The sequence below is a fragment of the Arvicanthis niloticus genome, chromosome 6 (assembly GCF_011762505.2).
Source record: "Arvicanthis niloticus isolate mArvNil1 chromosome 6, mArvNil1.pat.X, whole genome shotgun sequence".
Lineage (NCBI taxonomy): Eukaryota > Metazoa > Chordata > Mammalia > Rodentia > Muridae > Arvicanthis > Arvicanthis niloticus.
Window position 1 is genome coordinate 18,621,212 of NC_047663.1, and position 108,479 is coordinate 18,729,690.

The 108,479-nt window shown below is 43.0% G+C and overlaps 3 protein-coding genes across 7 annotated transcripts; 2 read left to right on the forward strand and 1 right to left on the reverse strand.

Annotated features, from left to right (window-relative positions):
- Positions 1-15,423: 15,423 nt before the first annotated feature.
- Rprml (reprimo like) lies at positions 15,424-16,467 on the reverse strand. Its single transcript, XM_034507002.2, has one exon. It carries the CDS (start codon positions 16,203-16,205, stop codon positions 15,852-15,854), a length of 354 nt encoding a protein of 117 aa, XP_034362893.1. The 5' UTR covers positions 16,206-16,467; the 3' UTR covers positions 15,424-15,851.
- Positions 16,468-30,569: 14,102 nt separating this feature from the next.
- On the forward strand, positions 30,570-36,392 carry Lyzl6 (lysozyme like 6). 2 transcript variants are annotated; one of them, XM_034507670.2, is made up of 4 exons: positions 30,570-30,749; positions 32,540-32,698; positions 33,749-33,827; positions 36,051-36,392. In XM_034507670.2, exons 1-4 carry the CDS (start codon positions 30,611-30,613, stop codon positions 36,118-36,120), a joined length of 447 nt encoding a protein of 148 aa, XP_034363561.1. In that variant the 5' UTR covers positions 30,570-30,610; the 3' UTR covers positions 36,121-36,392. The 2 variants fall into 2 exon arrangements, with proteins under 2 accessions (XP_034363561.1, XP_076791319.1); XM_076935204.1 differs by lacking the exon at positions 36,051-36,392 and adding an exon at positions 34,028-34,094.
- A 10,003-nt stretch (positions 36,393-46,395) lies between these two features.
- On the forward strand, positions 46,396-97,076 carry LOC143442643 (uncharacterized). 4 transcript variants are annotated; one of them, XM_076935663.1, is made up of 14 exons: positions 46,396-56,084; positions 57,616-57,687; positions 58,686-58,757; positions 62,579-62,650; positions 63,887-63,967; positions 69,823-69,894; positions 72,007-72,081; positions 87,163-87,281; positions 89,381-90,834; positions 91,668-91,772; positions 95,252-95,298; positions 96,664-96,697; positions 96,772-96,884; positions 96,963-97,076. In XM_076935663.1, exons 1-14 carry the CDS (start codon positions 46,411-46,413, stop codon positions 97,039-97,041), a joined length of 12,069 nt encoding a protein of 4,022 aa, XP_076791778.1. In that variant the 5' UTR covers positions 46,396-46,410; the 3' UTR covers positions 97,042-97,076. The 4 variants fall into 4 exon arrangements, 3 of the variants coding, with proteins under 3 accessions (XP_076791778.1, XP_076791780.1, XP_076791781.1); XM_076935665.1 differs by lacking the exon at positions 63,887-63,967; XM_076935666.1 differs by lacking the exons at positions 96,664-96,697; positions 96,772-96,884; positions 96,963-97,076 and adding an exon at positions 96,187-96,372.
- The last annotated feature ends 11,403 nt before the right edge of the window (positions 97,077-108,479 follow it).

Genomic DNA, 108,479 nt, shown 5'->3' on the forward strand with positions numbered 1-108,479 from the left:
ACCCAGCTCCAAAATTCCCTCCCACCTGAAGTCTTCCTGTCTAAATAATTTCCCCTCTGTCTTCTCACAGTAGTTATATTTAGTCCCTGTAACATGACTTGCCTTATGGTATATTGTGACAGGGAGGAGGGGGGAGATCCCTGGAGCTATTTATTTTTTCCGAAGTTATTTTTTAGTATGTTTTCTTTCTCTGCTGAAAAAATTCTTCAGTGAGCATGTGTTTCTTACCTGCCCAGCATACAAGTCCTGATCCCCTTCTGCCGGGGGAGTCTCTTTCTTATGGAAATTCTATCCCATAGGCCAGCTAGAGTTGCCGCCTCCTCCTCCAAAGATAAGAGTCTGGCCAAGAATTGACAGGTCATAAATGTTGATTTAAAGATGACCACATGACTGTGTAGAGCCAAACAGAATTTCCTCTGATGTTCCTGTGGACCCAGCTTGTTCTCTGACAACTACCAATTCCCCCTGTGGTACTTACTTAACAGAAACATTTGGAGATGCTGGCAGCTAGAAATTGTCATATCTCTTAGTTCTTGTCAGTAAGATATGGGCAGAAGTTGCTGGGGAAGATGACTAGAAACAGACTCAACCTTAACGGATGCCTCTCAGGTCCATGGCACCTCAGCCTGAGTGGCTTCATTGCAGTCAAGTAAGAGGCTGTCTGACAGAGAAGCTCACCCAGGGCAGCGCTGGAGCCAGAGTGAGGGGGAGAGCGTGTGCATGATGTCACTTAACACCCATACAGCCACGCCAGAAACTTGGTCTGTCCCAGCGTGGAGAGATGGCATTTCTTGTCCCTGCCTCAGCAGGCCTGCACTGGGTTTCTTTCTCTCAGTGAAAGAGGCTTGAATGGAAACCCCCACAAGACCCAAATCCTGTGTAATAAGACCCAAATCCATACAATAAAATGCCAAGTGCAAGGGTGAAAGGCCATAAATTGTTCTTCAAGTGACCAGATTCATCATAAAGGTCCCGCAAGAGTTCAAAAAGACTTTCATACAGGCTAGGCCAGTTAAAGAACAGATTTGATAGTTACCTGAGTAAGTCTCAGGCCATGGACATCTCTGAAACAGTGCATGGGCTAGCCTTGTCTTTACCAAACCCTCTGTTCAGCATTCACGCCTCCAGGGAACCTGCCACATCACTCCTGACTCCTCTATTCTGTCTTTGCTCTGACTTTCCTCCTAGGCTGCTGGGCCTAGCCCAGGACCTTACACATCCGAGGCAGGTGCTCTTCCACTGAGCTACGTTCCCAGGGATGGCTTACTCGTTTTCAAAGTTCAACCTAGCTGTACTTAGTTCCACCAACCATTGGAGCACTGTGCATGTCTTTCTCCTCAAGTCCCACACCCCCAGTGAGTGGAGATCCCTCTAGACTGGAGCATTTGGGGTGTCTTTACCTTCAGACTAGAGAGCCCCTGTGTGTAGGGTGGCCCTATTAGATTGGGGTCCAGATGCTGCGTCTACTCACGTCAGACTAGACCCTCAATCTGTCTCTGTCTCAATGGCAAGATAAGAAAATATGGAGTCTGAACTACAAGTCTGCAGGGGTGGCGGCAGGATGAGAGAAAGAGTGAGCAATTAGCATAAAGGACCATTTTCTCCTTCACAGAAAGATGGTCAACAGCCCATAAGGACTATTTATAAGTCAGAATTCATGATCCAGTGATAATAACACAATATTCAAACTCAAGTCCTGTCCCCTCCTAGGCAGCAATATGTGTTAAAATTCCCTCTCTATCTATGGCCAGGACTCCTTTTAAAAATTACATTTTTTTTTTTTTATATTTTCTGGTTGGGGTGGGGTGGGAGGGAAGGAGGGAGGGAAGGAGAGAGGGAGAGTATCAGGGAAACTTGCAAAAGTCAGCCTTCTCCTTCTTCCTGTGGGTCCCAGAGATTGCACTCAGGCCGTCAGCCTTGGTAGTTGAGGCCTCTGCCTACTGAGCCATCCTTCCAGCCCCCAGGCTTCTGCTTATAGGACTTCCCTCTGTCTCTTGGTTTTGGACTGTTGTGTGACAATGGATCCCTTCATTGGGAATTGTCAGAACCCAGTAGACGCATGAGAGGAGCCCTTGTGTGTTTGTGGCCTATGGCTTCTGTTGGACGGGACTACCCTGTATAGTTCATAAGCCAATGGGAGAAGTTGTACCTTGTTTCTGGCTTCTGTCCCTTTCCAAAAGACTGAAAATCTTTTCAACAGCAGCTACACAATGAGTGTTGTGGAGAAAGAATGCTAACAGGAGGTCTTCCAGAAGGTGAGGAGTTTTCACAGAGCCAAGGAAATCCCTCTAGGAAGGGAAGATAGGCAGCCAGTTAGAGGAGGGTCAGAGTGCCCATCAGGCGTGAGTGAACAGGGCTTTTCTGAGCCACCAAGAGCAAAAAAGCAAAGGGAATAAGAACTGAGTCCCAGGGGGTGCAGGGGCTGCCTGTGTGGGGGAGAGGAGGCAACTGTTGGACTACAGTTGCAATCTGTATTTAGAAGAAAAATCAATGGGAAGATGGCCCAGACCTTGGACAGGAGAGAGACATGACAAAAATAGTACTAATGATCCAGACATCTGCACGTGGGATGAAGAGCGTGAAGGGGGACAGCCAAGCTGCTCATCCGGACAGCACAACCTATGGAAACAGGAGGTATCGGGGTTCAGTTGAACGACTCAATTTTTACACAGGCTTTGTGACCAGTAGGCTGGCTGTGTGTGAGGGTGATCGTGTAGGAGCCAGTTGTGCCAAAGGTCATTTCCTTTGGGAAGTCCCACAGAGAGCAGGGACTGCAGCTGCCCAGAACTCTTTCTAAGTCAGTAACCAATCAAGAAGCTTAAGAGGAGTTAAGGGTGGGGAAGCAGGTTGCCCAGAGGCTTTGGCCCAGGTTAAGCAATCTGGAGAACCAGGGAGAATCATGAAGCATTTTCAGCCTCCAGATTTTCCAGGCATCCTTATCCCATACTAAATAAGGAGAAAGATGGGACACATTTGTACAATAATTTAAGACTGGATTTCCATAGCAACAATTACCCAAAACTCCACTCCTGACAGTCGCAACAGTGGGAGCTAGCAAAGAAGACTACGGGGGTGGGAGATGTGTGTGGGGGCTCAGAGAATGGTTTCCTTTTATCCTTAAATGGAAGGAAGGCTGGTGGCAGGACCCAAGTCATCCCAGAGACAGCTTAAGCCAAAAGTAAGGGTCGGCAAAGGATGAGCAACTGGGAGGCTTATGTGAGGGATACTCAGGGAACACGTGGACTAGGCACAGGGAGCCATCCCTCCCATGGACCACTTGGTGTATGAGAGTTCTCTCTGGCCTCTAGAGGTGCTGGGGTGGCCTGAGGATGGACCTTAAAGACCTTGGCTAACTTGAGTCTGCTTGAAAACCATAGCCTTCTCACATCTTCTGGGATGAGGAGAACTGGGTTCCATCTCCAGCTCTGTTCCATCTCCAACATCCCCTGTACGACCCCCTCAGTTTCCCCCACAGCTCGGTGTGTGACCTACTTCCGAGATCTGTTACAAATCTGGGTGAACAGCAAGAGCTAGGAAACATCTTTTTGTTTGGTTGGTTGGTTTTATTTTGTAATAAAAGTAGACTTCAGTGCAGACACAAGGTGTCTGTACAACCAAGCTGAAGCAGCTGGACAAGATGAACCACACCCAAGGCTGTCTTCACCAGGGAGAGACAGGTGGGCAAGAATCAGTGTTAGGAATGTGGCGGGAACCTCAACCGTGGTCAGAGAGGAACCAGGGAGATGGGGGCCAGGTGGAGGGGGGTGGCTTCATAGCTGAAGTGGCATCTGCTTCCTCCCAGCAGACAGATGGTTAGCTTGGCAGAGTAAGGTAAGCTCATAGGCAGGCAGTTATATGCAACCTCGGATGTTTATTTTAGTTCTAAAAAGAAGTTCAGCTCCAAAGGAAACGCATTCTGTTTTCCTTTCAGAATGCTGCAAGTGTAGTCCTCACTGGACCCCTACACACACACACACACACACACACACACACACACACACACACACACACACACGCTTGGTAGTGCCTAGGGCCACTGGCTGTTTTTCTGATCCTAAAGTTCAGTTTGCTTTAGTGTCTCTAGGGAAAGGGGGGGGGGGCTTTGTTTGTTTGTTTAAATCTTCATTTGGGGCACAAAGGGAAAAAAAAAAAAAAAAGCAAGTTGATTCTTTCTGCAGCAAGGAAAACGCTCCACTGTGTCTTAGCAGCAGTTGAAAGATTTTTGAAAGAAAACCACACTCAGATTCTTACAAATACTCTAAGTGTGTCATCCATGCAGTCGCCCTTCACTGTATGAAGAACCTAAGATGGTCCACACTGAGCCCTCCAGCCGGCAATACCTTACACTGCCTTATGACAAGAAGGAGCTAAGTCAGAACATTGCATTAGCACGGTTCCTATTGTGGGCTCTTTCTCTCAGTATCTCTCATTCTGACTCAAAACACCCCTCTCTTTTTTGTCTCCTTCCCATCTCCATGACCTTTCTTCCCACTCTCACAGATGACTTACTTCCTCTTCTGAATAGGAAAAGACAGGTATGAGAGAGAGACCATCAGAGGAAAGGAGGCTGAGCCCTTAGGTAGACTTCTCGGAGTGGGCTTCAGAATGGCTGCCACAGGCCAGGTCTGTCTACAACAGAAGGATAAAGAAATCCGGGTATATCAGGATATTGAGAAGTGGCCAGCCTCCCAGGACTGATTCCTCACGCCGACCAAACTCATTGATGGGTAATCAGAAATGCATCTTCCGAAATCATATGCAGATGGAAAGACCCATGTCCAGAGATTGGCGAGATGACTCAATGGGTAAAAACACTTGCAGGGCAAACCTGATGACCTGAGTTTGATCCCCAGAATGGATAGTCTAAAAAAATTAAAGCCATATGTAATTGTGCATTGGTAACCCTGGTGCTTCTACAGTGATGTGAGAAATGGAGAGAGAAGACTCACCCAGAAGGGCCCAAGCCAGTAAGCCTGGGGTATTCAGCACAGCAGAAACAATAAGAGAAAGCCTGCCCCAACAGATGCAAGGAAAGAACCGACTCCAGAAAACTATCCTCAGACCTCCACATGTATCTTGGCGCACACATGTATTGAGGTGCACATATGCCCCCCTCTGCCCTTTCTGCTACTGTTGCTGCTGTTACTAATGACCTGAATCCAAAGACGGCTCTTGGTTCAGTGATGTGAGGGAAGGTATCTCAACTTTAGAAAGGAGCAAACCCAACACCAGCAAAGATGTGTAACACCACCATTCACTAGAAGGATATGTGTTCAGTCCACAATGTGGTACCACTGCACACACACATAACAAGTATGAGCTCAGGTGATACCAGGGACAAAGAGGGTACAACTGTGACCCGAACAGCTCTCACTGCTGGTGAGCATGTGAAAGCGTTAAGTAGTCGCTATGGGAAATGGTCTGCAGTTTTCATACAATCAAGCTGATGCTTCATATGTGAGCCAGCAGCCTCACCTCCAGGTATTTGCCCAAGAGAAATGAAAACTTTGATCCATACATGTATAAATATCTACACATGAATATTTATGTTGGATTTATTCATAGTCACCCAAAACTGAATATAACCCAAATATACCTCAATCATAGACAAAAATAAGAGTTCAAAATTTGAAACTTAGGATATGGCTCAGCATGGTCATATACCTATACTCCCATCATCACACAGGAACCTGGGGCAAAACTATCACTTGAGTAGTGTAGGCAACATAATGAGACCGCATCCCAACCAAACCAAACCTAATCTGCGGTTTAATAACCCATCTGATGTGGCAGTGCCCATTTTGCAATAAAAAGAAATGAGTTACTGACAGATGAAATAACACTGGGTGTATTAAACTAAGAGTGAGAAACCAGATTGAATTGTATGATTCCATTTATTTGATATCCAGAAAAGGCAAACCACAGGGACAGAGAATAGACAAGTGGTCATCAGAAGTCAAGGAGAAGAATAAAAGACTAGACTGCAAAGGGGCTGCACGGGGGTGGTGGTGGTGTGTGTGTCTTTCCAGGTATTCTTAAGTATCTGTCAAAGTTCATAATGCCACACACCCTGTTCCAGGTAGGGTTACTATTGCTGTGATACAACACCATGACCAAAGTAAGTCAAAGAGGAAAGGATTTATTTGGCTTATGACTTCACATCGTTGTTCGTTATTGAAGGAAGTCAGGACAGGAACTCACATGGGGCAGGAACCTGGAGGCAGGAGCTGATGCAGAGGCCACAGAGGTTTGCGGCTTACTGGTTTGCTCCTCATGGCTTGCTCAGCCTGCTTTCTTATAGGACCCAGAACCACCAGCCCAGGGTTGGCATCACCCACAATGGGCTGAGCTTTCAATCAGTAATTAAGAAAATGCCCTACAGTCTTGCCTAAAGCCTGATCTCATGGAAACATTTTTTATTGAAGTTTCCTCCCTTCAGATGACTCTAGCTTGTGTCAAGTTGACATAAAACTAGCCAGGAAATAATTCAAAAGTTAATTTTACAGTAAATCTAAAATAGGACTCAAAAGATACATTCATAATAAATACTTTAGAAACAATTTTTTTTAAAGCTAGAAATAAGATAAGACAAAAATAACATGGTAGCAAGACACAGTAATGAGCCACTGTAATCCCAGCATTCAGGAGACCGACAAAGGAAGATGAACAAGGAGGTTAGCCTGGGCTACATAGTTTACAACTATGCCTGAAAAACAAAACAAAACAATAATAAACTCAATTTTATCTGTGGAGAGGTAATTGGAATTTGAACATTTTATCAAGGTCATCTAAGCTATATCATAAATTTGAGGTCACCCTTGCTTCCAAATAAAATTAATATATGTCTGCATTATATGTAATATAGATATAACTTATACGATGAAGGTAGACACTAGCTTCAGACTTTTCCAACAATGAAGCTGTCAAAACTTGAAGGGTAACTGCTGAAAGAATCAAGATAAAGTATTTAATTTCCAAGCCAATAGAAGGCATGAGAAAAAGAAGAAAAGTAAATAAAATAAGTTTTTTTTAAAGCTCATCATATTAAATGGACCCAAATATTTACACTATCACAATTAAGGAAAGTCCATGAAACACACAAATAAAAAGATAACATGTTAATAACACTCAGCTATACACTGTGTGCCAAAATGGAAAACACAAGAAGTTTGCAAGGGGAATGAATGGACTGAAAGGAATATACACAAAGAAAACCAGAGCTGGTCTAGAAGCGTTAACACAGCATGGGAAAGTGCAACTTCCATTCAATGCCTGCACTACACAAAGCCCACTGCAGGGTGATGGGGAGAAGGAGCAGTTGACTAACCTAGGGTGAAAGCCGGAGTGGTGCTCACATGAAAGTCAGCAAATCCAGACCTCTTCATGTGTGTGGGGTCATGTCTGTTGGAGGCTGGCATCATGTCTTCACCGATGACTCTCCACTTTAATTCCCAAGGCAGAGTCTCTAGTTTGGATCCAGAACCTGCTGGCTCCAACAATCTAGCTAGACAGCTTGCCCCTGGGATCCATTTTTGCTTCCCAAGTACTGGGATCGAAAGAGGGCCACCATACCCCTGCCTCTGGCTTCTGTGTGTGTGCTGAAGATTCCAGCTGTTGTCCTTATGAATGCACTAAATGTATCTTGTCCACTGAGATGTGTCTCCAACCTCCAAAGTTATTTCTAAAAATGGGATAAGGGAATGAGCCCTCCCTTAAATTCCAGTAACAAGAATATTTATTAATCTACAAAAGAGTTGATTTCAAATGACACCCCATAATGTGCCATACTTCCAGGTCCTCATGTCCTTGTGCAATCTCCTCCCCCTTTAGATGTGGACTCAACCAGTGACTTATTTGTAATACATAAGCTGGGTTGGAGGAGAAAAGATGCCAGTTGTGTGCTGTCTTAGGGTTTCTATTCCTGCACAAAACACCATGACAAAGAAGGAAAGGAGGAAAGGGTTTATTCGGCTTACACTTCCACATTGCTGTTCATCACCAAAGGAAGTCAGGGCTGGAACTCAGTCAGGAAAGCAGGTCAGGAAGCAGGAGCTGATGCAGAGGACATGAAGGGCTGTTACTTACTGGTAACTGCTCAGCTTGCTTTCTTATAGAACCCAAGACTACCAGCCTAGGGATGGCACCACCCACAATAGGCCCTCCCATACTTGATCACTAATTGAGAAAATGCTTTACAGCTGGATCTCATGGAGGTATTTCCTCAAGGGAGGCTCCTTTCTCTGTGGTAACTCCAGCTTGTGGCAAGTTAACACACAAAACCAGCCAGTACCTGTGTTGTAGGACTTTCCTGCTTATTGTGTTTGCAGTGGAGCTCTATGATTGGGCAGTAGAAGAGGTAGGTGGAGCTAGGAGTTGGGAGGAGGAAGGAAGGGAAAGGAAGAAGGAGGAGGAGAAGCAAGATGGAGGCAGACATACGTGTCTCTAGGAGTCTCGGGTAGTTATTCATGTCAAAAGGTTAGATATTGGGTAACAATTCTAATTGCGTAAGCATCTTGTGTACTGAGTATTTGCTGATATATAAATCTATTGGATAATCTTAAACATTAAGAGTCTTATTTCTACCACATGGGGGTGGTGGATATTTCCTGGGCTTTGGGAACTAGTTGTCACGGAGCTGCTCAGTGGAGGCAACAGCCATGCCAACATCTTGTGAGTCCCAGGCCGGTACTCCTGGCCAGCCAGTGCCCTGGTTAAATCGGGAATTTACAGCAAGTACATGGTGGGGGCCAGGAGCTAGCCAGACCTGTGCCACGCATTTTCTAACACCTCCCACTACATACACGTGCCAATTCTGAAGGTTCAGAAAGTTCTGCTTTTGGTGAAGAAATTTGCCCAGTCCTAAGGTCGGCTCTCCTACCATGAAGACTGGAGAAGGAACGGCCATGGGACTGAGGAGAAGAAAGAGGCCCATCGCCCCTGCCAAGCTCACTCTCCTAGCTGTTCCCACTAACATGCCAGACACGAATACTGTAGTCAGTGTGTCACCTCTGGATGCCTCAGTTACAGCTGACATCTGTTGCATCAGGAGTACCCGCCGAGGTCCATCTGACCCACAGAGTCATTACTTAGGGATTGGTCTGTAGCTCAGTTAAAGCTAACCAAACAGTGACTTTCAATGTCGCCAGACCCTGAACTTGCTAAACATTCCCCCATTTAATCTTCCAACCACTTAAAACAACCGTTAAAGTGTGTGCAACTGATTCCCATTTTCCAAATGAGGACTCAGGAAGAATGTGATATTCAGGATAGAAGCTGGGATTTCTGAATTGTGGGCTTCACACTCCCACCCATTGCATTATGTGGGCAGGTAGGGACATTAAGGCGTAAAAACACATGATGTCCCAGCATGATGTCCCAGGCAAATCCCTACACCCTCCAGTATGAGCTTCTCTCCAGTGTTCTCTCTCTTTTTTCATCCCATGTACTGAATGAGGGAAGTAGACTATGGATAGATGGTCAGGTAATTAGGTGGGGACATAGCTGGACTATTGTGATTTGGGCATGTTTCATAACAAGCAGCAATCAGTCAGCTGTGGCTCGAGGACACGCAGATGCGACATCTGGGCACCGCTTCTCGTTTAGTGGAAGTGAGCATGTGTCCCTGACGGGGAGTGTGTCTTGATATCTATCTGCTGTTACCAGTGGGAAAGCTGAGCTTCACTCAGAAGAGAAGGACTGAGTTTTGGAGGGGTCCTCCTCTTTTGGACTCTTACTCAAGTTTCACAGATAAGGGTAGGGGTGGGAGACATGGCTCCTAACTGTTCCTGATAGAGATCGTCAGGCTAGGATACATCACCAGATCCCTCCTCTGGGTTCTCTGAATCCCAGGGCCTCTGGTTGAGATGTTCTGAGCCCAACAGGACTGGTGCTAAGATCACTACATCGAGAACAGGCCAGCATGCGGGATTTCAGAACCTTGGACAGCTACCTAGGAGGCTGGGTCCTCTGAGGGCAAGCATACTTTTCAGAAGTCTGGCCTCATTGTTTTGGATGAAAGGAAACTCAGGAAAGAAGAGAAATAATTTGTTCTTAGCCACACACCAAGTCAACAGAGAGTCTACTCCCTTTCGCCCTGACTTCTCACTGACCAGAACTTGAATCAGTTTCCCAGATAAAAAATTCATGTTCTGCCAGGCGGTGGTGGCGCACGCCTTTAATCCCAGCACTTGGGAGGCAGAGGCAGGCGGATTTCTGAGTTCGAGTCCAGCCTGGTCTACAGAGTGAGTTCCAGGACAGCCAGCCAGGGCTACACAGAGAAACCCTGTCTCGAACAACAACAACAACAACAACAACAAAAATTCTTGGGAGTGATCAAGAGAATCAGGAAATAAGAAAAAAAATGAGAAATAAGAAAACTTGAAAGAGCACCCAGCTCTGATGGTAAGGTCTGTGATTTGGTTTCTAACAGCAGATTCTTGACAAGAGCTTCTTACTTCACTAAGGTGATGTGGCCTTTCAAAAAAACCATTTCTGTTACTATGGCAACTTCATCCCAAGTTTTATCTCCATGGCAATTCATTAGAGTTTTTCACCCCCTGGTGTGTATACATGTGAATGCCTATACATATACCTCTCCCAAATTAATGCAAAAAAATCACATTTTTTGAAGTGGAATCTGTAATTATCCAAATCTGCAAGCCAGAAGCATAACAGGCACATATGAAGATAGGCCCCGAGGCACAGAGAAAGGTCCCTGATGTTTTTTGAGGGAGCTCCACCATTTCATATCAATTAAAATCTCCCCTAGTCTTAGTGCCCTGTAAATTCATACATGGGTATAAAGAACCTCTCTTTCATTGTGTCTTCCTAATGTTCAACTCATGACAAAGGCTTGGGGTTGTCTGTGCCAGGGAAATGTTCTGGGTAAGGAGAGAAAAGCCTGGGGTCCCTGATTGCCACCCCCCAGAATAAAGTGGTGTCCTTCCTGCTGAATCTGCCCCTGCACACCACTTTGGAGTAATCCTGTAGCTAGCAGGCTACAAGGTGAGTGTCCAAAGAGATGTCTGCCACCTAGATGCGTCTTCCTCTTTCCTCTGTCCCTGGGCTTCAGTTTCCTTTATTTCAGGTGAGAGGGTTATGTAGTACCCCCAGCCACACCCTGCAAAGGGTCACAGCTACTTGGATAGCCATAGATGATCCGTGAGCAAGCTCTGTCCTGATAGGCAGAATCTGCATTCTGACCAACAGTTCCACAAAAAGACCTGTGTTTGTTTGGTAGTGCTTAAGGAGAGTTGTTTACGGGACACGGATAATGAAAGAGGTTTGCAGATGAGTGACTGAGAACCAGAGAGAGAGAGGTGCCACTTGTGAGCATTTCCAGGTCTGACCTAAGGCTCTAGAACCACATGACAAACCTCCTTTCCCATAGTAAGAGAGGAGCTTGCTACTTTCCCCAAGCCCACAGTACACCTGTGGCTCCAGATTGCATCTCTTTGCTCCCACCCTGTGCCAGTTGATGGTTATGGAGACATAGTAGAGCAAAAGACACAGCATGTAGAGGCCAAGACAAAGACACCAGATCCTAGCTCTGCTGCTGCCTGACCAGACCTGGTGTCTTGTTTGTTTGTTTGTTTGTTTTGTTTGCGCATGCGTGGTCTCAATCTGTGAATGCCAACATCTAAGGTTGTTGTGGAAGCTAATAGAACAGTCACACATCTTAGACAGTTCAAAAGTTCAAAAGGGCACAAATGCTACAAGAACTTTTTTTTTTTTTAATTAAAAAGTCCAAGTTTTGCTGTTTTGATTCCTAAACACACAAAAAGAGCTACAGCCGAGGATTGATGGTGATTCTTTCTGGATGACAGGCTGGGCCTACTTTTTGCCCGTTCTCTTTTTGTTGTTGTTGCTGCTGTAGATGTAAAAATCCATATAGAATCATTGTACGAGGAAAAATGCACCAAGCATGAAGTCCACGGGTTCTACCTACTGGTCTAAGCTGACATCCAAGGACCTAGCATGGCTTCGGGGCTCTGTAATTTAGTGTCTCATGCCACCATAACTAACTACATCCTTTGCAGGCATTGAACCTCACACAGATCAGGGCAGAGACGTGTGAACACTTCAAGATGTTTCTTTTTGCATAATTCGCTGTGTTACTGAGTGCTTTCAGACGTTCTCATTTACCTTCCCAACCACTGGGTCAGCTAATGTTCTTAGAGACGAGGGACCTGAAACTTGAGAGGCTGAGTGGCTTTTTCTGTCAGCTGGGAAGCCCAAGGCTTGCTTCTTCAAGCCCTGTGCTTCTGTACACAGCTGCCTACTACCGTCCACCTGTTTCCTTGCTTTTGTTGAATGCTTTATATATATATATATATATATATATATATATATATATATATATCACATATAATATACATACATATATATAGATATCTATATCTATATCTATATCTATATCTATATAGATATCTCTCTCTCTATATATATATAGAACATATCTCTCTCTATATATATATAGATATATGTTCTATGGACTGGACTACACCCCTTGGGGGTAACTTCCTCCCCGACTAGGGATGATACTTTACAGAGTATGGAGGAGTGGGGCCCAGGCCTGGTTTTGAGGAAGGGTCATCATCACAAGGAGGTTATGTAGTTGACAGAGGACACAGACCTTGTGATTCAGGGGTGGGATCATCTCAGTCATTCCCCTAAATACTGCTGCTTTGCCTCTTTATTTTCGGCAGACTTGGAAGTGGCTGTGGTTGGCCATCCCGTGTGTAGACAGAGACCTTAGGCTCCTGCCGAGCCTCTTGCCTGCCCCCCCTCCCCCGTATTTCTGTATTCTTTGCCTTCTCCTCTTTCCTCTTCCCTCTGCCCCTGCTCACATTTTCTCTCAGTCCCTTTCCTTTTCCCTTCTCCTGTTCTTATTTTTGTTTCCTGCTGTAGCCAGAATGGGAAGATGTTCCTGCATGGATTCTGGCTCTGGGTCAAGACAAGCGAAGTGGGGACAGGAAAGGACTCCAGGAAGAGGATTCTGGTCATTGGAGCACGTGGCTGAATGGCAGCCTGGAGGAAACGGTAGTGGCATTTCCCCATCCCCACCCCGGTTCTGCTCAGCAAAGAATCACCCGTTGGGCAGTGAGAGCACTGAGGACAGACATTGGCCTCTTTTGCTTGCTTCTTTTTTTCCAGAAACCAGTTCTGACACTCCAGGTGACTGATATGGGTGCAGCCAGCACTTTGCAGCCTCTGTGGCAAGCTGGGGAAGGAGTGGAAGTGAGTGTTAGCGCTCCTGACTCTCCTCTGCTCCAGGATCAGCTTGTAGGTGATGGTACATTTATCTAACAAGGAATAGAAGACTTAAGTGAGTTCCAGCTGCCCTATCCCAGGACTGATGCTGGTGCCTCAGGGATGGCATGCTGGGACTGGGCTCTCCCAGACCCCTGGCCCAGGACCTGACATGAGGGAGTCCATTAAAACCAACCTCAGTTTCCTCTCCTATAACAGCAACTGAGGTGATGTCTTCTCTTACTCGGCAAGGTGTCACTCAGGCCGCTTCTTTGGGTCCTAATTTCCTCTTCTGTAACATGGGAATGTTAATGAACCCCAGTGCTCCACAAATTAGATACTTAACAAAGTACTCCCATTCTGCTTAGGAAAGGACTTTGTAAACATCAAAATCAGGTGTGCGTGTGAATTAGTATTAACTTCCTGTCCAGGGTTCTCGTTTCAGAGCCGGCTCCATTTTACTGGGAAGAGAGCTCATGCATCCAACAGAGATAGCCACAATGCTGGTAGTTTTCTTTGCTGACTGTCTCTTAAGTGGCAGGCCCTGTGCTGGCTATGTCACATGCACGTTAGAGGAGCTCCCCTCCACCCCTTCTAGGCTGAAGGAATAAGAATGGTTACAAATGTGACTGCTTCTCCTCCCCTCCCCAGAAACAGTGCCTGTTGCCGTTTCTTCCCTGAACCTGGCTTTTGCATATATATAGCTGCATGTACAAGCAAGGACCCGAGCATATTTGCCTGTGAATGCATGCTTGAACACTGAGGAATGGACAGTGAAACGTTTATAGTAAGGCTGGGGAGTCAGTGCAGGCTTGTAAAGCCAGTGCTCAGGAGACTGAGGAAAAAGGGTCTTGAGTTTGAGGCCATCTGGGTTATAATTTTTTGACTCAAAAACAAATAAAACACTCATGCTTCTCAGACAGATCTTTGTTAACAATGATCATGGATCCAAGGCTTCTCCACTAAGGCTCTTGTCTATAAGCAAATTTAAGAAACTGAACTCACAAAGCACCCCCCCCCAGTCACATTAGCAGCAGGGCAGCAACCCCTCTGTCACACTAGCAGCAGGGCATTCTGCTGCAGGAAGTTCTTGGTGTTCACTGGAACCCGACCAGGCAGACATCTGAAGCCCTTATTCTTTCCCAAGCCCCCCATCTCCTAACTGGTGCCAAAGACAGAAGGCTCCTTCCGTTATTCATTCTAAAGACAGGGAAGGTTTCAGCCATTTTCTTTCTCATCCTCCTTCATTTCCACCCGGTTGGAGAGGAGAGGGAGGGGCCTGAGCTCCGTCCCCAGAAACCCTTCCAAGTACTCTATCTCCAAGACTGGCTAAGAGGGTTCACATAGGTCGGAAAGCCTATGAGAAGAGGGCTTTCCTCCTTCTGGTGGTCTGGGCTCAGCTGTACTCCAGAGCAAAGGCTTGCTGCAGATGGTTCCCCTCCCTTCCTTCTGGCCAGTAAGCATCAAGTCCCCGCCAGAACTTAGTTTCAGGTTATCCAGGGAGTGGAGGGTGCATTTCTTAATGGGAGAGTCTAGTAGCCAGAAGACAACTGCATTCGGAGGCCATTTTCTCATCTTAAACACCCCAAGTCCCCTTCCAGGACAGAACTAAGGGGTCTGTTCAGAGTCCATCCCTCTAACATCCATAATGCTGGGGCAAACCAAGCAATTAAATGAGGCTCAGCCTGGAATTTTTGCGAGATGCAGCCCCCAGCTACCCAAATGAATTCATCTTATATATTTAGTTTATTCCCTCACCCAATTCTGTTCACTTTCTTTTTCCATTTCAATTTAATGAAGAAGACTAAAAGTTCCAGCAATTAATCTCACCAAGTGTCTGGCTGCCCCAAAGGACCTGCCTCCTCCATTGTAGGAGCAGTGCAGAAGAAAACAGTTCTTTGTAGGAAGAGGGAAACAAAAACCAAAAATATAACAAAAGCAACATAAAAAAAAAAAAAAAAAAAAAACAAAAAAAAAAAAACACCCAAACATAAAACAGTTCCTTTCTCACTCCTCTTGGTCTGAGAACCAAGGAACTCCAGAGCTGTCTGCCCCATAGCTCCTTTAGTCGACTAAACTGGGCCAGAAGTAGGACACATTCGCCTTCCTACACACACACACACACACACACACACACACACACACACACACACCACATAGCACAGCTAGAAGCCCGATGGCCATGATTTTATTACAAAATTTTTTGTCAGACGCAATGTGAGATCAGATGCAAAATCTCAGTGATGCACCTCTTCCCTGAGCCCTCCTTGGAGCTGGTCCCCACCAACGCGCCCGATATCCCTGCGGCAGTAACCTTGGCCCCTCATTGCATCTCCCCATCTCTGTCTCCCACTCTGCCCGACCTTCTCTTTGTAAAAAACCTGTGAAGAACCCCGCGTCCCTGGCCCGTGCTTGAGCGCACATAGGACAGAGTCCGGCGTGACAGTCCCTTCGCGCACCGCCGCCGTTGAGTCCTATCTTGTCCAGGCCCAGGTGGTGCGAGGTACTTCGTTGATTGCAGGCAGCAGTCAAAGCTTTGAGAAAGAGGCTCGGTGGTCCTTTCCTCGCGGTGCTCCGACGCTGGCAAGGGTGGCCGGCGCTCAATACAGTCCCAGGATGGCGGCGCCCACGTCCTTGGAGGGCCTGCGCTCCTGCATCAGAAAGTTGATCATGCTCTCGGACTTGATGAGCAGGTTACAGCCCAGGAAGAAAACGCCGAAGACCACGGTGAGCGACAGCACGCAGAGCACTGCGATCTGCGCCACTCGCGACACCCACAGGCTGCGTTCGTCGGGCGCCAGTCCCGCGGGGACCCCGTCGCTGGCGGTCAGCGGTGCGCCCCCGGGGCAGCAGTCTAGCCACGTGCCCAGCCCGTGGCTACGGTTTCCCAGGGTGGCTCGGGCGTCACCACCCACCTCTTCCAGGCCGCTGTGGTTCAGGAAGCTCGCGTTCATGCCGGAGAGGTGCCTAGGGGGTCTGAGTACGCAGGCTAGGACGCGCCGGGAGCTGGCGGCGTCCGCGCTGTCGGGGACGCCCGGGGGTCCCTCGATCACCCTTGCGCCAGGAGGAGAGGAAGGCGGGAGGCCGCCCACGCGCTGGTGCTCTTGGTCCGCCTACCTCCCCAGCGGGAAACGGGCGGCCAGGAGCAGAGAGCAACAGGCGGCGCGCGAGCTAGAGCGAGCCAACAGTGCGTGGCAGTCGCCCACGAGCTCCGAGCCTGCCGTACTGCCCCGCCCCTGGCAATCGACGAGCTCCGCCCCGCCCCGCCCCTCACCAACCCACTCGCGGCTCCCAAAGCTGGGGGGACACGAACCCCTCCCGGTGCGTAGTCTGCTCAAAGCCCGCTGGAGAAGGTCAGAGCATCCAGGCAGCTCCTGCCCTCGGGCCAAGTAACCTTGACTCACTCTGGGCAGTTGCTGTCTGTTCTGGGCAAAAAGCCGCCCCAAGGTGCCAGTTCTCAGAACTGTGGCTGGGGGGCGGTCTGGAGCCTTCTTCATTCTGTTTAAGGCGGGGCGCGGTGGGGGAGATCGCTTTGGCCCTGGCATTGCCCACTCCAACGGGCGTGGTTCTGGGTGGTCTGGCTGTGCCACATTGTCCCTGCTGGACCCTCTCAGCTTTCCCCTGGCTGAAGGCTGTCGCAGCCAGAAGAGCTCTTTGCCTCTTACCATGTGTCTGGTCCCATATGCCACCTCTATTTAATATGTTCATTAAAATTAAGTCATTTGGGGGAGTTTCTATTTTGTTTATTTTATAGAAAATCATATAGATCACTTAGCATGGATTAGCAAAAGTGGGGAAGACTGTCTCAAACTGCAAAATCCTGCTGTCTGGGGTGGGTCGGTGTTATTACCTAGGTACAACCTCCTTCTGGTTGTCTCTATTTGTGTCCGGGAATGTTGTGTCTTGCCTACTGTAGCGTACACGCTGTTTTGTACTGCAAGTATCTGGCTCAGACAGTCTGTGCTTTGCTTTTGGCAGCAGAATTTCTTTAGAGAAATGCTCGGATATTCCTTTGCTCATTATTCTGCTTAGCTTAAGGCGGGGAGGGGGAGGCTTAACCTTGTCTTGGAACCCATGTCCTTGACTCTGTCCAGCTGAAGTCCAGCTGTCTGCTACAAAGGGTAGGAGTAGAGGGTGAATAGGGGGACTGCAGGGCAACGCCTGCTCCAGTGAGCACACTCAGCACACGTGGGACAAATGCCCTGTTCCATAAGCTCTCAATCCTTCCTCCCCCCGACCCCCATCATCCTGGGTAGATTCCTCTGGATAATTTGGTGTGAGGAGGATTGAGAGATGTTTGCCTTTGACCTGTAGTGTGAAGGGAGAGACAGAGTTTGGGCTTACTGAAGTGAGCAAAAATCACCAAACTGAGGACAAGCCTGAACTCTTCCCTGGGATCTTGCTGGGATAAGAGTCAGCCAGTTGCCTGTGTCTAGCTGACTGAAGGCAGGTAGGGCAGGAAGCTTTGCGGGAGAGGCAGGGGAACCTGGGGTGGGGTACAGAAAAGTATTATTTGGGCTCAGCTGAAGGGAGGCATAGAGTAGTCTTAGTTTGGGGGAATGTATTGCTTTCCCTACCATGTCCTTTAGAATTTAGGGACAAACTTGTCAGCTGCCTGCCAAGCTCCAGGCTGCTTGCTACAGGGCTTTGTTTAGCTTTCTGGCTGCTGGTTAGTATCAGGGTTTGGTTTTCACATAGTCTGGCCATTGTCTGTATAGATCTGGACTCTCAGGCTCCTCTAGCTCAGACATGGGAGTCCTGTATGACCTGAATCCAGGTCATTGCCTACTATCTGGACCATGAGTCCTGGCAAGATTGGGCAGTTTGATGTGTATGAACTCTTAATTTTTTACATCCCCCCCATGTGTGTGTAGGTCAAAGGAGGGTGTTTTTCTCCATCTCCCCCTATGCTCCCCTGAGGACTAAGGACTGAACCCCATGTGTCATACATGTGAGGCAAGCATTCTCTCAGGGGCTTTAGCTCCAGCCACTTCTATTTTAGTTTTGAAACAGGGTCTCCTGCTGAGTCTGGAGGTCACCAAGTCAGCTCCAGTCTCCTCATCACTAGAACTGCAGATGTGCAAAACTCAACTCCACAGACCTGTGTGGCAACCATGTTACTAACTGAGCCTTCTTCCCGGCTCCCTCGCTCTCAATGTTTGTGGGACTCCTGACAGGGAAAGGCATTTCTTATCAATGGCTGCCTCAGATCCCTTCACACGGGGCAGACACTGGTTCCCTCACAGTACCCAAGTGTTGAGAACTGCACTAGCCCACGTTGGGCGCCAAAAATGTTAAGAACCGCACTAGTCCCTGTTCGGGCACCAAAAATGTTGAGGCCCGAGCTGCCCCACTTTGGGTGGCCAAAAAATGTTGCTGGCCTCTCCACTCCACGATTGGCGGCCACTGTTTCCCCGGCCCAAGCTGCTGCTCCAGTCTGAGGGTCAGGGTTCAGCAAGAGAGTGAGGAATGGACTCAAGGAATGGAGACCAGACAGAGTGTGATTCAATCCCGTTTATTCTTCAGTCTCTCTTCCTAGTCCAAGTCCCAAGTCTTGAGTTCCTAGTTCCTAGTTGTACTCCTTCTAGTTCCTAGTTGTACTCCTCTTGTTCTCTTCTGAGTGTCTAATGTCTACTCCTACTCCTAGTGTCTGAATCTCTGTTACTCCAAATTGTTCTGTCTAAAGTGTCTGATTCTCTCTTCTGTCTGCTTCTCGTCTTTATATGTCTCACTTCTAAGCCTCGCCTCTAAGTCACACCTTTAATCATGCCCTTAGGTCTTGTCTCTAAGTCTGATCTCTAAGTCACACTCTTAAGTCACACACCTTTAATCTCACACACCTTTAATCTCACACACCCAAGGAAAGTCCTGGGTATCTAAAGCAAGATGTTATCAGAGTGTGCTCAGCTGTTGTAGGCTATTGTAATCCAAGTCTCATGTCAGGGTATATGGCTCAAGATGGCTACAAAGCTGATAGCCGCTTTCTGCTAAAAGTCGGCTCCCAACACCCTAGGGGCAGGGATCTAGAAGCAGCTAGGCTCTGGCACAGGATCCCTCACAGGATGGAACGCCAGGGCTTGGCTGAGGCCATAGTCATCTGAAAGTTAGGCTGAGGGCAGAGGACTGGCTTCCCAGATCTCTGTCTTGGTTAGGATTTCTATTGCTGTGAACAGACCCCATGACCATAGCAACTCTTCCAAATGAAACCATCTAGTAGAGGGCTGGCTTACAGTTCAGACGTTCAGTTCATTACAGTCATGTGGCATGAAGCATAGTGGCACGCAGGCGGGCATGGTGCTGGAGAAGGAGCTGAGAGTTCTACATCTGGATCAGGAGGCAAGAAGAAGAGAGAGTGAGCTACTGGGCCTGGTTTGAGCTTCTCCCCAGTGATACGCTTCTCCAACAAGGCCACACCTTCTAATAGTGCCATTTCCCATGAACCTATGAGAGCCATTTTCATTCAAACCACACACTCCCTCAGCCCCTTAGTTGCCTGTTGGCAGGAGGGAAACTCAATCCTTCCCTCACAGTGGCCTTTCCATGGGGCTGCTTGACTTTCCTCATGGCCACACTTGGAGAATGCACTAGAATGTGAACAACTGGTAGATGGGAGAGAGAAGAAAATGCGACCCACCAGCCACCCTCACATGGCCATGCTCTCACAGCAGGCCTTGGAGACAGAAGTCCTTGGAGACTTAGAAGGAGGAAAACCTTGCCTGAGGTCCTAGCAGGTAGTGTGGCACAGACAGTATTTAAACCTGTAAGAATTACAACCAAGTCCATGCTCTTTCCAGCTCATGATGCATGTGGGTAGATCATGTGGGGTGCATTTCACTCTCAGGGGAAGACAGGGTGTTCAAAGGGCAGGACAGGGCCTCAGGAACCCAGGAGCTGGTTGCCACCCTCCTCTAGAGAGAAGGAAGAAGGTGCCTCTGGCCCAGCTGCCACCCACAAGGGACTATTTTTACCCTCTACCTCAGTCACACTTCTGTCTCTCTCAGCTCTGGAAGGGCCATGTGGATAATCTGGTCCCCAAGAGGAATTGCACAGACCACTCAGAGGCTGTAATGTACTGTCCCCGCAGCTGTTTGAATTAACCTTTAGTCTTCTGGCATGTGTGGGTCACCAGGGTTGGTAAGCAATGATCCTCCCTCGGGCAAAGAGGTTAATAAAACCTTCCTTCTTGCTGCTGCTGGCTAGCTGAACCATGGGGGAGAAAATGTCCTCATGAGCTGACATTAGAAACCATCAACACTGTAAACAAGGTAAGAACAGTGTTCCCCGCACACCTGAGCTATTGTAATAACGGTAAGGCCAAGTTCATTTACATACCCATCTGTACCTTCTCTGCCCTTTAAAAATGTAAATAGTTGACCATGGCAGGAGCATGCCCTCCAGAGAGGCTGAGAGCCCCGGGGTGGAATTTACATCGACAGAAGTCTTCCTCGATCTTATTTACATGGTCATTATCTCAGCAAGCTCTTCCTGAAGCAGGCAAATTTGCCTTCTGCCCAGTTCCTGTCCAAATGGTCTCATGTTTCCAGTTGGCAGACAGGAGGGAAGCCAATGGCATTTTTACTGCATTGGGTACAGAACTAAACACTGGTTGCTTTGCTCACCCTTGCTCACATGATGTTGCCACTTGGGTGCCAGCCTTGTTCTGCTATGGCAAGTGGGTAGAGGGCAGAGGGAGGTCCTCAGATTGTCTGAGCCAATGTAGCTTTACTGAGGTCCATGGGAGAAAGGCCTGGGGGTGGTGGTGGTGATACCTATAGCTGTGGAAAGGGACAGTGCCAATACAAGCACTGCACGATGAGGAGTGGATACAGCTGTCGTAGGTATCAGGGACTCTATGCCTCAGCTTCTGCCACCTGTCTGATTTAGGATTGATTGGCTGGTTGATTTATTGATTTATTGATTGATTGATTGAGATAGGGTTTTTGTGGTGGTTTGAAGACACTTTGCCCATGGGAAGTGGCACTATTAAGAGGTGTGGCCTTGTTGGAGTAGGCGTGGCTTTGTTGGAGGAAGTGTGTCACTGTGGGGGCGGACTTTGAGGTCTTATGCTTAAGATCTGCCCAGAGCAGAAGAGAATCTCCTGGCTGCCTTTGGATCAAGATGTAGAACTCTCAGCTCTTTATCCAATCCAGCACTATGTCTGCCAGGACTCTGCCAAGCTTGGCCCACGGAGTGACAGTTTTAGGAGGTGTGGCCTTGCTGGAGTGGGTGTGGCCTTGTTAGAGGAAGTGTGTCATTGTGGGCGTGGGTTTAAGACCCTTGTCCTAGCTGCCTAGAAGTCAATCTTCTCCTGTTTGCCTTTAGAAAGAGATGTAGAAATGGGGAAAGGGGATGGCATCTGAAATGTAAATAAAATATAAAATAAATAAATAAATTTAAAAAAAAGAGAAAGAGATGTAGAACTCTCAGCTCTCCTTCTGTACCATGCCTGCCTGGATGCTGCCATGCTCCTGCCTTGATGGTAATGGACTGAACCTCTGAACCTATAAGGCAGCCCCAGTTAAATGTCCTTTGTAAGAGTTGCCTTGGCCATAGTCTCTGTTCACAGCCATAAAGCACTAAGACACCAGCCCCAAACAAATGTTTGCCTTTATAAGAGTTGCCTTGGTCATGGTGTTTCTTCACAACTATGGGAACCCTAAGACAGTTTTGCTACATAGTCCTGGCTGACCTGGAACTTAAGATGCTCCTGCCTCAGCTTCTTGGGTGCAGGATAACAGGTGAAACACTATGCCCAGTTGGTTCATGTTTTAGAGAATATCAGAGTGTTAGAGATCAAGAATCTGTTTCTGCTGGGCTCCTAGTTGGCTGTGTGATTTTGGACAAGTCAACTCTCCTCTTTGGTATTTTGATTGGTTCATCCATTAATCAAGGAAGCTGGAGAGACTGCTTAGTAAAATGCTTACCTTGAAAGCATGAGGACCCGAGTTTGATTCTTACAAACTATGTTTTCTAAAAAGGTGGGGCATGTTGTACATATGTACCATATCACATGCTTGTAATACCACAGCTATGGAGGCAGAGACTGAAGGTCCCTTGAGACTCATTAGCCAGATAGTCCCACAAGTGAGAGACCCTATCTCAAAAGAAAAAAAATGGTGTGTGTGTGTGTGTGTGTGTGAGAGAGAGAGAGAGAGAGAGAGAGAGAGAGAGAGAGAGAGGTGGGGGAGGGATAGTGCCTGAGGAACAACCTCTGAGGTTGACTTCCTACTTCCACACACACACACACACTCTCTCTCTCTCTCTCTCTCTCTCACACACACACACACACACACACACAAATGTGTACACACTTTTACAGACACAAGAAAGTCTTCATTACAATTTTCTTTACAAAACCAGGTTAGTGGACCAGGTGAGCTGTTATCTGCTTTCTTGTGTTCTGTGCACGGAGAAGCAGGAAGCCCAGGGTCTTTGTCTGGTTTGTTCCCAAAGTGCCCGAGCCTCATGAGCCATCTGTAGATGAGGAGGTTGGTCATTATCTGCAGTCTCCAGATTGCCCTCTCCAGAGCAGTGGCTCTGTGAAGTCTGCAATACAAGAGACACTGCAGGAACTCTCAGGACCTTAAATATGTGGTGGTATTTGTGAGTTCTCTAAGGAGATTCAGGATGTGGCATCTGACAATGGAACCCCTTTACCGCTAATATCAACTGATGCTTTGCGCCATGAAGTACCACCTAGAACACTGGGAAATTCTCTGTAGCTTCTCTTAAGCCTCGGTTTCTTTATGTAGAACATAGACAATGCTATAAAAGTTAAATAAGGCCGTGCCTGGAAACAGGCCTGGCACAGCACCTGGCACAGAGTAAGTGCTCAATAAATGCTGGTAGCTATTATCTATAACGAGGTCCTTCCTCTCCAGCACTGACACTCTGTACTTCCAACTGCAGCATGTAATTAAACTGCAAAGCATCTGCCTTCCCGAGCAGAAAGAATAAGCCTGGAGGAAGGAAAAAAGAGAGAAGGCTCCTTCTGGGTTGCCCATTTGTGCAGCAGCCCCACCAGCCAGTACAACAGGGAATGGAGCAAGATGCCAGCCCTTAATGACAGGGCTTGAGGAGCCTGTGGTTCCCTGTTAGCTCAGACCCTTGGGGGATATTTGCCAGTGCAGACAGCTGAAGGGAAAATCAGGGCTGCCTTATGGTTGCTGAAGTTCCATGTCCCCAAAGGGTCCATGTGTTGATTACTTTGTTCCTAGGGTGGTAGTGGAACTAGGAGATGGTTGAACCTTAAATGGGGCTCCCTAGTTTGGACATGGTGGCTCATGCCTGTAATACCAGCATGGGGTGTGGTAAGCAGGCCTAGGAAGTTAAGCTCCCACATGCTCCAGTAAAATCTGGGCTACTGAGTGAGGCCTTGTCTCACAAAAACAAAAGGAAGGGCTGGGGATGTAGCCCAGTAGGTAGAGCACTTGCATAATGCCCTGGGCCTGAGCTCCACCTTGGTATAAACCAAGCTTGGTGTTGCATGCCTGTAATTCTAGTTACTGGGTAACACAGGCAGGTGGATCAGAAGTTCAAGGTTATCCTCTTTCTGCTACCTGCCAAATTCGAGATCAGCTTGGGATAAATGGCTCCCTGACTCAGAACAATATAAAAGGTGAGACCTTTGGGAAGTGATGGTATACAGGACAGTGTCTGCCACAGACAGCTAGGCCAGAGAGGAAGGGCAGAGAAACTTGGTAAGGACAAGCTGGTTAAAAATGATAGCTAGGGGAAGTCAATGCGTGCTGGGCACCCAGAGGAGAGACCAATGCCACAGGCTAGTGGGACACAGGAAGAAAAGCTTTGTTTGGATTCCCAAGCAGCTTAGTGACGACAACTCTGGCTTAAGCATGGGAATCCCTTCCTTGTCTTGCAAGCATGGGCCCAGCGTTGAGTCTTTGAATTAAAGGATGGCAGTCAGATGTTGGCCCAAGGAAGGGTCAGGCATGTAGTGTCTTTTGTCACTTGCATCAGGACCTGTGAAGACTGGAAGTGATTTTACTTTCAGTAGTTCAGGGGAAGTGCCTCTGAACTCTGAACATGAAACAAATATTTGGGGGTACAGGCACAGGGGTAGCTCTGGCTAAGCTTGTATTCCATCTTGTTAAGGAGGCTTGGCCAGGGAAAAATGGGTGATTCTTGCTTTTTATCTGTCTGAAACATATCCACTGTCTTGAGAAATTTTTCTTCTCCATTGTAACCAAAACGGTATGTTGCAATGTGCCAACATGCCAATGACACATGCTTGCTCTTCCAGAAACAAAGGACCAATGACAGTGCCTGGGTCAATGGTAGTACCCCCCCCCCCCCCCAAACTGTTTGGGCACAGGGATCCTTCTGCCTGTGACTTGATGAACTGTTAGGTAACAACCAAAGAACCAAGGTGAAGAAGCCGAACATCCAGTGCTGACTTCAGCACTTCCCCCTCAGCCCCACATGCATAGAAGCCCCCCCCTCCCATTCCTTCCTGTCACCTGACCCTCCCAAAAGGATGAAGCCAGCACCAAAGGCCACAAATCCTCATTCTAATAGCACCCACATCCTGGGAACGACAATATCAGCTTGAGAACAGACAAACAAATGCAGCCTTCAGTCTCCATGCCGCCTGAAGCTGGCACCCTCTCTGAGCGATGGCCAAACACTCCCCAACACAGATGGCTTATGGCCTTGGGAAAAGCAAAAACCATATACCGTTAGAGAGAAATCATGCCAATTAAGCATTCCCAGGCAGCTGTGACCGGTTTATAAAAACATCGTAGCTTCTCTTATCCGCCGCTTTCCTCCCACTATGTAACCTGCTTGTATGTATTCCCTACACTCCTAGACACGGGGCCACAACTTCGCTTTGTGCAATTTGCAGTCCAAACCTGGGTTTAAAATAAAGGGCTCTTATGTATGTCTACAGCGGATGTGACAATTCTTTGAGATCTCTTGGAGATCCCAAGACCTGGACATAACAAAGGAATCATACTGTCCTGGCCGGTTTTGTGTGTCAACTTGATACAAGCTGGAGTTATCACAAAGAAAGGAGCCTCCCATGAGGAAATGCCTTCATGAGATTCAGCTGTAAGTCATTTTCTCAATTAGTGATACAGGAGGAGGGCCCATTGTGGGTGGTGCCATCCCTGAGCTGGTAGTCCTGGGTTCTATAAGAAAGCAGACTAAGCAAGCCAGGGGAAGCAATCCAGTAAGCAGCACGCCTCCAAGAACTCTGCATCAGCTCCTGACTCCAGGTTCCTGACCTGTATGAGTTCCAGTCCTGACTTCCTTTGGTGATGAACAGCAATGTGGAAGTGTAAGCTGAATAAATCCTCCCCGCCCTGCTTCTTGGTCATGATGTTTTGTGCAGGAATAGAAGCCTTGACTAAGACACATACCTTTCACATTGATGGAGCTAGTCATATGGTTTCTTCTGGCCAATTGGACAACTGAAAGGGTAAAGCAAGGGCCTGGTTTGAAAAATGTTTGTTTCTGGGCCTGGTTGTCTTGGTACACTCACTACATCCTATTATTAAAGTTTTTAAAGAATCTAGGTCCTATGCATACAGTACACATGGAGGCCAGAAATGGGTGACAGACTCCTTAGAAGGGAAGTTACAGCTGTCTGTTAGCAGCTACATAGGTACTGATACATGAACCTGCATCTTCCGTCAGAGCAGCCAGTGCTCTTAACCACTGAGCCATCTCTCCAGCCCCTGACTAGATGAATTTTTATAACATGTCATTTGAAAAAGGATCTTACTTCTGAAAATGTTATAAAACTGCTATCACAAGACAGCAATTGCTTAGTACTACAAGAATTAGTTTCAAAGGAGACACACTATACATCATTGTTTATAAGAAGGATCAGTGATTAACTGAAGGGCCAAGTTTAGCCACAACCTATGTTTGCAAAGTTTTACAGCAGCACAGACAGACTCACTCATGGATGCATTATCTGTGGCTAATTTTGTGCCATAATGACAGAACCAACAATAGTTGCAACAGAGATCTTATGGTCTGCAATGGCTAAAATACACACTATGAAGGCCTTTATTTAAAAAAAAAAATGGTTGCTACCTCCTACTTCATAAGAATTATAAAGAAGGGGGGACTGGGTTGAAAATATGGCTTAGTAGTTAAGAACATGTACTGCTTGAAATAGCAGGGCTAGACACTGAGGACCAACTACTGACAGTAACACTAAAGAGAGATATAACATGCTTGTGATAGTTAGCTTTGATGTTAACCTAGAATCATCTGGGAAAAAGAATCTCAGAGAGAGAGAGAGAGAGAGAGAGAGAGAGAGAGAGAGAGAGAGAGAGAGAGACTGTCTACGTCTACTTTGGACTGTCCTGTGGACATGTCTGTCTGGTGTTGTCTTAACCAAGTTAACTGATATAGGTGCCTGCCCAGTGTTGGCAGCACCATTCCCTAGGCAAGGGATCCTGAATCGTTGAAGATGGAGAAGCTAAGCTGAGCACAAGAAGGCAAGCAAGCAAGCAGGATGCAGACATTCACTTCTCCACTGTTCACTGGGGATGTGATGTGACCAGCTGTCCCAAGCACTTTCCGTGATGACTTCCTAGTGGTAATGGACTGTAACTTGGAATTGCAAGCCAAAACAAACCCTTTCTCTCCTAAATTGTTTGTTGTCAGGGCATTTTAATCACAACAGAAATGAAACCAGGACGATGCCTTTGGGAAGACAACTAGGCTTGCCAAAATTTAAACCTTCATCCAATTAGGCATCTAGATTCAACTATCAATGAACAGAAAATGGAAAAAAAAAATTGGGAACATGTTAAGCTACATTACAGATTTGCAACATGTAATGTGGCTATTTCAAATAACAAACTGCATTGCTCAACAATAAGCCCATCGTGACTTGAGAGACTAAGGCAGGAAGAGGACCATGAGTTTGGGGCTAGCCTGGGCTACAGAGTTCTTGCAAAAAAAAAAAAAAAAAAAAGACAATTTTGTTTATGTGAGTGCTCCTGAGTAGGAGCTAAGCCTGTGTGTTAATGTCAGACCCAGGTTTAACTTAGGCTGCAGCTCTGAGACTTTGGGATGGCTTAAGTTCTCTGCAACTGATTCTCAGGAAGAGAATTGTTGTCTGTTAAGACGAATGGATTCCCTGCCTGGAGTGTTGAGCACTGTGTCCCATTGGCAGGGCTCATTCATTCGGAGTCAGCATTTGTTCTCACAGAGAAGCTCATCTGTGGCGTCCCTGGGCACCTCCCTGTCTGCATTAATTCTGCTCTTTCCCTTCTCTTTCATTGAGTCATTCATCCCGTTGCCTCACTGTGTTGCCATGTGCTAACCAGGTTAGGTGAGCCTGTGACGCTGCAGTAACTAGTCCAGTAAGTTGCCCTGCTTCCTGATCATAGGGCTCCAGGCAAAGTGAATGGGAGATTGTTCTAAGGCTACTCCGAGAATCGCAGCTCTCTGATGCCATCGCCAGCTCCACAAACCAGAACCTGCTGTCTGCCCCCTTTTTAAAAAAAAAGGTCTGGGACCACAGGAAGCTCTCCTAGTGCTGATGGGCAAACAAGGCAGATTCTTAACCAAAGAGACCAAAGCTGAACTTCAAGCTGTACCAAGAAAAAGAGAATGGTGCCGGCTAACTTAGGGAAGCTAGGGCATATGAGGGAAGGCATTTCGGAATACCAAACTCTGAACCCCCATCTTCTTGGACATAGGCTGCTTCTGCCCTCTAGTGGCTGCTGTCTAGCATAGCACTATGTTGAGCGTTGTTCCAGACTTATTAAATGACACTGTGTTTCTCAACCATGCTTGACCAGTAATCAATTACCTTTCCACGAAATGTATCTTGTTTAATGATAGTAATTTCTAAACATTTTTTGGCACCCTTCTGAAGTATTGTCATGTCATAATAGGTAGATAGGTCTTTTTTTTTGTGAGCATGTAACAGAAACATAACATTTGTTTATGTAAGAAGGGATACTCACTGAGTCCTAGAGAGCAGGAAGGAAAGTGTCTGTGTGTATCCCTGAAGGTTGCTTCTGGACTGGATTCAGGCCTGGACTCCATAGACCTTCTACAAAGGTTTGGAGCTGCACAGAGGCTGGGCCCACAGAAATCAAAATGCAGGGTACTGGTCCTGTGCAAAGTTCTGCAGAGTTCCATTTCATAATATAAGCACACACCCTGCAGCCCAGGGACAGGGGCAGGACAGATAGGTCCTCTTTAGAACCTAAGGTTGTCTTGTTCCCAGAAAGGAAGGGAGGTGGCAGGGTTCTGTCCACTGGTCTGCCTTTCATGGGACACCTTGCCTTCCAGACCCATCTACCATTTCTACCTAAAGCTCAGACAGTTTGCATAGCTCAAACCAGCACATTTCCTGGAAAGGGGTGATGTCACAGAACCAGGGTTCCAGAAGGCTGGGGTGGCCAAGGACACATGCCTTCTTGAGAGGAAGGAGAACTATTAGCCAGATGGGGCCAGAGAGTGCTTGGTAAGGAAGAGGAGGCTCTTGCCACAAACCACTTTGTGATTTATAGGGTTTGTGTCCTGTAGATCCACCCAGAAGGCCCTGGGATGGCTGGGAGCTAGGGCCAGAGAGGTAGGCTTGGAAGCTGGATAGAGTCACGTGCTTGGACCACTGTCACCCCAAAGGGAATCCCTCAGGGGCTCAATGGGCCAAGCCAGAACCTCCTGCATCCGAAGACTCTGAGGAGCCTATGTCTGTGGGACATTCTGAATCAGAATGGGGAGGACTGCATGACACGTCTGTGAATTAAACAGCTATTTGCTATTTACCTGGGAGCCTAATTCAACAGGGCTTCGTCTGTTCTATTTGCAACACCAGAGTGGGGTAGGGAGAGCATTCAGGGAATGTCCTAAGTGCACGCTGTGTGGCAAAGACAAATCAAGAGATCAGGAAGCAAGCAAAGCTACCAAAGAGGCCACCTAATCCCTACATATGATGAAGGGAAGGTGGAGGGATCCTGGCCTTTGTCCTCAGCATCATACACCTAGTTTAAAGAGAAAGACACACATCCTCTGGCAGGACCAGGCCATGTGTGCTCTCACAGAATGAGCATTTTGAAGGACAGAACCCAGTTATTTTATAGATGTTCCCTTCTGGTTAGGTTCATTTCTTTACACTAGGACCCAGACTTCCCATTCTTGGCCAGAACACCTCATCAGATCTGCTGTATCTTGAGGTTTCACATCCAGAAGTGCAGAGTGTCCCTCTGTCCCTCACTGACGGTGTTAATTTTAATTGCAAGGTCAAAACACTGGGTTTTGCTGAGCAATATGGGGATGACCAAGACCATGTATACAAGCCCTGATATTTTTCCAGCCTCTACCAACTCAGACCAGCGTCTATGGTAGTCATTATTCAAACCAATCACTGTGCCCGGACCGTGTTCTTACTGTAGCCTGAAAATCTGCCACATTTATAGGAATCCTGGTTCCATTCTGTAAGAAAAAAATGAAACCATGTCATGGTGATTCTTATTTATTTTAATCATTACACCATTCTGATTGGGCAGGTGTTAGTAAATAAATCTTCATTTCACATATGGGGTCCAGAGAAGTAAGTAAGTTGTTTGAAGTCATATAGCAGCCCAGGCTTTGATAGCTGGTGGTGGGTAGGAATTCAGAGTCCTTGATCTTCAAACACACCCACGCACACACACACAGACACGCACACACATTCACACATAAAGTGCAGACTATTTATATAATAAAATCATATTGACTTGCTTTCTGTCATGCATGTATACAGAAACAAAACAGAAAACCGACAAGCAGCCCACCAGGAATGGCATGAGGCAGAGGTGGCAGTGGTGAAGGTCATATACCATGTGTCTGGGAGTATGGGTTGGGGGATATTGGCACCCATTGTCCCTGTCCTTCTTCTGAAGGTACATGCTTAAATACATACCACAAATGCTGGTAAAATAAAATCTGCTCTAACCTTTGCCAACCTTACTCCCCATCCTGGTTCTCAAATGCTGCTTATACCTAAATACCCATTAGGGGAGGACCAGCTGCTGAAGCCAGAGTGGTCTTGATTTTGAACTGTTGAATCTGGGCAATGGGTATATGGAGGTTCAGATTACTCTCTCTCCCTCTGTGTTTAAATTTTTTGAGACAAAAAATATGATATGAATATAAAAAAAAACAGACTCTTGCCTATGATACCAAGGCTCTGGTAGTAGAGGCAGGAGGATTGCTGAAAGCATACTGAGTTCCAGGATAGGCTTGGGGTATACATGGAGGTTTGGGGGTAGGGAGCACTGAAACTCACCAGGCACTGAGCATTGAGTGAACAGGGAAATTTGGTTTCTCTCTCAGATTTCCCGGCTCTCAGAGACTGGCTGGTACCCTGTCTCCTTGGACCATGATGAGGACGCTGTTTATCTGTGTGGCAGGCTGCCTTCTGGTAGTGAATGGTGGTGACATCATCCATCGCTGTACTTTGGCCAAGATTCTGTATGAGGAGGACTTGGATGGGTTTGAGGGCTACTTCCTGCCTGACTGTGAGTGTCATCTCCTGGGCTCCTTCCTCTGCATCCCTCCTCTGGATCTCTTACCTGCTTTCCTTTCTTTGCCATTTGTCTTTTCCAAGTCAAGTTCAGAGAACCATCTCCCTGCAACAAGAAGCCTTTCCCAACATGTCACATCTCAACCAACAGCTATTAACTGAGCACTTATTATGCACTACTGTTTTAGACGTAAATCAAATTCTTTCCCTCAGAGTGCTTACAGTCTAGGAGGGCAAGCACAACAACAAGCACACACATGGATACCCAGTGTTGGCTGGTGGTGACCTGTGCATGAAGAATGAGATGCAGGCTTGTAATTCCCAGAGTCGAAGGCAAGAGGATCGCTCTGAGGCCAACCAGGGCTCTATAGCAAGTTCTTGTCTCAAACAAACAAACGAGAAGCTTAAGGGGTCAGCAGATGGCTCAGTGGGTAAAAAGCACCTGTCTTGTAAGCCTGACCCCTTGAGTTTGATCCTGAAAAGGACTTTTTTAAAACATGGGAGCTGGAGAAGTGCTTGGCAGTTGCAAGCATGTTCTGCTCATCCAGAAGACCTGAGTTTGAGTCCTGTATCAAGTAGCTTATAGTCACCTGCAACTCCATCTCTAAGGGACCTGACACTTCTGCCCTCCATGGGCACCCTGCGGTCACATGCACATACACACAGATAAGGATACACATAGTTAAAAATAATTTCTTATGTGTCTATAATCCCAGCACTAATGGAGAAATGGGTGGCAGAGAGAGAGAGAGAGAGAGAGAGAGAGAGAGAGAGAGAGAGAGACCTGAAGCTCCCAGGGTACCTAGTGTGGAATACACTACACAGCTGCAGAAACAAGAGAGGATCTGAAAGAGAGAACTGACTTCAACACGTATTCTCATTCTCTCTCTCTCTCTCTCTCTCCCTCCCTCCCTCCCTCCCTCCCTTCCTCCCTCCCTTCCCCCTTTTCCTCCCTCCTTCCCTCTCTCCCTCCCTCCCTCTCTCTGTCTCTCTCCTGTCTCCCACCTACCTTTTTCTCTCTCTCACACACAAATTTTTAAAAACATAAAAAATAAAGATGTGTACACGGGTAACACTGTTGAAAGTCAGGGGAAGACTCTGAGGAAGTGACACTGGGCAGTACTGAATGAAAGAACCACATGAAGAAAAGCATTCTAAGCATTCTAGGTCAAATGAACAGCCAGTGCTAAGGCTGAGTGAAAGGGCTCTCTCCTCTCCATCTACAATCCGTACACACCTGCCTGTGATACCTTCTCCACTTATCCTGCTCTCTCCCTCTCCCTCTCCCTCTCCCTCTCCCTCTCCCTCTCCCTCTCCCTCTCCCTCTCCCTCTCCCTCTCCCTCTCCCTCTCCCTCTCCCTCTCCCTCTCCCTCTCCCTCTCCCTCTCCCTCTCCCTCTCCCTCTCCCTTCTTCTCTCTTTCTTCCTCCTCCCTCTCTGTATTAAGCCCATACATCTGTACTTTTGTTCCATCTGTACTTGGCCCCTTGAAGTCAGTACTAGCCTGTTGGGCTGTGTATAGCGTCTGGCAAACAGTAGGCACTCAGCAAGTGCATAAAACACTAAGTAGGTGGAAAGATGGGGGGATGGCTATACAAATGGATGGGGAAATGGACCGCAGGACAGCATGGATGAAGCCTATAGCTGTTTCTAGCTCTTCAGGCATGGCTAGCCTCTTGGGCCTTGTTCTCCCTCCTGATGCCTCGCCCCCGCCCCCTTTTGGCAACTCCCTACCCACTCAGTTTAGATCCTTCCTAAAGAGAGTCCCCTTTCTCTCTTTTCTAAGGGCTATGCTTAGCTTTTGTGGAAAGCAAGTTCAACATATCTAAGGTGAACGAGAACGTAGATGGTAGCTTCGACTATGGCATCTTCCAGATCAACAGCCGTTACTGGTGCAACGACTACCAGAGTCACTCAGAGAACTTCTGCCGCACTGATTGTCAAGGTCTGGTCGGAAGCCCTAGGGTGGGAGAGATGAGAGAGGAGGCTAGGCTCTACTTATAGGGCCTTCCTTCCCAGGTACTACCAGGGCATGTCCTTCCAGGGATGGTTTAAAGAGCAAGGGAATCCCTTGATTGAGCAGATGAATAGCACCACAGTTCTTCCATCCTTATAGGAGGTCTGGAGGGTCCCTTGAGCCCAGAAGGACTCTTGCTGGCCAGGCGTGGCCTTGCAGCCACCCCGACAGCATGCTATATAGAGAGCACAGTATATACACAGGTCATTTTGCCCACCCTTCCACACAGTAGAAACTGTTTATAAGCCCCACTTCTCAGATGAGCAAACAGGCTCAGAGAAAAGCCAAGGTATGTTGTTATCCAGTATCATCCACTCAGAAGGCTGGAGCTGTCAGAGCTCAGAAACTCAAGGCTGGCCTGGGGACATGCAATGAGATACTGTCTGAGGAAGGGAGGGAGAAAGGGAAGAAGGGAGAAGGAGGGAGGGAGGGAAGAAGGGAGAAGGGAGAGGGAGGGAAGAAGGGAGAAGGGAGAGGGAAGCAGCTGGTATAGAAATGAATGTGACTTGTGGCCTTGAAGGCTCAGATATATCCATTCAATAGCACTCAGGCTAATGGACAAACCAAAGGCCAGGTACAAATTCCCTGTCTCAAAGCTAATCCAGGAGACTTGACAGGCTGGGTAAATTCTTCCTACCCTTGATATCTCTAGGCTTCACACCTATAAACTTTCCTATAAGGAGGACCTTTTCTTGATCTCTCTGTTGTCTGTTTTGGCATCCCTCATGCCAGAAATCCTGCAAAATTTGGGTGAAACATTACCTACCCTGGCTAAAGGAAGAGCAAGGGCCAGAGTCCAGTCTCTCCTGGACCCACTTCCCATCGCTGCCAACCATTGTAGGAATATCTAAGGGGTTCCCAGGATGGAGGCCTTGCCTAACCTGGAAGTGCTCAAGCCTTAGGTTGACAAGATGGTGTCTGTCTGGTCTTTGGAATTAGCTCTGTACCCATCACAGGTGACCTCTTCCTTCTTTTCAGAACTACTGAATCCCAACCTCATTTCATCCATCCACTGTGCAAAAAAGATTGTGTCTGGATCCGGAGGGATGAAGAACTGGTGAGGATGATATGGGAGGACTGGTGGGAGGACTGGTGGGAGGACTTGATGGGATGAAGTAGTGGGCAGAGCTCCCAAGGAGGACATGAAAGAGCAAGGAGCAAACGCAAAAGAGTTGTGGGCAATCTCTTACAGAGCTTTAGGAAAATGTGGAGTTGGAGAGATTGCTCAGTGATTAATACCACTGTCTGCTTTTCCAGAGGACCCTGGTTCAATTCCTAGCACCAGCAGGACAGATCACAACCACCAGCAACTGCAGTCCTAGGGGAATTACCACCCTCTTCTGGCCTCCACTGGCCCTGCACACACGTGGTGCTCAGACCTCCACCCAGCAAACACTTTTACATACTAAATAAAAATTAAAAATCTAAAAAAAATTTTTAAAAAGGAAAAAGATGGGGGTAGGGATGGTCTCAGTGCTCTTCGTCCTAACATCCAAGTTGGTTTCTTTTCTAATATTGTATTAATAACTTCTGATTGCAATAAGAGAAAGCAACCTGAGCCAGCAGAGGGAACCTTATATATTCATACATTTAGATGCTTTGGGTATTTATTTTTAGCACGTGTGTGCGTGCATGGGTGCATGTGTGGTATGCACTTCTGCATATGTGTGTGTGGGCCTGATGCTGATGGCAGGAGTCTTTCCCAATCCTCTTCACCTTATTCCCTGAGTCAGGGTCTCTAGACTGTACCCAGAGCTCACAGATTTGGCTAGTCTGGCTAACCAGTTTGCTCCATAAATCCTCTGTCCCAGCCTTCTGAACACTGGAATTACTGGAATGTAGGGAAGCCTACCCAGCATTTATGTGGGTTTGGGGGAATTTCAGCTCAGGTCCTTATGCTTGGGAGTCATCCCCAGCCCAGAAATTTATTTCAAGAGAATGTCTCTTACTGAGCCCACTCAAGGGATGCAGTAACTAGGCTTCAGGAGAGGGCAGGAACCTCAGGGGAGGCTAGGAAAAAGAGGCTTCCCATGGCCAGTTCTGCTTCCACTGCATATGCAAGCCACTGTTCTCTGCAGATCAGCACCCTTTGCTCCCCAACACACAAGACAGACTGCAGCCTCCCAAGTCTACATCTTAAAGTCCTAAGTGGGCTGGTTAGACAAGACCTGGTCAAAGTTCCAGAGATAGAGACTCTAATTGGTTCAGTGTTGGATCAGTAGTTCTCTCCTTGTTCTAATCAGCTGAAAGCATGAGAGGATTTAAATAACACAAATGTCTCTCCTGCAGGGGGCCTCTCATAATAATGTTTCCTGTTAATGGGGGCCCCTTCGTGGGACAGATACCTCAAAGTTTTAGCTCCTCAAAGTTGGATGCATAGGGGACCACTTCTCTGGACATGGAACTAATACAAATGGCTCCATCTGCAGGGATGTGTAAAGAGTTACAGAGTTATGAGCCTTGCATGGTTAATACAAAATCCAGGAAAGACCATTAACCATTATAAGGGCTGCTCCTTTCTGAAGGGTAGGTTCGAGGATTGCAACTATACAAAATCCAGGAAAGACCATTAACCATTATAAGGGCTGCTCCTTTCTGAAGGGTAGGTTCGAGGATTGCAACTAGGGTTTTAACTACTGTAAATGGTGCTACCTACCTTCAAAGGGAAACGAGGATTTGAAAATATGGACACCTTGAGAGCTTGTTTGGAGGTTCTAGCAGGGGAGCGCAGCTACTCGTATACCCTTGACCAATCCTCCTCTATTCGAGGAAGGCCGTCCTTTTCGACCGAGCGTGCAGCTTTGGGAGGGACACACATGGAGCGATGAGGGAGGAAGGGGACACCCACCTAGTCAGCCAGATCAGCTGAATCAACCCTGGCAATCAATGGGGTGACAGATGTCGCAGCCAGATCGCCCTCACATCCGATTAACATTTAAAAAAAATTGTATAAAAGCAAAAAGGAAAAAGGGGCATGGGATAGGGGTTTTCTAGGGAAGGGAAATGGGGAAAGGGGATGGCATCTGAAATGTAAATAAAATGTAAATAAAAAATAAAAATAAAATAAAAAACATGAAAATATGGACACTTACTAAAAGAGGGAAAAGGATGAGCCCCAGGGGTGAGAGAACCTTAAAGAAGAATCAGAAGGGTCAGCCCTGCTAGGAATGAAGGGGATTCTAGGGGCTGCTCTTCAGGGAGGACTCTGAAAAACTGAGTTAGTATGTGGAAAAACAGCACTTACACAGAGAGCAAAAACCTTCTATTTTTAACTCCACAGGGTAGAATGGAGGTTGCACTGTTTAGGACGGCCACTCTCCTACTGGATGACGGGATGCCGTCTGATATGAACCAGGGTGCAGACATACTGGGGAGTCACTCCAGGACCCCTGTACTCCTTGGACATTCTTCACTATTTCACCGTTTTGCCTTCACCTGTTACTTTCTTCTCTTCCCACTCACAAGTAAAACTGGCCAGAGTCCCAGGGGGAAACGTCTTACCTCTGTTCCCTGCTTGTGTTCATTCAGGCCCCAGTTCCTTTGTTCCTATCATTTGCAAACCAAGAAGACGTCAAGTAAATACAATTATATGTTTCAAAATTTATTAAAGCACACTATGGGCAAAGAATGTGTTTATTTAGTTATTAATTCCAGCTACATCTGTACCTACCACTTTGAGTGTTCTAGGCCCAAGAAAAAAGGAAGACAAATATATCTGTTACTCTTGGGTATTCATAATTAAGGTGGCAAAGGAGAGACACTCACAAACATTGCAGTGGGCAGCAAAGTATTTACTAGAATTTGTACACATTGGTTAGTCAGTGCCAGACAACTGTTTTTAAAGGTAAATTGAAGATCAGATATAGGTAACCAGCCAGTAGTGCTGAGGGTCTGGTATTGAAGTGGAGAAAATGGAACTGAGACAAAGCTATGGTAACAGGTACAAATGATTTGGAGAGACTGAGAGTCTAGATTAATAATAATAATAATAATAATAATAATAATAACCACCAAAATGGTTTAGCAGTAACAGTGCTTCCTGCCAAACCTAATGACCTTAGTTCAATTCTAGAAACCTACATGATAGAGGGGAAAACTGACTCCTGGAAGTTGTCCTGACCCTCACTCCTGTGTTGTGGCATGTGGGTGTGTGTGCTCACACACAAAAGCTTTCCTGCGTAGGATCCTATTGGTTTGATGGAAGTAGATATGGAGTCTAATTTGCTTAAGGACAAGGCAGATAAGGGACAGTTGAGGGGATGTCCTGCACACAGCCACTATCAGCAGTGTCTAACTAAGCTGGAGTATTAACTCAGACCACTTATTCCTCTATCCCAAGCTTTAGCTGCGTCAGCAATCAGACCAAGGATCTGACGATTTACTGGTTTCCTGATTTTTGTATTTGCCAAGCAAGTAGGATGTCAGTCAATAACTAAAACCAGAAGAGCTCTGTATTAGATGCCTGTCTTACTGCTGTGCCAAAATACCTGGGGGAAAAAACCCCAAGGTTTTTATTTTTATTTTTTATTCTTTGACTCCCAGTTTGAGAGTCCAGTCCATCACAGCTGACATGGCAGCAAGAGTGTAGGATGGTTGATCATATGGTATCTGTAGTTAGGAAGCTGAGATAGATGTTGGTGCTCAGCTCAGCTCACTTTCTCCTTTTTGATTGGCCCAGAATCCTAGCCCATGGGATGGTGTCATCTAACATTCAAGTAGGTCTTCCTTCCTCCGTCAAAATGTTTCTAGAAATACCCTCCCAGACACACCCAGTGCTGTTTCCATGGCAATCTCAAATTTAGACTGGGTGACAAGGATTAATTATCACAAATTCCAACTTGATTGTAATGCTTAGTTAAGAATATTATAACTAGAACATTTCAAGATGTCTGATTCTAACAAAAGAAGGAAGCCTGACCCAACCCAGACATCTCTGATGATGAAGCAGAAGCTATGAACACAAAAATAACTGATATTGGATTTATGTTGGATTTCAAATTGAGTGGTGGCTGCAGAGATACCTAGAGACACCACAGATCCCCATCCAGGAATTGGCAGAAACAGAGACATCAACATCAACACACTGCCAATGCTCAGTCATGAACACAGGACAAGATTCTATCCAGCTACTGGCAGTTTGATCTTCATGTGTTATCTATTGCCAGGACTGTGGAAAGTGCTGTGTTCTGCTGGAGTTCCTGAGTGGTCTTATCTCTCCTCACATGTCCAAGGGAAAGATGGGCCTGCTTATGAAACTGCAGTGCACCACCAAGAGAGAATTAAAGAACGCGTGATTATATCTCTTGAGATGTCTTCTATAGTTGGACATTGCTGTACACTCCTGATTGGATTCGTTAATATTGGATCTTCTGAGAAAATTTGTAGTGGCTCTGAACAAGTCAAGGGTTGAGTCAAGACCCTCATGGTTATGCCAGGGAACCCGTCTCAACACTTACCCACCAAGTGTCGCAGTTGATTAGTTCAACTCCCAGCCTTGGGTACAATTTTTGCTGTTTGGTTTTCTAGCAACCAAACTCAAGTCTCCTGGGAAAGAGCTTATGGATCAGATTAGAATGGTAGCATCATACACTTAGATGATAATGTATGTTTTGATCCAGCAGTACTTGGAGCAGGACATGAATGGGACAACTGCTTCGTCACAACTTTCATATGAGATTCCACCTTTCCAATCCATGAAAAGAATCTCAAAAAGAGCCTTGGAGAGTGGTTTGAGTTCATAGGTGCACTTTGACATGGTGACTCCATCAAACTCACTCTGTGAGCATTTCCGAATCTCTCTTTGGTAGCACTCTACTGGAGTAAACGAGAGTGCTACCATGACGGCATTCAAAGCACAAGTAATCCAATCTGGCTCAACTTTAACTGAGCCTCTACTCCACAGAGCCCGAGAGCAGCAAATCATGAGATCAGGAATAGATGGAGAAATGAGCCCAAATGTCCAAGCTGTCTTTAAAGCAATGGGTGTCATGAGTTTTGCTATGGACAAATGAACCAAATATATATATATATATATATTTGAATATTATATATATATATATGAATATTATAATAGTCTCAGCATTTTTTTGTAAAATAATTTTATGGAAGTCATACATTCAAGGGAGTAGAATATGTTACAGTTCATTTTATACAATTAAAAATTCATATTGTCAGGCTGCTCTTCCAGAGGATCCAGGCTCAGTTCCTAGTGCCCACATGGCAGCTTACAACTGCCTGTAAGTTTCAGGGGATCCAACTGCATCTTCCGGCCTCCGTAGGCAATAGGTATATGTGACGCACAGCCACACATGCAGGCAAATTACCTATAAACATTAAAATAAAGCTACGGTCCTTTCGTTATTTTGTTGAGGACAGGTGAAAATGCCATCATAGACCAGCAAGGATTTGAGGGCTGTGATTAAACTTACACATTCTGCAGAGTCCTATTGGCCTCTGACTACCTAGAATTATTGAGCCTTAGGCCTCATCTTCTCTCTGAGCATTACCCCCATAAGTAGCCCATTATATCTTCCGGAACACCTTTCTTAGGCACCACCAGCTCCAGTAGTTATTTGGATCCATTTTCATCCCTTTCCAAATTTGCTTTCCCTCACTTTACTCCCAGCATCTCATCCCGCCCCGTCCAAGTCCACATACATACACCACCAGAAACTCCAGGACAACCAGGGACGTGTCTTTAAACATTTCGACCACTAGACCCTCAGTGATTGAGTTCTGCTTAATCTAGCATATTTTAAACCCCTTAAAGTTAACTCCAAGGAACCCATCTTTAGAAGTCATTTCCCACCAGTTGCTAACTACCAGGTGCTAACTACTATTTTAGTCTCTTCCGGAAGTGTAGGTGAAACCAATCGGAGCCTGCAAATCTACCCTTAAAAATGTGCTTCCATAGGGGAATTAGTATCAACTCTACCACTGAGAACTGAGGACTGAGGACTGAGAAACAGGTCGGACAGGTGACTAGAGGATGCTGGCAGCCAAGGCTTCATGCCCCTCCCCTCGCTTGTGCACCTGAGCGGGGCCTTTGCTGGCGCAGGCGCAGTGAGAGTAAGGAGTGGGCGTTGCCGCTGGAGGGCGAAAGCGTTGAGTGGGAGCTGGAACTCTGCGCCCTCAGGCTGAGGCCTTATAAGTGAGGGGCTGTGCTGAGGAGAGGATGGACGAGGCCACCTCCCGCGCCTGGGGAATCCGGGTGCCTCTGGCTTTGAGTTTCAGCTGCAGGTAATAACCTCGGACGCAGGGCTAGAGGACCAGCGGTCAGTGAGCGAGCCGGACGCCCTTAGCCACCCGCACTTCTCACGGGAAGCCCCGCGCTTCCTCCTCAGGAAGCCCCGCGTTCAGTTCGTGCAGGAGGAATGCTCAGAGTGGAGCCGAGCGGGGGCTCAACGCTCAGGTCGCGGGCCTCCCACAGCTTTCTCTGTTCGCAGCCTTCTCCCAGTTTGGCCTTCTGTCTATATAACCCAGGTCTTCCCGAATCCTGAAGTGGTCCGCCCGGGGTTCTACACCAATCATGAACTTTTACTAGGTCATGGACGCTGGGAGAGCCTAAAAGGCATGGGAATGGAAGCAACTTTTTCGGACATGGCCCGTGAACGAGGGTACCAATGAGGGATCTGGAGTAAAGTGCCGCGTTGGGCAGTGAGCAGGCTAGTGTTTGTGCTGCTCTTTAGTTCATACCGCACTTCCAGGTGCTGCTCCAGGCTTCTGCCTGGTTACCTGATTTATTTATTTATTTATTTATTTAGGTTTGTAGCAGTGACTTGTGAGAGGTCAAACCCAAGCGTACTCATGTAGAATATTCCGCATCAGTTTATGTTGCCTTTAAATTTAAGAAATCACACGATTGGCTTCTGTTGCTTGTCTCTGGATTTAAGAGGTGTGAGTGTGGTAAACCTGTCATTTGTAATCCAAACGGGATAGTTTATCTTGACCACTTTTAAACTGTCTAGCAAAACTCCCTTCAGTTCCCAGAAAATGGGCTCCATCGAGGGGTTGTAGAAACTCCCTTCCATGTCAACATGCCAACCAATTTAATGTCCAAGAACTTGCTGCAGGGTGACTTTTCACTAAGTTCCTCAATTCAGACACCTGTAAAGATTTACCACTTTTTCTTTCCTTGCTGCCTGTGTTTGTCCATGTAGCTTTTATTGAATCTGTAAACTACTCAGTAGTGTATTATTACACTATCTCTACTTCTGTACATGGTTCAATACTCTCTCCCATTCTCGATTATCCACTTCCAATGACTGAAGAGATCCTCTGTCAGACATTCTTTAACTGTTGTGATCTGTTCCTAACCTGTGAGTAGCTCCAAGCATTTGTATAGTATAGATGTCACTGGAGAAATTGCAAAGCAGAAGTTAGTTTTTATTGGTTTTTGGAAACTGAAACCATTTTATAAATCTTAGGTTTTAAGAATTTTACAAGTTAAGCCCATCATTGAGTAAGTGAAGTCATACTTATTGCAGAGCCTTGTCTTACTATAATTCACCCTCCTGCCTTGTTACCCACTTAACTATAATTACTCTTTTAGCTCCAGTGAATATAGGTAGTTCTGCCTTGTCTCCCACCCCCCAACACACACACACACACACACACACACCTTTTATAAATATAGAAAAGAGAATAATGTTTAAAGTAACATCAAGAAAGGGTATAAAACACCTTAAAAGAAATTTTCATTTCTTTTTCTCTTCATGAAGAAAGGTGACTGCCAGAAACAACTACGCTAAGCTTATCTGAGGTAACAACTCTGTGCTTCCTGGATGCCAGAGGAATCCCACTGTGACACATATGGCAAGTTTCCCTTGCAGTTCTGGACATTTCTAACAGGCAGTTTTAGATCTTCAGATAGAGAAAGCAATTTCATTTTTAAAGCATTTATTCATTCATTCACTCATTCAGTTGACATATCATCAGTCCCCTAGTACATAGTATAGACTGTGCTTGGTTCTGGAAAAGAGCAAAATATTGGCCTATCAGGTGCTTATTTGCTTGTAGACTTGTGACAGAACTAAGGTGCATAAACAGATCTATAGGCTACTAATAATTTATTATTTTCTATTATTTATTATTTTTTTATTGTTCAAATCTTATGAATATATAACACTTTAAAAAATTGAAGTAGATATCGTTTTGAAAGAAACTGTTTTAAAAGAACTATTGTACCGTATGGCGGGGAAATAGTTCATTTGATAGTGTAAGTGCTTGCCTAGCATGAAATGGGCTTCTATTTCTAACATCACATTAAAAATAATTCAAAAGTGGGCATACCTCTAATCCCAATCCCAACACTCCAACTCAAGTTGGATCAGAAGTTCAATATTGTCCTGGGGCAACAAAGAGAATCCAGTTATAGGAGGCCTTGTCAAAAAAGAAAGAAAGAAAGAAAAAGAAAAGAAAAATCCACAATGTTTGTAAAATATTTAGAGTTAATGTTAGGAAGAATTTGCATTCTCACAGAAGAGTTGTAATGCAGATGAACTTTTCTTATAGTTCTAGTGGCCTATAAAATTCATAGAGATAGGTGTATTTCTTCCTTTTAATGGATTAGCAATTTGGAGAGGAGGTGAGTGGTCGGCTCCTCTCCTCTGCAGTGTATCATATTCTGCAGTAGGAGCTGCTAGATGTGGAGGCTGAAGCATGCCTTTGCTCACTTACAATACTGTGCTTTTCTCTGCAGGACTTCCTTGTTATTGTCACTGTCCACCAGTAGAGGGCAACTAGTAAATCATGTGTCCTGAAAATGATGCAGGAAAGTGCACTCACAAAAAAAAAAAAAAAAAAAAAAAAAAAAAAGCATTTATTTAGGTTTCTTTCTGAATACAGTTATAAATGTTTTTCTTATGCCATTTAATATTCACATCCACTCTGTAAAACAAACATTGCATTTCAAGTATAAAATAGAATCTCTGGCAGCTTGTGGTATTATAAGTCTCTTGTGACTAGCTTTATCTTAATACCAAATATAAGACAGCTTGACATCAGGCTCTGGTCCTAAATGGCTCACAATGCCAGGAACAGTCAAATTACTACTTTTGTTTCCATTGGTCAAACAGAGTCATGAAGAAAACTTTATAGACTTTGAATAACCATACTTTCATGTCAACATAATCAAGGACTTTAGACAAAAGGATTGAACTGGATTATGTGGAGAACATGCACGAGGACGACTGCTGTTGAAAGTAAGTAGATATATATGAATTAGTCTACCACCTAGAATTAACCGCATCATTTGGATAGTCCATATTTTCTTCACTGCTTCTGAAGTATGCAATCAAAATGCCAGCATCTAGTAGTTCCTTTGTAAATGTTAATTGATTTCAAAGCTATAGGATACCTCACTGTTAGCTGGGATTGTTGGAGGGTTTTGTTTGTTTGTTTGTTTAAATATTGTCCTTAAAATTTTAGTAGTTCTGAGGATGTGGCTCGGTGGTAAAGAACTCTCCTAACACTCATAAAGCTTTTTATTTTAGTGTCAGTAACACACACACACACACACACACACACACACACACACACAGAGAGAGAGAGAGAGACAGAGATAGATACACATACACAGAGAGAGAGAGAGGGAGGGAGAGAGAGACACAGAGAGAGAGAGAGAGAGAGACACAGAGAGAGAGAGACAGAGAATGAGAATATGAATATTCTAGAGTGGACTTTAATTCAAACTCCTAATAGCTTTACAGGCTTTAGGTAGTCTATGCTGCAGAAGTGGTGCTCATGTCCCATGAACACAGAAGCCCTTGAGTTGTTGGTTCCCCCAAAGAGTCTGTGTATGAGTTGGAGGAAGCTTTGTTTTTAGTGTGGAGAGAGGAATAGAGAAAAGATGCATTATTATTAATTTGTTTCCCAAACTCTTTTCAGTGACAAGTTTTTTATTAAACATGTACTTGACAGAACTTTAAAAATTACAGTAGGAGAATTGACCTACCCAGAAGTTTTGGAGGAAAAAGAGAATCATGTTTCTCTACCTCCTGGTTAAGGACTTGCTTTATGCTAAGATAGTTGCCCAAATCCAAATGTCTTTAGAGTCTTCGATTACCTTGGCAAACCATTATCTAAATATTTCCATAAACTCTTGTGTGAACATCTAGTGTTTTGACTTCTTATGGAATGGCTTAAGCAATGACTAAATCCAGTATTGAAAGGATACTTCAATTGTTTCTGAGATTTTTCCCCTAGTCTGGTTCTAAGGCTAGGGAGTCTAAGTTGGAAGCATGAGTGCTAATGATGGAGTGGAATAGACTCCCCATCATCAATTCTACCAACCAGTTTTGCTCAGTGTGTGATTCAAGCTTTGATCTACAGAAGGCAAGAATCTGCAGGAAGTATATCTCCCACCTGCCAGTTTTAAACCTGAGTAAGATCCATGCCATATTTTTGGCTTAGATCCCTAACTGGCACCAGGAACTTCTGGAAGAGATTAGGGTCAGTGACAATGAGTCCTATCAGAATGTACCTAAAGTATAGCCAGTTAGCCAGATGCTGTGTTATGCCTGCCTTTCCTCACTAGGATAATGGTCTAAGAGTTATGAGGGGGGGTGGGTGGGATAGGAGGTTTCTGGGTGGTGGTGGGGAATTGGGGAAAGGGAATAAATTCTGAATTGTAAATATAATACCCAATTTAAAAAACAGTTGTGGATGTAAACACAGAACCATTATTATTCTTACAAGCATTTAAAATTAATTTATTTGGTTGGATCTAGGGCAGTCATCATTCTGTTTAAAAATGAATGGCTTAGGTTTCCCTTGTATTACAGGTAGATATTAAGAGCCATCAGGTCTTGTCAGATACCTATTCTTAGACAGTTGTCTTCAGTGTCTTAACTTAGCAAGAAGTTCTCTTTGACTTTGAAAAAATTATTGATAGTTACATGCAAAATATTCTATATTAATGAGGTAAACAGAACAAGTCTAAGAAGTAGAGTAAATGATGGAATAATTAATAAGAAAATAGTGGGAGGTTATAATCATTTATACATTATTGAGAATATGCCATACCAAGAGTGTCCAAAAGAAAAGCAATGGTGCAGACTGAAACACAAAGGAGGTTATAGCTATGGGTATATTTAGACATAGAACTTACTTTTGTATTTAAATATCTTTTTTTGTTTACTTGAAGAGACCATTTATGTTTTTTAACAGGCTTTAAGTTGAAGCAACTTTAACTTTGTGATATTCCTGAAGCTATAAAGACTCAGAAAGGATAGATCTTACTCAAGTGAATGACTGAGTTCCTTCTGTCTAGGTGGAGTGAACTTCTTTGCATATTGAGATGTCAGCAAACATCAGAAGATATTTGTGTCCCAACCAAGAGGCATCTGAGTAAAGTCTAACAGTCTCTTCATAAAGAATATGTCATTCCATTTTCTTAGCTTAAGATAGTGGCATAGTATAACCTCTAGGTTATTACCAACACAGAGCAAAAAGGACTTGGGACTCTTATGCATTGTGGGTGCCATAGTTTCCCGCCTCCAACAAAGGCACAAATAACTAGAGTAGTCAGCTATTCTCAGATAACATAAACACAAAGTTACTTAATATTTTTTTCATCTGTGTATGACAACAGAATCTCACTGAGTCTATTAGCTTTATCCTTGATGAGTGGCCCAAGTCCTCTGTTTCTGTATGAGGTGGGCTTATGCTTAATTCTGGCACATAAGTATAAAGCTGTGTAGCTCAGAGCACTGTTGCAGTGTATAAACACCGTACTTATCTACATGTCAGTATGAAGTATGACATCAAATGTTTTTTAATTTGTAAAGAAAGTGTAACAAAGTAATCAGTTGAGAAAAAAGACACAAAAAGGGACATAGATATAAAACACATTTTGGTAAAAATGGTTAAAAATGCTTTCAGATAAGAAAGGATTTGATATGATAGGTCTGTCCTAAAGTAATCAGTGTTCCAAATGTACATAAAAATTTAGGAAAAACCCAGAAAGATTAAGCACACCACAGAAGGTCTATGTTAAAAAGGTCTATGAGAGGCAAAAACTTGAAGATAATAATTTATGATTAAGTTTATATTCATGGCCTGCAGGCAGCTCAACACATACAGGTACTTGCCACCTCATAATGCAAGCCTGTGATCAGAGTTCCATCCCTAGAAGCCTCTTAAAGGTGGAAAGAGAGAACAAACTCTATAAACTGTTCTTGGAGTTCTGCATGCATGTTGGAGCATGTGCCTTATCCACCATACAATAATAAAAATATATTACTTTATTGTAATTAATCATTATTTTTAAAACCCTAACAACAGATATTATTTGGTGCTTATTTCATTGATTAGTCTACTGTGGACACTATGAAGATGCTACAGAAGCAAGAAACAGGATACAAATACTCCAAGATAACTTTTAAATTTGACTGTTGGAATTTTCTACAACAAAGTTGAAAGAGAGATAGTCCAAAAGGCCCAGGAAAAAAAGATTAGAGTCGACAGAACAAGCAGAATCCAACTGGGACTCTGCCCACTAATGGTTTTGTAACAAAGGTCAACTGTCATAAATAAAGGGCGGGGCAGGGCAAGCTGGTTGCCAAGGTTCCAGGGGCTTTCATTCAGTTTCCCACCAGTGTGGGACAGACAGCACTGTGGATTAGTCCCTCTTGCATGTCATGGCTCCACTGCACTTTGGTGCACGAAGGCTTCTCTTCACGTGGCAACTTTTGTGGCTGCTGGCCCCTGCTGTTCCCATTCCAGAGTTCACTGGAAATCCAGTCCAGTTGACTTCAGAGCCCTGGATGCCAACCAAGCTCTGGTCTTGGCACCCTTCTGATCATCCATCTAAAGCCACACATACTCGAAGATCCAAGACAGACACAGGGGGCATTGATCACCTGGGGTCCTCTGTTTCCACAGAGATGTTGTCCCCACTTGAGGAGTTGACTGATAATTTACTTCTGTTCCAGGACCCTAGTACACTTCGGGAGCTGAACCCAGAGTCTGAGGAGCTCGTTCCCCATAAGGATATGACTGACAAGCTGATACCAACTGGGAAGCAGCCAGGAAATATTTTAACGATACGTGGGGATCAAAATCAGGCTCCCACTCTGCCTGAGTTCAAAAGTACTGCCAGTCTAGTTGGAGCTGCAGATAATCAGTTGTATGAAATAACTGTTCCACCTCTAATGAGCCAGAGTTCAAAAGCAACAACATTCATTGTTTCACCCAAGGAGTTGAAGAAAGATCTAGCTCAGCACAAGAAACTTGCTAAAGTGGTTGTTGGGAAACCTCAAGTTCAGAACCAAATCATGGATGATTATTATGAAGATCTGACTATCAATGAACCTCATTCTTATAGCCTTCCTCTGCAATCCCAGGAGAATGCAGATGAAGCTCCTGAGATCTTAGAGCAGGTTGAACTTGACCAGATGGAGACACAAACCGGAAATTCAGAGAACGCCCAGCAGGAAGCTCCATATTATTTCCCACAGTCCCCTGAGGAAGATGAACCTTTAATTCAAAAAGAAGACCCAGCTCACCATCAACTCCATTATACTTTGTCCACTATTACAGGTAAACCTGTAGATACAGAACTTAAAATAACTTCTGAGTCTATAAAGGAGGTTGTGTCATCTCCATATGAGGAGGAGACTCCAACTCAAACTCCAGGTCCTCTTGTTGGAGCAGAACTTTTTTTTAACCAGCAGCAGAAGCAGCCAGCTGAACCTTCTGAGACTCCTGAGGAAGGTGAATCTCCTGGAATTGATCTGGAATCTTCATTTCAGCCTCAGGAAGATTCAGAGGAGGTAGGGCCCTTACCAACCCAGCAGGAAGATCTATCTCAACATTTAGGCCCTGTTTTGGAGGATGAATCTTCTCTCAGTGAACTAGAGCAACCAATTCAACTTTCTGAGTCTCCTGAGGAGGTAGGATCAGGTTCTGAAAACCAGCCAGAAGCCTCAGTTCAGCCTACAGTGCTCCCTCTAGTCGAGCAAGAGGCTCCATTTGGAGCTCTAGAGTCCCCTATTGAGACTGTTGTTGAATCTTCACCAATTCATGAAATCCAGCCAACTCAAAATGAAGATTACCAATATCACTTGGCAAATGTTACAGTTAGACCTGTGGATGTGACACTTACTATAACTTCAGAGCCTCTCAAGGAGATTGACTCTTCTCTGGCCCAGCAGGAGTTCCCAGTGCATGCTTTAGAGTATTCTAATTATATTGAACCCTTTCTCAAAGAGGAGGAGCCTCCAGCTCAGGCTTCTGAGACTCCTGGGGAAAGTCAATTTGAAAGCCAGCTGGAAGTACCAGTTCAAGCCTCAGAGTATGGTGAAGAGTTTAAAAGTTCTACAACTGAACAACCAGCTCAATTTCCAGAGAGTCATGAAGTGACAGTTTTGCCCTCAAATAGCTATCAGGCTCAGCATTCTAGCTTGTCAGATGTGACTGGTCAACCTTCAGATCTGGATATTACCATAACAGAAAACCCCATAGAGATGGGAACTTCTCCTGTCTATCATGCTGCTGCAGCAGCTCCTGAACAGGCTGAATTCCTGACAAATCAACAGCATGTTCTATCTCAATCCCTAGAACCTATTCTGTATGATAAACCTTTAAGCCAGCAGGAAGATACAACTGGAATATCACAGATCTCTGAGGAAGGAGAATCCTTTTCATCCCAGCAGGAGACTCCAGAACATAATCTAGAGCTGCCTACTGAAGAGATAGCTCATCCTCCAGGTCACCATGAGGTAACAGGTCCACCCTTGGGTCATGGGCAAGTTCATTCTCCAGCATCACAGAATATCCTAAGTCAGTATCAAACCATCCCAGAAGAGGATAAGCATTCTCCAGTTGGTCAAGGGGTCCCAAAGCAACTGGAAGAGTTTTCTGTGGAACCTTCTCCAAGTCAGCAGAATTCAGCATGGCATTCAGTGACAGACGTCTTCCTTTCACCTGTAGATCAAGAGGCAATATTCAGAAGTGCACATTCAAAATCATATAAAACATTTCCAGTGCTACAGCCCACTGCAGCACAGGCCCTAAAAGCTCCTAGAATGGGAAATTTTTCTCTAATCCATAACATGATTCCATATCACCCTCCCAAATCACTGAAAAATATGGTAACTCACATTCCAGGACACAAAATGACAGTTCCAAGACCAGATCAGGATCAAGGTGAATATACAATATCATTTAATGGTTCATTTTGGCCTTTGGACCTGGAAGTCACTGTAACTTCAGGAATTATTCCGGAGGGTAAGCATATACTACCAAAGAGAACTGTAAGTCCACAGACTTATTCTCAAGTGACAATCCCACATTCACAGCATGTTGAGACTCAGGAGCCAAACCCAGCTAAAAGCACAGTTCAACCTGTGGATCTGGAACTTGCCATAAATCAGCAACCTACTAAGGAGAACTTTGCTCAAACTTTGCAGGAAACCACATTTCAAGTTCACACTCAGGATCCAAATCCAACTGAAGCCGCAGTTCAACCTTTGTATCTGGAACTTACCATAACTACACAACCTACTGCTGAGGGAGACCTTCCTCAAACTCTACAAGACAGCACATCTCAGATCATAGATCCACCTACAATGCTTGTAGTTCCAGTCCCAGTCTATCATGAGGTGACAGTTCAAACACCAAGTCAGGATCAAGCTGAGTATCCAACTTCACCCACTGTCACATTTCAGCCATTAGACCTGGAACTCACCATAACTCCAGAGGCTACCAGACAGTCTCACCATCCTACAGTTCCACAGCAGACTATCATAGTTTATCCTCCAAAGCACCCTTTGGTGATACCTTCAGAACAAGTTCAGCATCCAAACCCAACTGAAGCCGCAGTTCAATTTTTGGATCTGGAACTTACCATGACTCCAAAACCCACTGCTGAGGGAGACCTTCCTCAAACTCTAGAAGACAGCACACCTCAGATAATCATAGAACCACCTATAGAGGTTATAGCTCTAGTCCCAGTCTATCAGGAGGTGACAGTTCAAACACCAAGTCAGGATCAAGCTGAGTATCCAACTTCACCCACTAACTCATTTCAGCCATTAAACCTAGAACTCACCATAACTCCAGAGGCTACCAGAGAGTCTCACCATCCTGCAGTTTCACAGCAGACTATAATAGTTCATCCTCCAAAGCACCCTTTGGTGATACATTCAGAACAAGTTCACACTCAGCATCCAAACCCAACTGAAGCCACAGTTCAGCCTTTGGATCTGGAACTTACCACAACTACACAAACTGCTACAGAGGGAGACCTTCCTCAAACTCTACAAGACAGCACAACCCAGATCACAGAACCACCTTCAGCAGTTGTAATTCCAGTCCCAGTCTATCTGGAGGTGACAGTTCCAACACTAAGTCAGGATCAAGTTGAATATCCAACTTTACCCTTAGATCTGGAACTCACCACAACCCCAGAGCCTACTAGAGAGGCTGAACATTTTACAACTCCAAAGAAGACTGCTGCTTTTCCTCTAAAGTACACTCATATGACACTTCCACAACAAGTTCCTGTTCAGCACCTAAAGCCAACTGAAGGCATAGTTCAACCTCTGGATCTGGAGCTTACCATAACTCCACAACCTACTGCTGAGGGAGAACTTTCTCAAACTGTGCAGGAGAGCACAACTCAGATTACAGAACCTCATAAAGAGATTATAGTTCCAGTACCTGTATATCAGGAGGTAGCAGTTCCAACACCAAGTCAGGATCAAGCTGAGTATCAGACATTTCAACCATTGGATCTAGAACTCACCATAACTTCAGAGCCTACAAAAGAGGCTTACCATTATACAATTTCAAAGAAGACTATAACAGTTCGTTTTCCAAAGCACCCTCTGGTGATACACCCAAAACACATTCAAACTCAGCATCCAAACACAGCTGAAGGCACAGATCAACCTTTGGATCTGGAACTTACCATAAGTTCCAATCAACAACCTACTGGTGAAGGAGAACATTTTCAAAGTATGCAAGAAACCACAACTCAGATTTCACAACCACCTAAACAGGTTGTAACTCCAGTCCCAGAATATCAAGAAGTGGCAGTTTTAGCACCCATTCAGGATCAAGCTAAATATCCACTTTCACCCACTGTCTCATTTCATCCCTTGGACCTGGAACTCACTATAAGTTCAGAGCCTCCTAGAGAGGCACACCACACAATTCCAGATGAGACTGTGGTTCCTACGCCAAAGTACCCTCTGGGAATATATCCAGGGCATGTTCACATTCAGCATTTAAATCCAACTGCCCTCACAAATCAACCTTCGGATCTAAAACTTACTGTACACAGTCAACCTAATACTGAGGAGGAACATTCTCAAAGCATTCAGAAGAACACATTTCAAATTACAGAACCAAATAAAGAAGATATAGCTCTAGATCCAGAATCTCAAGATGTGACAATTCCAATGCCAATACTGGAACAAAATGAATTTCCAAAACCGCACAGTATGTCTTTACATGCTATGGATGAGGAACTCAATGAACATTCAGAACCTCCTGCATGGACTAACGACCCATTAAATCCAAAGGAGACTAAAACTCATCCAACACCACCGATTTTCCTTCATTATGCAGAACCTCCCATGGGACCAGTAGTTGAACCTCCAGATCTGTTTTTTCTAAAAGCTACCAAATCTAAACCTGTGCAGGAAAACCCAACTCAGATTAAAAAATCACGTAAAAAGATTGCAAGTCAAACTCTTGAATATAAGAGGAACGTGTTTCTGGCTCCTGTTGAGGATCAAGCTGAGTCTGCAATCCCACCCAGTATATCATTACAGGCATTGGATCAGGAGCTCACCATATCTTCTCAACCTCCTGGTTGGTCCCATCACCCTCCAAATTTAAAGGAGACTAAAACTCATCCAACACCACCGATTTTCCTTCATCATGCAGAACCTCCCATGGGATCAGTAGTTGAACCTCCAGATCTGTTTTTTCTCAAAACTACAATATCTAAACCTGTGCAGGAATACCCAACCCAGATTATAAAATCACCTAAAAAGATTGCAGGTCAAACTCTGGAATATAAGAGAAACGTGTTTCTGGCTCCTTTTGAGGATCAAGCTGAATATGCAATCCCACCCAGTATGTCATTACAGCCATTGGATCAGGAACTCACCATATCTTCTCAACCTCCTGGTTGGTCCCATCACCCTCCAAATCCAAAGGAGACTAAAACTCATGCAACACCACCGATTTTCCTTCATTATGCAGAACCTCCCATGGGACCAGCAGTTGAACCTCCAGATCTGTTTTTTCTCAAAACTACAAAATATAAACCTGTGCAGGAAAACCCAACTCAGATTAAAAAATCACCTAAAGACATTGTAGCTCAAAGTCTGGAATATAAGGAGGATGTGCTTCCAGATTTAGTTGAGAGTCAAGATGAGTCTCCAACCCCACCTAATATGTCATTACAACTTTTGGATCAGGAAACTTTCATACATTTTCATCCCCGAGGTCTGGAACAGGTGCCTCCAAATCCAAAAGAGACTAAAACTCATCCAACACCACCGATTTTCCTTCATTATGCAGAACCTCCCATGGGACCAGTAGTTGAACCTCCAGATCTGTTTTTTCTAAAATCTACCAAATCTAAACCTGTGAATGAAACCCCAACTCAGATTAAAAAATCACGTAAAAAGATTGCAGGTCAAACTCTGGAATATAAAAGGGACGTCTTTCTTAATCCGGTTGAGGGTCAAGCAGGGTCTGCAATCCCACCCAGTATGTCATTACAGGCATTGGATCAGGAGCTCACCATATCTTCTCAACCTCCTGGTTGGTCCCACCACCCTCCAAATCCAAAGGAGACTAAAACTCATGCAACACCACCGATTTTCCTTCATCATGCAGAACCTCCCATGGGGCCAGTAGTTGAACCTCCAGATCTGTTTTTTCTCCAAACTACAAAATCTAAACCTGTGCAGGAAAACCCTACTCAGATTACAAAAACACCTAAAGACATTGTAGCTCAAAGTCTGGAATTTAAGGAGGATGCACTTCCAGATTCATTTGAGGGTCTAGCTGAGTTTGCAACACCACCCAGTATGTCATTACAGCCATTGCATCAGGAGCTCACCACACCTTCTCAACCTCCTGGTTGGTCTCACCACCCTCCAAATCCAAAGGAAACTAAAACTTATCCAACACCACCAATTTTCCTTCATCATGCAGAACCTCCCATGGGACAGGTAGTTGAACCTCCAGATTTGTTTTTTCTCAAAACTACCAAATCTAAATCTGTACAGGGGAACCGAAATGAGATTACAAAAACACCTAAAGACATTGTAGCTCAAAGTCTGGAATTTAGGGAGGATGTGCTTCCAGATTCATTTGAGGGTCAAGCTGAGTCTGCAACACCACCCAGTATGTCATTGCAGGCATTTGATCAGGAGCTCACCACATCTTCTCAACCTCCTGGTTGGTCCCACCACCCTCCAAATCCAAAGGAGACTAAAACTCATCCAACACCACCAATTTTCCTACATTATGCAGAACCTCCCATGGGACCAGTAGTTGAACCTCCAGATCTGTTTTTTCTCAAAGCTACCAAATCTAAACCTGTGCAGGACAATACAACTCAGATTGTAAAATCACCTAAAAAGGTTGTACCTCAAACTCTTGACTATATGGAGGGTGTGCTCCTGGCTCCTGTTGAGGGTCAAGATGAGTCTGCAATCCCACCCAGTATGTCCTTACAGGCATTGGATCAGGAACTCACCATGCCTTCTCAACCTCCTGCTTGGTCTCACCACCCTCCAAATCCAAAGGAGACTAAAACTTATCCAACACCACCGATTTTCCTTCATTATGCAGAACCTCCCATGGGACCAGTAGTTGAACCTCCAGATTTGTTTTTTCTCAAAACTACCAAATCTAAATCTGTGGAGGGGAACCGAAATGAGATTACAAAAACACCTAAAGACATTGTAGCTCAAAGTCTGGAATTTAAGGAGGATGTGCTTCCAGATTCATTTGAGGGTCAAGCTGACTTAGCAACACCACCCAGTATGTCATTACAGGCATTGGATCAGGAGCTCACCATATCTTCTCAACCTCCTGGTTGGTCCCATCACCCTCCAAATCCAAAGGAGACTAAAACTCATCCAACACCACCAATTTTCCTACATTATGCAGAACCTCCCATGGGACCAGTAGTTGAACCTCCAGATCTGTTTTTTCTCAAAACTACCAAATCTAAACATTCACAGGAGAACCCAACTCAGATTACAAAATCACCTAAAAAGGTTGATGGTCAAACTCTTGAATATACGGAGGTGTTTCTTCTGGCTCCAGTTGAGAGTGAAACTGATTCTGCTGCACTGCCCAATATGTCATTACAGCCATTGGATCAGGAACTCAGCATGTCTTCTCAACCTCCTGGTTGGATTCACTACTCTCCAAATCCAAAGGAGACTAAATCTCATCCAACACCACCGATTTTCCTTCATTATGCAGAGCCTCCCATGGGACCAGTAGTTGAATCTCCAGATCTGTTTTTTCTCAAAACTACAATATCTGAACCTGTGCAGGAAACCCCAACTCAAATGACCAAATCCGCTAATGAGATTGTTGCTGAAACTTCAGAATATAAGGAGTCAGTGCTTCCAGTTCCAGTTGAGGGTCCAGTTCAGTCTCCACCACCACCCATTATATCATTACAGTCATTGGATAAGGAACTTCTTATATCTTCCCAACCTTCAGATTGGACTCACCCCCCTTCAAATCCAAAGGAGTCTACAGATCATACACCACCAAAGATTTTGCTTCATTATGCAGAACCTGCCATGGGAATGTTAGTTGAACCTCCAGACATGTTTTTTCCCAAATATACAAAATCTAAACCTGTACAGGAGTCCCCATTGGATCAGTCTTCTGAATCTCCTTCTTTGACTCATCACCCTCCAAATCCAATAAAAACACTAAACCATACACCACCAAAGATTTTTCTTTATTATGCAGAACCTCCAATCGGCATGGTAGTTGAACCTCCAGATCTGTTTTTTCTTAAAACTACAAAATCTATACCTGTGCAGGAGACCCAAACTAAGATTACAAAGTCACCTAAAAAGGTTTTAGCTGAAACTATAGAATATAAAGATGGCTTGACTCCAGGTCCATTTGAGAGTCAAGATGATTCTCTAACTCCACCCAATGTTTCATTACAGCCTTTGGATCAGGAAATCACCATATCTTCTACTCCTGGACGGGCTCAGCAACCTCCAAATCTGAAAGAGAATAAAGAACATGAGCCAGAAGAGATTTTTTCTCACCATGCAGAACCTTCAGTGGGAATGGTAGTTGAACCCCTGGATCTGCCTTTTCTCAAAACCACGGAATCTAAACTTGTGCAGGAGGCCCCAGCTCAGATTACTGAATCACCTAAAAATGATGTAGTTCAAACTCTAGAATATAAAGAGGTAGCAGTTTCATCTGTAATTGAGGGTCATACTAAATATCTAACACCCAGTATTTCCTATCAACCTTTAGACCTGGAACTTTTTGAATTCTCTGGCCCCACTACTGAGGTTCATCATTCCACTACTTTCAATGAGACTACAGTTCCTTCTTCAATGCATATTCGTATCACAAGTCCATATTTGCACTCAAAATTTTCTGTAACTCCACAACCTAATACAATGGTTAAGCATTCTGTCCAAATGAAGGAGACTCCAGCTCAGACTTCAGAGATACCTATGGAGACTGTAGCCCAATCTGTAAAGCTTTATTCACCAGAAGTTTTAACTTCAGTTTATATTGAAATTCAATATTCAAATTTATCAGCTATAGAGACTACATATTCTGAAGTCCCAACAACCACAGCTCCTTATCCAAAGGTTGAGCATTTTGAAGTCCCAACAACTACAGCTGTTTATCTAGGGGCTGCACATTCTGGAGTCCCCACAACTATAACTTCTTCTCCAGAGGCTTCACCTTGTGAAGTCCCAACAACTACAGCTGCTTCTCCAGAGATTGCACCTTCTAAAGCCCCAGAGGCTACAGCTCCTACTCTGAAGTGCCCTAGCATAACAACTCTACCTCTAGATCAGGGTGAGAAACACCCAAGCCCAACTGAAGTCACAGTTCAAGTTTTGAAAGTGGAATCTACCATAACTCCATATTCTGAAAATTCTAATACAGAAAATGATTTAACAATAGAAAAAGATGCCTACAATTACACCAACATATGTGACTTCTGCTTGTGTGAAAATGAGACACTGTTGTGTGTTCATCCCAGCCCAAAATGGAGACTCCACCAAGTGCCTGTGCCAAGGCCCAACACCTACAATGACACTTTTGCTATCTTGTAAGACTCACCTTTTCTTATTTCTGTTTTACAGTCTGCCTGACATGGCAACTTTCCCCTCAAAGCCTTCCCAGACTGTCCTTGTCACCCCAGCTCCCATCGATTGACCTTTTACTTTTACCTTGGAGTGTCAACTTTTTATTGTCTTCACTTTCCTTCTTCCTTCAGTGCCCCTTCTCCAAACTTTTATTTATGATAGCTTTATTTTTCTGTACTCATTGCATAACTTCTGTTTTACTACACCCTCTTTATAATTTATTTCATTAGTGAAGATGTAACGGACTGATTAGAGAGTAGATTGCAGAGCTTATTCTTATTCTTAGCTTTCTATATTTCACATTCATTGTGTGCATTGCTCAGGGCTAAGAAGCATGGGAGCCATATACGTATGGCATTTTTTCTTTGGAACATGGAATACTAGACAGAGAAAGGGGGGGGATGGTATGTTAAAACTTTACCTTTGGCTCAAAGTGTTTTTAATTTTCAAATAAAGTAAATATAGGGATTACAGCATAGACAAAGGCATAGCTACAAAAATAAGGATTTAGTAGATTCATTTACCAGCAAAGAGAATGCAATGAGACATATTATGAAATACTTTGAATATCAACTCTAGTGGTTTGAAAGTCACAGAGTGATATGGAGAATCATGGTAAATTTCTAAGAACTACTGCAAAACTATTTTAAATGGAGGGCAGAACCTTGCTATGTAGTACAGGTTTACTCTGAGTTCATGATCATCCTGCCTCAGCCTCTTAAAAAACAAATATAGACATGTGTCATATCACTCCAATATAGGATTATTTTAGGACCCAGGTGTTGAGTGATCCAGGGAAGAAGCTTAATTTTTGATGACCATGTAGAAGGATCTAGCAAAATTTAGGAATAAAGTGAGGGAGAACTGAGCCACTGTGTCCATTTGGTAGTGGGAAGAAAACCCTGAATCCCCGCAGAGAAGATAGGATTTAGTGCCTGACAGCTGAGGACTGACGCTGCATTTAGTCCTAGCGCTCAGGAGGCAGGCAGAGGTGGTAGATCTTTGGTGAGTTCAATGTCATTCTGGTATACAGAGTGAGTTCCACACCAGACAGGATTAGAGGTAAGACCTCATTTCAAAAAAAAAAATGAGCAGTTTCTGTCCTTGAGGAAGATGAGGAAGACAGTTTAACAGATGAACTCAGAAGCAGAATGAGAACAGCACACGGAGTTGTTGAGTTCAGTTGTAGGCATTTCCTTTATTGGTGAGCATAAAATTAGCTTAGGTTGAGTGGAGATGTCCACTGTGAAGTGAAAGTTTTTTTCTTCCCTAACATAAGAAAAATATGTTTAAACTGAGCAAATATCTCACTGCTTGCACCAGTAGCCTTGTATTGTTAACTGTGCTCCCTTAGAAACAGATAGATTCAGGAATTATAAAGTTGGTGGTATCCCTAATTCTGTATTGAGCACTTCCATGAAGGTGTTATGATTTTTACTGATTCTGGTTATTCTTTTCCTATTTATTCAAGTATATCAACTATCTTTTCCACAGAAATTTTAAAGGAAATGATATTTCTTACATTGACAAAAATGTATGGAAGGTATACCGCTGGACTGAGAAACTGTGAGTAGTTTGTGTGGATAGATATAGTCTCTGCAAATATTATGCAAAATATTGCACCAGGGCCTTTTTTGTCTAGATTTTGAAGTCAATATGTCTGAGGAAAGACATTTCCTCTGGGCATCCCAGTAAATTTCTGTAGAATAGATAGCTCAACATGGAAGGTTTAGGGTGGAGATAGGAACTTCTAATTCCACTAAATAAACAGATAAGTTGGTATTGATTGCATTTTCTGGTAAGTTGCATGGGTACTGGGTTGTGGCTCAGCATTAGTGTACTTGTCTAGTGCATGAGACCAGGAATTGGAACCTCACTAGTGCAGGCAAAAAATTTAATTTAAATGTTGAGGGTTTTCATTGAAAGAAGAGGCAAATTTGATTTGCAGTACAGAAATCATCTATGATGACATTTTTAATGATTAGTAATTAAATAAGAGGGATAGTGAAACCTTCCTTGTGCCATAGTGAGGTAACCACTCTGAGGTAACCACTACTCTAAATTGGTATATATCCATCCAGACACATTTGCATATAGAAAATAAGAGTGTCTCTGCTTTCCTTATCTCTTTTACATAAATGATAACATTTGGTAACTTCTTGTCTTCACTTCATGATATTTAAAGTTTTCTTTCACCTACACAGAGATTTATACTATTCCTTTCCAGTTCTGTGTAATATTTCATAGTATGTACACATCAGTGAGGTTTTAGTATTACCAGGCTGGTGTTTAGAGACTATCTGGTTATTCTGTTACATGTCTGGCTGTAATAAATGTCCTGTATACCTTGGACGAGTGATTCTATAGACCAGATATCTAGAAAGAGAGTCTTTAGGATGGATACCATTGTACATGTGAAATTTTAATTGCCCTAACAATAAGTAGTGCCAACTTACGCTCTAGGCAATAGCACGTGACAGTGTGTACCTCTTCATCCTATTTCACCACCAATGTTCTTTATCTGTTTGATGATTTTTGATCCAGGTAACCTTTTAATTTTCCAGAATTCTCAGTGAAAATTACCTGACTGAATTACATAAGGATTCATTCGAAGGCCTGCTATCGCTCCAGGTTTTGTAAGTTAGTTGAGCATACCTATTTTTAAGTCAATGAATTATTCGTGGATGAATTAGATACTAACATGTCTTCAAGCAGTAAAGTTGTGCAATTATTGACTAGGTTTGTCAGTGCTTGCTTATAATCCCAGCACTGAGGCAGTGGAAAATGGGAGGATTGCTGCAAGTTGGAGATCTGCATGGTCTACATAGTGGGTTTCATACCTGTTCCAGGGCTGCTTGGCAAGAGCCTGGCTCTAAAACCATGATAAAAGACAATCTGCGGTTATGTCTGTCTGTGAGGGTGACAGCCTATCTCTACCATTAAAATGCCTTCTATGCATTTTAAATTTCCCAAATCATATAGACAACTTCAAACAGAACAACTCCATTTACAGAAGGAAAGTGTTAGTAGGATGTGAGCCATTACTGAAACCCACACAACCCTTGTTTTCTGAGGCGTAGGCTTCTATTTAGATCTTCATACCTCCGTCAGTTCCGGTCCATGTTCTCATTTACTGTAGCCCATGAGTTGGGAGTGCTTTGATACTCTTACCGGACTTGTGCAAGTTGATGTGACAGGGTGCCTGATAAGAACAAGTTAAGGAGGCAAGGTTCATTTTGGCCCTTCATCTCAGAGGTTTTCGGTTCCTGACAGCTGGCTCCATTGTTTCTGGGTCTGTGTGTGGGCTTAGAAACCTAACATGTTTACTTATTTAGCCTTTACAAAAAGGTTTAAGACAGCATAGTAGGATTTAAGAAATGAATGTTAACTTTGAATAGTTGTATCAAAGAGAAGAAATTAGACAACTACATTAGTTTGAATTTGAAGGTCATAAACCCAGAATGTTTTGACATGTTTCACCCCTTTAAGATGCAATCTCATGTAGCCCAGACTTACCTTGAACTCTCTAAATAGCCAAAGCTGGACCTGACAAATTCTTGCATCTCTTGACTCTTATTTCCAAAATTCTGGGACTACAGGGATACATTATCACATGGTTTTTATAATTCTGGGGATCAAATCCAAGGTTTTTGTGCATGGTAGGCAAGACCTCTATCAGCCATGACAGGTATGCCTTATGCTCTTTTATTTTTGAGACTTTGCATCACTCCTCCGACTTCAGCCTCCCAAATGATAGGATTTCATGCATGTGCCATCATATCTAGCTTTGTAGACAATGTAACCTGAATGAAATTGACAATGAAATATAGTAGTTAAATGGTAGATTATATAAGTATTATTAACATGATTAAGTCATTAGGAGAACAGACTGATATTACGGTTTTCAATGTAATAATTTTTATGCCCGTGTCAAAATAGATACTGAAATAGTGGTTGATAAGTACATACAAAAGTTTACTTGAAACAAACATCCCAGAAATACCCCTGTTATTTACTGACTAAACAATAAAAAGCAGGGATACTGGCATATGACTTTAATCATAGCACTGGAGAGTTAGAGGCAGGCAAGTCTCTTGAGTTTGGCTGAGACCAGTCTGTTCTATAGTGAGTTCTAGTCCAGCCAGGGCTATATAGTGTCTAGAGACTGTAAAAAAGTAAAAAAAAAATATAATCTCATCTATATTGTCAAGGAAAGACTGCTTGCAGCAGTCATGCTGTGTGTTTAGAGATAAGAATACACTGTGTTGTCAATGCCAGAACTAGATTTCTGACCTGTACCCATAGGGTGCAGAACAGCACAAATCTTTAATCATCACTGATCTAAAAAGAAATGAAGTGACATTTTAAAAATAAATGCGGCATATTTTTAATTAGAGAGCATTAGGAAAGTTGCATATCCAAAGCCCTATATGGTGTTAAAAATATTTTGTCTGTGGGTGTGGTGATGCAGACCTTTAATCCCAGAATTCTGAAGGCAGAAGCAGGCAGGTCTCTCTGAGTTTACGACCAACTAGGGCTGTATAATGAGACTTATCTTTAAAAACAAAAACATTTTCCTCCTGTAGACACTCAGAGGATGACCATAATTGGTCCTACTTTGTATTGTTTTTGGGGGGGTGGGGAGGGGCTTTTGAGACTAAAGTACCAAACTCTACAAAAATGTTTAGAGAAAACAAAATTAATTTAGTGGAGTAGTCCTCTTATCATTTTAGTTTATAAACAATTATTTCATGTTAACATAATCATTAATTTATTTAAATGTCCCTAAATTTTAAAAGTGTGTTAAAATAGAACATGCCAAATACTGCATCTGTTATTGGAGATACAGAAATGCATAAGACAAGGCTCCTTCCTTCACAGAGCTCACATGCTGTGAGAGAAACAACACAAGGGCATGAATCTTAATGATGCAGAGACACAGAAGATTCAGCCATGAAGTCATAATCTGAATCTCTTCCAAATAAGCCACTTTTCTTGAACTCACCAACTATGTGTTTATTTTATGAATATTTGAGTTTGCTCAAATACTTGTATTAGTGTCACACTTGGTGGGTAATGTAGATAAGTTGGACTCCTTAATTTCAAGGAGTTTATTATTAGAAAAAGAGATGCAAAAATAATTTTAAAAGCATGATGGGGCTGGAGAGATGGCTCAGCAGTTAAGAGTACTTGCTGCTCTTCAGAGGACCTGAGTGTGGTTCTCAGCATCAACATCAGGAAGCTCACACCTCCTGAACTTCTAGGTCCAGAGGATCAGAAGCCCTTCTGGTCCTCTGTGAACATGTGCACAGACACATACATGTACAAAAATAAAAGTAAAGTATTTTTTAAAGTACTGAGGCTCAGTGGGTAAGAGCACAAGCCAGGAAAGCCCAGAGACGCACACATTTAGTCCTTAGAGCCCACACTAGAGAAAGCCAGATGCAGTGGTGTGCATCTTCAGCCAGCCAGCTAGCCTCCAGGAAGCAGTATGGTAGAAACAATAGACCCTGCTTCAACAAGGTAGAAGACAGGAACTGATTCCTGGAAACTGTCCTCCTACCTACCTACCTACACACACACACACACACACACACACACACACACACACACACACACACACACATATGTATATATATACACACATTCATACATACATATTTTTACAGGTCACTGAGGTATAAATTGTGTCTAGAGCACAGAAGAGGAGAAAAGACTTGAGTTTGGTTCATGGAAACTGTTCCTGTACCAGTGCAATTTGAGTAAGACCTTGAAGAGTCACTAGGAATCATCAGGCAGGTCTCTTGGGGAGAATGTGCTAAACACTAAAAACAAGAGTGGAGAAAATGGTATACATCAATGAGTTAGGGGAGTGGCCTGGTAAGCATCTGCATAGGGCAAAAGGGAAAGTAGATCAGAACCAGACCTTCTTTGGGTTTGACTGCCCAGCCAAGGAACCGTGATGTGATCATGGCGCTGTAACTCATGTGCTAAGACAGCCAGGAGCTTCAGTGTCACCTGGAGAACTTGTTAGAACTTTGATCTGACAGCACTCCACCCTGTTACCAATTTAGTAATTCTGAGGTAGGACTGAGAATTTCCATTTTCTAAAGCTCCCAGATGCCAGATTTGTGGTTGTAAATTCAGTATTCAGGAGGCTGAGGTGGGAAGGATTATATTCTACATAGAAAGACCCTGTGTCAAAAACAAGTCATTTCATAATTCTCTCAGGAAAGACAGCCTCTGAAATCTACCAGAGTTTATAGCTACCTACTTCTATACGAGAAGCATAAAGGTTGAGATAAGGTTTGGGGTTCAGGAAAGTTCAAGTATAAAGCCAAAGGCTTAGAGTTTAAACAAAACAATAATATTATCAATTCTAAATTCTGTTGTTTATTCATACTAATGAGATATTTAATAGCTAATCAAAGCAATATTTCCCTTTTATGTTTCCTAGGGATTTATCCTGCAATAAAATACGCTATATTGAAAGAAGGACATTTGAGTCATTACCTTTTTTGAAGTATATGTAAGTTACAAATATAACTCATTCATATTTGGGATTTTATAACTCCATGCTACGTATTCTGATGCGTGGGTGAAGTTTTGCTAGTAGGAAACAGCCACACTCAGCACAGATAGCAATGTTTTCCCTCACATGTAGAAGACAGGCTTATGCCGATTTTTTTCAGTGCTGTGGACCAAACCCAGGGACTTGTAATTGCTAGGAAAGCACTCGCTCAGTGAGCTAAACCCACAACCCTTAGATTTACATGTAAATACACACGTAAGTCTCATGAGCATAGAAGATGGACTATGGAGAGCAAGAGAGAAGCCTAACAGTATGTAGAGCAAGAGAGGATGATGGGAGAAAAGACACAGTGTTTTCTGTAGGTTGAGATCTAGATTTAAGTGAAGTGTGTGTGTGTGTGTGTGTGTGTGTGTGTCTGTGTGTGTGTATTTAACATGAAAGGAAAATTGAGACTCTGTGAGTAGGAAGGGGAGAAGGGGGAAGGGATAGTCGAAAATGGTACGTAGGAGAAGAAGTAAGTTATAATGCATACATATATACATATATACCATATAATGTGAACTGTCATGATGAAACCCATTATAGAAATGAAACATTTTGTAGCTAACAGAAAGTAACTAAAATCACACAGCAAATTATTATGTGTGTGTCTATATGTGTGTACACCCATGTGGATATATTTTTATTTTCTAGCCTTCTACCATAAGAGTCCTGGGGCTTGAACTCAGGCTTAGTGGCAAGCATCTTTACTCACTGAGCTGTCTCACGAATCCACATGTTTTTGTCTGTAGTAAAAATGAGTGAGACTTGTGTCACTGTGCACCCAGATGACACTTTGCAACTGTGGATTTGCAACTGGCATCTAGTATGCAGGCACCACAGCTATCCTAAACACTCTACAGTATAGGACACTTGTATAAGACAAAACACTGCTCTAGCCCAAAAATTCAGTGCTACTGGGGTTGTGAAACCCTGTCCTAGAGAAGTAATATCATTGAAAAGGGGACTTAGTTATCATTTCCTGTAGTTAGTACATTGCATATGTAAATATGAAGTATAAATCATAAGCCAGTATTATCCACAATGAGATTTTCTTAGTGAATTGAGAAGACATTGAAACAGTTTCTGAGAAGGGTTATGTTTCATCATATGTATGTTAGGATGATTGTTACTGTTTTGAAGAATTTTTTTCTTTTGGTTCATGTCTTTTTAATTTTTTTAAAATTATTTTAGAAACCTTGGGTGCAATTTACTCACTGAACTGAGCTTTGGAACATTTCAAGCATGGCACGGAATGCAGTTTTTACAGCAGTTGTAAGTAGGCAAAAGATTCAGAAATTCCCCCATCCCACTATTAAGAGTCCCACAAGAACACGAAGCTACACAGCCATAACATATATGCAGAGGATTAGCTCAGACTCACACAGGGTCTGTGAATGTCCTTTCCGTCTCTGCAGTCCCTTGTGAGTCCCACTTAGTTGACTTTGTGGGTTGAGCTCTTGTAGAATCCTCAACTTATCTTGCCTCTGCAGTCCTCCACCCCCCTTTACGGGGTTCCCCTAGCTCTACCTAGTGTTTGGCTGTGGGTCTCTGCATTTGCTCCTAACCTAGTTGCTGGATAACTTCATTCTGATGGTAACATCTGGGCTAGGCACTGAACTGTGAGTATAGCAAGATTTCATTAGTAATATTTTCATTAAATATTTTCCCAAGTCCTGTTTGGTTCTATCCTGGGTCTCTAGGCTGTCCTGCCTCTGGTTCCTGGCCATCTAATCAGTGTCAGGTATGGGTTCCCTCTCATGAGCATTTCTCCTGCTCCACTGATACTGGTTTCCTGTAGGAAGCTAGTTATCACCAAAGGTTTGCTCCCTCAGGAGATGGCCCTCCCTTTGCTTTGGACAGGATTCCTGGCCGCTGCCTCTCACATTCAGAGAGGCACAAACATTGAGGATGGAAATAGCAACTCGAGTCTGTCCTTTGGGATGATTTAGTTTAATTTGTAGTCATCCAGCAGTTTTGAGAGGGTCACATCCATCATTTGTGACACCTTTCTTCTCCCTGTTGCTTCCTATCTTCCTACTGGTGGAGCAAGGCACCTTCTCTAATCCTGATCTTTTGTCCTTTGCCTGAAACTGGCTTTTGGATATGAGATCCGAGGTGTCTGTGATGTTTCTGAAGTGTCTATTGTGTTTCTGGAACTACATAAACTATTGACACGAATAAGGAAATATGTTGAGCTTCTTCGGGAAAACACCGAATGTCACCAGTGCAACCGGGAGGTGCTGAGAGGGATTAGGAGGCTGCTGTAGATTCCATGGAGGATTTGGCAATGGTCTTAGGGGCTGCGGTCATGGCCAAGGCAGTGGCATGGTGGAGGCCGAGGGGCTCAGGGAGGTAAAGCTGAAGACAAGGAGTGGATCCCCATCACCAAGCTGGGTGGCCTGGTTAAAGACACAAAGATCAAGTCCTTGGAGGAGATCAACCCATTCTCCCTCCCCATTAAGGAGTCTGCGATTATTGACTTTTTCGTGGGTGCATCCCTAAAGGATGAGGTTCCAAAAATTATGCCATTGTAGAAGCAGACTTGGGCTGGTCAGTGGACCAGGTACAAGGCTTTCATTGCTTTTGGGGTCACATTGGCCTTGGTGTTAAGTGCTTCAAGGATGTTGCCACTGCCATCTTAGGGGTATCATCTTGGCCAAGTTTCCATCATTCCTGTGTGGAGAGGCTATTGTGGAAACAAGATTTGCAAGGCCCATACTGTTCTAAGCAGGGTGACAGGCTGCTGTGGCCCTGTGCTGGTGCATCTCATTTCTGCCCCCAGAGGCACTGCCATTATCTCTGCTCCTATGCCCAAGAAGCTACTGATGATGGCCAGTATAGATGACTGCTCCACCTCAGCCAGAGGCTGCACTGCCACCCTGGCCAACTTTGCCAAGGTCACCTTTGATGCCATCTCCAACACCCACAGCTACCTGATCCCCAACCTCTGGAAAGAGACTACGTTCACCAAGTCTCCTTATCGGGAATTCACTGATCATCATTTGAAAACCCACACCAGAATCTCTGTTTAGAGGACTCAGCTTCCAGCTGTGGCTACCACATAAGGGTTTTTATACAAGAAAATTAAATTTAGTGTATTTTTTTAAAAAGATAATATATTGAAAGTGCATAGAATAGTGTTTGGCACATAATCAATGCTCAAACACTCTACCTCATTTTTTACTTTACCTCAGACTCTTGCAGTGTTACGATTCTTTTGTCAGTTGTTTATTTTTTTTATATGAGTGACCTATTTTCACACACACACACCAGAAGAGGGAATTGGATCCCATTACAGATCTTTGTGAGCCACCATGTGGTGGTTGGGGATTGAACTCAGGACCTCTAGAAAAGCAGCCAGTATTCTTAACAACTGAGTCATCTCTCCAGCCCCACAGTATTAGTATGCCCAATTTGTGAATAAAAAATGTTGAAACTGAGAGATCTTGAGTCACTTGTCCAGGTTTACACCATTAACATGTAGAGAACCTCTTAGCAGCATTAGTGTAATTTTCCGGGAAGCATTTTTTCCCTTATAATAGGAGCTAAACTCATCAATCCATTTCCCTCAGGAAACACTAGAGCTTCTGGACACACCGCCTTCACCCTTCTTAGAGCTCCTGCCCCTGGTCCACTGGACATGTGAGCTCACTACTGCTGAGTAGATCTGGGCATGCCCCTCTTAGATGCCTCTCCCTTTCTCATTCTCATCCACTCGAGGTAGGAAAATGCTATTAAGGACTTTGTAAGTCTGAGGTTGTCTTACCCAGCCATATCAGTAGAAAGTACAGGTCTAAAATTTGAGTCTTGCTGGTTCTAACAGTCTTAATTCTCTTCATTTTCATCACCAGGCAATCTTAAGGTAATTCTCAGCACTGTGACTAAGATATCTTAACCTTTATATTTACTTGGACTCTACTGGTATAACACAGAATAGAATCCTGCACTGAGGAGCTTTGAGTGGGAAGGCATGCTAGAAGGCTCATGGACCTTATAGATGTGGAAAAGAAAGGATTTCTTCTTTCCTCACATTCTTCTTGCAGGTTAAAACTGGGTCTGGGTCACTGCTTATTTCTCTGACCATCTTCCTCTAAGGTAGCCGTTTCCCTGCCTGCCTTTGGGATTCTAGTGTGGGTGCTTTTGGAGGCAGCCTTAGCTTCCCCCTTCTACCTGTGCAGAACTGCAAGGCCAGCCAGGGGTGAACTTCCTTGGGTATATTTGTTTTTCTACCTATGCTCAAACATACACATGTGCATGGCCTTTGAAATACTCAAGCTTGTGCTCCTCTAGTTTTTCAGGGATATATGGGAGCATCTCAGATTTCCTACAGATGTCTTATTCTTCAGCCTTTCTGTTAAGCTTGTTGCTATTTTTCAATCCTAACTATAATCTGATTTCTCATGCAGCTATCATGGTTAAAACATTTTCTTGGAATTGTTTTCTGAAATCAACTCTTAGAAAGGTTAGCATGCAGTTATATTAAATAAACATAGGCCATTATAGTGACATCTCCCAGGGATGCACCAGGGACTTCAAATTCCCAGGGACTTCAAATTTCTACTTTATTTTATATGATTTTCGAAACACACAGGTTCTATAGCCTCTGTGTGCCTAGTTTTCTCATGGGTAAATGGATCAATAATAATTTAACCACTTGAGTTATTGTTACAATTAAAGGTAAAACAGCACAACGGATTTTTTTTTGTTTTTTTGAGAGAGGGTTTCTCTGTGTAGCCCTGATGTCCTGGAACTCACTTCTGTAGACCAGGCTGGCCTCGAACTCAGAAATCCACCTGCCTCTGCCTCCCAACTACTGAGATTAAAGGCATGTGGCACCACTGCCCGGCTGCACAATAGATTTTTAATGCAATGTTTTTATTACTTCTTTGAGAATTGATGGGTTTTGTTTACATATCCAGACTGTTAGTCTTTGTCTTTTTATTGGGAAATCAAGTCCATTGATGTGAAGAGATATTAAGGAAAAGTGATTGTTGCTTCCTGTTATTTTTATTGTTAGAGGTAGAATTGTATTTGTGTGGCTATCTTCTTTTAGGTTTGTTGAAAGAAGATGACTTTCTTGCTTTTTCTAGGATATACTTTTCCTTAAGAATTTTATACAGTGTAATTTCTTGATATTCATCCCCTTCTACTCCAACTCCTCCCAGGCCCACCCCCAACTTCATGTCTTCTTTTGTAGTCATTTGAATGAATACATGGTCCCCAATTGGTGGTTCCATTTGGGAAGGTTTAGGAGGTGTGGACCTTGTTAGAAAATGTATGTCTTGGTGATAAGCTTTGAGGGTTTAAAGATTTGCACATTTCTAGTTTGCTGTCTCTGCTTTGTGTCGTTAAAGACGTGAGCCCTGAGCTTCTTATGAATAACTGTGCTCTAATACCAAAAGCTCTTAACTCTCTGGAACTCTAAGTCCAAATAAACTCTTTTTTTTAAATGTGTTGCCTTAGGTATAGTGCTTTGTCACAGCAAGAGAAATACATCCATTGTTCACATGTATTTCTATGTGTGGAAGCATCACTGCTGCATGATCATCTTATCAGGGGTGTTTGATTCTGAAAAGCTGACTTATTCCATTCCAAAACAATTCACCTGTTCATAACTCCTCAGCTAGGGCTGTGTCTTAGGGTTTTATTGCTGTGAAGGGACACAATGACTACAGCAACTCACAGGAAAACATTTAATTGGGACTGGAGAATGAGCTGAGCATTCTATATCTAGATGGTCAGGCATCAGGAAGAGAGAGGGACACTGGGCTTGGCTTGAGCTTCTGAAATCTTAAAGCCCATCTCGAGTGACACTCTTCCTCCAACAAGGCCACACTTCCTATAGTGCCACTCCCTATGGACTTTTGGGAACCATTTTCATACAAACTATCACAGGGTGAGACTCATGAACCCCCTTCCCCTCCAGCACAATCTGTGTTAGTGAAAGTAATTATTAATATGTGCCATAGATGTGATTAGCTTTAAACTGAAGGCAGATTTTCTATTATTCTGTTTACTTTCATTTAATTTTTGGTTGTTTCCCAGGTTGGGCAATAAAAGAAGTCCTGTGTCCACAGTGTGGGAGAGAGAATTTATTGATTTCATTGGTGTATAAACAATTTTGCTTATTTATCCAGCAAACACTTGTTTAATACCATAGAAATTTTAGGCACAGGGATAACTGACCTCAGAAGTTTTAGATCAGGAGACGGACAAATGATCACAGGCACCCTCACGCAGGCTTTGTTACTTCAGAATACAAGTGAGAGTATTTTATGGAGCCTGGATATGGACCAAGTCCCTCCTCTGACATCCTCTTTTCTTTGGCTACACAGCCAGGAAAATGGTCCCCCCACCCCACACACTGACCCTCCCACATGGTTTTGTCTTTGATTGAGTGAGTTGAGCACAGATTCTTTATATTTTTTAAAATGGACAAGCATCTTGAATAGTGAGAGGCATTAAAAATAATGTTTTCTACAGTGAAAGGGTTTATTACTAGTGTACTTGTTTGTGGGATTCAAAAAATTAGGTTTATTTATATTTTGTGTCTGAGTGTTTTGTCTGTGTGTATTTACATGCACACATTGCCACCAGAAGACAGCATTGGATCCCCTTGAACTAGAATTATGGATGGTTGTAAACTACTCTGTTGATGCTGTGACCTGAACAAGAGCAGCCAGCAGTGCTAACCACTGAACTATATCTCCAGCTTCATGTCTGTAGGATTTTTGACCTAAAAGTTCTCTGGAATTTTTTGTCTTTTTACTGTTATTTTCTGTTTTTCTCCCCCTGATATTTTTTGTTCTGTTTTGTTTTTTTAGTGTCTCCTCATCTGTTTTGTGTCTGTGAGTAGATAAAAGCGTGCCATGGCATATGATTGACATGACCTATGTAGAGGTCAAAGGGCAACTTGGGAGCTCAGTGTTTTCTTCCACCATGCAGGTCCTGTCGACTGAACCTAACTTGTCAGACTTGGTGGCAAACACCTTTACCTGTTGTAACAATCTTCTTGGCTCACAAAATGATTTATTTTTAGAGAGTTCCATATGAAAGAAATTAGACTTCATAAGTAGACCCATGCATATTGAAAATGCTAGTAATTTCAATGAAATTGTATTTTTCAGAATTCTCAGCCGTAATCCTCTTGCAGTTGTTGAAGATCCCTACTTTTTTAAGTTGCCAGCATTAAAATATCTGTAAGTATTATGATAAGCTTGTGAATCATGAGATGGTTTCTGTCCTTACTGACTTTCACCAGAGAGCATTGTTTCTCATTTCTTATCAGTTCTTTGCTAACATCATACACTGTGTTTTGATCCTATGTATCCCTTCCCCAACTCTTCCCAAATCTGTACTCCATCCCTACTCACCCAACTTCGTGCTCTTCGACTTTGGTTTGTGTGGCTTTCCAGTGGAATATGGTCACCTTACCTGGGCCACAGTCTTAAAGAAGGCTCTCCCTGTCTTCCTTGCTATCTGTTTCCAATAGCCCTTAGCTATGGATATCACCTTATGCTCCACTGCCCTCTTCGGGTTGGAATTTTGTCTGCCTTGTCTTTGTGTAAGTCTCTTACATACATGCTGTCACAGCTTCCATGAATTCACGTGTGCAGCTGCCCTGACGTGTTTGGAAACAGTTTGCTTGTAGTCATTACAGGGAATGACTACACCTCTGGCTATTACAGTCTTTCTGCCCTTTCTCCTGCCATGACCCCTGAGCCCTGGGAGAGAGATGTGATATAAAATGTTCCATTTAGGGCTGAGTATTCTGCAGTCTCTTGTTCTCTGCACCTTGACCTCTGTGAGTCTCTATGTTAATTGCCATCTATTTCAAAAAGAATCTTCCCTAGTGAAGGCTGAGAGATATATTAATGTATGGATTCAAGATAAGTCATTAGACTTTAATTTAATTTAATACTATGTCCCTTGGCAGAGTAATGATAGTAGGTCTCTCCTAGGGCCTAGGACTGGTCTAGTCACAGATTCATGCCTCAGTAACGTGCTGGCTATGGATTTCATCTTGTGGAGCAGACCTTAGGTTCCACTGGAAAGTGGTTGCTTGACATGTTGCCAGTATTGTATCAGTGACCATGTGTTACCAGGGCAATTGTTATTTTAGCCTGCAAGATTGATGGTTAGTAAGACTATGTTTCTCCTCTGGTAGTGTGCACAGCACCTTCCAGTACTATTATAGCCAGTAAACGTGAAGCTTCCAGTTGAATACTAGTTTGCTTTCTTCATATTCTATGGCTTAAGTATGTGGTATCTTCTGCAGTAAGGCATTACCAACAATTCATGGAAGGTAATCCAGAGCATTGGTGGTAATGTATAATAATGAAAATCTAAGGGACCTCAATCACCAACAGCTTCAAACAAGTAATCCATACTCAATATTGGCTTTTTTATTTGTTATCTTGTGGTGTCTCATAAGGAAATTGTTTCCCTAATATAGGATTATTCCACTTAATCTCTCTCTCTCTCTCTCTCTCTCTCTCTCTCTCTCTCTCTCTATCTCCTCCCTCTCTCTCTCTCTCCCTCCGTCCCTCCCCCCCTCTCTCTGTTTGTGTGTGTTTGTGTGTGTGTGTGTGTGTGTGCGCACACATGTACTTTAGGAAGCTTCTATAGTAGTAGGTTTCCATACAACGTTTTCAAAAGACCTTTAGTGTTAGTTATTCCAACCTATATTCTAGCTTCTGCCCTGCACATCATTTGTCTTAAGGATAAAAACAAGTTGCCAGGTGGTGGAGGCACCACGCCCTTAGTCCCAGCACTTGGGAGGCAGAGGCAGGTTCATCTTTGTGAGTCCCAGGAAAACCTGGTCTACGGAATGAGCTCCAGGACAGCCAAAACTACACAGAAAAATCCTGTCACAAACAAACAAGTCACAGTTTTAGTTTTAACTCTATGATTTTAAAATGCTAGCGAGGGGCTGGAGAGATAGCTCATTAGTTAAGAGTGCATGCTACTCTTGCAGAGAACCTGGGTTTGTTTCTCAGCACCCAGGTTGTCTGCTCATAACTGCCTTTGTCTCCAGCTCTAGAAGAATTTGGTGCTTATTTTTAAAAAGAAAAGAAAGTGTAAAGTAGGTAGTTATGGAGTAAAGGCAACATGAGAATGAGAAGAATTGTGTTCAGTGGCGGCCCATGGAGTGGTCGGTGTAAGTAGTAACCTTAGCTGTAGTGAGCTCTGTAGAAGTTCTTCTGGGACAGGCTTCCTTACTCCAGAGCCACGTAGTTTTATAGGAAAGCTGAAGGTTAAGTAAGCATGTGGTGAAATGTGTCATCATGAAGTCTGTCTTTCTCCTTCAGGGACCTGGGGACCACACAGGTGCAACTGACAACGGTTGAGAACATCTTCATAAAGACTCTGGAGCTGAAACACCTGTAAGGTTTCTCTCAGAATCATTTCACCTACTTCTTTTTTTTTTTTTTTTTTAGATATTTTATTTACACTTCACATGCCATCCCCTTTTCCCATTCCCCCCCCTTAGAAAACCCCTATCCCATGCCCCCTTTTCCTTTTTGCATTTATACATTTTTTAAAAAAATGTTAATCATAGGCTTTATAAGTTTGGAATTGTTCAATCAGAGGTGTAACCCACTAACCAACCTAGATATAACAACTATCTTTGACTGGCGGAGATACATGAACATCTGCCTCCCTGTCTCCCACCTCTTTCTCTCTTTCATCACCTAGCATCTCCTCTCCTTCTTCTTCTCCTCTTCTTACTCCTTTTCTTCCTCTCAGTACTCCTCCCACCTTAGCTCCTCCTACACATCACCCTTTGTGTTAAAATGAAACTTTTCTCTCAAAATATAATTAGAGCATAATTATGCCAATTTGTACCAGTGAGGTACAAGATAGTCCTAATACCCAGTCCATCCTTTTGTTGACTAACTAGCACCTCTGTCATCTATCCTAACTAAAACATTTAGTTCTGAACCTGGCTTTAGGATGAATGTCAGCTGATGACCACCCACTCAAATCTTTTCTCTTAAGGTAAATAGCTATAAATTTTCAACCCTGTCAGAAATCCAGAATGACTGAGTTAACTATAATTGTGGGAAGCACAAAGCATAGCTTCTAAAACTTAGCCAATTTATAGAGACCTCTGAACACCTGAACACTCACTCTACTTCAAAACGTTGGAGCATCTGTTCTTCTGCCTTCTGGCCCAGGATCATCTGACAGACCTTAGTGCTGCAGAATTATTAAGGGCTGATTACTCTGTCTAGGCAGATATAATCAGTCGACTATTCTGCAAGTGTGTCCTTTTCTGGACAGTAATTTGTCTGTAGAAGGAAAGTGGCAATTCTTGCCTAGTGGCTGTCTCACCACAACTGGAGTAACTCCAAGGATGCTCAATTTCTTCTTAGAATTCAATATAGGAAGCTGTCCAGAGCAGACAGGTCTCTAATGAAAATGAACATTAATACTGAAAAGTTTGTCATGTCAATTCTAAGGATTTCTGATGTTTTGAAAACCAGCTATCCATGTATGGTAATCTGGACTGTTGCCTGTTAACTCCACTCAGCTATTTCTAAATAAAACATAGAGAACACCCTTATAATAAACTCCAAGTCATGAATTTGCTATAGTTCCTTATCTCACAGGCTGACCATCTCAAATCAGTTAAAAAAAAAAAGTTAAAGAAGGACTGGGTCTAAGCTTTGTATTCCTAAGTGTGTTATACTGGTACAATGCCTATAAGAGTAACAATGTTCATCTCACTCCTATATCACTAAGAAGCTCATGCCAATGAAAACCTTAAAATTTGTAAACAAAGTAAATTGGTGCCATTTAAGAATTTATATTTTCATCTTGATGTTAATTATACAGATTTCTACTAATAGGTTATGGCTATGCAATTAACCCTTAGCTAATCCTCTCTATTCCCACAAAACCACTACTTTTCCCTAGAAAGACAGCCCAACATTTACCACCTTAGTCCCCAAGCCCAGGGAACAGGGGCGCTGACTCATCATTAGCTTCTTCAAGCTGATTATGGGCGTTGAGATATTAGAAGAGGAGTGGGGGGAAGAGCAAATTGACAATCCTCTGATGCTGTGTCATCTCTGCCTCCAGATGGAATTCCCGGACCTCAGAGGTTTGAGCAGGTCTGCCCAGCTTGCTTGTTGAGTAGATACACCAAGGCTGATCATTCTGCAATATACAATTCTCAAAACAAATTTTAGTATCAAGATAGTTTTTTTTTAAAGAGGGCTGACATTTTATTAAGAATGTTGGTTCTAACCGCTTTTCTATTTTTTCCCCTCTTTTATTGGATATAATATTTACATTTCAAATTTTATCCCCTTACCACATTTCCCCCACCACCCAGGAACCCCTTATCCCATCCCCACTCCTCCTGCTTCTATGAAGGTGTTTACCCACCTACTCCAGCCCCCCTCCCCACTCTCAGATTCCCCCCCCCCCTCAGTGCTCAGCCTTCAGGGTACCAATGACCTTGTTTCCCACCTATGCCCAACAAGGCCATCCTCCCCTACATATACAGCTGGAGTCATGTGTCTCTCCATATGTGCTTCTAGGCTGGTGGTTTAGACCCTGGGGAGCTCTGGCTGGTTGGTATTGTTGCTCTCCTCATGGGGCCACCAGCCCTTAAGGTTCCTTCAGTTTACTCTCTAACTCCTCCATTGGGAACCTTTGATCAGATTAATGGCTAGCTGTGAGTATTTGTCTCTGGGTATGTCTGACTCTGGGGGACCTCTAAGGAGACAGCCTTATCAGGCTGCTGTCAGCTTTCCCATCCTGACATCCCTATCAGCATCTATTTTTGGTGACTGCCCATGGAATGAATACCCAGATGGAATGGTCTCCATACAACCCCCCCCCCTTCAGATTCTGTCCCACACTTTGTCTCCATATTTGCTCCCTTGGGTATTTAGTTACTCCTTCTAAGAAAGACCTAGGCATCCTCACTTGTTTTTTCTTCTTCATGAGCTTCATGCCGTCTGGTAGTTGAATCTTTGTTGTTTCAAATTTTTGGGCTAATCTCCGCTTATCAGTGAGTAAATACCATGTGTGTTCTTTTGTGATTGGGTTACCTCACTCAGGATGATATTTTCTAGTTCCATCCATTTACCTAAGAATTTCTCGAATTCATTATTTTTAATAGCTGAGTAATATTCCATTGTGTAAATGTACCACATTTTTTTGTATCCATTCCTCTGTTGAAGGGCATCTGGGTTCTTTTCAGCTTCTGGCTATTATAAATAAGGCTGCTATGAACATAGTGGAGCATATGTCTTTGTTTTATGTTGGGGCATTTTCTGTGTATATGCCCAGGAGTGGTATAGCTGGGTCCTCAGGTAGTGCTATGTCCAATTTTCTGAGGAACCGCCAGGCTGACTTCCAGAGTGGTTGTACCAGCTTGCAACCCCACCAACAATGAAGGAGTGTTCCTCTTTCTTCACATCCTCGCCAGCATCTACTATCACCTGAGTTTTTGATCTTAGCCATTCTGACTGGTGTGAGGTGGTATCTCAGTGTTGTTTTGATTTGCATTTCCCTGATGACTAAGGATGTTGAGCATTTCTTAAGGTGCTTCTCAGCCATTCATGTTTCCTCAGTTGAGAATTCTTTGTTTAGCTCAGTACCCCATTTTTTAATGGGGTTATTTTGTTGTTTGGCGTCTAATTTCTTGAGTTCTTTGTATATATTTTATATTAGCCCTCTATTGGATCTAGGATTGGTAATGATCTTTTCCCAATCTGTTGGTTGCCGTTTTGTTTTGTTGACAGTGTCCTTTGCCTTACAGAAGCTTTGCAATTTGATGAGGTCCCATTTGTCGATTCTTGATCTTAGAGCATAAGCCATTGGTGTTCTGTTCAGGAACTTTCCCCCTGTGCCTAGGTATTCAAGGGTCTTCCCCAACTTCTCTTCTATTAGTTTCAGTGTATCTGGCTTTATGTGAAGGTCCTTTATCCACTTGGAGTTGAGCTTTGTACAAGGGGATAAGAATGGATTAATTTGCATTCTTTTACATGCTGACCTTCAGTTGAGCCAGCACCACTTGTTGAAAATGCTGACATTTGGCCGGGCAGTGGTGGCGCACGCCTTTAATCCCAGCACTTGGGAGGCAGAGGCAGGCGGATTTCTGAGTTCGAGGACAGCCTGGTCTACAGAGTGAGTTCCAGGACAGCCAAGGCTACACAGAGAAACCCTGTCTCGAAAAACCAAAAAAAAAAAAAAAAAAAAAAAAAAAAAAAAAAAAAAAAAAAAGAAAGAAAGAAAAAAAAAAAAAGAAAGAAAATGCTGACATTTTCCACTGGATGTTTAGCTTCCTTGTCAAAGATCAAGTGACCATAGGTGTGCGGGTTCATTTCTGGGTCTTCAATTCTATTCCATTGATCATCCTGCCTGTCTTTGTACCAATACCATGCAGTTTTTATCACTACTGCTCTGTAGTACAGTTTGGGGTCAGGGATAGTGATTCCACCAGAAGTTCTTTTATTTTTGAGAATAGTTCTCGCTATCCTAGGTTTTTTGTTATTCCAAATGAATTTGTAAATTGTTCTTTCTATCTCTATTTGGAATTTTGATGAGGATTTCGTTGAATCTATAGATTGCTTTTGGCAGGATGGCCAGTTTTACTAAGTTAATCCTGCCAATCCAGGAGCATGGGAGATCTTTTCATCTTCTGAGATCTTCTTTGATTTCTTTCTTCAGAGACTTGAAGTTCTTGTCATACAGATCTTTCACTTGCTTGGTTAGATTCACTCCAAGATATTTTATTTTATTTGTGGCTATTGTGAAGGGTGTCATTTCCCTAATTTCGTTCTCAGCCTGTTTATCCTTTGAGTAGATGAAGGCTACTGATTTGTTTGAGTTGATTTTATATCCAGCCATGTTGCTAAAGTTGTTTATCAGGTTTAGGAGTTCTCTGGTGTAAGTTTTAGGGTCACTTAAGTATACTATCATATCATCTGCAAATAGTGAAATTTTGACTTCTTCCTTTCCTATTTGTATCCTTTTGACTTCCTTTTGTTGTCTAATTGCTCTAGCTAAGACTTCCAGTACTATATTAAATAGGTAAGGTGAGAGTGGGCAGCCTTGTCTAGTCCCTGATCTTAGTGGGATTGCTTCAAGTTTCTCTCCATTCAGTTTGATGTTGGCTACTGGCTTGCTGTATATTGCTTTTACTATGTTTAGATATTTGCCTTGAATTCCTGATCTTTCCAAGACTTTTAACATGAAGGGATGTTGAATTTTGTCAAATGCTTTCTCAGCGTCTAGTGAGATGACCATGTGGTTTTTTTCTTTGAGTTTATTTATGTAGTGGATTATACTGATGAATTTCCAAATATCGAACTATCCCTCCATTCCTGGGATAAAGCCTACTTGATCATGATGGATAATTGTTTTGATGTGTTGTTGGATTTAGTTTGCAAGAATTTTATTGAGTATTTTTGCATCAATATTCATAAGAGAGATTGGTCTGTAGTTCTCCTTCTTTGTTAGGTCTTTCTGTGGTTTAGGTATGAGTGTAATGGTAGCTTCATAGAATGAATTGGGTAGTGTTCCTTCTGTTTCTATTCGATGGAATTGCTTGAAGAGGATTGGTATTAGGTCTTCCTTGAAGGTCTGATAGAATTCTGCACTAAAACCATCTGACCCCGGACATTTTTTGGTGGGGAGATTTTTAATGACTGCTTCTATTTCTTTAGGAGTTATGCGACTGTTTAGATGGTTTATCTGCTCCTCGTTTAACTTTGGTACCTGGTATCTATCTAGAAAATTGTCCATTTCCTCCAGATTTTCCAATTTTGTTGAGTATAGGCCTTTGTAGTAGGATCTGATGATTTTTTAAAATTTCCTCTGTTTCTGTTGTTATGTTTCCCTTTTCAGTTCTGATTTTATTAATTTGAGTACTGTCTCTGCACCCTTTGGTTAGTCTGACTAAGAGTTTGTCTATCTTGTTGATTTTCTCAAAGAACCAGCTTCTGGTTTTGTTGATATTTTGTATAGTTCTTTCTGTTTCAACTTGGTTGATTTCAGCCATGAGTTTGATTATTTCCTGCCATCTACGCCTCTTGGGTATTTTAGCTTCTTTTTGTTCTAATGCTTTCAGGTTTGCTGTCAAGTTATTAATGTATGCTCTTTCCATTTTCTTTTTGTGGGCACTTAGAGCTATGATTTTTCCTCTTAGTACTGCTTTCATGGAGTCCCACAAATTTTGATATGATGTGTAATCATTTTCATTTAAATCTAAAAAGTCTTTAATTTCTTTCTTTATTTCTTCCTTGACCAAGTTATTATTGAGTAGAGCATTGTTCAGTTTCCATGTGTATGTGGGCTTTCCGTTGTTTTTGTCCATGTCAAAGATGAGTCTTAGTCCATTATTTCAATCTTTTTGTATCTGTTGAGACCTGTTTTGTGACCAATTATATGGTCTATTTGGGAGAAGGTACCATGAGGTGCTGAGAAAAGGTATATTCTTTTGTTTTAGGATGAAATGTTCTATAGATGTCAGTTAAGTCCAATTGGTTCATAACTTCTGTTAGTTTCATTGTGTCTTGGTTTAGTTTCTGTTTCCACGATCTGTCCATAGCTGAGAGTGGGGTGTTGAAATCTCCCACTATTATTGTGTGAGGTGCAATGTATGCTTTAAGCTTTAGTAAAGTTTCTTTTATGTATGTGGGTGCCCTTGCATTTGGAGCATAGATGTTCAGAATTGCAAGTTCCTCTTGGTACATTTTTCCTTTGATGAATATGAAGTGTCCTCCTTTATCTTTTTTGATTACTTTTGGTTGAAAAACGAGTTTATTTGATATTAGAATCGCTACTCCCCCTTGTTTCTTGGGACCATTTGCTTAGAAGATTGTTTTCCAACCTTTTACTCTGAGGTAGTGTCTGTCTTTTTCACAAAGGTGTGTTTCCTGAATGCAGCAAAATGTTGGGTCCTGATTACATATCCAGGCTGATAGTCTATGTCTTTTTTATTGGAGAATGGAGTCCATTGATATTAAGAGATATTAAGGAGAAATGAATGTTGTTTCCTGTTATTTTTGTTATTGGCAGTGGAGATATGTTTGTATAGCTACCTTCTTTTAGGGTTGTTGGAAGATTACTTTCTTGCTTTTTCTAGGTTGTAATTTCCCTCCTTGTGATGGAGTTTTCCACCAATTATCCTTTGAAGTACTGGATTTGTGGTGAGATATTGTGTAAATTTGGATTTGTCATGGAATATTTTGGTTTCTCCATCAATATTGATTGACAGTTTTGCTGGGTATAGTAGTCTGGGCTGGCATTTGTGTTGTCTTAAGGTCTGTATGATATCAGTCCAGGATCTTCTGGCTTTTATGGTCTCTGGTGAGAAGTCTGGTGTAATTCTTATAGGTCTGCCTTTATATGTTACTTTGCCTTTTTCCCTTACTGCTTTTAGTATTTTTTCTTTGTTTTGTACATTTGATGTTTTGATTATTATGTGGCAGGAAGTATTTCTTTTCTGGTCTAAACTATTTGGAGTTCTGTAGGCTTCTTGTATATTTATAGACATCTCTTTCTTTAGGTTAGGGAAGTTTTCCTCTATAATTTTGTTGAGGATATTTACTGGTCCTTTAAGTTGGGAGTCTTCCCCCTCATCTATACCTATTATCCTTAGGTTTGGACTTCTCATTGTGTCTTGGATTTCCTGTATATTTTGGGTTAGTAGCTTTTTTGTATTTTGCATTTTCTTTGACAGTTGTGTCAATGTTTTCTATGGTATCTTCTGCACATGAAATTTTCTCTTCTATCTCTTGTATTCTGTTGGTGATACTTGTGTCTATGACTCCTGATCTTTTTTTTTAGGTTTTCTATCTCCAAGGTAGTCTCCCTTTGTGATTTCTTTATTGTTTCTACTTCTAGTTTTAGATCTTGGATAGTTTTGTTTAATTCCTTCTCCTGTTTGGTTGTGTTTTCTTGCAATTCCTTAAGGGATTTTTGTGTTTCCTCTTTAAGGGTTTCTATCTGTCTACCAGTGTTCTCCTTAAGTTCTTTGAGAGTATTATCTATGTCTTTCTTAAAGTCCTCTATCATCGTCATGAGAAGTGATTTTAATTCTGAGTCCTGCTTCTCTGGTGTGATGAGGTGTTCAGGGCTTGCTATGATGGGGTAACTGGGTTCTGATGATGCCATGTAACTTTGGATTCTGTCGCTTACGTTCTTGCGCTTGCCTTTCGCCATCCGGTTAACTCTAGTGCTGCCTGTACTTGCTGTCTCTGACTGAAGCCTGCCTTTCCAGTTATCTTGCTTGTGTCTGATCTCCTTGGGGTCCAGATGTCTCTGTGATTTTCTCCAGCTGCACTGATTACAGTGGTACCTCTAGGATGCCTCAGGATATGGTGCCTCCAAGGTAGCAGCCCAGCTAGGTGTCTCCTGTTCTGGGTGCAGTGTCTCCTCTAGGATGTCTCAGGATAAGGTGCCCACTGATCTGAGTGCAGTGGCTCCTCTAGGTTATCTCAGGATATGTTGTCTGATGCTCTGAGTTCAGTTGTTCCTCTGTGGCTCTGGGTTGAGTGGACCTTCCAGAATGTCTTGGGCAGAATCCGGGGTCCAAGAGCAGACCTGGCAGAGGTCTGGTTCAGACCTCAGATCCCGGAGAGGGGTGGAAGGGGAGTGCTATTCCGCAGGGGCGGGGGGGGGTTGTTTGGGTATCCTTGGGAATCTGAGCCCTCCTAGCACCCAGCTATGGGCTTAGGGCAGTGTGTGGGTCTTCCTACCTACGGCTCTGGGATCGGAGCCTCCAGGATGTCTCTGGCGGAATCCAGGGTCCACACAAGAGCAGACCGGGCAGAGGTCTGGTCCAGGCCTCAGATCCGTTATCTTTTGTTCTTAAATCTACAATAAATTGTTCATTCTCATTTTATGACCTTTAGTTATAAGATAAAGGTTTTACAACCAGCCTAAAAGGAATGGCTTCCTTTATGTAAATCTGTAAAGCCTGCTTTCTATATTAGCTCATGACACATGAAGGTTTACAGAGCTCTAATTGCACCTTTCACATTATAAAGGGCTCAAAATGACTTGTATAAATTTAGGGATTCTATGGAATCATTATCAGGAATTATGAGATTATCAATTTGTGTACATGACATTGTTATTAGAGAGTACATCTTCCTTGATCTGCAGAAAATCTTCCCAGTATAGTGGGTTAATGCCCAGGAATTGTTATATACATTTAATAATGAAAGATATATTACAATCAGAATCAATCCTGAGATGAGATTTCTGAAAAAGCCTTGCAATTCAGAATTATCCATTGCAGCCATGCAAAACAATGTATCATCTCTAGAAGGTCACTTTTATGATTTTACCCTTTCCTAGATGGCTCCTGATATCTGGTAGAATGTTGGGGGTATACTATCATATCATCTGAAAATAGCCATGGTTTGACTTCTTCCTTTCTATTTTGTATTACCTTGATCTACTTTAGTTGTCTTATTGCTCTAGCTAGGACTTCAAGTACTATCTTGAAGAGACAGGGGGAGAGTGGACAGCCTTGTCTTGTCCCTGATTTTAATGGAATTGCTTTACATTTCTATTTAATTTTGTGTTGGCTATTGGCTAGCTGTATATTGCCTTTATTGTGTTTAGCTATGTACCTTGTATCCCTAATCTTTCTAAGATTTTTAACATGAAGGGGTGATGGATTTTGTCAAAGGTTTTTCAGCATCTAATGAGATGATCATGTAGGGTTCTTTTCTTTCAGTTTGTTTATATGGTAATTATGTTGATGGGGTTTTGTATATTTTACCACCCCTGCATCCCTGGGATGAAGATGGCTTGATCATGGTGGATGATGTCTTTAATATGTTCATGGATTCAGTTTGCAAGTATTTTATTGAGTATTTTTCATCAATGTTCATAAGGGAAATTGATCTGAAATTCTCTTTTTTTTGTTGAGTCTTTGTGTGGATTATGTATCAGAGTGACTGTGGCCTTATAAAATGAATTTGACAATGTTTCTTCTCTTTCTATTTTAGGAAATAGTTTGAGGAGTATTGAATTCTCCCTTCTTTGAAAGTCTGGTAGAATTCAGTACCAAAATCAACTGGCTCTGGACTTTTTCTTTTTTTCTTTTTTCCTTTTTGCTTGAGAGGCTTTAATGATTGCTTCTACTTCCTTATAGGAAATATTATAAGTTATAGGACTATTTTGTTTACCTAATCTTTATTTAACTTTGGTAAGTGGTATCTGTCTAGAAAATCTTCCATTTTGTTTAGATTTTACAGTTTTGTAGAGTACAGATTTTTGAAGTAAAATATGATTCTTTCAAATTCCTCAGTGTCTGTTTTTATGTCTCCCTTTTTATTTCTGATTTTGTTAATTTGAATACCGTCTTTCTGCTTTTTAGTTAGTTTGGCTAAGGGTTTTTCTATTTCATTGGTTTTCTGAGAGAACCAGCTCTTGGTTTCTTTGATTCTTTGTATTGTTCTCTTTGTTTCTAATTTATTGATTTCAGCCCTAAATTTGATTATTTCCTGCCATCTACTCCGCTTGGGTCTGCTTTTCTTTCTCTAGAGCTTTCAAATGTACTTTTAAATTGCTAGTGTGAGATCTCTTCTATTTCTGTATGAAAGCACTTAGTCCTATGAACTTGCACTGCTTTCATTGTGTCCTACAAGTTTGGATATGTTGTGCCTTTGTTTTCATTCAACTCTGGAAAGTCTTTAATTTCTTTCTTTACTTCTTTGTCCAGTGATCATTGAGTAGAGAGTTGTTCAGTTTCCAATAGTTTGCAGGCTTTTTGTTGTTTCTGTTGTTGTTGAAGTCCAGCTTTAACCCATGGTGATATGATAAGATGCAAAGGGTCATTTCAATCTTCTTGTCTCTGTTGAGACTTGCTTTCTGACCAAGTATATGGTCAGTTTGGAGAAGGTTCTATGAGGTGCTGAGAAGAAAGTATATTCTTTTGTGTTCGGATGAAATATCTGGTACATCCATTTGATTCATAATGTCTATTATTTTCATTATTTCTCTTAGTTTCTGTTTCAATGGCCTGTCCATTGGTGACAGTGGGGTGTTGAAGTCTCCCACTAATAATATGTGGGGTTCAGTGTGTGATTTAGATGTTTCTTTGACAAATGTGGGCACCCTTGTATTTGGGGTATTGATGTTTAGAATTGAGATGTCATCTTGGTGGATTTTTCCTTTAATGAGTATGAGGTGTCCTTCCCCATCTCTTTTGATTGCTTAGAGTTGAAAGACTATTTTATGGGATGTTAGAATGGGTACTCTAAATGGACCCATTATGGGTCCATTTGCTTGGAAAACTTTTTCTTAGCCCTTTATTCTGAGGCAGTGTCTATCTTTGTTACTGAGGTATGTTTCTTATATGCAGCAAAATGATGGGTCTTGTTTATGTATGCACTCTGTTAGACTGTGTCTTTTATTAAGGAATTTAGTCCATTGATGTCGAGATATTAATGATCAATGATAATTAATTCCTGTTATTTTGATGTTGGTGTTGCTTTGTGTGTGTGTGTGTGTGTGTGTGTGTGTGTGTGTGTGTGTGTGTGTGTGTGTGTGTGTGAGAGAGAGAGAGAGAGAGAGAGAGAGAGAGAGAGAGAGAGAGAGAGAGAGAGAGATTTATTTTACTGGTGTAAAATTCTTCATTTTTTGTGTTTTCTTGGGTATAGTTATTCTTTGTGTGTTGTTTTCCTTGTAATAGCCTCTGTAGGGCTGGTTTAGTGGAAAGGCATTGTTTAAATTTTATTTCATCATGGAACATCTTGTTTTCTCCATCTATCATGATTGAAAGTTTTACTGGGTATACTAGACTGGGCTGACATCTGTGGATTGTATGACATCTGCCCAGGTCCTTCTGGCTTTTAGAGTTACTGTTGAGACATCAGCTGTAATTCTGATAGGTCTGCCTTTATATGTTACTTGACCTTTTTCCCTTGCAGCTTTAAAATTTTTTTTTTTTGTATATGTAGTGTGTTGATTATTATGTGGTTTTAGGATTTTTTTTTTTTAGGTTAAGTAAATTTTCTTCTATTGTTTTGTTGAAGATATCTTCTGGGCCTTTGAGCTGGGCATCTCCTTCTGTTCTTATTATTCTTAGTTTTGGTCTTTTTCTAGTGTACCAAACTTCATGGATTTTTCTTTTTGTGTTGGAAACTATTTAGATTTGGCATTTTCTTTGACCGATGTATGAATTTCTTCTGTCATATTTGCTACACCTGAGAATCTCTCTTCCATCTGTTGTTTTATGTGAGCGATGCTTGCTTCTGTAGTTCTGTTACTTTTCTAGGTTTTCTGCCTCCAGGGTTGCTTCAGTTTTTGTTTACTTTATGGCTTTTATTTCCATTTTCAGATCTTCAACAGCTTTATTCATTCCTCTCATGTGTTTGGTTGTATTTTCTTTTATTTCTTTAAAGGATTTATTCATTTCCTCTTTAGAGGCCTCTATCATTTTCTTAAGATTAGATTTCAGGTTGTTTTCTTGTACTTCAGGATTTTAAAGATATGCAAGGCCTGCTATAGTAGGTTAGGTGGGTTCTGGTGATGCCATATTGCCCTGGTTTTTGTTGATTGTATTCTTATGCTGGCCTTTAGCCATCTGGTTGTTCCTGGTGTCAGCAGGCCTCCGTGATTGCAGGTAGAGCTGGTTGTCCTTGGTGGCAGGAGGCTTCCAGGGATGTAGGCAGAGCTGGTGGTCCCTGCTGGCTGTAGACCTCCAGAACTGGAGGTTGAGGTATGGACCAGAAGATGGAGTGCAGAGGGGATGGAGCCTTCATTAGGCTACATTATTCCCTCACTAGGATAAGTTGTGGATACTCCCAGACCCTCAAGAGCTTCACCTCAGTTAAAAAGGCCTCTCTGGTTCTTAGGTCCCTGAAGATCTCCCTCATCTAAAACAATTGTTTGAAGTGTTTTCTAAATGTCTGACATATCTGAAATATTCCGAGGAACCTACCTGGCTTCACGTTGTTCACAGTAATGTATTTAAAAATTCAATACTACCTCCATATAACAAATTCTTTCAATGAATTTAATAGTACTAGAGAAGAGGGATTTCTACTTAATGGAAATCCCTCGTGGCTGCTGGGCTTGCTGGGGAACCCAATGGGCAGGGGATTGGAGATGGAGTGCTCACCTGATTGTCCCATGTGGCAGCAGACCTCCAGGGATGCAGGCAGAGGTATATCCAGCAAACTGGAGTACAGAACTGAGATTGCATGTAGTGGTGTGGACTGGAAAATGGGATGCAGAGAAGGGTCCATTCTGATCTTTCTTAAACAGGATACATAAAATTGCAATCACTACCAAAAATATAATTATTTCTATGCTGGTCATTGAAACAAAATTATACAGGTCCAAGTGCCCTCTGTTGTATTCTCCATTCTGTGTTTTTAAACACAGAAATATTTTCTTTTTAATATCTCTATCTCTCTCCTTCCTTCAAAGATTTTACTATATTATTTTCAAATAATATACATTTTCTCTATGACTGTCTATCCACAGCTTTTTTTTCTTTCTTTAGCACCTAAGCACATTTCAAACATATACTACTGGATCAGAGGCCTGCCTGTGCTAGGGACTTTAGCTTCTCAGTCTTGGCCTGGCTTTCACTGCCTGCAGTCACTGGTGCTCCTTTCAAGCCTTAAAGGGCCCAGCTACCCACCACAATCTACCAGACAGGAAGGCGTGGTCCCTCCACACATGAGATGTTTGAAGGCTTCTCAGTGGTCTTCATCCACCATAAACCAGTCCAGCATTATGCCCTACTGGTTCTGTCTCCCACCCAACTCTGGCTGCAGTCACTCTGCCAGCCACATGCCAAGCCTTTCTGCCCTCCACAGGCATCAGCACTGCCACTGAGCACTGGGCTGTGGTGCCCATCTGGCTGGGGCTGGACCAGCCTGGACTGGGCTGGGGTTTCCAACCCACCGTGCCTGAAGGAAGCCTGAGAAACTGCAGTCTCTGAGGTTTCTGTCACCTGCCCACTCACAGAGCAGGGTGCCAGCTGCTCATAAAGTGCTCTTGTTCTGTCACTGGCCTAGCTGTACAGCAAAAGCAGGTGCCCTTAAAGGAGCAGTGTGACCTCATGTGGTGAGTGCCTGGCCTGCCTGAGAGACTGAGGTTACTAGGAAACCTGGTCTGCCCTGTGTCTGGAACTTTTCTCAGGCTCTAAACTTGAATTTACATGCCTTCAAGTTGGGCACCAAATATTTGAATAATGACACAGAGGCTTATTAATTTTTATTATAGCTGAGGCCTTAGCTTAGGCTACCTCCCAGCTAGCTCATCGAACATAATTAACCCTTTTAGTCCATGTCTGCCATGTTCCAGCACTTGTTCTTTTCACCTCCATGGCATGATGGTAAATCTTATCACCTCTCAATCTTTCTCCATGAGTCCCTCTCTCTGCCAGAAGTTCTGCCCTCCCTTCCTGCTTCAGCTATTGGCCTTCAGCTCTTTATTAAGCCAATAAAAGGGCAAGAGAGAAAGGCTGTCTACCCAATATAATAGTGGTGATGAACCTTAAGAATAACAGTATCAAAATCTGGTCAGTACTCAGCTCTCTGCCAGTACAGAAATCAACATCTAAGGACTACAAAGACAACCTTCACACTGTGCACAAAAATGTTACCCATGAGTTTGAGGCCAGCATGGTATACATATCAAGTTTCATAACAGCCAGGGCTGCATAGAGAGACCTTGTCTTAAACAAACAAACAAACAAAGACAGATTTAGGAAGAATAGAGGGGAAGGAAGAGAGGAAAGAAGGATGAACCAACCTAGGAATCATGGAGGCCTTAAAGATCCTACTCTCCAACATTTGACTGTTTTTGATCATCTTGACTGAACTTTTACTTGGTGATTGCAAATTTTTCTCCCACATCAGTGAGCTAGTATTTTCTCAAAGACCTACCCTGCTTTTTTCTGGAGTATCATTAAGAATTCACAGATTCTCTTTACATTATATTGTATTTCATTATGTTACTTATTATCCCCTTTTCTCTTTCTCTTTATGTCTCCCAAAGTGTGTGTGTGTGTGTGTGTGTGTGTGTGTGTGTGTGTGTGTGTGTGTCTGTGTGTGATGTTAAAATCAAACCCAGGCCTTTGCCCTCCTGCACAAACACTATACCAAAGAGCTTCAAAACAGCCATTATTTTTTGTAACCCAAAAATCATCCAGATTTGGTCAATGTGATCCGTGTTACTATTTAACGATATAAAGTATGGTTAAAGAATGCTGTTTTAGGCCTACTTTAATATTCTATTGAGAAGAATACACACCCACCCTGACTGTCTGTTGAGCACCCCTGTCACCCTCCATGATTAGTTTCAATAGCAGCAGCAATTTGCCCTTGAGTCTCCGAGACCCAGCTGCCCATGCCACCTGCCTCAAGTACTCCTTCCTCTGCAACCCTGTGGTGGCCTTGGGCTGCCTCTTCTACACCTCAGTAACCCTCTTCCAGTAACCCAATTCTCTGTCACTCCATTTATAGGATCTTACCTAGCCACATGGCCTGCTGCCTCTGCAAATTTAAAGCTGACATTGAAGTTATCTGCAAGACAATCAAACTGCATTGTCAAACGGGATGTCTGACAAACACCACACATTGTCGTGAGTTTCTTGCCTGATAAGTGATTTAATTTTATGTCTTAATTTTTAACTAGTAATGAAAAAATTCACTAATAAAATGCTTATTTTTATTCATTCATCCATAACTTCTTCCTTGCTGAAGTTGGGCTCTCAACTATTATTACATGATTAAAAAGTAGAACTGTTCTATGTGCAGAAAGCAAGAGAAGGGAATGGATGGGAAGGATATCAGAAAGGACCACCGACTCTGCACTATGCTGTCTGCTTGGCAGTTGTTTCCAGTGATTTTGTAGGCATGTAGTGCACTGCAGTCTGTAAGCTGCTTTTATGTACATTAGCTCTCTGAGTTTTCTCTCTGATTTTTGACATTTCTAGATTGGTTTTCTTTAGTTTACTTTTGTAATTTTGTAAGTGATACTTTTTTCATTTATAATCTCTCAAGCTTCTGTTCAACATGACCATTGAGTTTTGTCTGGGTCTGCCAGTGGAACAGAGAGCCCTTCATGTCCATAATTGACCAACTCTCTACTTGTTTTCAGCTTCAATCTTTTCTATCACCAGATCATTCATACAGATTTAAGTATTTCCTAAACTGGGTATGGTGTCACATGAAAATATTCCCAGCCCCACAGGATGCTGAGGCAAGATGATCCAAGTTCAAAGCCAATCTTGTAGTAGTTACTTTGTACTCCTTATGTTACTTGTAGAAGTTACTGCTCCATCTTTTCTTCCTCCTCTTCTTCTGTCCTCTCCATTTGGGTGAGTAGCAAGGACCAGGCTTGTGTGCACCACCACGTGCAAGCGCCCACTGGGGAGTTTAGAGCACTCTAACCTACTACTGCTATGAGAACCTACCACAGTTTGTTTTCAGTTTTAAAAGAAGACATGGATACAGCTCAGTGGTATAATTTATATTTAGTCCTAAAATATTTTTCTCTATATTAGGCATGTTAGCAATAACTTCATACCAAAATATGATACTTTTCTTGTCTAAATAGCTTGAATGCAGATCTTTTCCCTTGATCTAGGGGATAGTAAATAGAGTGAGCATTTGGCTGTTCATATAAATAATAATTACATTATTCTCTTCTTCCCCAGAAATGGCAAGTAAGCTTTTCCCTTCTTTTATACATCAGAAGTATCAACTGCTGTCGCTTCATGCCTAAGTCATCTCTCCCTAATTCTAGGCTGTCCATAGGCCCACAGTTTTCTTTTCACCACCTCCTTGAACCCTCACTACCATGGAAAATCCTCATAATTCTCCTGGGATAAAAACATAGCTACAGAGTGGTACCCTTGACCTTCCCACTATCAGAAGATTTACATTGCTCCCACATGAAGCTGAAAGAATGAGACATGAAGTGAGAAAAGGCCCAGACAAGAGTAGCCCTGACCTTGTGCATTTTATGACTCAAGTAATATTGATCCATAAATAGCTATTGTTCTATAAATGGATTGTACATAGGAATGAACCCAGAAAATTAACATGCCTTTACCTATACCTTATAGCCCCCAGCCCCAAATATAATGGAAGAACCACAGAGAGAAGGATGCTCCATCCATTCTGGGAGCTAGACTAAGTGGCAACAGAGCCCATAGTAAGAAATTGGAACATCTAATCCAGATGTGAATGGAAGGCATCTGCTCTAGCATTTCTGCCCTGTGTCCACTCTAAGGGTGTCCATCATCATGGCCAGCTGTGAGTGTATCCACACAGGGCACACTAAAAAGATGGAGGCAGGAAGCTTCATGGGCCTTTCAAACTGAGATGAGAGAGTGTGGGTCTAGGAGCCTGAGAAGGTTCTCTGCTGGTCAGTCGGATGTGTGGAGACGCTAGCTTTGTCTTCAGGCCCTGGGCTCTACTGGCCCATTGGCTGTCTTAAACAGATGTTCTGTGTGCACACTGTGGAATATTCCAATTAAGCAGCTACTTTGCCAACAACACTCTCTCTTTCTCTTGTTGCCCTATCAAAGGATTAAGTTAGGTTTGTTTCCCCCATACACTACTGGCACCACAATATTTTCTGGCCCCTAATTTATTTGATTGGGGAATATTTCTGTAGACTGAGGAAGGGCTGCCAGTTCTCTCTGACTGAAGGCAATTTCTTCTTTTTTGACAGTTGAGGAAGCATCTATAAGGAACCCAGGAGGAGCATTCATGAAAGTGTTGCAGGCCCGGAAGGGGAACAGCAGCACTGAGCTCACTATTGAACCAGAAAGGGGCAATTCAGACGAAGATTATGCCAACTATTCCAGTTCCATGGATGAAAAGACAGACTTTGATGATGAAAATGATGTTATGAGCGCACTAAATTACATACTGCCATATTTCTCAGAGGGAAATATGGAAGACATAATGTCTTCAATGTTACCATACATTAAACTGCTGTTTTCTCATGCACAAGATACAGGTAATTCCTTGGGATCTTTGCAGAAGGACACAGTAACTGTTTCTGCTACAAATGAATCTAAGTCCAATAATGTCACTTACAAAAATAAATTGAATAAACTTCATTTTTTAGAAAATTTGTTAGACAAAAAAATTGATGAGGTTCAAAAGGAAGAGAAACCTGGGAGGCATAAGGCAAAATCTAAAAATATAAGTCCCAAATTTAAACGACGAATATTTGAAAAGAGATGGGAACCCGCCCAGGCAGAGGAAGACTCTTTCTCCCCAGAACTGTCCCTGGTGGACAAGGCTCCCACTACAAAATCGCTACCTGAGTTCATAGACAGACGAAAAGACTTGTCTTACACCATTTATGTTTTAGAAAGTGCAAATGCTAATGTGAAGAGAACGAAGGGTTCTAACCCAAGTTTACAAAGTGAAGAAAGATATCGAAACCTTAGAAAGAAAAAATCTCAGTTTCAGTTGATTGCAAAGCGGCCAGCAGCATCCTCTGCAGTGAGGAGCCTGATAAATTCCCCTGCACGAGGGATCTTTTCATCTTTAGGAGATCTGAGTTACTCAGAAAGGCCCTTTCCAGAATTATATGCAGCTCCAGAGTCCACTATAGAAAAGCCTCTTGAAGAAATTCAGGCTGCAACAGATAATATTGGAGAAAATATTCTTGAACCAATCCTCACTATGCCTGAAGAAACTACATCAAAAAATAAGCCTGAGATTCCTACTGCAGATTCTGATATCCCTATACCCAGTGTACCAGGCTTAATTCCAACAGTTGAGCAAACCAATGAGCCACAGGTACACTTAGTTTTCGGGTCTGACTCACCTAACTTCAACGAAGTTGTTTACCCATCACTGATGACGCCAGAAGAACAGTTTGAATCTCATCTAAACCAGCATCTGGGGCCCCTCATCCCCAACAGCAATGTGAGAAGGCTCATCTCTCACGTCATCAGGACGTTGAAGATGGACTGCTCTGACAGTCAAGTGCAACTGTCTTGTGCCAAGCTCATCTCCAGAACAGGCCTCCTGATGAAGCTTCTCAGTGAGCAGCAAGATTTCAAGCTGTCCAGGACTGACTGGGATACAGACCAGTGGAAAACTGAGGACTACATCAAGGAGAGCACAGAAGCCAAAGGCGAACAGAAGAGTCTGAAACTAAGTCAGGTGAGGACAGCTCTGAGACACAAGGCCCAGTCTCCTCAGTCAGCTCAATAGAAATGATTAGAGGCTCCCACTCCTGATCTTCTGCTGGCCACAGAACTCTAGCCCAGCCAAGACAGTGATTCCCACTGTGCTTTTAAATTGGTTGTCAGAAGAAATCTAAAACACAAAGTATAATAACGCATTAGATAGGTAGCACATCCAATTTTGATATATTGGATGCTACTGAAATAGAAATTTTTTATTAGGGGTTTTTTCTTATTGTCATTTCTTATTACAGTGCTGGGCATTAAACTCAGGATGTTGTACACATGGTATGCAAGGGCTTGACCACTAAGCTGTGTACTCTACTCTTAGTTTTGCTTTCATTTATTGGTTATTTGGTGACTATTGTTTTTTTCATTTTATTTTGTTTTGTTTTGTTGGTTTTTTTGAGATGGGGTCTCACTATGTATTTATGGCTAGCCTGGAACTTGCTAAGTAGACCAGGTTAGCCTTGAACTTACAGATATCCACCTGCATCTGTCTCCAGAGTGCTGGGGTTATAAGTGTGTGCCACCACACCAAGCCCAGGTTTTAGTTTCATTGAACCAAAGTCTTACTGTTTAATCCAGGTTAGTCAAGAACCCACCTGGTATTGGTGTCAAGGGTTGTGCTTGAACTTGTGGCAGTCCTCCAGCCTGATTCACCTATGTGCTAGATTACATACACATATCAGTTATCATGCACAGCTCAAGCAAGAATGGATTGTGAACAATTAACCTTCTACTTCTTTCATTCGTTTTACTTTATTATTATTTAACAACAGAAATGTCCATTTATCTTATATATTTCAGCTTTCAAATGAAGTCTCAGGGTTCGGCTACAATAACAAAGTCATCTTGGCGATATCTGTGACCATCGTAGTAATAGTTTTGATTATCATTTTGGGTCTCATCGAGGTAAGGACAACAGTATATCCTTGTATCCAGAACGTGCCCTGTATGTGTAGTAGATTTAGAACCTGTAAACTGGACACCAGAGCCACTTAGCCTTTCTGTCTGATGATGTCCCTGTATGTTCCCAGGTTTTCTGTCTGTGAAGCATGTTCCTCAATGCCAGGTCCTTATGTCACATTCTGATTTGGTGTCAGAGGGTGGTTGATGTGAGGCACTCTGGAGCAATGAGTGAGTTTTCTCTCTGTGACAACAGGCTCAGTTTTAGGCTTGAAAATCAGAGAGATCTGCAGGGGGTCTGTTTACAAACCCCTGGGAGGATGTTCACTGGCCAGTGCAGACAGCACCCTCCACACCTTCTGGGGGTTGTTACCTTCTGGGAGATTTCTGTACAGTCCTGTGCTGCTCTTTCGTTGTGTGTACAGTTAGTTCATCCTTGTGCTTGCATTTCTCTACATTTCCATTATTTCTTCTGCTAATTTAGATGATGGGCTTGGTGAGAAGAGGAAGCATGCCCAGTGTTCTGCCTGTAGTAGATAGCAGTGATGTTCAAAGAAGAGAACTGAGACATCCCATCAGTTCCACTGCTTAAGATAGCATCAGCAAGGCATTTTGGCACACTTCTGTAGTCCCAGCACTGGGACACAGAAACAGGGTGATCCGGAGTTCACGGACATCCTCAGCAATTTAGAGAGTTCAGGCCAGGAATGCACAAAATGACCTAAACAAACAGAGATCCAAGATAATAGTGACAAAGAAAAGCAGTGACCACATGACTGCGGCAGTGACTGTACACAGGGACTGAGGCCTGGAATTCTTCTATGGCCTCTGCAGGCTGAACAGGAGCTGCATTCCTAGACTTAGGAAGACTTGGGTGATGTCACTCTTTAGTAGTTTAGTCAGTGGTGAAAACTGAATCAATTGTAATAGAACAACCACATAACTGTTTTGTGGCCAAGCAATGAAGAAAGCTTCCTATTCTTTAACTTAAAGGATGATAAAGTAAAAGCAGCAGTCATTTAAAAAAGATATGTGTGGAGGAAAATGCCTGTCTAGTCCCGACTCCACAGGCAGGACCTGTGGTGTATCTCAGCACTGCCTTCTGCATCCTTAGGAGAGCTGGTACTTGTGCCAGCTGAGCACAGGTCAGAGTCCTCCATTATTGTTTGACCTAGTCACAAAACTGTTCAAGGAAGATCGTATATCCATCTTCTCCTAGGATGAAAGAGCAACTTAAGGCCCATGGGCTAAACCAAGAGCAGAGCTGCGCTCCCCTGACCCTGAAGCCCATGGCTCACCCTTCACATCCCTGGTCAGTTTTGCCTCCTTAGAGACAAACAGGAAGTATTGGGAGTTGGAGAGTACAAGAGACGTTGTAGACCACCCAAAGCATTAGTACACCTCATAGACAAACAACCCAGTGGAAAAGGAACTGCCTCTCACCAAAGCCACTCATCTGCCAGAGCCTCCTCCCACTGAGGTATGCTCTGGTGAAGAGGCTGTGCCCCCTCAGGCACTTTCTGCTGCTACTTTCTAGCACATTCCTAACACCATTTTGTCATTTGTACCTGCTCCTCTTGATTTTCCTTTCTTGTTTCTTTGAGACAAGGTCTCAAGTAGCCCAGGTTAGCCAACAGTCCACCATGTAACCTAGCCTAGCCCTCAACTCCTCATCCTCCTGCATCTCTCTCCCCAGTGCTTGCATCACATGATCCATCATACCCAACACTTATTTCTACTTTTTATCCTTCTAAAATTTGTTTCATTTATCTGTTTTTTAGTAGGGTTGAGGGTAGGGAATCCTTTTCCTCCTAAGTTAATGTACAATTTTGCTCTGAGTATGGGTAACCACAGAGGCCAGAAGGGTGTCAAATCCCAAGAAACTAGAATTACAGGCTATTATGAGCTGTCTGCCAAGAGTGCTAGAACTGGGCTCAGACTACTGACCCATCTCTCTATCCCAGTTCATAATAATTTTTATTGAATCATTCCTTTTTATTGGTCTAAAATACCACCTGTTGTTCTTTTCCATTGATCCTGCTGCCTTTTCTGTACCAGAAACAGGGCCACACCACCAAATGTGGCCTTGTGCGAGAAAGCAAGCATCTTGTTTCTGAGATAAATCCCCTGCCTGTCTCTTCTTCTTGTTTTAAAGATTTATTTTTATTTGTCTGTATGTATCCCTATTGCTCATGTGTGTGGGCACCCATGGAGTCTAAAAGGATCCCTGGACCTGGAGGTACAGGCACTGTGAACCTCCCCATGTGAGTACTAGGGACCCCAATACCATCCTCTGGAAGAGCAGGAAGCAGTCTTACCTACTGGCCCATCTCTCCAGCTGCTTCTGCATGCATGTCTGTGCAGCATGTAACACATGCTGCCTGCAGAGGCCCTGTGAGGGTGTGGGGCCTGGGACTAGAGTTACAGGCAGTTGCAAGCTACTGTGTTGCCTGCTGGAAATCAAACGCAGGCCCTCTGCAAGATCAGCTTGTGCTGTTAACTACTGAACCATCTCTCCTGCCTTAGCTTTTTAAATAAAAAAAAAATGTATTAGTCAAGGCTATTCGAACCTACAATGAGTTCTAGGCCAGTCAGGACTGCATAGTAAGACGCTGTCTCAAAACAAAATTTTTAATTATTATGTAGTGGGGCACACATGTGGAGATCAGGGGAGTTAGTTCTTGACTTCCACCATGTAGGATCCCAGCAATAGAACTCACTCAAGCAGGGTTGCTTACAGGCATCTTTACTTGCTCAGCCATCTTCTGGTGCTGGATTTCTTTGTTTTGAACCTGGAGCCAAGACTGACCTGATATTTCTTACAGAAGAGTTGTGAAGCTTTTATCACATAGAACTTTCACATCTTTAGTTAAGTTTACCCTCGGCTCCTTCTCTGTCTTCGTCCATGTTGTACTAGTTTCTAGTGTGGAGGATGTGTGAGGGCCACTGGGGCTGCTGCGTGGATCTGTCCATTTTGTGACTTACCTTACCCTACCAACATTTTATTGCTCCCAGTACGATTTTACTTAATCTCTTTGGCTTTTCGGTTGTTTCGAATACAAATAGTACTAGTTTTTTCCCTTTCCTCCCAACATGTCCCCACTTGTTTCCATTTTTGCATATTGAGACCACCTTGACACAGTGGCCTATGGCTGTCACAGAGGCCTCCTGCCTTGTTCTTGGTCTCTCAATAGCACCATTGTTTAGGCTTCTGGTATACGCTTTGATAAAGTTAAGAGTATTTCTTATTTTTCACTTTTAACAGAAATTATTTTTATTAGGAATTGTTTTCTGAATTTTATCTGAAACAGTCAGTACAACGTATTAAGTGAAACCTTAAGCTAGGTGTTGTGAAGAGAGGAAGACCAGCTCAGTGGGACTCCTATGCTCATTGAGCAGGCAGGACCTCAGTGAAGTGGAGGAATGAGTGGATCTAGACACAGTGGGCATTTTGGTAATCAGAATTGTGTTTTCTTCCAAAACAGGTTCATTCCCACAGAACAAAAAAGGGAGATGAAGAAAATTCCACGTGGTAAATATGAGAAAATCTTTCAAGGAGACACTAAGACTTAGCAGAAATCTTGGAACTCACCTAAGTTAATTCACTCATCTGATTGGGAGACAATTTCCAGAAAGGATATTATCCTCTCTGTTGATTTACCTGGCTCCCAAGGAGGCAGCTGGTACCAGCATGGGTGCCTCTGGTGTTGTCAGGCCTTCAAAGAGAGTGGAAACCCATAGGTTTGAGCTGCACCAGCTTTTGCTAGTGCCCTCTGCTGCCCACGGTGTTGAGTGCAGGGCTGTGAGTGGCAGGACACAAGCCCCTCCTGTGCAGGGAAGAGAAACATCTCATCCTCTTGGTCGCTGTTTGATCCTGTTCTTTCTTTTACTGACACAAACCTCATAGAACTATGGCCAGGAGAGACTATGGACAATAGGTACCTCTCTTCTAATGAAATGAAGACTGGAGGAAATGTCTGCCTCTATGGCCACTTTTTTCTAGGGCATGTCAGAAAGAGGACCATTCTCCCTGGTGGGGCCCTTGTCCTTTCATTCCACTGTGCTCAGCCTTTGGTCATGTTTCATTATAAATCTGTACAGCATCTACATCTGGAAAATGCAACCCAAGTTTTCTAATGTCCTTGGAATCAGAAGGATGGCAGTGTATATTGGTGCTAGTTATGTCCTTTACTGCCTCTTTTTTTATTTCAGTCATCAATAATGTTTTTATTTCAGGTACAGCTGTGCAAGCACTTTTTTTTTTTTTTTTTTGAGAAAGGGTTTCACACTTATCTCAGGCTGGAATGAAACTCCTATGTAGCCAAGGCAGGCCTCAAAACTCTTGTTTCTGCTTCCCAGGTACTGGAATTAGGTATAATCCATCATGCCCAACTAGCCATGTCCTTTAAACTGTTCTCAGGACTCACTCGTCAGAGGCAGTCTGCAGGGTGAAATTCTGAGTTTATGAGCTAAGCTGTGGACTCGACCATTGCACTTGGAGCTGGGCAAACAAGAGTGTCCCCCTCCCTCACCTCAGAAAATCTGTATGTGAGAGTTGGTCTAAAGGCACCAACCTTGGGAAAGGCTCTGGAGAGCAAAATGCTTCTGCCCAGGACAGTTTCTTCAAAGAGACAGGTTTGTTCAAAGGGATAAGTGGGGCTCTGTCATGCTGGCACTTTGGCTGTGCTCCAGGGCAACCCATAGAGAAAGATCTCATCAGAGGCCTTGTGGGGGCTCCTAGAACAAAAGTTCCTAGAAGCCAGGTATGCATGGAATTGTTCTCAAGTCCCAGGGCTGCAGTGATTTTCTTATGGGAAGAGCCAAGATGTCTCCCAAGAGAGAGACAAAAGAAAATGACTCAGTCCCTAACTGACTTCTGTGTGTGTTTTCTTCCAAGGGGTACGAAATATGACAAGGAAAGCAAGAGTCAGGTAAGCTTGAGACTGGGCACTGTGGAGGAGATGGTGTGGTAAGCCAAATTAATGTCTCTCCTTCCGTTTCCTAGGGAAAATTTGTCTGGCTAAGATGTCCACTGTGGATTAAAACTATATTCAAAAGAAAGAAACAGGATAATTTACAGGCCAAGCCATCTTCTGAGAAGTCTCAGGATGAATCGTGGTAAATGTCTCTCTCAATGAGGAGCTAAGGGCAAGTTGTTCATTTCAAAGTTTGAAAACCTTGGCATTGTTCTTCCAGGGAGGTGAAGAAAGAAGCCTCAGTATCAAGGAAGGCCCCTGAAGAGGAAGAGACTGAACCAGTCGAAGCCTCAGAATGAACTGCTATCATTTATTAATAAATTATTTTTGTTGATTTGTGTCAAATATACATGAAAATTGATGCACAGCAGATGAGATTGTGGGTCAGTAAAGATGGCTCGTCCCCATTGTGTGAGAGCAGTTACTGTGCAAGCCTTGTGACCTGGAGTAAGTAAGATGAATGTGGTGGTTTGAAGGAGAATGGCTTCCACCTGCTCATAGATTTGAATAACTGGTCCCCAATTGGTGTGGAACTATTTGGGAAGGGTTAGGAGGTACAGCCTTGTTAGAGGAGGTGTCGCTGGGAGTGAGATTTGAGGTTTTGAAAGCTCAGGCTATTCCCAGTTAGCTCTCTTCTCCTTCTCTCTTCTCTCCCTCATCTCACCCTCATTGTCCTTTTCTTCCTCCCTTCTTTCCTTCTTCCTTTTCTCTTTCCTCCCTTCCTCCCTCCCTCATACTCTCTCCTACCCATTATACTTTTTTCTTTTTATTTATTCTCATACATCCTGACCATAGCCTTCCTTTCCTCCATACTTCCGAGTACCCCCCATCCCACATACACACCTCTTCTCCCCCCCCCAGACCCAGTGCTCCTCCATTCATATCCTGTCAGAAAACAGTAGACCTTGCAGTGATATCAAGCAAACACAGCATTAAAAGGTACAATAAGACTAAGTACAAATCCTTCCATCAAGACTGGACAAGGCAACCTAGTAAGTAGGAGGCTGTCCTAGTTAGGGTTTTACTGCTGTGAACAGACACCATGACCAAGGCAACTCTGATAAGGACAACATTTAATTGGGCTGACTTACAAGTTTTGAGGTCCAGTCCATTATCATCAAGGTAGGAGCATGGCAGCTTCTAGGCAGGCATGGTGCAGGCAGAGTTGAGACTTCACCGGAAGGCTGCTAGCAGAATACTGACTTCCAGGCAGCTAGGGCCAGGGTCTTAAAGCCCTTGCCCACAGTGACACACTCCAACAAGGCCACATCCTACTCCAGTAGGGCCACATCTTCTAATAGTGCCACTCCCTGGGCCAAGCATATACAAACCATCACAGAGGGGAAAGGGTCCTAAGAGCAGACAAAAGAGTCAGAGACACCCCCACTTCCACTGATAGGAGCCCCATAAACACCCCAAGCTAAACCAATCACAACAAGTATGCAGAGGACCTAGCACAGACCCATGCAGACTCCATGATTGTTGCCCAAGTCTCTGTGAGCCCCTATGAGCCTTGTTTAGTTGATTCTGTGGACTGTGTTCTCCTGGTGTCCTTGAACCCTCTGGCTCCTACAATTTTTCCTTCTCTTCTGTGGGGTTCCTTGAACACTGCATAGTGTTTTTGTATAGGGTGTCTGCATCTGTTCCCATCAGCTGCTGAAGGAAGCTTATTTGATGACACTTATTGAACTAGACACAAATCTATGAGTATAGCAAAGTATCATTAGGAATCATTTCCCTGGCTTTTGGTGGGAGGGGCTGGTCAGTCTTGCTTAGTTCTATACTAGGTCTCTCTGAGCTATCCAGCTTCCAGTTCCTGGCCGTCCAAAAGATACATTTGAGGGACTAGAGAGATGATTCAGTGTCTACAAGCACTTGCTGCTCTTCCAAAGAACTTGGATTTGATTCCCAGCACCCAGTGACTCTATCTTACAACTCCATCTACTAGAGATCTGATGCCAGCTCAGAAGCCTCCATGGGCACCAGATTTGTACACGGTGCCCAAATACACATCCAGCTGAAACATAAAATTAAAAAAATTAAAACCTTTGAATAGAAACTTTAGACTGGTATTGGTCAGGCAGTGAGGCTGGTTCTGCCTGGAGGGTCTGCAAACCTGTGGAAGATTGGGCTCTGTCCCTCACCTTTGTGGACTCGCCCTCACTCCACCTGAGCTCTCTGAGGAAACCAGCAGGAGTCACTTGCAGAGGCACAGTAGTATGCATGAGGTCTTTTTTCCCACCTTTTTCTTTTCCCCTCTTTCTTTTCCAGTTCAGAACACTAGCTCTGGGTCTCCTTCTGGGGCTAGGATGGAGAAGAAACTGACTTGTCTGTCTTTCAGGGTCACTGCCCACACTGAGAGAGGAAACTGTGGGTCATCACCACGACCTGTGTCTGGTCAGTAAGCCAGCCCTTCTCGAACACTTGTCTCCTCAGAGGAAGCCTGTGTCTGCAGAGAGGAGTGCTAGAAGTGGAGAAGGGGAGGGAACTGTGTTAGATGTGGGGCAGGAGGTCAGCGCCTATGTCCTGGGCCTTCTGTATGTAATCTGAGTCTCCATACCCCTCAACACTGCAGTGGCTCACCCTGGTTTCTACACCACTGTCTGGGTGAGGGACATGCCAAGAGTCGAAAAGCCATGCAACAAGAAGTGTTTTTCAGTGATCCTGTGGTACCAGGATTTCTGGATGGTTAGATTATTTTTTAAATGTTACTGACAACGATTGGGGTCTAAAGGGGTCAACCCCAAGAGTACTCATGTAGCCATTTCACATCAGTTTATCTTTATTTCTTTCTTTAGGTCAGTTTGTTTATTTTAAGAGATCTTCACCACAAGAGTTTGGCTTCTGTTATTTTTAACATTTTGGTGTGTGTGTGTGTGTGTGTGTGTGTGTGTGTGTGTGTGTGTGTAACTGTAACAAGAGCCACGGGACACATGTTGAAGTTACAAGATGACTTATGGAAACAGTTCTTGCCCACCCTTACATGGATTACAGGAACTGAACTTAGATCTTGAGGCTTGCTTCATCACATGCCAAGAGCCTTACCTACTAAGACATCATACTGCTTCTGACTTCTATTATCTTTATGTGGATTTAAAGTGTGAGTTTGACAAGCGCTGTCATCTGTAGCTTTATTGTCATTACTCTCAAAATGTCTGTCAGAACTCCAATTCCCAGGAGATGGACAGTGCAGCCTTTAACTCGATATTTCTCAACCTGTGGGTGGCGACCCACCACCCCTTTAGAGTTGAACAACCCTTTCACAAGGGTCTCCTAAGACTATCGGGAAAACAGATGTTTACATTACATTTCACAACAGTGGCAAAATGACAGGAAATAGCAATGAAAATTTTATGGTTGGGGTGTTGGGAACAAGCAAAAGATTATTCTAAGTACTGCCATTTTGTTGTCAAACTCCATTTAATCACAGGTAGAAACTATATTCAAGGGCCCAGGCCTTAGAACAACTGGGGACTTCCCAATCGCTGAACAACTTTTTTCTTTTTTAATGATTTTTTATTCACTTTAAAGCCCTATTGCAGTCCCCTCTCTCCTCTCCTTCAGTCCCACCCTTACAAGTTCCTTCCCTCACATCCCCCTCTCCTTCTCAGAGAAGGGGAGATGGCCCTTGGATACCACTCCATGCTAGGACAGCTTGTCTCAACAGGACTAAGCACATTCTCTCCCACTGAGGCCCAACCAGCCAGTCCAGGTAGAGGAAGGGGATCCAATGACAGGCCACAGAGTCAGAAATAGCCCCCACTCCAATTCTTAGGTTACCCACATGAAGACCAAGCTACACATCTGCTAAATGTGTAGGGGATCTAGGTCCAGCCCCTGCATGCTCTTTGGTTGGTGGTTCAGTGTCTGTGAGCGCCCATGGGTCCAGGTTAGTTGACTCTGTAGGTCTTCATATGGTGTCCCTTGACTCCTCCAGCTTGCTCACTTCTATCCCCATCTCTTCCATAAGAGTCCCGAGCTCCACCTGATGTTTGGCTGTGGGTCTTTCCATCTGTTTCCATCTGCTGCTGTATGAAGCTCCTCAGGAGACAGTTATGCTAGGTTCCTGTCTGCAAGCATAGCAGAGTATCATTAATAGTGTCAGAGGTTGACTTTCTCCCATGTGATGGGTCTCAAGTTGGGCCAGTCATTAGTTGACCATTCCCTCAACCTCTGCTCCATCTCTATACCTACCTTCTTGCTGATGACCTTGCTGCCTAGTCTTGTCTTTGTTGGTTGCTGGTGGTTTAACCCTTTATTGACTCCAAACTCTACTCAGTAGTAATTCCAAGTGTGCTAAGTCCTCTTTTATACACTGTTGAGACCCTATTCTGTTCTAGACCATCCACTAGGCCAATGTGACTGCCTATAAAATAGTCATTAATTTTTGGACTATGCTTTGCCTATTTCTAGCCTATGTCTAGTTCTCCTAGCCACTTAGGTAATATAGACGGTATTGAAAAGATTAGGAAACATAAAAAATGCAATGTCTCTAGTACTCTTCTCCATTTGTAATTCAATTGGACAATCAATTTTCTTATACACATAGTTTCTACCCCCTTTTCCATCTTCAAATACAGAAAATATCTTAAGGGGACTGTGGTAAAGGCCTGAGTAAGATGTCTCAGCAAATAAAGGCTCCTACTGCCATGCCTGACAGCCCAAGTTTGGTCCCCAGAACCCACATGATGAAAGGAGACTGACAAGCTGTTCTCTGACCCCCAGGTGCACAGTGAGCCACACATGTATACACACTAACATATAAATAAATGCAACTTAAAAACAAGGATTTATAATTTTTTAAAGTATTAAAACAAATGACAGTGGCCCTGTGTATCCCTCTCCAGGTCTGGGCAGTGGCCTGGCAGCACTGTATATTTAGAATTAGTCATGGGGTGATAATGGCTCAGTGGCTAAGAGGTCTTGCTGATGGTGTGAAGGACTAGAGTCTGTCCTAACCCACTCTAGTGGTTCACAACCTCCTGTACCTTCAGCTCCAGAGGATCTTCTGCCCTCTTCTGGTCTCCACAAGCACACATAAATACAAACAAATCTTTAAAGTACTTCACAGCAATCAACTTCATACAGAGAAAGCAGTTTCATTTTTAAAATCATTCATTCACTTTTTCATTTAATCAATTTACGCACTGTTGTTCTTTTTTTAGTTAGTATGATGTCTTGGTTCTGGGAATGGAAAAAAAAAAAAAAACTATTGGTCCCTCCGGTGTCTCCAGTGCTTAATTACTCAAGAACTAGTGACAGGAACAAGATGAGTGCACAGATCCATAACCATTCTGCTGTTCCTTTGATCACATTGTATAAATATCTGAGTGTAATCATGGACTTTTCCACCCAGCTTCCTTGTTCCCTAAAATAACAACTCTGAGACTTCTTATATATGAATGAAAGCCTAGGCTGTAAGCTTTGGCTTGTTCCTGACAGGGGATGCTTCCACGCAGTGCATCTTGAGGTCTGTCTTTTTCCTATAAGGTCTAATGGCTGCTTGACAGGCAGGATTAGCATTTTCATATGCAAGTTGTTTTACATAATCTACACCTGCCTCTGCATTATCAAAAATCCTCCCTGCTGTTGTCATTAATCGATGAACAAAGTCAGAAAATCGTTCATCAGGCCCTTGTTTGACTGTTGTTAAGGATGCACCAGGGTCTCCTTTTACTGGAACTTTATGCCAAGCCTTCATGACTGCATTTTGAATTTGAACATATAAACCTGGGTCATATTGCATCTGGTTATCACTAGAAGCAAATTGCCCCTCTTCTACTAAGGCATCAAAGGACCAACCATTGCCTGCCTGAATGTTTCTCCTAGCTGTCTCTTTGCAATTCTCATGATACTCTGATTTCCAAATATGATAGTCTCCACCACTAAGAACTGCTCTCACTAATGTATTCCAATCACTAGGAGTCAGCCACTCCTCTGCAAGAGACTCTAAAATTGCAAGAGTAAAAGGATCAGTGGCACCATATTGAGATACTGCATTTTTTAAATTCTTTAATAATTTGAAAATTAAACCCTGTGTGATGTCTCCAAGCAACCCCTTGAGCGTCTCTGTTCTCTGATACAGGAAAAGCCTCAGCATTTCCCTCCTCTGGCTGATCTGTAGCTGAACTAAAGCTGGAGGGCAGGGACTGCCATTGGACACTGGGTTGAGGAACATGAAAATCTGGGGGATTTTCACAGTTGGCCTCTCGAGACCTCTTCCCTGTCCTTAATTTCTGTAACTGGTTACTTAAATCCTGATACTCTTTTTCTAACTCTATCAGTTGTTTAAGGGTAGAAATTTTGTCCTGTAACTCCTTTTTGGGATCTATAACCATTGTATCCATTGGGGGAGCACTTGGAGGTGGAGGCACATAGGGAGAAGGCATTTCAGCATCATAAAATTTGACTTCCTCTTCCTCTTGGTCAGCACAATCTGGTTCTGACAAATTGTCATCAACCTTTGGTTGTATTTTGGATTCTAACTTACACTTCTTTTTATTTTGAACAAAAAAGACAGCATTCAAGAACAAAAGCAGAAAATTAACACATGTGAGCAGCAAACAACAAAACCAAAACAGAGAGTTGAATTCAGGCTGACTAATTTCTTGTCCCATTTTCCTTACCTTTCTTGATGCAGCAGATTCCTGCAACAATCAACAGATCCTTCTTTCGGTAACGTCCCTCACTGGATCTCTTGTTCTCGAGCCCCACGTTGGGCGCCAAAAATGTTGAGGCCCGAGCTGCCCCACTTTGCGCAGCCAAAAATGTTGCGGCCCTCTAGACTCCTCACTTGGTGGCCACTGTTTCCCAGCTCAAGCTGCCGCTCCAGTCTGCCGGTCAGGGTTCAGCAAGAGAGAGAGTGAGGATAGACTCGAAGAATGGAGACCAGACAGAGTGTGATTCAATCCCATTTGTTCTTCAGTCTCTCTTCCTAGTCCAAGTCCCAAGTTTTGAGCTCCTAGTTCCTAGTTCCTAGTTCCTAGTTGTACTCATTCTAGTTCCTAGTTGTACTCCTCATTTCTTCTGTCTGTCTCTGCCTTTTATATGTCTCACTTCTAAGCCATGCCTTTAGGTCACGCCTTTAAGTCATGCCCTTAGGTCTTGTCTCTAAATCTGATCTCTAAGTCACACACCTTTAATCTCACACACCCAAGGTATCTAAACCAAGATGTTATCAGAGTGTGCTCAGCTGTTGTAGGCTGATGTAAAAGAAGTCTCATGTCAGGGTATATGGCTCAAGATGGCTGCAAAGCTGATAGCCGCTTTCTGCTAAAAGTTGGCTCCCAACACAGATTAAATTGGGGCATTCCTTGCCCAGTGGCTAGCTTGCCACAGTTGAAGCAACTCCACCTGGAAGTATATATTATAACTGAATTGTTAAACAGTGATTACTTTTAGCTATTCACTATCTGAATAACCTTGAAAACACTTTATTGTAGTTAGCTAAATTAGAATCTAACAAGACCATGAATTTGACTGAGTATTAACTTGCATGACTTAATCAGCCTCAACAGTTTGTAATAGCAGCTATTAAAGGACTGAGTCTAAGCTCTGTATTTTTAAATGAGTTGCATAGGCAGGCACAATGCCTATCTAAGAGCAACAAAGTTAATTTTAAATTTTGTGTCAATACACAAAGATTTGTACCAATGAAAATCTTAAATTTGTATCAATATCTAGAATTCTGTACAAATGCAAGAAAATATAATTTCAATTCTGCATCAAAATATAAAGATTTCTACCAATGTAAGATTTTGGTTATATAATGCTTAGTTTAAGAGTAAATTTATTAATCTATCCCCATTTATCTAATTTCTATAACATTACTCTTTCCCCCTCTTTTTAAAACCTCATCCCTTTTCCTAAGAAAGAAGGATAGAGAAGAAAGGAAAGAAAGAAATCCTCCAGTCTAAGCTCTCTATTGAGTTTCCCCCCTGTCCAAAATTACAAACATTTCCAAATTATCCCTTAAAATGACAATGTATTTATAATTTATAAAATAATAAAAGCCAGATACCCCTATTTAAGAGGTTGGGATGACTATTTTCTATGACTGCTTCCTGCTGAATTGGGGTGAAGAATTCTTTTTTTAGGGAGTGTCAAGAAAACTAGAAAAACTAGTTAAGACTTAAGAAAGCTAGCTATAGCATTTCTTGTCCAGTCTCCATACGATAAAGTTCAGAGCTTAACTGGAGTCCTGACTGGAATCGTCTAAAAGGCTGGATGAGCCAAGGTCATCAGGGACCAGCAGCCATTCCTGAAACTGTTCTGAAAGCAGGTCTCTGGAAACAGCATCTGGTGAGGCAGGATCAGGCAGGGAGCTGGGACAGGGGGTCACCTCTGCATTGCCAAGAGTGAATCTTGTCAGAGCCGCATTCTTGGTGATTCATTCTGTAACATAGGAAACTTACAACCGATATTTAGTTCTATTAAAATATTCATATGAACTGTGCACGGTGCACATATCAGTTAAGGATGAGATTTTGTTTCTTGTGTGAGCAGGTGAAAGACAACTGTCTTTTTTATGAGTTAGTTTGATCAATAGCCAAATTGTAATCTTCATTCATGCCATACAAAGGATGGCATGATGAATTTTGAGGATCCTGTAACTAACAATTTATTGGCTATGGATCGCTGAAGTTTTGGCTAGAGACATTTTTATGTCTCAGCAGTTTCAGGGCTGTTCTTATGTAGAGGGACCAGCAATTCATGTTACCTGTCCTGTGTGGCCTTGATTTTTTTCCTTCCTGTCTGCAGCCAAGATCTTCAGGAGGCTTTCCTCTATCATGTGTGATCCTTATCACTCTGGAAGGGGTCCTAAGACTTTGCTCCTTTCCTGTCAAGACAGATACAGAGCCTCTCTCCCCAAACAGCATATCCTCTGTCTGGTAACCTAAAATAATAATAAAAAAAAACCTAGATTGATTCAATTCAGTAGCCTCTTTTTCTTTAGGCCTGCTCTCACAGAGGATTAGTAATACCATTAAAACAACCAAATGCATAACCACCTTCATTTTGATAATTAAAGCATTTAAAACAGTTATTTATTGAGATAGGGTTTCTATCTCCATGCCTTTGTTTACCATGTACTATGATCAAAGGCCTAGATTTATTTACTCATCCATACATATTTAAAAACAAAGCAATTTTCCTTTATTCCTCCCTTCTATAGAGATTAATATCTCTTTAAAACCATTTAAAACAACTATTACTTTAAAAAACACTTAAAGAAATTACCTATTATTTCTCCCTTCTATCCTCAAAAACAGTGGAAGGAATCTTCATTTATTCTTTTCCTCTAAGAAAATTAGTATCTATGGACATATAACTATACCCCTCTCTTTATATATTCTGAATTTACATCCTTTCCTGTGCATTTAACTTCAGTTAAACTCCCTTCTATGTTCTATATAAGCCTATTCTTGGGCCAATGTATGGATCAAAATGTGGGCTAAGTGATCCCAGATTTCCTGCAGAACTCATGTTCAAATAACTCAGTTGCTTACAATAGCATTGACATTGTAAATTTCCATGAATTTTTCTATTCTGTCTTGATTATGCCTTCTGTCTGCATAGCCTGCCATCATTTCCCAGCAGCATTTCCCAGTATCTTCCGCTTAAGCAACAGCTAGAAGCATTTTAAAATGCCTCTGTTCTATGGCTGTATCACAGCCTGCCCGGGTTGTGCCTAGGTTGGCTTGGGGACACAGCCAAGCTAAGAAAACAATTCTTCCTGCCTCCTAGTCTTAAAGGGATGGTATGTGTTTTCCATTTGGGAAATCTCTAATTTTTTAAAAATGAGTTTTTGACTGATATTCAGGCACCATATATTATAAACATTATTTTAAAAACCCATCATGGTGTTTCTATCTGCTTTAGACCATTTATTTCCCAGATGGAAGACACACACACACACACACACACACACACACACACACACAACCTTTATATTTTAATAAGCCTTAATCCACACAATAGCTGGGCAGCTAACTGCCTACCCTCCATGCTGTTATGTAACAGGATATTTTCCTGTTTCATTGTATTTGCAGTGGAGCTTGGTGATTGGGCAGTAGAAGAGGTAGGCAGAGTGAAGAGTGGGGAGGAAAAGAGGAAAAGTTGGGGGAAAGAGGAGGGAGAGAGGAAGCAACATGGAGGAAGAACCATGGATCTCTAGCAGTCCAGGGGAGCTATTTACTATCTGTTCAACCTTGGAAAGATGTTTCTGTAATTAATTAACTAGTATCTAACATGACCATAAGTTTGATTGTCTGACTATTAACTTGCATTTTAAAATTATCCTAAACAGTTTTTAAATTTAAGTTTTTAAAATTTACATTCCATATGTTGCCCCCTTCCCAGTCCTCCCTCCAAGACTACTTCACTCTATCCCCTCTCCCATTTACCTCCCCACCCATCCCCCATCCTCTTACCTACTCACCTATCCTCACTTCCTGTAATAGCAGCTTTTAAAAAGAACTACTAGAACTTAACATTACATTTTATAAAATTACATGGCAGGGGGTACTGAAGAGATGACTCAGCTGTTAAGAGCACTAACTGCACTTCAAAGGTCCTGAGTTCAATTTCCATCAACCACATAGTGGTTCACAACCATCTATTTAATGGAACCCTCTTCTGGTGTGCAGGCATGTATTCAGGCAGAACACTGTGTACATAATAAATAAATCTTTTAAAAAGAATTACATAGATAGAATACCTTTAAAACAGTTGGTACATAATATGTTATAACTAAATACAACCTTAACTTTGTATCAATATACAAAGATCTATATCTATATAAGATTTTTGGCTAGTAGCACCTTTATAAGAAGCGATTCAAGGATCTACTCTTTATTTTTGTTATTCCTGTATTATTGGTATATCTCTTTTCTTTTTTCTTTTTAAACCCTTTTCCCCTAACATTAGATAAGAAAGAAGGAAGGATAGAGAAAAGAAAAAGAAAGAGGGAAATAACCAAGTCTAACCTCCTATATTTGGGAATGGGGTGTCTCTCTCTTAAAGCTGCTTCCTGCTGATTTGGAACATTATTTTTCTTCTGGGAGCTGATAAAATAATTGGAATGTTGGTCCATCTTTAAAAAGTTAGCTGTAGCTGTCCAGTCTCTGCATGCTGAGAAAGTTCAGGGCTTAACGGAAGCCCTGACCAGAACACTCTGTGATGTTGGATGATCTTGCTAGCTATTTTGAAATGGTCCCAAATGCGGATTTTTGAGGAAACAGCACTGAGGCAGTCTGAGGTAGGATCACCTGAACTAATTCTCTTATTTTATTTGGTATCTGGTCTTTCCATTTGCTCTGTGAACATATAAACTTTCCACCGTATTATACATTTCTGCATTAACTTAAATATGGGATATGCAGTGTGCATAATTCAGTTAAAGATGATCCTCTGCCCTCTGTGTGAGTAGGTAAGGCATCTGCCTTTTTTATAAGTTAGTTTGGATTAAATAAACAAATCATAATATAAATTTTTATGTATACCATTTGAAAGGCTGACATGGTCTTGAGGATTCTGTAGGCAACAATATTTATTGGATATGCATAGCTGAAGTTCTGCATGAAGAGGCATTTTTATCTTAGCCAGTCTCAGACCTGTTCCCACACAGAGGGATCAGCATATATTTTTACCTTTTTTTTTTTTTTTTTTTTTTTGCTCATTTTCTTGATTTCTTTCTTCTTGTCTGCAGCCAACATCTTCAGGATGTCTCCTCATG

Bases quoted from the DNA above. Each gene is read 5' to 3' on its own strand.
- Rprml (XM_034507002.2), bottom strand. From the start codon at position 16,205: ATGAACGCGAGCTTCCTGAACCACAGCGGCCTGGAAGAGGTGGGTGGT.
- Lyzl6 (XM_034507670.2), top strand. From the start codon at position 30,611: ATGATGAGGACGCTGTTTATCTGTGTGGCAGGCTGCCTTCTGGTAGTG. The intron at 32,699-33,748 runs GTCTGGTCGGAA...CCTTCTTTTCAG, and splicing joins CTGCCGCACTGATTGTCAAG to AACTACTGAATCCCAACCTC. The intron at 33,828-36,050 runs GTGAGGATGATA...TTAACTCCACAG, and splicing joins TCCGGAGGGATGAAGAACTG to GGTAGAATGGAGGTTGCACT.
- LOC143442643 (XM_076935663.1), top strand. From the start codon at position 46,411: ATGGCTCCACTGCACTTTGGTGCACGAAGGCTTCTCTTCACGTGGCAA. The intron at 72,082-87,162 runs GTAAGGTTTCTC...CTCCATTTATAG, and splicing joins ACTCTGGAGCTGAAACACCT to GATCTTACCTAGCCACATGG. The intron at 91,773-95,251 runs GTAAGGACAACA...CTTCCAAAACAG, and splicing joins TCATTTTGGGTCTCATCGAG to GTTCATTCCCACAGAACAAA.